The sequence below is a fragment of the Anticarsia gemmatalis genome, chromosome 24, assembly GCF_050436995.1.
Source record: "Anticarsia gemmatalis isolate Benzon Research Colony breed Stoneville strain chromosome 24, ilAntGemm2 primary, whole genome shotgun sequence".
Taxonomy (NCBI): Eukaryota; Metazoa; Arthropoda; class Insecta; order Lepidoptera; family Erebidae; genus Anticarsia; species Anticarsia gemmatalis.
In genome coordinates, this window is record NC_134768.1 from 7135716 (window position 1) to 7276845 (window position 141130).

Sequence of the window (141130 nt, forward strand, 5' to 3'; positions counted from 1 at the left end):
AAGTATATGCAATTGTTGCACAATGTAGGGCTAAATAACTATCATCATTATGTTCAGCTGTTATTATACAGCTAAAAAAGGACCACCCGATGTTTTACCAATGGTTCTTCATCACCGCAGTTTCCAAGATTATACACAACAAAAAGTAAATCACAATAATGTTTTAGACAAGTATAATAACAAGCATATTTTTAATTTGGAAAATTACCCCCTTAACGCATCCTGTGGGTTCAACCCAAATGATTTTGTGTTGACTCTTGGTAGTAAACGAATATTGTGCAAAACTTCCAGATATATTCGTCCATCTGCCGTAAAAAATTACTTTGTTTTTTTTATTATTATTGCATCTTCAGATTCGACTTGTTGAAGCATAATACTTGGCGATTCATATTTTCAAAAATCTACACACTGATGCAACTTCCAGCCAACATGGCGTCCATCTCAAAAATAAAACTTCCGATTCATTCACTCGCACGTTACATACATATGTACATACATATTAGCAAGTTGAAACACGACTTTTTCTTACAAGACACTGACGGGCTTTTACGAAATCATTCACAAGTACTTTCACTTACAAACTAAAGTAATGTTACATCATTGGCACAATTTGATGTACACTTGTGCTCAATTTATTATATCGTTTTATAATAAGTGTGACCTAGACATTTGTTGCTATGTGTATTATGCGGATTTTCCGCAGTTAGATAAGATATGACTGCAAGCGTAGAATTGATGTTGCATACGGATTTACGCCGTGTAGTTGACGTTGCATACGGAATTAAACGGAATTGCAATACTATAGTTGATTTTGAGACTTCTAGTTTTGGTTTGCTTTGTAAGAAAGTAATTTATTCGATTAGATTTTTATTGCAGTCTGGTATACGATGAATTGATTTATTAATGACCAATCGATTTTATGTTATTCGCACGGGTGTCGTTTATTTTTAGATATTCGTATATAGTTTTGTAAATGATTCGAACTGTAGAACTTTTAGGCTAATGAATAAAAATTTAGTATTATATCCTTAGATTTTAAAATTTTACTGCAGTGTATAATAAAATAATTTGTATCTTATTTCGGCTGAACAGAATTCGGTATGCGGTTTTTGCATAATTTATCCAATATAGACCCAAAATTGTTGAATAAAATTTTAAACTTTACACACTATTGAATAATATTTTCACTTTTTAATCTAATTAAGGCTGATTCATATAATCAAAAGAAAGCTGTATCGAGATGATCAAAATGCGTATTTAATCACATAACCAAACCATTCAAGCGACACGGGGCAAGTAGTCACGATCTCTTACGCACACAACAAATAATATTAAATAATATCAATTACGAATAGGAGTGAATAAATTTAAATACACTCTTCAGTAAATACACTTAAATCTAAGGTAGATAAAGTAAAACAGAAAGTATCGGGGCCGAGATTCTAAAATTTCCGGTTTCCAATGCGACCTCGAAAATCTGAAGTATTAAAAAATAGCTACATATAAAATTAGATAGAGTTCATGCGAGAGAGAACAATGAATTTCACTTTAAAATATTTTATTACAACTACATTATAAAATTTAACGTTACAACTTGTTTTTAGAAATTACGACATTCATTTTCACTTCACTTTATGGACTTACGAAAAATCAAACAACCGCACTTTTTCTTTAGTTTAATTTACACTGAGCTCACAAACGTATGCGTATTTTAGATGTTGTAAGCGCAAACTTCGCTTTCTAACATCCAATATTTATTTTCCTACTTATCCTGACGTGAGCTTAAGCGATCTACGGCCGATCAGTTAGCATACGACTTCAAACAGTGCGCACATACTTTACGTCATTTTGTCAAAAATTCGTGGTGGGGACGCGAAGGATAAAATCCATCAGTTTTTTGGGAAATCATCATAAGTTTGCCAACGTTGGCACTTGGAGTACACACATCCAGTGGATTTGGAGAAATAATATTTTTTAAATATGTGGAAGATAGTTGCTTTGTTTGCCATATTGGCATCAGTGAAGTGTGGGCCAGTGCAAGAAAATGGTGTTGCTGAAAATTTTGTGGGTGCCGTTTCGGAGTGTATTGAAACCGATACATCGTTATGCCTGAAGGTGAATATCGTGTGATATCATAGTGCTTGTGAAGTGTCAGTGACCAGAATTTCTAATGAGTTGCCGTAACGTTGACGACTCATTGAGTTTTGAAGAAAAGGCTATTTACGTAACGAAGAACAATAAATAGTCTTAACGACGTATTCAGTAGTTTTCACACAGTAAAATAATTGCATAATTTTTGTAGTGAAAAAGTGCATTCTTCAGTACTTCGTAGTATTGAATAATTTGATAGCCTTGTATAAATACGACACTTATTCAATAATAAATGCCCATGCATTATTTATTCTTAAAAATAAAATTACAAACATTTTTTTAAGTTCTTATATCGAGATTTCAAATAATATAAAAAATCGTCAACTAAAAATAAAATGTCCGTTCACAGGAAAAAGCCCTGAAATTCACGGAAAGGCTGTCGATCCTGAAAGACATGGACATCTTCGAAGGTATGTCGCTGGTGAACACCGGGTCTGCTCGCTCAGCTCGCAGCTACGAGCCATTGGCTGAGGACCCGAAGACCAGGGAATACCAAATCGATGAGAGGATAGCTGATAATGTCGGTGACTTCTTGGACAATCACGTACTGCAGTTACGCCTGTCTGCTCCTGAAGAAGAATCCAGGTCTCTCGATGAGGAAGGTAAGAAATGATATTTTTTTTCTTTTCAAACCTAACGGTTCTCGTAGATATCGATTATAAATTAGCCTTTTTTAATCGTAATGTCCTTTCATCATCATTATAAAAAAATAAATCGCATCTTTGTTAGTTTTTGAAAAACTTTACTATTCTCTGATGTAAGTCTTAAAAGTAATTATATTTTACAAGATGACCTAATACTTCAAAAACGAGATTTGTGCTCCAAAACGGTCCATAGCAGTGCTGAGAACATTAGAAATTCTTTTCTAAGATAGGAAACATTAACACCTTCGAATACTCCAGTCAACAGTCGGTCAATTCAAATGCATCTAACTAAATCCTCTCAGGGCCCAACTTACATAAGAAAATCATTAACAAAGCAGTAAACACGTCCATTGTAAGAATTCGAGAAACTTTACGCCACTAAAGTGCCGAACAGGTTTTAAACAATGACATGAAACCTAGGTACTTTAACTTTCTCTACTATACATATTTACATAGTTGAATGACAAAGCCCTTTTCTAGGTGCCAGACGAATGTTTTGAATAGACGATTTCATGGTTTATGAAATGCATTTCAACTACAGTCGTGTCTGGCTATGAGAATAAAACTTGTGGTTGCAGCTGCTATAGAGTAACATTGTCCAACAGTTTATCCCGTATAGCTTCTACAAATTTCAATTTATCCATTAACCCATCAAAGACTGCAAATGCACATTTTTAACTGCAAAAAGACTATTACTGGTGATGACGTTTAGAAAAAACAAACTAATATTTATTTATCTTTTAACAGCCCGTGGCAAGAAGAAGAAGAAGATCAAGAAGCTGTTGCCCCTCCTCCTCCTCCTGAAGCTCAAGATGGCCGCTCTCATCCCTCTGTTCCTCGGTATCATCGCCTTCGTCGCTGTCAAGGCCGTCTTCTTGGGCAAGATCGCTTTCGCCATGACCGCCTTCAACATGATCAGAAAACTCCTCTCAAAGAAGAGCGGTGGAAGCTCAGGATCTACTATTTCTTACGCCGCTCCTTCTCATCATGAGGAACATCCAGGATACTCCTACGAGCCTGCCGGTGGTTCCGGATGGAGCAGGCAAGCCAGCGATGGAGCCTCTCTCGCTTATGCTGGCCACTACAACTGAACTGACTTAGTATGATTGTGTATTTATTAGTGTGGATGTGTATTTATGTTTGATGCCATGTACAAGTACCTCAGTCTTAATTTATTTATTTAAATAAATATTTATGAGTATTTCAGTTTTTGTTTACCTTTCTTCTTAGAGATGCAAAGAGCTGGTACAAAAAGCTATATTGATCTAAATAGTAGACTTAAGAATATTTGAGTTCATTAAATATGGTTATTTCCAAAGTGATTAATAAAATTTTATAATAAACCACATTTTATTCATATCATCAAAAATCAAAAAAACTTGAGTAGATCCTCAGAAAAAAATGTTCAGTTCAGGATAATTGAAACAAGAAGACTATCCCTCTTTTTCATAAACACACTATAAACCTATTTTAGTTAAAAAGCTACTTTGATATTGTTTTCTCTTTTTTCATTTCGCTGAGGAATGAAAGAAACAAAACACTTTATAAGTATTTCATAACTTCATATATATGAAGTTATGAAATACTTATAAAGTGTTTTATGAATTAGAGGGTAGGAATATAAACTTCGCACTATAAAAAACACAATATTAGAGGCATAGTTCGTGCGTCACGAATTTAATACTAGTGTAGATTGCTAATCCAATGTCACGGTCCTATGATAGAGATCAATGTCAAGCAGAGATTCTAGATAATATGGTAATGAGTTAAACTATATTCATACTAAGACCTACTAATACTTTTGTGCAATAGCTATGATAAAACGTCTTCGAAAGAAACATCCCAGTAAAGGATCAGTGACGGCAACAGTTGGCAACAGTTGCTTAGCACCAAAATTACTTTTTGCTACAAATGACACAGAAAATATCCCTTTGCCTATGAAGATAACAAGGGCTCCGTTTCTTTTGAAGGTAGTTGGTTAAACCAGGAAATGATTGATGTGAATGAATGGTTATAGTCGATTTTTTTTTATCTATTGCCTGCCTTGTATTCTGTTAAAAACGAAGCAATAAAATGTCACATCAAATGAGAACCTTTAATAATATCAAAATATTATAAGAATTCTGCTTTATTATATGAATCTATCCTTAATAACTATGTAAGGTAAATCATGATTCAAAACATAAAGTTGTTACTAGTTGTTATTCAAGTTATTCCTCTCTCACACGCCATAGAATGCAAGAAATATAAGAGGCTTTAGACATGATATTACATAGGATTTCTAGTGATTTACTGTCAGAATCTGTTAGGAATAAACAACTTTTTCTTTTAACAAATTAACTTTCGGTTCTAATATATTTTGTTTTAACAATTATTCTCCAATCATTTTTTGGGCTAGTAACATTGACAGGTAAGTTACAATATCATGTTGACAATCAATACATGACAATAACGGCAGTACACATAGAATCAATATATACAAAACTCTTCAGTTACCGGGTGACTGACTGATGGACGACGCAAAGCCGTAACTACTAAACGTAGAAAGTTGAAATTTCGTATAAAGATTCCTTAGGAAGTGTAAAGATGTAATAAGAGGAATTTTCGGAAATTCAATCCCGAAGGGAATGAAATTTGCGGGCAAAGCTGCGGGCGGAATACTAGACATATATATGCCAGATGTAAATCGTAACACAGTTGACAAGGAACGCTTTACTGATAACCGCAGACAAAACAGAACTTGAAAGGTTTGGAAATTCAAAAAATTCAGTTTTGAACTACAGGAGAGCATAAAACAAAGTCATATAAAACACAGATAGATCAAATCGAAACGAAACAAACCTATCTAATCACGTTTATAAGCTTATGCCCGTACACGTGACTATGATCACCTTCTTTTTCCGAATGAAAGTAGTCAGACTTCTATCATCAAAAAACTATCCAATACGTTAAAATATGATTCACATGTTGAACAAATCAATCGATCTCTAAGGTGTAATGGGGCGTTTCAATTGTAGACCGGTCGTTAAAGCTCACCTTACGAGAGGCCTTTGACATGAGGTAATTGGTCTATTGAGATCAAAGTCCACCGTAATGATATCAATTACAGACCGTAAATACAGAAAGTACCTTCAGATGTTTTAAAATTCGTTGAAGATACAAATGATGCAATAAAATATACGACGAAACTTAAGGTTGTTCAAGTAAAAGGCCCAATAAGTACTATTACGATGCGTATGACCGACGAAGCGTGTTTTTCAACAAGAGAAACAAATACGAATGAGGCATCTGAATTCATTTACGATGGCACCCGTCCAGGAATCCGGAGAAAGTGCACAAACATTTAACATCCAACATAGACCTTATAAACACAAAATAGAAAAAAAATCAACCAAACTTTAAATTATAAATATTAATGAAAACAAAGTATGCCACGCACTTTTGCATAGTGTCGTCAAGTTTCTATATGGAATATATGACATTAAAATGTTAATTCGATAAACATGTGAGTGGGGGGAGTTCGGATAAAAAAACTGTTCTGGTCGAATTATCATCACAGTTCGACCGATCTTGGATTAGACCGCGACCGCAGATCGAAGCAAAATGAAGACCCTCACAGTGATTTTGAGTGTTATTGTATTGGCGTCATGTGGTCCGGTTTCTTCGGAAGATTCAGTGCTCCGTTCCGTGTTAGGGAGTCTTGTTAATTGCAACAGTGATTTTACTCTGTGTATGAAGGTATGTGAAGTGATTGTGTAGTGTTTATTCCCTATTCGAGTGTCAAAATGTGCATCTATCAGTCATTTTGTAGAGCCAAGTTCAGTGCAAGTTCACGGTTGATAAACAAATAAATAAATATTTTACCCTTGAACTATTGCAAGTGTCAAGTGCAAGGTCGATTAATTTAATGCATAATGTGTCAATCAAAACAGAATAATATAATAAAAAATGCAAAAAAGAAAACAAAAATTGTCAAAACAGTTTTCGAAAACTGGTTTTGAATAGAAGACAAGGAAATTGAAACTATCATATCCTTCCTAATAAGTCGCGACAGTGAAAGTGATACATAATTAACGGGTCAAGTTAGATTCGTCAATATCAAATTAGCTATCGTCAGATAATTGGTCCCATCACTCACTATCATTATAAACAATATTTACTTGTTAATTGTCAACGGAAAGGTCAAGTGTAACCAAGGGTTTCACTTTCACAGCAATTAATCAATCAAAAACTCATTTTTCACTTCCATATTTTTGATTTCTCGAAAAAGATACAAGAATATTTTTGATTACAGGAACATGCGCTTAAGGCCGCCGACCGTCTTAATGCTGCGAGGAAAATCAAGCTCATTGATGGAGTTACTTTGTTGAACACCAGCCCTAAGGAATCTAAGAGCTTAGATACTCTTTCCTCCGAACCTGATGTGAGAAACAAGCAGGTCTCAGAGAGGCTTTGGCAGAGTACTTCAGACCTGTTCCAGTCAGCTGAATTGGAACTAAGCTATGGAGGTGATGATGGAGAAGGTGAATCCAGGTCTATTGACGACGAAGGTAAGGAACTTCAAAACAGATTAGTATCGATGACCTAATTCTAAAATCCGAAATGATTAGTTTTCGGAAGTATTTTCCAAAATGGTGATGAGAGGAAACAAGGAAGCAGGAAATATTTAGTGTTATGTAAATTAAAGCGTTACGAAGGGTCCGTTACGAAAGTAAAAATATAAATAAATACCTTGGTGTAATACATATCTTGTTTTTGCCGCGATATTTTAGTACAAATTGGAAAGTTGGGGAAATCATTTTAACATCGATAAACCGAATGTTTTGGCAGGAAATCGGACAGACAAATAAACTGGATTCGCACTCAATTTGCATAGATGGATATCAAAGAGTGATAAACCGACGAAATGGAAATAAATGCAAGGCCAATTAGACAAAAATTGCTTCGGACATCATTGCTTGTGAATTAATTACAAACAGTTACCAAGCATTCAAAACGATGATTGACATAGAATATGAATCAATTATACCACTGATTAATGATATATTGATGAAGTTTTTATGCACTTGTATAAATTAAAAGAGTCAAGTGCAGGTTAAACGTTTGTATTCATTATCAACAACAATTGGTCCATCAGTTTACAGCTATGCCTGTTAAGACTTTTCGTTTATTTTTGTATTAAAACCTTGAATATTATTAATTTTTTTGTGTTTTCTGATCAGGTTCTCTAAAATTATTTATATTGTTCCAGTTGAAGAAGGTCGTGGCAAGAAGAAGAAGCAGCTGAAGAAGAAACTGAAGGTGTTGATCCCTCTGGTCCTCCTCGCTAAAGCTAAGGCTGTTGCCCTCGTCGTCCTCTCTCTAGTCGTCATCGCGGCTTCCCTCTTCAAACTGGCTCTCCTTGCCAAGATTGCCTTCATCATCAAGATTGTCGCACTCATCAAATCCCTCCTTGCTAAAAAGAATTCTCAGGAAGAGATCTCTTGGCAGCCTCAGGCCTCAGGCTGGGAGTCCATGGCTCACGTGGAGCATCATCCCGTTGCTGTAGAGCACGCTGGCCACGGCTGGGAGCAAGGCTGGTCTCGCTCCAGGAATGAAGCCAACAACATGGCCTACTCTGCTTACGGTGCTAAGTAGCTGATTACCAAATATTGAGACAATTTGTCTGCCATATACGAAAAAATTATGTATTCTGCTCCCTTGACTGCTAGAGTGAATGTATTTAAGTGTGTATGTATGAATCTACCCCTTGACTTTCCACTTCATACTTCTTTTCAGTCATTTTAAATATTACTTCGTGTGTGATGCTACTAATCTGACTGAAAAGGAAACTTTTTAGATAATGTGATAGTATTATTAGTTATTTATTTAAATACAAGTATACGGGTATATTTATACGTAATATTTTATTATAAAATATAAAGTATAATTATTATTTGTTATACTTTTTATATTTCTACCAAAAAGAGGCTAGATGTTATGTAACTATATTTATTTATCACTAACATAATCATTAAAAATATATATTTATTTTTATAGAAAACAAATTACATACATATATATTATGTAAAATATTTATTATATATAATTCTAATTAATATTTAATATATAGTGTATATTTAATATATTAAATATGATCTCTATATATTTATAGTATTCTCATAATATATATTATTTCGTCAATTGTGTATTGTATCGTGTATCACGAACTACTCTTGTGTTGTTTTGTATGTTTGTTTGCTTGTGTGAGAGTTAATTTATTTCTATATTTATGAATAAACCAAACAGCATTGAATTTATACTTTTGTTTCAATTTGTTTAAGAATATCCTGAAGCATACATATCTGGGGGCACGGAAGTGCCCCCGCAAGTCGAGCAAAAAAAAGCGGCACGGCCGTAACATCCTTTTCTCGAAGCAATTCGGGCTATTTTTGACACCCCTATAATTTCGTTGTGGATAAAACAAGAAGCCTGGATTTTCAGCAACTAATCAGTCATTGTATTAACACGGTATATTTAAAATTTCAGTCAATTTGAACCAGTCGTTTAAGAATGACAACTTGTTGAAATTTTGAATTTTTTCACTCACTGATTCACTGACTCACTGACTTACTGACTCACCGATCATCAAAAGTCTAAGGTACTTCTAGCAGACTTAGAAGCTTAAAATTTAGAATACAAATAGGGTTTAGTGTCTTAGTCATGGGAAAAATTTAATATGTTCTAATTTCGGTCCAGTTTTCTAAATACACCAACTGCAACAATAACTTTGTAGTCCCATATAAATGTATAAGATTACAAGGTTACATTTGCAGTTAATGAATTATTATTACTGTAGAAAATAAAATAAATAGGTACCTACTATATGAGGCATAATGGGAGGGGGTACAGGGTGGGTAAGGGTGTTTAGCCCATGAAACTTAACAACATTCCCATAGGAAAATATGTTGAATTATGAAAAAAAAACGTCTTTCCATACAAATTGGACTTATGTTCGCTCTACAAAAAGAAGTGAGATGCCATCAAAAACATTCTGTAAAAACCTCAAGTCTCGCCGTAAAAAGTTGTGAGATCTATATAATACCAAGTCGATTAATCTATTTAGTCTCTACTTAAAAGACCTTCTGTCTTAAGTTATTACGTATGTTATTATCATGCCAATTTAAAAAAAAAATACCTTTAAAACAAATAGATCGACTTGATCATCGCAAGAAAACACAAATTCGCCATTAACATTTCAGGAGCACTAACTTCTCGTCGTGCTGTGTAGTGTGATACATACTAATAATCAAATCATGCGATGGCCAGGTCGGTCTATTTGTTTTAAAGGTATTTTTTTTTAAATTGGCATGATAATAACATACGTAATAACTTAAGACAGAAGGTCTTTTAAGTAGAGACTAAATAGATTAATCGACTTGGTATTATATAGATCTCACAACTTTTTACGGCGAGACTTGAGGTTTTTACAGAATGTTTTTGATGGCATTTATTATTCCTGACCGTTATTACCACATTCATAATATACATATTATTAGATAAAAAAAAATTAAAGAAACGTGTAACAACATTTTGGCACTAAATATCTGAATTCATTAAAAAACAAGAGCTGCTAACTGCTGTATCTCATTCAACATGTAGACATAAAAGCCAAAAACTACAATTACTCAAATACTAAGGTACCTAGCCGGATTGAATATGGCCAGCCGAAAAGTATGGCCACATACCATTATTAGAAGCACAAAATATTGTAACGCGACCATAAATAAATTGTCGCTAGTATCGCATATCCGAACGTTGTACCTGTAGCTCGATTCTCTACTACTGTCGACTACCGACAACCGACCTGTCATCGAGAAATGTTGTATGAAAATCTGATCAGCGCCTCTGACGGGTGTCGTAGGAACTTTTTGGCAGTACATTCTAAATGTCAAAATTTTGACAGCTAGTCGATAGTGGTAGAGAATCGAGGTACTGACAACCCTGCTTATGAGAAGTACCTATAGTCTATTAAGTACTATAAACTTAATAAACACGCTCACTGTGAAACGCTGTTTTAAGACGACTCTATTGCAACAGAGAAAAGGTAAAGATCTATGAAGACCTTATTTCGAAGACAAGCAAAATCCTACTTAATATTACAAATGCAAAAGTTTGTGAGAATGTATTTATGTATGGATGTTTGTTAATCTTTCACGCAAATACTACTGAACCGATTACGATGAAATTTTGATAGAGGTGTCTAGGTAATAAATTTTGATTCGAAAATGTTATGACTTGCACTGACTTCTGAAAGATATGCCAGATAATTTATTTTGAAGCTATGGACGAACTAATAAATGTCCCATTACTATTTCTCTACTATCTACAGTTACAGGGTTGTGATGGTAACTACCTTAGCTGTTAAGTTGAACATCAACAGGTCAACGATACTACCAAAGTAATCTTAAGCCCTATTAAATGTTTTCATCACCCAAGCAACAGCGTACTAGTTAAACGACCGCGTAGGTTCTTCGACAATGAATTTAGTATCTAAATAACCACATACACAATTTGAAACATAATATACAATACAATATTTGACTAAGAACTCTTTAATAAGTGAGAATAAACAGAAAACTTACATGTAGATACTATTAAAAGAGGTGTAGACAAATGCAGTTTACAAATGTAATTATCGTTAATTATTTTACAAAATGAGTTACAAACTTAGCCTATATTGGCAGAAAGTGTTTATTTTTACAGTATAATAATATTAAGATCTTAAATTGAAGTTAAGAACATATCCTGGAAACGTAAATAACGGATTTATATCCATAAGGAAAAACAACAAAATTGACGAACCGCCTACCTAAAATGCTATAGCAATTTGTTACACAAGTGAAATTCGAAGCAATTTTCTTTAGAAAGAATTTCACATTCGATTACTTTGCAAACAATTTTTTTACAGGCACTACTATTTCTAACATTTAAATAACAACATAAATTAATTACTTTCTTTATCTGTATTACATGAATATAGTAATCAATATCAATAAGTGAAATAAAATACAACATTAAAACAGAATAAAATCCAGCAAAACGTCAGTTTTTCACTATTGATCAAGAACAGTGCCATCTATTGACAACAATGTAAACTGGTAACGAAAGAAGAATCTTTGTACGTGCATAAGTTCCAATAATGCTCACCTGAAGTGAAATGGCGCCTTTATAGCTTTCTTTTCAGAACAGTTACGGTAGAGCACCGATATTACTGCTATATTCCGTGCCTCTAGTATTCTAGCTAGTTCTACTTAAAGTAATTAATAAGCAGGTTCTCACCGTTCATATTAACAGTTTTCTTAACGTCAGATTAAGAATTCATACTAATATTAGGTCGGGGAAGAAGTCTTTTTGCATTATGGTATGTATGATCTTGTAATAGAATCTCTTTGGATTCAAGAATCACAAATGGTTAATTAGGTTTCTTTCAGTGAGCTCGTGAGGTACCCAAATATCGAGCTTTTTTGTGAAGAGAAAAGATTTTATTACAAGTTTTATAATGCGAAAAGACTTTTTCCCCGACCTTATATTATAAAACGCTAGAGATGAAAAAGAAAGATAAACTTCAAAAACCTATTGAATGCGACTAAAATTAAGCAAATTCTACTCGCAATAAAAAATGTAAAAAAAAAGTTTATTAAACACAAAATGAAAACATTTTTACACAAAATCAAAACTTTTTATAACTTCCATCTTACAACTACTGAGATAATTTTGCGTATTGCAAAGGTGACCGATGCAATTGATGACATTCCGTGGTCTCCAGGTCTTCCACTAGGCAAGCCTGTATTGTGGGGTCCCATAGTATCCCGGGTACTGAATTTTCAATTTCCGTCCGGTTAAATTAAGAAATAAGTATATTCCTATTGGGGAATCATCCAACCGGGAGTGACTGCCACTCCCGATCGTTAAAAGATACTTCAATATATTTTTGCATTCACTTTCTTCGATACATTCTCACTGCAAAAAAATAACTAGCATTTCCATCAAAAAACATGTTAATCAAAAAACAAAATTACATATTTTATAACCTCTAATCCATTATTATGCCAAAACACTATGCATTGTGTATCACAAATGACTTTACGAAGCATTAGTGATTGTTATGAGTAGAATAATAATGTATTATGGCATGTTATAAAACTGCTATTGTTATTGTGTTATATCATAACTTGAATAACAATAGCACCACATTAGCAGACTTACCCCCGGTTTCTGAGGTACATTTAGCGGTAGTTTATCTATTCAATAGCGTGAAACTTATATAAAAAAACCCTATTGAATAGATAAACTACCGCTAAATGTACTCAGAAACCGGGGGTAAGTATTGTGGTCTAGTAGATTCTACCACCGTTGAAGCGCGATTCTCTATCAACAAGATTTGAAGACATTTTTGGATAAAAATCTAATCAGTGCCTCTAGCGGGCGCTGAAGGAACTATTTTTGCAGGACACTTTAAATGTCAAACAGTCTACAAATACTTAATCATAGTATTTACGCACAATTGCCAGGCCGGAGAAGTGCTACATGCTGTCAAAAAAAATATTTTTCTAGTCTATAGTCTGGTTTAAGCGTTATTAGTTGACTATTTACCGAATTGTCAAAATTTTGTGAAAAAAATCCACTTTTAATTGAATTACATTGTTATAGCTTTATTTACCGTTTCTTAAGTTAGGTAAGTAAGTATAAAATCATATTCGTCAAATATTATTAAGTTTGTTCCAAAAACACCATAAAGCCTAATTTTATACGACATCCGTTTACAACTAAAATAATGTTATAACCATTACTATATTTCGAGGAAATTTCAAACAGTCGAACCGTGAAAGATATTGTAAGTCTATTTTAAGTACACGTTACGAAATACTATAATTAGTGGGATAAAATCTCTCCAAACATCTTTTTAGGGTTCCGTACTCAAGGGGTAAAACGGGATCCTTATTACTAAGCCTCTGCCGTCTGTCTGTATCTCATAAACCGTGATAGGTAGGAAACTGAAATTTTCACAAATGATGTTATATTTTCGTTGCCGCTATAACAGCAAATACTAATAATTAGAAAAAAATATTATATTAAGAGGGGTCCCCATAATTGCCATGCAATAATCGTGTTTCTTTCGTATATTTTTGCTCAATATTAAAATACAACGGTAACAGATAGACGTTTCAAATTCAGCAGATAGTACGGAACCCTATGTGCGCGAGTCCGACTCACACTTGGCAGTTTTTTTTAATTACCATCAACCTACCAAGGCGTTAAGTTACGGATATGGTTGCTACTTTTTCTAAATACATACTCGTAACTTCTTTATTACTATTCGGTTATAATCATACGTTTTTAAGTATGAAATTGCCCAAACCGAGATCCAATTTTTTTACAAAAGTTGTAACAAAAAATTTTTCACACTACACCGTATCAAGTTGGCAATCAAGTCACTTGTAGCGCGATTCTGTACAGTCGGTACTGTCGAGTATCGAAATTTTGACATTTAGAATGTACTGCAAAAATATTTCTTACGACACACGTTAGAGGCGCTAATCAGATTTTCATACAAAATTTCTCGATGACAGGTCGGGTTGTCGGTAGTTGTTAGTAGTAGAGAATCGAGCTACTGAAGACTTTTTTATAAATATGACTGCCTGTTTTCTTAATTGAAATGAACCGAGATCGACGTTTTCATTTTCTTCCAAAGCACGAAGACACTCCTTTTAAATACCGATAAGCGGCCGTCTATCTATGGTATGTTCGCAGTACAAGTGTTTCAAACAAACTAATTGCCTTAAAATAAACAAATAATTATATGAATAAAGGAGCCTTTGCCTTATGCCTTTGAGTAAAGAAAAAAAACATATGACAACAAACACCAGTTAGAGTAAAAATTACAAAAAATAGGGTTGCATGCCTGAGAGAACTTTTAACAGTCTTTAACTATCTTTATGCTATATTTAATCTAAAACTGTTCGTCGGTTTAATGGTAAAAATAAAAGAACTTGCATGCCCGAGATACCTTTATAACAGTTAACTATCTTCATGCTAAATTTCATCAAAATCAGTTTTGTGGTTTAGTCATGAAAGCGTAACAGACATACAAACTTACACATATTATGATATACATACCTAGTACGATATATGGAAAGATTTGATTCTGACAAAAGCTAGATAACACTTATTTCAATCTAGCATCTAACAGAAAAACGAACGTTGCAGTTTGTTTGCCTTTGTTAGTGTAATGCAGTTGCTAATCGAATTGAAGAATACTAAAAAGATACATATATATTATATTGATTTACACTCCTAACTTATTAATATGATGAAAGCGAAAGTATCTCTGTCTTTTACCCATTAACAGCTAAACTACTGAACCGATTATGGCCTTGGAATAATAAGTATCATACGTGTTAGATCGTGCCGGTATTATCAATCGATAATATTGTACAACTAGAGGCCGCCCGCGACTTTGTCTGCGTGGAAACCCTCTCTTGTAAATCCAGATCCCTCGGGAACTCTGGCAAAAGCAGCCTATATGTTATTTTGGATCTTCAGCTACAAATTTCATCGTAATCAGTTTAGTATTATTTGCGTGAAAGAGTAACAAACATCCATACATATTCACAAACTTTCGCATCTATACTAATATTATAAAGCTGAAGAGTTTGTTTGAACGCGCTAATCTCAGGAACTACAAGGAAGTTCAAACCAGAAGTTTGTGTTGAATAGACCATTTATCGAGGAAGGCTTTAGGCTATATAACATCACGCTACGGCCATTAGGAGCGGAGTAGCAACGAAAAATGTCACAAAAACAGGGAAAATTATGACCCGTTCTTTCGTATGTTACGCAAGCAAAGTTGCGCGGCTCAGCTAGTTTATAATATTAGCCAGATTCCGTAAATTACACAGTATTAAATAAAATAAATTAAAAAATGCTTAAAATCTAATCTTATCGACTGCTAAGCAGCCATGTCAAAACAAAAGTCCTACAAAACCTTTTCTATCAGAGATGGTTTGCATAGAAAAAAGAAAAACCGCAAGCCACAAATATCTATTTATATAATAATGATAAATATTTAACTTGTAACTAGAGAGCATAACTGACACATGTAAATCATATACATAAGTACCATATATGAGCACGTCGACCGAGACCGCAATGAAAGTGTTTTGACTGCTAGAAAACGACTCACTTTTTAACTTTGATTAATATTAAACAATTTAACAGAGCTATATTTAGAATGAAATTATTTTTAGAATTGGTTAATTTTCTTATACTGTAACGTTTATTTTTATTCTCAGGGAATATTTAAGAAAAACACTAAGACAACAGAACGTAAATATAATATTATATTGTTGCTTCTGAGGGCACGTAAAAAGTCGGTCCCGGCAGTTGTCTACTAAGATAACAGTCGTTAAGCGATTTCAAAAGCCCCTCGGGCGCGGGCGGCTTGAACAACTTTGACACTAGGTGCCCTTTTACGTGCTTAACTATCTATGTGCCTTGCGAAGCACGGAGACGCTCAGTTTAAATACAACTATACGGTCACCCATCTATAGAATGACCGGGTCAATGGTTGCCTAACCCACAGATCGTTCATCGACCGGTGAGCACAACTGGCCATGAGCGCCTCAAAGCGGCACTTGTCTTCCGAAGCTGATAGATGAAGAGCTATAGGTAGAATGATTGGACATAACTCTACCATTTGTTAACCAAATAGTTCGTTCGGCTAGATAGCCTCCATTTTGTTAACTACTGTCGTTTTTTTTTGTGATTTCAAAAGCCTGAGCAACTTCCGAATGCTCGCTGAAATACGGAGATGCCCGGTTAAAACACGACATTACTTTAGACTTTCTACGGTCAAGTAAAGACAAAGGTTCTAACACAAACGTTTACTTACTAAATAATGAGACAGAAGTATATAAACAGTAGTTATAACGAGGCTCTTTGAATAAAGGGTGACATCGGCGGTAATTGCTCTCTCCTCAGCAAGATAAGTATTCAATCTGATATAGGAACTATGCTTTCATCCACTCACTGTGCCGTTGTACCTATACTATCTGTCTTGTTGTGCTTACTTATTTCATTTTATTTTATTTGTTTGGGACATTTAACAGTTACACGTTTATAATAAAGTATTTTAAGGTTACATACACATTACACATGAATAGGGTTAACGTATAACCCACACCAAATATGTCCGGGACATTATTGTACATTTGTGTTAAATATAGATGCATGCGAGACAACGTGATTATAATTATGAAATAAGGTTCTTATTAAGGGATTCAACGGCTGCTTTCTTAAATTAAGATTGCGAATAAGCTACTTTGGATTGCTTTTCAAATATGGCTTTAACCCAGCCCACATTAGCCATATTTTGAAGTTCATCAGTACTTTTCATAAAGATTTCTTACGATAGTACAATTATAAAAACAGTCAAAACATCCTGTTTGTCCAAGTTCCATGATCTCCATCTCTCCCTGCGGCTAAAGCGTGATGTAATAACATATTATTTCCAATACTATCTATTACAAGCACTAAAGCCTTATATTTCTAACGGTCAGTTCCACTTAATTACGTTTAAGTATCAATAATTATGTCCATCAGCGCCATCGAGAAAGCGAAATAAAATAGAAATTGTGTGTATAATGTACTGTAATCTTTGTGGCTGGCAATAATGGTATTTGATATCTTTGTGACTACCTATATAGTGAGGTCGGCAGTGTAAGCAGCTGATCTTGAGGTCCCGAGTTTGTGTTCTCGGTCAAGTGACTTTTTTAATTTGTATTAGAATGATAGCTGACTTGCGCAACTTCACTAGCGTCACATAAGAGAGAATAGGTCATAATTTTTCCCGGTTTTGTGACAGTTTTTGTTGCTACTCCGCTCCTAATAATTTTATCGTGATGTTATATAGCCTAAAGCCTACCTCGATAATTGAATAAAGTATTTTAATGTTGAATAGACCATCTATTCAACATTAAAATAATTTTCAATTAGAACCAGTAGTTCCTGAGATCAGCGCGTTCAAACAAACTCTATAGGCTCGCTCCCTACTATATGAGATTGAAATTCTTTATGACAAACCGTGAGTGTATTTTATACACCTTGATTACCCTATTGGTATAACAGGCTTTATATTAAGTATGTATACTAATTTTCTATAAGAAGTTTTGTGTAGTATGTATTTCCCTAACTCTCGTTTTCTGTAGCTCGTCTTATTCGCCTCGGTAACTCGTAATATTGCATATAACATATAACGTATGTTAAGCCCAAAGATGTAGGCAGACGTGTTTAAAACACACCCACGATTTGCTTTGACAATTTTGATTCAACAATGTTAATTCCACGTGATAGTGAACGAGCCTATTGCCATATACCGGGCACGTTATCAACCCCAGAGCTACAATTAAGAAATATTATAATTTAAATTAAAAAAAAGACCAGCACAGCACTTGACAGATATAACACTTAGCCTAACTCGGAAATCGAACTCAAAACCTCAAAATCAGCAGTCGGAAACACACTAACCGCGCCACAAAGACAATATAATATTGTGGTTTCTTCATATTATTATAGCCGTAATATTATTTACTAATAATTCAAACTGCGCAGTTGTTTGTCCGTCACAATACATTCACACTCTTGTTGTTGATCGCATTTCTGACAGAATATATCGCTGACCACAGTAATTGTATGTTTTCTAACTATAACTCACTAGCTGACCCGCGCAACTTCGCTTGCGTCAAATAAGAGAGAATGAATCATAATTTTCCCCGTTTTTGTAATATTTTTAACTGGTACTCTGCTCCTATTGGTCGTAGCCTGATGATATATAGCCTATAGCCTTCCTCGATAAATGGGCTATCTAACACTGAAAGAATTTTTCAAATCAGACCAGTAGTTCCTGAGATTAGCGCGTTCAAACAAACAAACAAACAATCAAACAAACAAACAAACTCTTCAGCTTTATTATATTAGTAAGTATAGATAATTCGAACCGCGCAGTTGTTTGTCCGTCACAATACATTCACACGCTTGTTGTTGATCGCATTTCTGACAGATATCGCTGACCACAGTAATTGTATGTTTTCTAACTATAACTCACTAGCTGACCCGCGCAACTTCGCTTGCGTCAAATAAGAGAGAATGAATCATAATTTTCCCCGTTTTTGTAATATTTTTAACTGGTACTCTGCTCCTATTGGTCGTAGCCTGATGATATATAGCCTATAGCCTTCCTCGATAAATGGGCTATCTAACACTGAAAGAATTTTTCAAATCAGACCAGTAGTTCCTGAGATTAGCGCGTTCAAACAAACAAACAAACAATCAAACAAACAAACAAACTCTTCAGCTTTATTATATTAGTAAGTATAGATAATTCGAACCGCGCAGTTGTTTGTCCGTCACAATACATTCACACGCTTGTTGTTGATCGCATTTCTGACAGATATCGCTGACCACAGTAATTGTATGTTTTCTAACTATAACTCACTAGCTGACCCGCGCAACTTCGCTTGCGTCAAATAAGAGAGAATGAATCATAATTTTCCCCGTTTTTGTAATATTTTTAACTGGTACTCTGCTCCTATTGGTCGTAGCCTGATGATATATAGCCTATAGCCTTCCTCGATAAATGGGCTATCTAACACTGAAAGAATTTTTCAAATCAGACCAGTAGTTCCTGAGATTAGCGCGTTCAAACAAACAAACAAACTCTTCAGCTTAATAATATTAGTATAGATAACTAAGGGTGACCTACAAGTGAAACGGCGTTATATGATTAAATTCTACGCTTAAAAGATTTTTGTTATAATTAGCGAAGTGATTCGACTGTGGCCGACTATAGGATATATATTGATCCCGTTGATTTAATTTCAGAGGGAATACAAACATTGCCCCGACAGTTACAAACATATTTAAAACGAAACACCCTTTTAAGTTAAGCCGCCCAAGAGATCTCTAACCGGAAGAAAAATAAAAAAATAAAATGTTTAGATCGAATAACACATTGTGTAAATCATAAATAAGAACACAAGTAGTTTTCACTCAAATATTTACCATTTTTCATAGTTCAAAAAGATTCAAAATATATGTAAGTTCTAATCTAATTTTCCCGATCCATCAAGTGATATCTCAAAATTATCTTTCCTACCACGAAAACAAGGGTGGATTGAAAATTAAAAGAAATGTACACCAATATTTATTTTATTGCAATAAAACCGCTTCAGGAACAAATAAACAAAACGTTTTGGAGAAGAAACGGCTCAAGAAACTCTAATTACATCCATGCTTATTTACTGCTTTGAAAGCAATACCTCAAACGATAATGTTGCAATGGACTGATAAGTGTTTGAGCTCTTCGGTTCCTTCTCGCAAATGAACGACAGGAAATTAGTGCAGTGTGTGTCGTCGAGTGTACCATCACGGAACACTGCTCCACAGTATTTGGCCGCTCCATGAGGCATCTTAGGTTCTTTAGCAGCAAACGTTTGATAGCCAGCTTCGGCCAGAGTTTGACCTAAAAAAAACACCAAATTTTAGTTTGTGGCACCCATAGTCAGTTGCGCTCATCGGTCGGTAAACGATCTGTGAGTTAAGCAAACATTGGCGCGGTCATTCCATAGATGGGTGACCGCATAGTGGTAATTGAACTGGGCGTCTCCGTACTTCGGAGGGCAATCAGTCTAAACACAACGAGATGAAGTAAAAACTGTCTAATTTATATCTTGATGAAATCTTGCATGCCTTAATTTTTTTAATACACTTATTGAAGGGCATGCGATTTCCCCAATCGGCACTTGGCCAGCGTGGTAGGCCAAAAACCTAACGCCTTCTTCGTTTGGGAGGAGACCCTTGCCCAGCAGTGGGACAGTACTGGGTTAAAAAAAAATCACCATGAATAGTCCTCCAGTCACCGCCAGTGCCCCAGTTGTGGAATCCAACAAAAACAATCTCCTTCCAGAATTCACCGACCACACTGTTCTGTGGGTGTTTGCTAATAATATTACGGATGACTCCAGCTTCAGCATTGCTGTTCAGGATAGCAAGGTGACCGCCCTCAGCCGAGCATACAAAGTTGGCATCATAGAATTTTTCAGGCTTCTTATGGAATTTGTAACATTTATTGGTTTCTTTGTAGAAAACGTATTCTGGAAAGAACAAAAAAATGCTCGCTTGAAGTAATGATCAAATCGAAGTCGAAACTCAAAATTAAAATCAAATTATTTATTCATTTAGGTCAAATATTGACACTTATGATAGTCGTTACTATTACTGAATCTACCACTAGCTCGGAAAGGGGGTAGAGCCTTATGAGAAGAGCTAGCAAGAAACTCAAGGCCTCTCTTTTCAATCGCCAAAAGTTTCACAATGTGGTTGATACAATAATTGATCATGCAAGGAGCTACCAACAATCAAAGATATAGACTAAACGTCAATTGAGGAAGGTGAATATAGCAAGATTATTTATTAGTCTCTGAACATACCGTATGTTGGGAGCGTATAAGCTTTATATTGTTCATAATAATGTTTATAATATAAACTTTATATTGTTTTACTGAATATCATAATAGCATAAACGTTAGCTAAAATGTTAGATTAAAATAATGTATATTACCTGAATCTGGGGTGCCACACACAGTCTCCGGCAATATTTGGTTTTTGAAACACAAGTACGGGCGTGGCGATTCGCAACGGATATCCGAAAGTTTCCCTTCAGGATCCATCACCAAACAACTTTCTAAGTTGTCTATATTGTTGGGCTCATTTGCAGCCCATGTAACTGAAAGACTTTCGAGTGGTATACCTGTGAAGCATTTAATTAAGTATTTGGAGCTATTACATAATTTTCAATAACAAGGGTATGCCCTTGTTATTAGAAGTAGAACTCTGTGCATATAGAATACAGGCAAACGATAGAGTTTAAAATAATGAAGGCCCTGTGCTTGTCTCCGAATATTTTTTTAAAACTATCAAAAGGACTGGATAAAATCCAATGAGAATATACCAAAAGACAAGTTATAGCGTACTTTGTTTAATATACTAACCATCAACGGTGTAATAGATTCCTTCAGAATAGGTAGAATGGAGTCCAGTAAACATTTGACGTCTCGATGAGAAATATCTCATTACTTGTTCATGCAGGGGTGTGACGGGAGAAGCGAGGATACCACCTGTCAAAAGCACAAATAAAATACATCAGCTGCCATCTAGTTGTGAGTATAATGCCAGAGGGGCAATTTCCTTCTCCTTTTAACTGCCGAATATCGGCTTTATCTCGACAACCTTTGTATGAACGTAGGAACTATTTTTTCACTACACATTCGATGTCTAACACGTTTATTGTATAGGGACCGTCCTTAAATTTTTTTTTTAATTTTGCTTTTGTTGTAGCGGCAACGGAGATACGAGTACATCATTTGTTAAAATTTCAGCTTTCTAGCTATCACGGTTTATGACATACAGCCTGGAGACAGACAGCGGAGGCTTAGTAGTACTAGGACTAGGAGGTAAGGAACTCTAAAAACGTACTTAAGTACGACTTTCTCGAGGTACAATTAGAACCATTGAGTATCGAGAGTATGACATTTAAAATGTAATGCTAAAATAGTTTTTACGGCGTCCGCTAGAGGCGCTGCACCGATTGTCATACAAAAGTTTTCGAGAACTAGCTGGTGGTCTGTAGTCGATAGTTGTAGATAATTTCGGTACTGGATAATGATGCTCTTACCTTCAATAGCGCATATGCGGCGAGCAGTAGACCATGTTGCAGGCACTACATGGTACTTGTACCACAAATTACCCGACCCGACCAGGTTGTAGCTGTGACCATCTATATAAAAATGAAAATAAACCATTAACTTGTAAGTAAAAAGATTCATAAGCTTACAGAACTAAATATTTTATAACAATAATAAACTGTGTAAATTGCTCGTATAATAAGCTACGGTACCAATTAATATTAATAAATTATCTTAACATCGGAAACTGCTTGCTCTAACAGTGACGGAAAAACATCGTCGAAATCTTGTATGCCTAAAATTTGTTTAATGCATTTTTTGAAGGCATGCAAAGTCCCCAACCTGCATTTGGCCAGCGTAGTGGACTCAAAGCCTAACCCCTCTCTTGTTCGGGAGGAGACCCTTGCCTTGCAGTGGGACAGTAATGGGTTAGAAAAAAATATATCTTACCAATAAAAGTGACACATGATAGTAATAGCAAATATTTAAGATATGAGTCCATCATGATACCGTCGTTTGCCGTATCGAGATAAACGGTAAAACTAAAATCACTCGTATCCCTTTATATATGACAAAATTCTGGATATCCTTGTTTGTTAGTTTATAAATAACACTAATTAGTAACCAAGGAAGGAAGATAATTAAGCTCATTAAATTGCATTAATCTCCCCAAAATAGGGTTTGGGAAAACAAATGAATTTAATACGGTTCTTATCAGTGCAGAATTTAATTTTAATGCATATTAGGAAGGAAAATTTAGTGTAATTACTTATCCATAATTAGGTTATAAATACAAAATATAATTCTTGGTTTATAACTGCTTTAGATAATAATCAATAAGTTTACTTAAAACAAAAATAAACTACTGTTTAAAACCTTGGTACATATTATATTTTTTTAACTGTAATTGGATAAACCATTTTGTGCTCCGTCTCTCTGAGGATATAATTTCTTTCATAACTTTTAAACTCTCGCGTTGCATGTTTAATGTATAATAGAATACGGGAATTAACGCGAACACGCATTTTACCTTAAAATGCCTAACGTTTCGGCGCAGGTTCTGCCTGGGACCACGGCGAGTGCAACCTGCGCCGAAACGTTAGGCATTTTAAGGTAAAATGCGTGTTCGCGTTAATTCCCGTATTCTATTATACATATAATTTCTTTTTTGTACCCTGAAAATTATCCTATTTTAAGTGATGATTTCCTACTATTATTGAGTAGGTATCGAGGAATTGTAATTAATAATTTATCGGTTCCCCTAAAAAGTCCTCCGAGTACTAAAATTTTTTTGCGTCAAACGCTTGCAACTAAATGTACTCAGAAACCGGTATTAGACCACTCTCTCGTACCCGGCTATAAATCCCATAAAAAGTTAAAATTCCACCTACAAGGCGTTCTCCTATTAACAAAGGTGTAAATCTCCATAATTTTACCATACAACTCAAACATTACCATACGAAATGTTTAAAGAACACTTTTACTAATGTTCTACAAACAAGTGAGTGATTAAATATAAGTTTCTCTGGCCATCTTGTTTGTTAATCATTAAGAGATATAACGAAGTAAAGAGCTTTAAAATGTAGGTAATTTAAAGTAATTTCTATAATTAAAAAAAATATCACAAGTGATCGAGTGTTTTGGGATTCTAAGGAATAATTAAATACCTAATATCACTTGTTCTTCGTGTAAAAGAAAATCGAGGTGTTTTTTGAACTGCTTTTGAAGCTATGAAAAGTGTGTAACTTGCAATTTTAATAAGTACCATCGTAGTCACCCATCTATGAAAGTACCGCGTTAATATTGCCCACTAATCGTTTATTCATCAATGAGCTTCAATATCTATGGGTATTGAACACCTTGTCAAACTGCTGCAATTAATTTCTCTAAGCGTTTAAACTCATATAAAAAAGCTATTGAATAGATAAACTACCGTAATGTATCTCAAAAACCGGGGGTGAATCTTTATGATTAATCAGTCAAGCAAAAGCTGAATGTTCTAATGATAAGAGAAGGTATAGCGAATTCTAAGACAGTAATTAGACTGCTTATTCCTTCAACATGTGAGTTATTTACAAACATTTCTTCACTAAAAGTAGTAACAATAATTTCTAACTGTTCGTGCCTTGGATCTAGATCCAAAGCTAAAGTAGGCTATACATTTTCACTCCCAGTGAAACCATCGGAGGCCTCCCTACATATAAAAGTGAAATTGTTACAGACGTGTTATCTTATTACAACCGGACATTATAATTAAAATGTATATTCTACAAAGACGCATACATACACATGTCATTTATGTGTTTGCTTATTATTTTAAAATGGTGGTCTGAATGTGGTGTATGCGAATGCATGTATTATTTTTACTATACCTACTGTCGAAATTTTAATTGGATCAGTTGAAATTGTTAGACAGATGTCTTAAAGGCATATAAAGACATGTGTTAAACAATTTATCCCGAACTCGCACTTGCCCCGCGTGGTGGACCCAAAGTCCTCCCTTGTTCGGGAGGAGACCGTTGCCGAACAGTGGGACAGTAGATTTTAAAAAAATTACTAATAATGAGTTCGAAACATTAGGTTCAAACATCCATAGAAATCATATTGCAGAGAGATTCTCTACCACTGTAGGTATTCGACAAAAGTCGACCAATTGCTACTAAAATAATAAGTAAAGTATGATAAAGAATATGAAACAGAAAGTGGTTGGTGTACTTTTTGTACGTTTCGTTACTGTTTATCTTGACACATGATCTCCATTTTCTTGGTCTATTGCCATAGTTGATTTTTATGTCCATGTTAACTTAGTTTCGCCTATTGCCATAGTAATTTTCTGACTATATTAACTTACTAGATGCTGTTCTTGTAGAAAAAGAACAAATATCCGATAGCCAATTAGTACGCGTAATATACGAACGCATTAATGTTAAGCGTTCGTGTATTAATCGTAATAACAGTAGTAAAACTTCTAGTCTAGACTTCCGCATAATTGAGATGCAAAGAAAACAAAAAGAATTGAAGCCAGCTTTCTTTGTCCTTGAAACACATACGGAATTCACCATAGCAACGCCATAGTACCTCATCAAAATTATTCAGTAGGTGTCCATTTTGGCACGCCTCATGACGTATCGAATACCAAAAGACGATCAGCATACATCACCTGCTTGATAGCGAAAGTTGTGCGAAAAAACTCAAATTGATTTGCATAATGAGTTGCGTGGAACTAAATACATAATATGAGATGTTTTCAGACAGGTCACGGCGGCGGAACTAGTTTTTTGTGAGGTTAAGCAATGTTCCCGAGGAATGGATTTGGATGGGTGACCGTGTACTAAAGTTTAATATCTTCTTTCAGGTTACTTACTGTGTAAATGTTAAGCAAACGTAAAATACCCTTAAATCAATTAGAAATATAAAATTTCAAAATATTTTGAACATTTATATCCTGTTTGAGACTTAGAAAGATTACCATAAAAACGATTATGAAATGAATAACATAGAAAGTGTTTTAATTTCTATCTTCTACTGAATTTATAATTTATAAGACATCACACTAAACTAGACTGCATGGACCGTTCGAAATGAAAGTCGTTAAACTGCTAATGCACTGCCTGCACTGAATGCACTGCACAAAAAAATGGAAACAAAATACCACCGAAATTAATATTATGAGAAATTTTTGCTTGGGAGTTTGTCACCCGCTAGAACTTTTTAAGGAAAAATTCTGATGATTTAAAGCCTTATTTAACACATGGGATATTTTTTTCATTATCCAGTGATTTTTCTTTATTTTATGGACTCAAGGCCTAACCCCTCCCACAGTACGGGAGGAGACCCTTGCCCACCAGTAAGACATTAATGGGTTAAATTTATTTATTTACTAGCTGACCCGCGCAACTTTGCTTGCGTCACCTAAGAGAATGGGTCAAAATTTTCCCCGTTTTTGTAACATTTTTCGTTGCTACTCCGCTCCTAATGACCGTAGCGTGATGTTATATAGCCTATAGCCTTCCTCGATAAATGGGCTATCTAACACTGAAAGAATTTTTCAAATCGGACCAGTAGTTCCTGAGATTAGCGCGATCAAACAAACAAACAAACAAACAATCAAACAAACAAACTCTTCAGCTTTATTATATTATATTAGTATTAGTATAGATTAAACACACCTAATATACATATTAAAGTTATGGTTAGTCCTTTTTTTCTTTAATCTCTTTATTTTTGGCATTTAATGACATTCGCATAAGCGTGATATCAAGATTTCTATTGGTAAATTCCATAGAAATTTCCTATCGGATATCAACAAATAAAATACGGCTAAAAATAGATCTTTTACTGGACACGGGCATCAATTTCATTAACAAGATCAATGTGTTTAGTAAAATATAGTTAGAAAAAGCCTATAGTTTATTGCCGGTAATTGAAAACTGTCATGTTTTCAGACCGATTTCCTTTCATAAGAGTGAATGATAATTAATTTCTAATACGCTTGATTTCTAAATGTCTCCTGTTTCCTCGCTTCTGAGACATCTGAGTTATTGCTTAGAATGCTTAGTCTTATCTGTTAAGCATTGTCTTTAATAATTTTGATCTGAAGAGCTATAAGAGAATTCCATTATTTATTTCAATTATTTGGATAGCATCGACAATTTGGAGTTTTCTTAAGTTAGTCGTTTCTCTATATTATTATTACTTTATAGTTTTACGTTGCCAATGTTTTTTTATCCTTTTAAGGTATAAAATAATTAATAAAAGCTTACCTAAGCCAAGCATAACTGCATGTTAATCATCAATTAATATCTGGTTTTTAGCAGCTAAACTTGAAAACCTTAAGGCCAATTTTACGAGTATAAACTCTCGTATTTATAATATTAGTAAGATTCATATTTTGAATTATGACTTCTCCAATAGGAAAAAGTGGTTTATGTATACATCCATGTATATATATGTTACTGTAAAAGCCCGAACGGTGGTAAATCCTAAGATTTTCCGGTATAACCTAAGATTTACCAACTCGCAATGGTAAAAGTCCGAACATTTCTTTTATTTCGAACTTTTACCCATATTCACTTGATGATGTCGAGATGTCGCCGGAGCCCCGCTTCGCGGGGCTCCTCCTACTGGGTGGTTAAAAAAAAATAACCACGAAGGCTAAGGTGGGAGCTTCGCTTCGCTCGCTCCCACCTTAGCCTTCTAACCTAACCTACCCATGTCGCTGTGCCCAAAACTCCTTCTTTATAACTATGTCACAGTATATAATTATACCGTGAAATAGTTATAAACATAGTTATGAAGGAGGATTTTTTTATATATCGTAACATAATTTATAAACTCCGGCTTGTTCGGACTTTTACCATTGAGAGTTGGTAAATCTTAGGTTTTACCGGAAAATCTTAGGATTTGCCACAGCTCGGGCTTTTACAGTAACATATACATCTTCTTATATCGATCAATCATCAATCCAAAATATATCCTCTTAATAAAGTAATTCTAAAACCTGGCATTTGTTGTTTAATCTCCTATACTTACAATAGACATATTTACACTTTTACTAGTACAAAAAGTTGCCACAAATAGTATGCGTGTACTCGTATAATACAGGTGTCTTTAAGAATTTTTTGCTCAACTTTGTCAGTACCGTGAAGTAAGTGTATGAAGCGTTTAATTGACATTCATTGTTCATCGATTATGTCGTCGGATTAACGTTCACGATTTATTTGTTCGTTGACTTTAACTTTTGAATTACTTTTACTTCTTCTTCTTCTTATCGTATGGTTAGTGGTCAACCTAGTGTTAAAGTTGTTCAAGCCGCCCGAAGGCCTTTGACATGTCTTAACGACTGTTATCTTAGTAGATAAAAACCAGGACCGACTTTAACGTGCCCTCCGAAGCACGGAGACGCCCAGTACAAATACCACTATGCGGTCACCCATCTATGGAGTGATCGCGCCAAGGGTTGCTTAACCCACAGATCGTTTACCGACCGGTGAGCGCAACTGGTTATGTTTTTTTACTTCTACTGCAATTGATTTACAACCACTTAAAAAGAAACATTATTTGTATTGATACTGGAAGACTTGCGGCTAGGTTAAAGATTAGACGTAAACAATTTGCATACCTATTTGCTTACTCTAAGAGTCGTACTATAAGATAGCTCTCAAATAATAATATGTGAATTACTAGTACAAGACTTTACGAGCTTAGTGTCCTATTGGTACGTCGTGCACCTAAAACTATCGTCCTTTAAACTCTAAGAATTTTAAATAGCACCTAAAATTATAGTTAAAATTTTAGTACCTAACTGATGATTGTTTTCTAATTATATCTTTGTTTATCCATCGGGATTTCGATACTTAGCAATGCGCCAACATCTATAGGGAAATTCTATAAGCCATTTCAACTAACTCTGCTCAAAGGCTTATCTTAGTTTAGGAGCTATCTTTCTAAACAAAGTACTCACTACATTAGGAATGCTTCTGCATCAACAGGTGTGGCGTAAAATCGTGTGCGGCTCCTTTCCGAGCCGGAAGTTAACGAACTAAAAGTTAATTAAACAAAGAAGTTGACCGATTCTAAGTTATGTACACTCGAGCCGGTTTAGCGGCCACAGGGGAACAGACGAGCGACTTTTTAGTTGCTGTTCTGTTGCTGTGTTCGTCTGGTGTTTTGTTTGTTTCTAGATATAAGGTCGATTTAATTATTAACCCGCATACTGTAATAATTGTCATCTGGAGAATTAATATTAAAAATCTTTATTATTGACAGATCTCGATAAATAGTTGACTGCAGAATCTAGTATCCAGCATACAGCAAGGAAAAAAAAAACGTTTTTGTTTATATCATATACATATTATTATTATTAAAAACTAAAGCGTTCTTATACTTATACTAAACTAACAAAATATACTTCCATAATATTATCATAGACATTTAGTAATTATTCAATTACACCACAAAAATAGCTTTCTTTCTGTCCGTAAACCGTCTATCTAGTATCGCACCGAAGAGAAAAAAAAACAAACAAAAGAGGTCTCTAATCAAATGATACCGATATTTCTACTATCACTTTAAGGCATACATTCTCTATAATTACACAACAAACGATAATTAAGCTATACCATTATCCTTTCATTTAAACCTACATAATATTTCAAAGCTTCATAGAAAAAAAGTAGCTTATAACCGAACATAACATCCAACAAAAAATCTGCCCAATCATCTTTGATGCAATGCAAGTCATAATTTCAAACGTTTTGTCATATTCAGTTACATAGAAACTTTCTAACGCTTAGTAAAAGTCGCCCAGATTAAACCGACGTCATAAAAATCGTGACTTTTAATCGCAGGATCTTGATACAAAAGTGACGCGTCATTGAACTCAGAAGGTAGATAGATGTAAGAGTGTAATGCTGTACGCTGGCGCTAAAATTATTTTAACTGCAGATAATTGTACGCAGGATGCAAAGGAAACTATACCCATTGATATTTTTTGAACAAAGGAAGGTATATTCAATATCCTTGTGGTTTTGATTCAACAAACTAAACAATGTATGAAAGTTCAAAGGTTGTAAATACTACGTCCAATAAGTTGTCAGGCTTGTCAACTGAAGTAAATACGTGTAATGATAAAAAACAGCTTCTTTAAAACAATGTAAGTACTACGTGGTTATTAGTTGTTAACAAGCCAGTGACATTCGATACCACTATCATTTCTTCCCACGGACGACAGAACAGTTGCTACTGAATACAAAAAGTATCTCGACTACCTTCGTCTCACTAACCGGCTTCACTCTCGATGAAGATGAAATTGGACTAAAACACGTGAAACTCAGTCTATAGAAAGCGGGGACATCAATGTATATACTTTTAACCTGTTTTTTGTTTACCGGTTTTCGAGAATCGACTAGTTATAAGTCGATAAATATGTAGAACATATAAATAATCATATTAGAGAGAGTTGTCTCGTATTTCCATGTTCATAATGTATGCATAACTATTTCCGGATCCGTGGGATCCGGTGATATTAGAAAAATATAATTTATTGTAATAGGCTTGAACCTTTTTAAATTGACTTTCGACTATATTTAGATTTTGGGAAAGTCAACAATTTCGCAAATGCAACCACACCCACGGATGCAATAACTGGTTATAATCACAATGTATTTAAAGGGAATCCGAAGAATTCCAATCCGAACGAATGTATGGCCAATAATGCGGTTTTTATAGCATCGCCTCAGGCAACCATAAATAATATCAATCACAGAATGAAAGTAAGATGTAATAGTCTAGTTTGTTCACTTGTATGCTATTGACCCGATACCAGATTGGTGATCGAGCTTCGAGTAATTTCGATTTCCGTTTCCAATCAACTCTAAATTTCATTGGCAATAAAACAAAAATGTATTCACAATAATAAATAATTTATTTAACAAATTCAATAAATTAATGGCAATAAATTAGAAATAAATAAATTCTTTGTACAATAGAGGCTTTTTCTAAAGTCTTAATCTAGATTTTTAATTTGAGTGCGAGTAGGCACTGTAGGCTAAGTTTTGGGCTTCATCGAGGTTCTTGTTCCAGTCGGAGCCGTAGCTGGAGTAGCCACCACCGTGACCGGAGTCGTGGGAGATGTGTTCAACGGAGACTGGGTGATGAGACTCGTGGTGATGAGCATGAGGGATGACTTCGTAGGTAGTTTTGGTGTGGTCCTGTTTCAGGCAGTAGGCGACGAAGAGGATAGCGGCAAGGATAAGGGCGATCTTGGCGGTGGCGAGGGCCTTCAGGGCGATGAGCTTGACGATGAAGAGTTTACCGAACAACAGCTTGGCTCCAAGAAGACCGATAAGGGCCATGGCACCGCCTCCCTTCTTTCCACCACCGCTCTTCTTACGACCTGTGAATTAAATATAATTGTTTAGCTACATTGATCAAGTAAGTTGTAGAAAATCTGAAATTAAAGGTTATAATTGAAGTATTTTGAGTATTGCAAAGATAAATTAAATTAACACATGACTATAATTCACTTTCGATTTGATTGTAATTATTTCGTGAGTTAAGTTGACTACAATAATATTAAATTACGTTTTGCTTCACTCAGCTCAAATTCTTGCGAATGCGTAAAGTCACAATGAACAAAATTTACAAAGAGATGCTGTAAAAGATTAACCATCTTAGTTCAAGATATAATTAATAATTACCTTCTTCAAGAGACCTCTGGACGGACTGTTTATCGGCTTCGTTCATTTTGACCTCAAGGGCGTGAGTTTCGAACAAGCTCACGACGCCATCGACGAGCCTGCTATTGACCTCTGCGTCTCTAGCAGAAGGGTCAACAGGTAAAGCATCTAATGACTTAGATGACCTTGGCTCCGGCTCGCCCCTGAAGTAAACACCTTCAACAATGGTAACGCTCCTGGCTGCTCTCAAATTGTCAACAATCCTGAGCATTTTTTCCTGTGAAACAAAATTTATATTAGAATTTGGAATTTTCACTTTTAAACGAATTAATGAAATTAATATCCAAGTCCGTTATTTAGATCGTAAGTGCACTTGTTGAGTAAAATGAGAAATTCACAGAAACCTGATTCCACAACACATGTCACTTTCACTTTATTAATAAAATTATTAACCTTCACACATAAAATGTAATCTCCATGGCAGTCCTTTATGAAGTTGATTGCGGTTTCTAAGGAGTTATCACTGTCTTCAGCTGAGACAAAGGCCGTAGCGGCCAAGATCACGAGGAAAAGTTTCATTTTGGTTATATTTTTTTTAAATATTTTTTTTAGTTTTAATTTTCCGACATCTAGTGATGTCAAGCAATGTTTGGCGTCTTGGTTGGACCGCTATACAGTTTTATCATATTCCTCCCCACCTGTTTTCTATGTGAAGCACGTTAGACCATCTAGGTTAAGATTATGTACACCCAACTTTGTATTTTAATTTTGTCTTTATAAGGTTCATTTTCAATTGGCGTGTGTCCTACGAGGGTTTGTTGTATTCTTAGGGTCAGGCTTTTCAATGGACGGTAGTAAATATTTGTATTTTGGTTATAATTTACATGAAATGAATGATTAAACATGTAGGTTATCGGTAATATTGTATGAATAATCAAAATATAATGAGTTTTTGGTAAAAGTTTTTACGCATATGAATGAATATTCGGTCAATGAACGAGTTTTATGACTTTCGAGTACGATAAGGTTTTAAAAAATATTTTAATGCTTTCCGTTTATTGTTTCTCTTTTTGGAATGTATATCGCATATTATGTTTATTCATTTTGTTTTGATTACAGCGAGAAGTATAATTTTGTACTTTTACTTTGTAGACAAAATAAGAAAAAGTGTTATGAGATAGCAGTGATAGTCGAGATAAATTAACGTTTGCATCCCTTACTAAAATAACTTCGAAATTTCTAAAAAAAATATTTGAATAGTTGTTACCAGCATCTGACCCTTGTCATATTAGAAAGTTCATAAATCATACTAGAACTTACTAATAAAATAATTTAGATTCTTCTTTTTAAATAATTTGAATTTAACCAACGTTAATCAAAATAGTTAAAATGCAACCTACTACATCTACCTATTAAATAATTTTAAATATTGCTGACTATTCAGAAAACGGCTATAGGTCGATAACTAGTCAATTTATACCCTATAAATAGGCCAGAGAAGACTTTATACTTAAGTGTCGATGATTAAATCTAGTAGGTATTATTCTTTATTGCCGATAATCTTGCCATTCTCAAAGACTCAGTGGATCTCATTAACATGGACTTAATAGTAATATTAGTAAGGAAGAATTAACGGAATAAATGTTGACCCGACAGTTAGTTTGCAACCACGGTCAGTACACCTTCTTTTTTTCGTCTTGAAATGCATTACAGCATATCTTGCTGCTGCTCCAGAGAGGAAGCGGGGATCGGTCGAGCTCTCCCGCCACCTAGGCGTTCCAGCTTAATAAGGCATACCATCTTAAAATCTGACGGAGTTCCTTCAACAGTCACCATAAAATGGCCAGGACGCAGTACCTCCATTGGATACTCCGCATCTCACGGTCAGTACACCTGCGCCAAAGCGTCTAATACAAGGTACAACTTAGGTTTATCTTAATTCCTGTATAATATAAGGTTATAAATATGCAACGCGAGAGATTCAAAATAGTGATAAGTACCAATTGCTGTATGTTCAATATGTTCATCCATGATAACACTGCAATAAAACGTTTTTTAATTTAGCTATTTTTTAAAACCGTTTTTGTCAAGTTATGTATAGCCACATAAATATTTGTCCCGAGTAGGAGTCGAACCCACAATACTAATGTGACAAATTCACTTTTCTAATACCTATGCAACGAGAAATAGTATTTTTTGGATTTTACTGTTTCTGTCGTGAGACATTCACTAAAAAGAAAAATTATATTTTTATCGAGTTTGATTTAATCATCACATACATCTAATTGATTTAGATAATGCAATGATTTATGAATTTAATGAAGTACTAAAACGATCATAAATAGAAAACGGATTAAAAATTAGAAATTTTAAATATTAAATTTATTAGTTATTCGTTAGATTATTCATTTCTAATTTACATCTTAGATAAATAAAGAAATATTAATTCGTACTAAATTTCCCCGTACTCTTCTTCCTAATTCCGGGAGAATCTTTGCCTCGGGACCGTTATGGCTTGTATAAATTTTATTGATCATTTTTATTGGAGTTTATTCATCTACGCCAATTTGGGCAATCGGGTGTTGTGGCGCGAGTTAGGGGAGGCGTATGTTCAGCAGTGGACTGCGATAGGTTGATTGAGATTGAGTTAAAAATATAATTTGTGACAAACGTCATTGGGTGTTAAATAATAAAAAATATTAACTAATATTTTATTCCCAGCCATTACCATTGACTCGTCCTTTAGAAACGGCTGTTAATTTAATTGTAACTTTGTCAATCATCATAATCATAACCATTATTTTAGCTGTGTAGAGTGTGTAGGTTAAAATTCAAATTTTGATTAAATTGCCTAATATGGGAGTGACAAGCGACCGCATTTTTGGCAAATGATAAAACCAATACAAATACTATTCACAAAAATAACTGTCTGTCCCTGAGACTTTACACATAAATTACTAATTTAATTCGGACAAAATTTAACCAAAATTATAGCTTAAATTCTAAGAAAGGTTCCATCTTCACTACTTTTGTATTTTACTTTACATTTATGAGTTTAATTGGCATTAACTCAGAACCATGGTTTTGAAAACCTATTTCAATAATGTTAGCATTTGATAGTCGTTTTAATTCCGTAAATGTAAACGAAAATCTACTGTTTTACAATTTCGTAATGTATGGGTAACGCAATTATCTGATAAACTAGCGGTACACCCCGGTTTCGCTCGAGTAGCCGACTACAGACTAGTTTGATACAATTTATAGCAGTTTTCTTCACGCGTCTCTTTATCCCATTTAGTTACTGGGGTATTAAGGATTTTGTAGCTGTTCTCTTGCCGTTATTTTGCGAACTGTATTGTGGTTTATTGGGTACAAATTTAATGGTAATTGAAAACTGCTGTGCTATTTCTAAAATGGTGACATCACTAGTAGCTATGGCTGTCATAATTAAAACATTGAATACTCTGTCCTGCCATTGTCAAAATTTGTAGTTGGGATTTTAATTGCTTTTGTTACAATTATTTGGTACTTTTTCAAGTACATTATTGCTTACTAAAGTCTCACATACTTTAGATAAGTATGTGGTTTGTGTTTGTGACTTATAACTTTTTAGTACCTTAACGTAAAAAGTAGTGTTTTAATCACAATCATAATCATTTAATAGTCATTTATGTTCAATCAGTAGTTTGAACCGCTTACGGAGTGTACTTTAGGAATAATCTTTCCCTCATTTTGGGAAAAGACCTATGCCCCACATTAGGTCAGTGATGGGTTACATTTCTACTGCCAAACTTATATTATAACACGATTATAACACGAAAAATATTCGTTTAAACTTCCACTTTCAGTCTTTATGTAATCAAACGTAATCAAATTCAACATAGATTATGTATGAACAAAATATTAATATACGAATCCTGAATACTAAATATTTCCTTTAGAATCGCACTATGTAAATCTATTTATGTAGTGTTAAAGCTAAGTATATAAGGCATAACACACACTAGTTGCAATCGGACTAAGCATGAAATCTGAATTTTATACAGATTACCACGATATAATATTAAGACGAACTCCAAATATACGGCGGTCAGTTTCATTGAAACTGACCATCGGCGCACGAGTTTGCTTTTAGTGTTCAAGTGTGTGCACAGTACACAGGTACACTCTCTATTCCTTCACTCACATAGCCTGGTGAGATGGATAGCCGACACGACCAGAGAGAGGTCTTATGTAGATAAACGTGAATCACCGAAATGTATGTTCGCACATAACTTTTGAACGACTAAACTAATTTTTGTAACTGTCCAGACAAGGTTTGCATGGGATCGATGGAACGAAAATTTCCACGGAAAAGGATTTAATGCGATAAAATTGCATAATACCTGGTAGAAGTCGGTTCAGTGGGATAGTAAAAAAAAAATGTCTCCTAGTCCGCTTTCGAATTTCGCCAAACCGTATCCGTCGGCAATGTGTAATACCCCTAAGAATTTTCTGTATTATTTATTACATGTTATTCAAAAACTTATTAAGTGTGATATAATAGTCTGCTCTATTCTTATAGTAATTAATCAATGTAATCCGCTAGTATTGAACTGAGGTCAATGCACTTGATAATATAGTGCTAGAAAACAAATATTAGGTTAAGTGATAAATTGATTGTCTCTAGGCGTAGTTTTCTATTCGGCACTTTAAGAATATTTTTATATCAAGGTACCGGGGTCAAATATGACCAGCCTAAAAATATGGCCATATACCATTATGAATTAACAGGAAACCTCAGGCATAGCGGTTTGGAATACTTAAAATAGCCTGTACTAATCTAAAAAATAAGTCTTTTGTTTGAAGCCAAGGAATCTGAAAAAAATATTGTAACTGGGTGTTAGCCAGGGAACTAAAGTCCAGACGGCTTTTAAACTGATTAAACTTATGACTGCGGAGGAAAATCTCAATACTCTGTAATTGAATGAATGATTGACGCTTTAAAAATTGCATTGATATGGAAATGATTTTCGCCAACCAGAGAGACGGTTGTATATTTCTATCCAGAAGATATTTAAATAATTGCGACTACGCAGTAGGTACGTTGAGTCTTATATGATGTGTTACAAAATATACGTACACTAGCTGTCAACTGAGATAATTATAGAATACGCATGTAGATTTCTTTACAGCTTCCATTAGCTTCTTGAGATCATATCAAAAATCGTAGTACAATGGTTACCACGCAAGAATCCGAAACATTGCGTGTTCAATCCTCATCGATGATATAAAACATCGAGTACTGATGATTAATTACTATTCGAATGGCTTTTCTTAGGGAATAAACTGTTTATGAGCACGATAAAATGTTTTATTTGTTTCCGGTTTTCTTAAACCTTATATTATTGCCCATAACTACACACGTTATTGAAAACGCTACTGAGTACCTACTGTTTTTATTTCATGATATTTTTTTGTTTAATCAGAAAATTGAACCTGATTCTAATTTCTGTAATGTGTTAGGATAAAATAGGACAGCTCTACGATCCATAAGACGTTCCTATATTTTTTCTTGACAGATCTTATAAGTGAAACTTGATAATAAGTGAGTTAACAACCAGTTACTTTGGTCATCGTGTGTCAATAGTTGACCTATAGGAATAAATGATATAGCTTTCAGAACTGATTTTAAAATGATAAGTGTGGGAGTGATAAGCGGGACCACATTTTTGGCATAAGAAAACACCGACGAAAATTTTTTACAGACTTTGCCAAATATTAAATTTTTGGCAAAGTCTGTCAAAATTTTGACAAAATAATTGTTAATTACAACTATCAAAATTTTATAGTTATAGTTAACAATCATTTTTACATAATCATTTTGTGTAAAAAGTATGTTATTTAATCTGCAACCAAATTATTTTTTTCTTAAATCCATAAAAAATTTACTCCACCCATCCCACATTCAGCTAATTTATTCACAAGCATTTTCTCCAAGCCACATTATGTCTCATTAGGCAATTTCTTAAATATTATGTTTCACCAAACAGTGGCCCAAGTCTAGGATGTACACTTTCATCGAATTCTTTCTAAATCAACATAACCAGTCCGGCTATGGAAATGATTGCAGAGCCTACTTATAAGTAGGCATTAGAATTATCTTAGACTGTATTTAACCTACAACAGCTTTAAACAAGGAAGTATTTCTTGAGAGTTCTCCTTGTATAAAGTAATTTGAATTATTTACTTAAAATTTAAGAAAACTAATTAATGTCCCACTGGGAAAAGAACTTCTCCCGTAATGAGGTAGAGGTCAGTCCTTCAAGTACACTACGCTTTCAAAGGGCGGATAGGAATTTTGCATCTCCTTAAAAGTTTGTTATTAGTGCGGGAGTTGTGTAAATACCTTGAAGGCAAGCAAGATTTTTTTTTAACCCATTACTGTTCCACTGCAGGGCAAGGGTCTCCACCCAAACAAGGGGGAGAGGTTAGGCCTTGAGTTCACCACGCTGGCAAGTGCGGATTGGGGACTTTGTATGCGACGTTTACCTTCACTGTTTAAAGATTTAAGACAAGCAATCTAAAATGAAAATCAATATTTAGTATGACTATACTAAATAACTTATGGATTTTGGCTTAGTGCGAGTGTCATCTAAAACTTTACAATGTAGTAAAGGTTCAGATGCATCATAGTAGAAGAATTATAAATGGATGATGGCAATGACGACATGCTTCCCTTACATCACCAGCTCTTTGTCTATATCCCTTGTATTATTTAATTTTTTTCTTTTGCAAAGTGACTTGTTATTATATTCAAATACTCGAAATGAAATGCAAGGAAATAATCAATGCATGCGCTCACTGCCCGGAGCGTAAGGGCGCAGGTAAAACTATAAATCCATGATTTCTAACGCTTAGCCTTAAACCTAAACATACGGAATTACCTACTTTATTCTCCCATTACGTACCACTACGATGCGATTAGAAGTATCGGGTCTTATTGAACTAAACTGCTGTGCTAGAATTTTCCACTTTCGTTTTCGTTATAACCTTTATAAGTGTGTCGGTACCATATACATACTATTAATATACATGCGTAGGTCTGTTTGTTTGTTACGCTTTCTCAGGTAAACTGCTGAATCGATCGATGGATGATGAAATTTAGTTAAGAGATAGTTAGTAGAACGAAGGTCTTGAATCTGCATCACTGAAAAGTTGAGTAGGTGAGAAGTAAAGTAAGTATTCCTTGTCCGTCCCTTCCTTTGATAGAGCCTTCTATGTGCCTCACAGCTGGGCAAAGATTTCCCCTCTTTCCTTCCAAATCTGTCTGTCCTGTGGCATCCCTTGTGTGAGTTAAAAATTAAATACAATGAATTTTATTTTCTTATAACTTTTCTTTTTATTTTTTTACGTCATGCAAAGTCCCCAACCTGCATTTGGCTAGCATGATAGATGCCTTAATCCCTCTCTCATTTGAAAAAAGACCCTTGTCGAACAGCGACACAGAAATGGGTTAAAAATATATTTTTTTCTTGTACCCATATTTCAAGTGAGTGAAGCCGCCGGAACCAGTTAGTTTGCTATAGAGCGTTAAACTAGGGTGTTGGGACGATAAAAATATGATATATCGTTAATTATGTATAGAAATATAACTGAACAGTAACTGTTTTGCTGACCTTTATAAATATTTTATTGGCCAGCAACATGTGTAGGATGGATGTTCCGGCCCTTTATTTTAATTTAGGGGAGGCTTGGGGAGTTTACAAAATTGCAATTACTTAAAATTTTGCCTTGATGTTGGGTGAGGATGTAAATTCGGAATAGGACACATAGAGTATTTTCCACAGAGTCCATTAGTACTTGTGCGTACAATATGTTTAAATGACTGCAAAATTATATTTTCGTCGATATAATTTTAAATGCTGAAAATGAAGAAAAATAAATTCTGAAGAAACCAAAGAGAAAACTCTCTCAAACTAAAAAGCCTCTAAAGCTAAAGCTAAAAATTGTAGGAAAATGGACCCTATTTTAACTAAAAGTTGAAGAAATCTCAAAAATCTATTTTATCTATATATTATTATATCTATTTTGCTACGTAGTGAAATAGATAGCTTCTTTTATCCTTATAATCGTTAATCTAAGCTTAAAAAAAATCAATTACAATACAGACGATTTCAGAACCTGCTCCTTTATTAAGTCTCTTAGTCTTTTCCTTCACAAATGCACAATGATATGCTAACTCAAAGCAGTTTAGCACAAAGCTAAGTAAATAAGTATGGGAAATAGACCACCATGACGTTCGCAACCATAATTACGTATGCACTATAATACTTTCAAGTAATTCAAGTAAACGGTCCGGTTATCAATGATATGATAAGAACTAGGGTAAGGGCAACACTACAACCGGCTAGGGGAGTAGATAATTGTTCAACTAACTCGATAGTTTGTGAAACTGAAAGTATTGGCTTGAAAGAGTAACAAACTCAAGTTTGTGAGTATGTAAGGATTTACATACTCACAAACTTTCGCATTTATAATATTAGTAGGATAGTAGGATTCCAAACTTGTCCTCGAAATAGCAGTGATCACCAAATTCACCGGTTATAAGTGTCGCCAAGCAACTTGAACACAAATTGCTGTAGTAGGAAGCAAACAGAACGTAGACTCAGGGCGCGTTCCCACTATGTCGTAACGATTAATTTATCGTTGGACGACTGTCGTCTCTAGCTTTTCCCATTATAACGATTGTTTGTCGTCAAAAGATGTTATCGTTTAGTAACTGTCGTATCTAGCCGTCCCGACATAGTGGGAATGCGCTCTTAGTGCGAAGTGCACTCGGTTGACTGGCCTAGCAGTCGGGTGATCGAAGCGCAATATTGTCCTAGCCGTCACGCCCCGAACTTTTATCCAAACAAACCTAAATATTGTTCACGACCTCGTGTAACTGGCACTTAAACTTACCCTTTTGTTCATAAACATATTTGAAGTTATGAAAGGCTTATAAAGAGTTTTGTTTCTTTCACTACTTAGCGAAATGAAAAAGAGAAAACATATTTTAGTAGTTTTTTTAACTAAAGTAGGTTTATAGTGTGTTTATGAATAAGAGGGTTAGAATTTTGTGGTATTCCATGTTCCACACAGGTTCGGCAAATTATTTTGCACCGTTTCCATCTGTACGCACCTTAAACATAATTACAAAGCACTTTTTGTTTTATTTTATTGTTCAGAAGTGAATATTGTTTTTTCACTATCTTCGAACACATATAATTAAATTCTCTACTGTTTCTACAATGACAAAGACTACAAGTGTAAAGGAAAAGTGATCACTTTTCCATAGCTTTTATGTTTCCATACATTTGACTGCTTTTATAGACTGGGAGGTAATGTCTACGACTGCTGAATGTCCTGGCTCGAGCATGCAAGGTTTCATCACGACGATGATTCACGTTTAGAGCAGGTAATAACTAAGTATTCTTAAAACACACAAATCTTCGAAAAGCCATTGGTTTCCTTCAAACCCTCGATCACCTTCATGGAAAGCGAAAGCTTGGACTACTCAGCTATCACCGCAAACAATTTATCAAGTCCCTAAAAAATCTATCCATAGTTTCAGCTACTCTTATACTAGATCTATTCTCATAACATTGTACCGTATTTGAACAGTATCATTATCTACTAATAAGCAGCCTTTCGCTCACATTTCTCTTCATATAAGTTCGATACTTATCTAATAACCGATCCCATATATGAAACAATATTGTTATACATCTAATAGCCATTAGAAAGCCATTAAATGGAAGACAATTAGATGATCCGTGAAATATCGATTGTGTGTGATAGAGATGAAAGATTAATGTGTTGTGTTAGATAAAGAGAGAAGATGATGTTAATCGATCGACATCGAAAGTTAAGATGTAGATGACAGGGGACCGTTAGAAGTTCTTTACAGTGGACGATTTGTCGTGTCGGTGTCGTGTCGAAGTAAAATACGAATCCTAGTGAATGTTTTTCTATACTCAGGCTGGTGCTTACGAGCGAACTACGTTATCTATACTAATATTATAAAATTGTAGAGTTTGTTTGTTTGAACGGTCATAGAATAGAATAGGCCATAATTTTTCCCGTTTTTGAACATTTTTTTGCTGGTGCTCTACTCCTATTTGGTCGTAGCGTGATGTTATATAGCCTTTCTTAATAAATAGGCTATCCAACAGTAAAATATTTTTTCCTGAGATTAGCACGTTTAAACAAACAAACAAACTCTACAATTTTATAATATTAGTATAGATAATTAGTCGGCTTCAGAGTGAAATCATTTTATCTTACAAAATCTATTTCCTTTCTAAATAACATATTAAACACGTTAACTCAAACATGTATAGAAAATATTTAAAGTAAGTAAAATACGAATTCTTTCAATAATTACAAGAACAATCTGAGAGTATTAATTGCTTTATTTACTATCTTTGTAATTAACATCTTAATACGGACAGTGTGCTAGCCAAGCGTGATGGACAAACCAATTAACTAGGTAAGTATAAGAATTATGAATTATCATGAATATATAGTGCCTGCTGTGTGAATATTCGTTACTAGGCATTTTTTTAGCCTAGCCTTTCTTCCGAACTATGTTGGAGTCGCCTTCCAGTCTGATCGGATGCAGCTGAATATCAGTATTTCAAATGAAGCGACTGCCTATCTGACCTCCACAACCCGGGTTGTAACACGATATCCTTCAGTAATTCCGGTTGTCAGATTTTTAGGCTTCTGACTACTGTTAACAACTGTCAAAAATCTTTGAAAATGACAACCACGACTCACAATTTAACGTGCCTTCCGAAACACGTAGGAGCACGAGATCATAAAAAAAAAACTTTGCAGTTATATAATAAAAGAGCATAACAATATGCTTTTGTTTCAGGTTATGCTTCCAAAATAAAATCTAAGTGTTTAGAATTTTAAAAAATTGGTGATAAGTTTCTGACCCCGACTAAGTCTGTGTAAAATTTTCTTGCGAAGTTTGTTTTAGGTTAATCTACTTGTGTACCAAATATTAAAGTTTGTTTGTTCTGTAGTTTTAGTGTGTCAGCGTAACAATCGTCATTCATAAAATAAATAAATATCATTGGACAAATCACACACGGTCATTTGATTCCAAACTAAGCAGAGCTTGTACTATGGTAATCAAATAACTGATAAACATACTTATATATAGAACAAGGTACATGCACAAATTCATTTAAATTTAGATATACAATATCAGACCCTCGAAATTACTAACGTTACCATATTTCCAGGTGCTATTTATTATATTCTTTTATCATTTAGAGATGCCTACCCGGAACCTCGTGGTCGCGAAGCACAGATACGAAAAGTTTTTTTTATACAACTACCGCACTAAGAAATGCGTCGCGAAATCTTGTGTCGCGGGGACTTTTACAAACAACGAACACAAAGTACAGCCAGACCCGAAACAATTATTTGTGGATCGCACAAACAATTGTTCCGTGTGGGAATCGAACCCACGACCTCTGGACGCAGTGGTATCGGCGTGGCGACCTAAACCACTGCGCCACGGAAGCAGTCAAAAAGTCAAAAAGTTTGAACAGAAATTACGTCACGACATCTTTCCGACCAAAAATCGCACGATCTAAAAGCAACTCGATCAATATGGTTAATTTTTGAAACTCATCGTCAACACGACATGTTAGCAGAACTTTCGTTTTCCTATACACCTCACTTTCATACTATTTGTATGAATTCTTTAAATCGCTTTCTCGTCGGGTCAGGGGCAGGGCAGATTGGGAAAACTTTCAATCCATCAATCAATATTGATCTCCATTGTGTTTTAAACAATGGATTGGTGTATAGTTTGTAATTACAGTACAAATTATTGTGCCGCAAGTGGCAAGAAGATTTTAAATTATGTAAAAGGATAGTTCATTCATTCATCGTATGTTTCGTGGTCAACCTATTATCAAGATTGTTCTAGCCTCGACAGCAACCAGCAACCGTACCGTGATTCTCTACCATTGTCATACCGAGTAGTTATCGATAAATTGTGTAGGTATGGAAAATTGTTCAGCGCCTATAGTGGCCGTAAAAACTATTTTTGCAGTACATTTTAAATGTTAAACTCTAGATACTCGATAGAGTAACGTCAGCTGCAGAGAATATTGTTACAAGGAACGACTTTTAACGTTCGTTGGATATATTTATATCCCAACTAGCTGACCCGGCAGATGTTGTTCTGCCGTATAAAAAACTTGTAAGTGTCACTTAGGGGTATGAAAAATGGATGATGGCCGATTCTCAGACCTACTCAATATGCTCACAAAATTTCATGAGAATCGGTCAAGCCGTTTCGGAGGAGTATGGCAATGAATACTGTGACGCGAGAATTTCATATATTAGAAGATATAAATTAAGGAAAGTCCAATTCCAGTCCAGTTCCATTTGTCCGATACAAACATCGCAGTCAAAGCACATAGATCAGCTACCATATGGATTGCTAAGTACACTATAGCAAAACTACAGAGTCAGTTTTCAGTAAATGTTACCTTTACACGACGATGACATATTATCTGGGGGCACGGAAGTGCCCCCGCAAGTCGAGCAAAAAAAAAGCGGCACGGCCGTAACATCCTTTTCTCGAAGCAATTCGGGCTATTTTTGACACCCCTATAATTTCGTTGTGGATAAAACAAGAAGCCTGGATTTTCAGCAACTAATTAGTCATTGTATAAACACGGTATATTTAAAATTTCAGTCAATTTGAACCAGTAGTTTAGGAATGACAACTTGTTAAAATTTTGAATTTTGTCACTCACTGATTCACTGACTCACTGACTCACCGATCATCAAAAGTCTAAGGTACTTCTAGCAGACTTAGAAGCTTAAAATTTAGAATACAAATAGGGTTTAGTGTCTTAATCATGGGAAAAATTTAATATTTTCTAATTTCGGTCCAGTTTTCTAAATACACCAACTGCAACAATAACTTTGTAATCCCATATAAATGTATAAGATTACAAGGTTACCTTTGCAGTTAATGAATTATTATTACAGTAGAAAATAAAATAAATAGGTGTAAATAGGTACCTACTATATGAGACATAACGGGGGAGGGGGTAAGGGTGGATAAGGGTGTTTAGCCCATGAAACTGAACAACATTCCCATAGGAAAATATGTTGAATTATGAAAAAAAAACGTCTTTCCATACAAATTGGACTTATGTTCGCTCTACAAAAAGAAGTGAGATGCCACCAAAAACATTCTGTAAAAACCTCAAGTCTCGCCGTAAAAAGTTGTGAGATCGATATAATACCAAGTCGATTAATCTATTTAGTCTCTACTTAAAGGACCTTCTGTCTTAAGTTATTACGTATGTTATTATCATGCCAATTTAAAAAAAAATACCTTTAAAACAATTAGATCGACTTGGTCATCGCAAGAAAACACAAATTCGCCATTAACATTTCAGGAGCATTAACTTCTCGTCGTGCTGTGTAGTGTGATACATACTCATAATTAAATCATGCGATGGCCAGGTCGGTCTATTTGTTTTAAAGGTATTTTTTTTTAATTGGCATGATAATAACATACGTAATAACTTAAGACAGAAGGTCCTTTAAGTAGAGACTAAATAGATTAATCGACTTGGTATTATATCGATCTCACAACTTTTTACGGCGAGACTTGAGGTTTTTACAGAATGTTTTTGGTGGCATTATGTATTTGTTGATTTTACAGATAAGCGGATTGGCGATTGTTTCTCTATAGCTCCTACACAGCAAACCAAACTTCCATCTGACTGCTTCCGTGGCGCAGTGGCTTATGTCGCCACGCCGCTACCATTGCACCGGGATGGGTTCGATTCCCACACGGAACAATTATTTGTGCAATCCACAAAATAAATAATCGTTTCGGGTCTGGTTGTGTCCGTTGTTTGTATGTTTGTAAAAGTTCCCGCGACACAAGAGCAATTCATAGTGCGGGAGTTGTCTTTAAAAAAAAAAAATATATTTTGCCCAACTTCCTCTGACCTCCAAACTAGGTCTAAAACAAGGAGCGGTTGCTTGACCCCAGCACGAATCAATTAAACCGCTACAGTATTACCGGTTGTTCAAAATAACCATTGAAATTGATTTGTATGCGAATTTAACATAAGGCACGTGCCAAATTAACAGCTTACAAGAATGCTTTAATCGCTTGAAGAGAAAGGTTATTTAGGTGCTTATAATTTAAATTGATAAATGGAATTCAGGATTTTGGAGCGATTGATGATTCTTCTATAATATTACTGGCTGACTTTTTTAGTTTTTCAAACTTAATGAACGCTCTATTATCGCGCATAACTTTTGAGCAATTAAACAAAATTGAATAATTTTTTTTTTAGTATGTTGGTAACTGTCAGGAGAGAGTTTGTATGGAATCAAAATTCCCATGGAAATTAAATCAACGGAATAAAATTATGAGACATAGTCGGATCAGTCCGCTAGTTATAGATATACGAGTTACACATATCGATGTAGACTAGTACAGAAAACACAAGCTGTTAATTGCTTTTGAAACTTAGGTTTTTATATATATACATAATTATTAAGCCTGTTTTACCCGAAGGATCAATGGCACTCTTTGAATAGTACAGTAAAGCACCAATAGGCCTAAAATGTAATCCGAAGCTATGTGACCAGCCGTAAACTACTCAAATAAACACAACTTGTTGACACGCGAAACTTCTCCTGCGTCACATAAGAGAGAATGGGTCATACTTCTTCCCGTATTTGTAATATTTTTCGTTGCTACTCCGCTCTTAATAGCCATAGCGTGATGTTATATAGCCTGAAGCCTTCCTAGATAAATGGTCTATTCAACACAAAAATACTCGTAAATTTTCAATTCGAAGCAGTAGTTCCTGAGATTAGCGCGTTCAAACAAACAAACTCTCCAGCTTTATAATATTAGTTTAGATAGGCTGGACCACAGAATCAGTCAGAGTATACATAAGTATTACATGTAAGTAATTTCATAAATAACAGTGAAAATCCCATAATATTACGAGATTATGTGATTAACGGCGCATTGTGTGCGATTCTCACGAGTGCCATTGTTCTATAAGATTGACTTTTACTATGATGAGTAAAAGTCGTTACTGGATATTTTTTTATGTATTTTTAATACGACACCTGTTTAAAGATTTTTTTGTGGGAAAATCGACTTCTGTGATAACAATAATAAAATTACTTCATTATTTTAACCACACACAGTAAAAATTAAAATCAAAACATTTATTTATTAAGGTCACGTCATGTGACATATCTTTATATGATGAGCACGAGTATATGTTCTGAGCCTGGCTGTTAAAATTTATCTATATTAGTATGTATTTAGAAGTATATAAGTATGTTAATCAGTTATTTGGTTACCATAGTACAAGCTCTGCTTAGTTTGGAATCAGATGACCGTGTGTGAGTTGTTCCACGATATTTATTTATTTATTTATGTTGACACTTATGATAGTCGTTACAATAACTGAATCTATCTGTCACTCGCTCGGAAGAGCTTTATGAAAAGAGTTAGCAAGTGTTAAGGGAAATGAGTATAGCTAAGTCAATAATAATTATTAGTCTCCGTAGCGCGATTCTGTACAGTCGGTACTGTCGAGTATCGAAAGTTTGACATTCAGAATGTACTGCCAAAATAGTTTCTACGACGCCCGTCAGAGGCGCTGATCAGATTTTCATACAAAATTTCTGATGATGTCAGGCCGGTTGTAGTAGAGAATCGAGCTACTGATCATAGATTCTCCGTGGCAGACATTTATACCACCTACCAAACCTTTTCCAGAGTAGGTAGGCAGGGACACACAATGCCACTTGGTACCTACAAACTTCTAAATGATAATTATCATTTAGAGCCATTAATATTTCACTCAATTTTTAATATATGCATGAGATATTCATATAAACGCTTTGTAAACACAAGACTCCCCTGTTTAGGTCAATAAACTCGTTTTAAACACGTGAAGGTGTTTACTAATTTAACGTTTTTGGCGAATGTTCGGGCATTCAATTTAATGCCACATACTGTAGGTAAATAGAATAAGAACATATAAAACCGGCTAAGTGCGAGTCACCTTATTCAAAGCAAGTCAAGTCAAATATTCTTTATTTCATAAACTTTAACAAGTATTTGAAATCGTCAAAATATTTTTTATCTACCACCGTTTCGGAAAAGCTGTTGCTTGTGAGAAGAAACGGCAAGAAACTCACGGCTTGCTCTTTTTAATTCTGTCCCCGATAGTTGAAAAGACGCATCTAACAATACACAGGTACACTATATATTCCTTTGCTCTCATCACCTAGTGGGACGGATAACCGACACGACTTGTGAGAGATCAAGCGCAGGACCGACGGCTTTACGTGCTCTCCGAGGCACGGAGGTCTTCGACTTCAACTTCCTAACTCCGAGCAATTTCTAAGAAATTCTTAACAGAAAAACTCAGAAAAGACTTTTTGGCCTGACCCGGGGTTCGAACCCCAGACCTCTCGCACGGTAGTCGCATACACTACTAACCGCGCCACAGAGGCAGCAATTTCATATTAAGGTATATTGTGTATGCAAATAAAAATAATGAATGTTAAATAGGCGAATCGTACATGTCAGATTCAATATGTTACATAAATATAATAAATAAATAAATTTAACCCATCAATGTCCCACTGCTGGGCAAGGGTCTCCCGTAATGAGGGAGGGGTTAGGCCTTGAGTCCACCACGCTGGCCAAGTGCGGGTTGGGGACTTTGCATGCCCTCTATAAATGTTTTAATCAAATTTTAGGCATGCAAGGTTTCCTCACGATGTTTTCCTTCACCGTTAGAGCATGTGACAATTATTTCTAATACACACATAACTTCGAAAAGTCATTGGTGTGTTGCCTCGGGTTCGAACCTGCGTCCTCTTGCGTGGGAGGTGTCAACTTATACCACTCGGGTATCACTGCTTTATATACGTTACATACGAACGTACAAATCAGTACACAACTTTAAACGAAAAACTCTCACGTATCATCATAGAAAAGTATAATAACATAACGTTATATAATTATATTGCATATTTATAAGCTTGCAAATTAGTAAGTAAAAGTGGAAACCATACTTTCGGTAGTACATTGAATAATTAATATGTATTGTGAAAACGGATGTCAAATACATTAGTATGTATAAATCGACACATATATCCTTTACTGCGAACAAACTGAATAGATTCGTATCTTGTCATGTGAGTGTAATAATTAAAAAGATTCCGACGAATTGAGAACCTCCTCCTTTTTTATAGTCGGTTAAAAATGTAGACAAGTCTACATTAAGGAGCGATTCTATCATACTATCGACAATTAATTTTCTATGAGAGACTGATTAGAGCCCCTAGCAGATTTAATAAGAACTATTTTCTGTAAGTAATTTTTAAAGGCTCGTTAGTCATAGTACCGATTGTAAAAAAATGCTCTACTTGTTGTTTGTTTGTCGTATGGTTAGTGGTCAACCTAGTGTCAAAGTTCTTCAAGCCGTCCGAAAAGCCTTCGACATGGCTTAACGACTGTTATCTTAGCAGACAACAACCGGAACCGACTTTTACGTGCCCTCCGAAGCACGGAGACGCCCAGCTCAAATACCACTATGCGGTCACCCATCTATGGAATGACCGCGCCAAGGGTAGCTTAACCCACAGATCGTTTACCGACCAGTGAGCGCAACTGGCTATGGGCGGCTATGCTCAACTGCAGTCACGTTAGGTACATACTGTCATCACCATAAATATGTATACAGTATAAAGTTCTCATAAAAATATCGTCATACAATTTTTGGAAATTTGTATACACAGATCGTTTTAAAAACATGACCAAATCGTGTCTCAAGCAATTTATAAAAAAATATTATTACCAAAAAAATTGTATTGTCAACTAAAATAAAACCCAGTGGCAAGGATTTTAAAAACGATGTCATATAAAAAAGTTCATTAGACAAAACGTAAAATTTCACGTTAGTATGGATTTATTAAGTACTTTACCAACTCATAAAATATTAAGTGTTATTAATCGGTTATTTTAATTAAGGTACGTGTAATGTGATGTTTCATTGCTCAAAAATATGTGGCTGACGACGGCGTATTTACTTATATTGTGTGAGTGAAAACGTACAGTCAGCTCCAAAAGTAGCTGATCATACTCAATCGTTTGAAACCCTATATACTGAATTTTGCACATTATTCCATGGAAACAACATTTGCCATTGATTGAAATGTTTAATTCTTACTCATTCTACCTGATTTTGTTGTGGAATAATGTGCACACTTCTGTATATAGGGTTTCAAAAGATATAGTATGATCAGCTTCTTTTGGAGCTGACTGTACGAATATAACAAGCTTAATTTAACTAGATTATGATTATGATTAATCTAGAAGGAAACGCACGTACAAAAGATTATTATAAGAAAAGGTGTTTTAAAAAAAATACTCATATTTGACGTAATAAGGTACCTGGGTCGGATATGGCCAGCCGAAAAATATGGCCTCATACCATTCATTATTAGAGGCACGAAATATTGTAACGCCACCATAAATTATCTCTAGTATCGCATATCCGAACGGCGCACATGTCAACCCTTCCAGCACCCTGCTAGTCGCCTAGTGTCGGTTAAACTAAATCATGCAAGAGGTGTAGAATAATGTGGCCATATTTTTTGTTTCAGATGTACCACCCAACAACGGTATAATAAGATTGTATTCCGATGATGTGTATCACACGTTATTCGGCGACCTTTCCAAAATGAACGATTTGCTCACTTACGAAGGTACTATATCAGAGGCAGGCGTATTACCAGAATATTTAGAAAAACACAGACGTCGCCTCGTCGAGGAAGATATCGAAGACACAGGCAACGACAATGTTTCTAATGAATTTAAAAAACTATCGTCCAAAATGCAGATAATGGCAAAAAATTTAAATCGCAGATTAAATTCGATGAATTTGACTAGAAGAAGCGGAGTTCCGACGAGGAGAGATGCTGATGATAGCATTTTGTATAATTCGACACTCCCTTACGACGAAGAAGACCTTAGAGCACTTTATCAACCTGATGGATGGTGGAAAGCAGTGGCAAGTTACGTATTCACTGATATAAATCTCATCAGAAAGACATTAGCTCTTGAAAGGATGAAAATAACAAAGGTGCACAAACTAATGTTGCAATTTTTAATACACACAAGACATGAAGTAGGGAAAGCTTTGAGACAAAGAGCATATTTTAGATGGGACAAGAGGTATCAGTTAGGCTATCTCTTCAACAGATTAAGAAGATTAAAAACTGAACAGTTGAAGATAGTGTGGCATTTACATCAACGAAGAAATCATACAGAGTACGAATTAGCCTATAAACCTCAGATGAACCCTAGAATATATTCTTTGTACATGTATGAAAAGGCAGCTGCCTATGACGTTGATATACGTGACACGTGTAAATATATACACGATGTATTTGATACTAAGACACCTGTAGATTACATAACACCATGGGTCCATCGCTCTTCCCTGAGTAAAACAACACCACGGCCAGTTCCGGGGCCACCTTAAAAATAATCCTAGCTGAGTTTCGTCCCAGTGGTTGATTTTAAATAAATATTCTCTTTCAATTTCGTGTTTGTTGAACTGCTGTAGTCTAACAACTTTATAGAGTGTTGTATAATATACACGGTTTGCGACTGGCGGAGGTAAACAAAATCATTTTGAATTATAAACTTCACACACTTATGTAGCTGACAATAACCCGTTTGCTACAGGTTAGTTTATGTTGAGAATATATAGAATTATATATTAACCGTCCAAGCCAAAGCTCTCTACTAAGTTGTCAGACTAAAGTTAATGTTCTATCAAAGTGCTCTCGCCTTGAGCATTCCCTCAATGTGACATTTCAGATGACGTTTAAACCGTTACATTTCAGCCTTCCTGACTTGACATCAATTATAACTTTTATATTCTCGCGTTGCATGTTTAATGTTTAATAGAATACGGGAATGAACGCGAACACGCATTTCACCTTAAAATGTTCATTTTAATGTAAAATCCGTGTTCGCGTTAATTCCCGTATTCTATTAAACATTGACATCAATTCCCTATACCGTATCACGCTGACTTTCACACGGTCATTTGATTCCAAAATAAGCAGAGCTTGTACTGTGGTAACCAAATAACTGATGAACATACTTAAATATATGTAAATACATACTTATATAGGTAATTAACAACCAGGCTTAGGAAAGATACCACAAATAGTTGTACCGGGTGAGATTCGAACCCACCACACGCGGCGCGGCGGCATTTTAGCAGTTATAGCGGCGAGATGACCACTTTAACTACTGCGCCAAACAGCCAGTTGAAAGTGTTACTAAACATGCCTAGGTTTGATGTCTGGGTCGGGCATACTGCTATTTGTATTTTCTTTATTACTCGCAATATTATAATATTTCTCAATAGTAGCCCAGAGTTTGACAATGTGCCCGTTATACAGCTAATAGGCTAACCTTAATAATGATGTTAATGGCGAAATGTGGGCGTATATCACACATCTCTGCCAACACCTTCTAGTATAAGAAGAGTAATGTTATATATAGATGGTATTAATAGCTAAATCTGCTAAATATCTCGATTAAACACGAAAACTTAAATATTTTAAGTTATTCGTAGCGCCTTTGCTCTTTTAAATGGCAATTTGTTTAACAATACATAAACATTTTTTTATATAATTTTAACTTACTCGTCCTACTCTTGCACTGTCTTACCAATGTCAATCGATTGTTGTCAATGTCATGTAAATACGCAATGTTTTTTTTTACCCATTGCTTTCCTACTGTAGGGCAAGGGTCTTCTTCCAAACAAGGGGGAGGGGTTAGACTTTGAGCCCACCACGTTGGCCAAGTGCGGGTTGGGGACTTAGGACAAAAGGCAAAGGCAAAATTAAATGTATTAAACAAATTTTAGGCCTGCAAGATTTCCTCACGATGTTTTCCTTCACCGTTAGAGCAAGTGATAATTATTTCTAATACACACATAACTTCGAAACGTCACTGGTGTGTTGCCTCGGGTTCGAACCTGCAATCAGTGCGTGGGAGGTGCCAACTAAAACCACTCGGCTATCACGGCTATTCGCAATGTTAGGCCCACGCAATAGGGGGCGAGCCTATTGTCATACGACGGACACGTTAAAAATCTCCGGGCTACAATAAAAAATATATATATTCTATTATAAATAAGAAAATACCAATTCCAAAAAGGATGGTACGGCAATGTTGCTTCGTGCTCCACTGTACTCTGTACTCGTGCCCCTAAATATCACTTGCAATGCCTTGGTATACAACTCAGTATACGTATCACGTATCTCAGTTGACAACTAGTGTACCTACGTCGAATTGATGGTCACTATTCAATTCATTGCTGCTTCGACGTAACATGTTAACCACTAAGAGAGAAAACAATGTACAGCATAGTGGCTTTCAAATAGTTGTCAACTGAGCTGATAGCCTCCCTGACCTCGTAATCATTAGTCGTATGCACTACGGCCACAGAGGTAGTGTAATAAATAATTCTTAAGTAGCAATTTAATGAGATCTTCAAATTAAGTGCTAAACAATATGAATTAAAAACGATTTATAGTTCATAATGCATTCATCTTACTCAAGAATTATATGAAAACAAGTAAATGAGTTCCTTTTTCTAATATTATGAAAAAATGATTATTTTAGCACTATGTTTGTTATTATGTAAGTACGTCCAACTAATATTATAAATTCAAAAGTTTATATACGCACCCATCCACCTTTTAGGTAGTCTAAAATAGTGTTAAAAATAGTTCCAGAAGCACCCACTAAAGGCATTTATCAGGTATTTTTATCAAAATTTTGTATTTAGGTATAGAGGTATATCGTGTTTGGGTTATTTTTAGATAGTTTTTAAACCTTTTCACATTGCAGCTATTCAAATCTCAGCAAGCATAAAGCTTACTCCCGGGGTACCCGTACCAGGTGCAGCATTACTTGAAGAAATATTCACAAGGCACCTCAAAACCGAAGGAACTGTTTGGAACTTTGTCACAAGAAGAAACATGGAACCCAATAACACTGAATCATTCTATGCTGATGACAATCTAGATCTTAGTGTTCTTGATTTAGGCAACGTCAGGAAATTAATCAGCATAGCAAAGAAGAAATACCAAGATGAGGCAAGAAAAAAAGCGTACAGCGATTTTCGTCGGCGAATCCGGTATTTACCAACGAAACCTGGAGAAAATGCCCACACTATACGTACCGCTGGCTTCAAGGATCATCCTAGATGGGACCCTTACTTCTTCTTACCTTTAATAGATAGAGAGAGAGAAATAATTAAGTGTTTCGAAATGATGAAGCAGAGCATTTACGCCTCGCAGTTTAGACTTGAAGAATCAAGGAAATTTAGGGTTAAATTTAGCGATAATCCAAGCTATAAAATTGCTCTATTGTACGGAGCATGTACACATAATATCAGAAAAATTGAGAGTTTGTACCACCAAGCGAAGAGGTTTCCGGTTAGGACACATTACGTGTGGTACTTGATTGTGTACGAAAGGATGCTCGTCGTGAATGTAGATATCAATGATGCTGCTGAAAGAATGTTTATGATCCATGGTGAGTGGCTTAAAACTAGAAGAGTGAGAAGAGTTAAAACTACACGACCACCTATCGACTTTGATAAATCACCACCGCCAATGCCTCCCAAAGCCGGTTAATATTTTGGGCGGATTTTCTTGTGCCTGTCTTTTCTGGTGAGGAAAGTAGGATAACGGTCCGCTATTTCCAATGATTACTAATACTTATATATTTTTTAGGTAATAAGTACAGTTTATTAATTATTTATTAAAGATACATGCCTCAAATCTTAAGTATTAGGTCGGGGAAAAAGTCTTTTTGCATCATAGTATGTATGAACTTGTAATAAAATCTCTTTGGCTTCAAGAATCACAAATAAGTACACAAACATTAGGTTTCTTGCAGTGAGCTCGTGAGGTACCCAAATATCGAGCTTTTTTGTGTAGAGAAAAGTTTTTATTACAAGTTTATACAATATACTATAATGCGAAAAGACGTTTTCCCCGTAACTTGTATCAAAAATGACTTGGTGTAAAATATAAACTGTGTAATAGAATACGGTATGGTTATTACCAAACGCCTGAGTGGGTAGCTAAACAGTAAAAAACTTATCAACACTTTGTCTCTCGCGGGAATAGAACCCTAGAAAGCGTAGTCAGCAAGCTTATACGCTACCGCCCTGACCACAGGTAGGAAGTCTCAAAATATTTCTCTTTTGCAAGTGGCATCTTTTTAAAACTGGCAGAATATTGTTCGATTGCACACCAACCTTAACTCAGTAGGAGACCAGCAAGCTTGATAGTGTAAAGGTTTTTCAATAGATGGCGCTGTTTTAAAAGATTATATTGTAGAGTTATATTACAGATATTATTTTAGTATTACTAACTATTGGAAGGTGTCTTTAACTCATATAACTCGTAATTATAAATAATTCATATTAAATGGTCAACCGACTAATTTATTTTACGACAATTTCATAATTATAACTTAAAAAGAAAAATATTCCTTTATATTTAACTATCACCCCTGTTATGTCTGAAAAGATAGATAGTATTCGAACCCGGAACCTTGGGAATAGCAGCCGCATAAATGATCGCTTAACCCACAAATTAAAAAGTTAAACTACAGAATAAAAAGATCATACCAAAAATACTTTAAAATTTGTTCATTGTGATATTAGGTAAATACGACAATGAATTATGAGATTACCGGTAGTATCTTGTTTGATTTGACTATTTGTCGATAGTGAAATACATTGACATAAAGAATGGCAAGCGTGTTGGACTACAAGTTGGGTTGGATTGTAAGTTGGTTTAACTTTAACATACGGAGAAATTATTGACTAGCGGCACCGTGCTCATTTCGTAAACGAACTAGGTAATTATTTCAATGCCTACGAATAGTTTAAAGCAATATATACAAATTTCAAACATCCAAATGACTTAAGTTGTTTTTTTTTGTTATATTAATATAAAAAAATACCTCCTTTGAAAGTACAACCTTATTATCTTTTTACTAGTGTATGACTTTCAGCAACATGATTACGAAAATGTCATGATAAATGGTGCAGTACTTAAGCGTAACGCTTGGACAAACGTCGTGACAGGGAGGAAAAATGTTAAACTGTAGAGCAAATAAATGAGTTTCAGGTTTCCGAAGACAATGTCCAGGATACAGCAAAGTGGAGAGGAACGATTAGATAGGCTGACCCCACTACCATATAGGATTCGAGACGAGACGAGAGACAATATTATAGTATATTCGTCATCACACAAACATTTCTCCGGGTTCATATTCAAATCAGATACGGCTAGCTTAGCCTTTCTTTCAAACTATGTTGGAGTCGGCTTCCAGTCTCAACGGATGCAGCTAAGTACCAGTGTTTTACACGCAGCGACTGCCTGGCTGACCTCCACAACCCAGTTACCTGAGTTATAACGCGTTACCCTTCGGGAAGACTGGTTGTCAGACTTTCAAGCTTCTGACTACTGTTAACGACTGTCAAAGATCTTCGAAAATGACAGCCGGGACCCGCAATTTAACGTGCCTCCCAAAATATGTTGAATCAGGAACGGAGTATCATTTGTTACAAGGGAACCCAGTTAACCACTGCACCTACTACTGCACTACTGTGCAGACAGTCGTTACTGTTGTGATAGCCAACAAAATTGAGGCCCACCGTCCAACAAGTTGTCCTCTCGTCGCTCGACGCAATACTCGCCCGTGTGTATTCCACTACAGCTTTCACAGACATTTTTAACTTCATCACGACTATGAACATAGAGGTTAGATCACAAAGATATCATTAGAATTCAGCTAATTAAAGAATTTTAAAGGGTTTTATAGTTAGATTCGTTTTAAGCGAAAGTACTGCTTAGGCAATTTTTTTTGAGTAACGCTTTCAGAGTTGATAGAATTTGAAAAATATTTTGCTTTATTTTTCCGTTACCATTTATAAATTTTTTTTTGGACAACTCGCTTGTACTATACAACTGATGAACATACTTATATACTTCGAAATACATATTTATATAGATAAATTAACATTCAGGCTCAGAACAAATACTCGTGCTAATCACACAAATGTTTGTCCCGGGTGGGATTCGAACCCGAGCCCCGCGGCGCTACGGTTATTGCGGCAAGGTGACCACTTAAACCACTGCGCCAAAGTTGCCAAAGTTAAATACAAGCCAGGAGAGGCTATGATGATATAATACAAAAGAGTTGAGAGAGGAAGGTAGTAATTGTAAAAGAAAAGTTTTAAATTTCAAGAATTAAGTGTATTAGTGTGTAGTGTGTGCAGGAATGAAGGAATGGTAGCAAGTGGAGTTCTTAAGTCTTTATCCCCATGTAAAAAGGGCGTGTTTCTGTAATATTAAACCCATCACTACCAGCCATCAGTCTTCTCTTAGAATGAAAGAGAGAAGCCTAACAATTGAGAAAAGGTTAACCATAATCATATTGTGTAAGGAATTTACGGTGGCAGGTGCAAAATTATAAGACTATTTAAAAATGGCATTTAATTTATTATCAAACTAGCTGACCCGCGCAACTTTGCACACATACGAGAGAATGGGTCATAATTTTCCACGTTTTTGTATCATTTTTTACCTGTACTCTGCTCCTGTGGTTGTAGCGTGATGATAGCCTATAATCTTTCTCAATAAATAGGCTATCCAACAGTAAAATATTTTTTCAATTCGCACCAGCAGTTCCTGACTTTAGCGCTTTCGAACAAACAGACCAACTCTTAAGCTTTATAATATTAGTATAGATAGCATTAGTAAATTGGTAATTTTGAAGGACAAGCGCTAGTGGATATTTTAAGCTGTGAATTGCGCTACGCGTTACATGTACATCTGAGTAACAATGTTTTATACGCATTAGTTTGTCTAATCGCCTAGGTGTAATTAATGTGTTAAATGCATGTTCAAATGCAGCTTGAGGTGCAATCACGAATGTTTTCTGTGATGTAATCTATTTCCTTTATATCCAATTTCTAGTTATTTGATTTTACTTATGCTCTAATACTGGGAAGTTTTATAATTCATGCAACCATAAAAACAGTGGCCAGGAGTGTCTTGCTAGCTCTTCTTATTAGTCCTACCTTCGGAACTGGGGGTAAATTCACTTTCTATAATTGTTTATCATAATTGTTTTATTGTTTATCATAAACCTTTTTTCCAAATTTCATCAAAATCTGTTAAGTATTTTTTTGCGTGGAAGAGCAACAAATATAGTTCCATCTTCACAAACGGACAAATGCAATGGCATGTCGTACATACATTTATATCAAAAATAAACTCAAACCTAGTACTACAAGCAAAACGGTACTAAATGTGACACTTCTATTCGATTGCAATTCAAATCGATTCATTTAAAGTAATATCGATGTCACACGAAAGTCGAGTCGAATAATCGAATGATATGTATTCGTTCTACGGCTGTCAATACGTGAGGGAAAAGGTGTTTCTGTGATGTAATAGGATTTTATAGGCTTTCGATTTTTTTTGACAAAATTACTAGAGAAGAAATACGAAATTCGTAACCTTACTTTTTAAACTATCTTATTTACTTACGCCATTTTTTTATTTAAACCATCAGGGTATCCTAATGGCAATGGGTATCTACACATCTAAAAAATGCGAATGTATTTTAATAGGTATCTGAGTTTAAAATACTATTAAAAGAAGAGCAGAAATGACATTTTTTTTTTCCTCTAATGATACAGGGGCTAAAGATAGTTATAACTAATGATCACTTGCTGAATAAAGGATAGCTTTCCTCGCTTATATATTTTTTTATTTTTGTTAAAGTAATAAAAACTCTCCCGTAGAGGCCTTCGCTTCGAGAGTTTTGGCTTCAAGTACTCAATCAGCAATTGCTTGGTGTTGTCAAATTATTACTTTTTAACTCATGCGTTGCATGTTTAATGTATAATAGAACACGAGTATTAACGCGAACCCGCCTCATATACACGAAGTCCTGTCATCGCTGCTCCAGTCAGCCTGCGACCACGGCGAGTGCAACCTGCGCCGAAACGTTAGGCATTTTAAGGTAAAATGCGTGTTTGGAAATTAATATCGCAAACCTCCTTCAGAAAGCGCGTGAATCCGTTGCTCCTGCGCTTGACCTCTCTCACCGGTCGTGTCGGTTACCGACCCACCGCGCTATGAGAGTGAAAGAGCAGACAGTTTACTTGTATATTATGCACACGAGATATACCGATATAGACACAGGTTATATCGGTGACTAGCTGACTCGCGCAACTTCGGTTGCGTCACATAAGAGAGAATTGGTCAAAATTTTTCCCATTTTTGTTACATTTTTTACTGGTACTCTGCTTTTATTGGTCGTAGCGTGATGATATATAACCTATAGCCTTTCCTGATAAATAGGCTGTCTAACACTGAAAGAATTTTTCAAATCGAACCCGTAGTTCCTGAGATTAGCGCGTTCAAACAAACAAACCAACTCTTCAGGTTTATAAAATTAGTATAGATGTTCTTCTGGTTAGGTGCGCAGTATTCGTTACCGGTGGTCCTGTATGACAAGATGTAAGGAATGAAGCAGAAGTTTGTTGGGTAGCTATTTTTTTTGCTGTCTGCCTACCCTTATGGGAAATAGACTCGAAATAATGTTGTATATATGTTACTGTAAAAGCCCGAACGGTGGTAAATCCTAAGATTTTCCGGTATAACCTAAGATTTACCAACTCGCAATGGTAAAAGTCCGAACAATTCTTTTATTTCGAACTTTTACCTATATTCACTTGATGATATCGAGATGTCGCCGGAGCCCCGCTTCGCGGGGCTCCTCCTTCTGGGTGGTTAAAAAAAAATAACCACGAAGGCTAAGGTGGGAGCTTCGCTTTGCTCGCTCCCACCTTAGCCTTCTAACCTAACCTACCCATGTCGCTTTGCCCAAAACTCCTTCTTTATAACTATGTCACAGTATTTAATTATACCGTGAAATAGTTATAAACATAGTTATGAAGAAGGATTTTTTTATATATCGTAACAAAGTTTTTTAACTCTGGCTTGTTCGGACTTTTACCATTGAGAGTTGGTAAATCTTAGGTTTTACCGGAAAATCTTAGGATTTACCACAGTTCGGGCTTTTACAGTAACATATTATACTTGCCGCAAATAAACACACACCTGAGATGTTGGTTGGCTTGCTTCAATATTAAATCAAGCATTGGTACGATTCCCTATGGTTCAGTACTATTGGGTTTTGTTTATTGATATTATATTAATCTTAATTGTGGATCGGAATTTACTAACGTGACCAGGATAATGAAAATTTAGAAAATTTATCTCTTACCCCTCTACCTACATCCGAGACTATAAACCAACCTTAATATTTTAAAAAACATACAGTCTTATTCATAAAAATATATGAAGTTATGAAAGGGTTATAAAGTGTTTTGTTTCTTTCACTCGTTAGCGAAATGAAAAAGAGAAAACATATTATAGTAGCTTTTTAACTAAAATAGGTTTATAGTGTGTTTATGAATAAGAGGGATAGAATATAAAAACCATTCAAAACACATAATCACACACATTTCATACAAGTCACACTTTCATACATAATTACGGTATTTCGTAACAACTAACACGAAGATTTATCGCCACAGATGAAAGTTTTATTATAGTGGAACCGATCGTTGTATCGATATTTTGCGTGACGTCGGCTATTTGAAACACGTGTGTATGTGCCACGAGTAAGAAGCTGGGATTGATGTGGCATTTTTATTTTGTCTACTTTAAATTAAACAAAACCTTTAAATATTAATTTTATATGTACAAACGAAAAAAGAAAAAAAAGAAGTAAATATCTATACTAATATTATAAAGCTGAAGAGTTTGTTTGTTTGTTTGTTTGTTTGTTTGTTTGAACGCGCTAATCTCAGGAACTACTGGTCCGATTTGAAAAATTCTTTCACTGTTAGATAGCCCATTTATCGAGGAAGGCTATAGCCTATATATCATCACGCTACGACCATTAGGAGCGGAGTAATAACGAAAAATGTTACAAAAACGGGGAAAATTATGACGTGACGCAAGCGAAGTTGCGCGGGTCAGCTAGTAATTAAAATAAGGCGTCGAAACAAATTACCCTTGATGTTTTGTCTCAATTTATTTTCAAATTATTGTTCATGTTCATCCCAAATTTGTCATTTTTGTGTTGCCCTTATCCCAAGCTATGTAGAGTGGGCAACATTTATTTTATTCAGCTCCTCTTTTATTTCCTTGTCCACTTTTAAACAATCCGTGGACATTTTTGGTCTTCCTCTACCACCATTCCAGTCACATTTTCTCAGACCATGATAGATAGTAGAGTAGATATTTAGATATCTACTCTAACATGCTAATCCTTAAGTTCAGCCTTTTAAACGTTGCCGCTGCCTGAGTGCTGGAAGAAAACACGTTTTAGAATGTATTTAGGTTTATGTAATAAATCGAATCTGAAATTTCCAAAGAAAAATATTTTAACAATTCACCATGTTTTTTTTAAATCAAATAACTATTATAAGCGGTGCATACTAGGCAAGGATCTCTCCTGAATTGAGGGGCATTGAGTCCACGCAGTCGCACGTTTGCCAAGTGCGAGTCCCAGCTGCAGCAATACCATATCCATCATTAACTTCTACGCTCACTATTCCTACATCCATGTTACACGACGTAATAATATACATTTATAATACTGTGATTTAATGCGCAAGTCTTCAGTTCATTCACTGTTCTACTATTTTATAGATTTGTCTAGACTATATCACATCACACTATTAGTATTAATGAATGTATTAATAATACAAACGCATCAGGTCAAATGCCCGATTTAGGCACTCGCCAAATAACACGCACACACATACATGCTCACAAACACATACACGCATGCGCACACACAAACACACACACACATACCTACCTACATACTCACACACCCAATTAATTCACAGGCCGTATATAAATTAGAAGAAGCAATTAACTTCTTAACTGAACGTTTGAGGTAAACGTTGAACACTTTCGCTAACACTTAGCACTTGAGATTTGAACCGTGCAATTACAGGTTTGAATTTTTTGATATCGTTCCTTAATTATAGTAGCAGTTATCATGTTATTTGTTTTGCTGGTCGCTTTTTTTATCACCACGCCACCATCAAGCAAATATAGGGTATATGACAAGTGTATTGCGTTTGAATTTCGGCGTAAACAAGTTAAAATAATATATGACTGTTTATCAACTAATTATAAGTTAATTTCCATGGTCGGATAAAAGTACTATTTGGAGTAATAGATAATTTGCAGAGGAGTTTGGTAACATGCTTTTACATACGACTAACATTCTAAAAGGCAAAACGGATGCATTTCATAAAACACTGTCTACACGATTAACTAAAACGGGCGTGAAACTACAAATAAAGAACCAACAAGGTGCTAATTGACAATACCAATATAATAACAAACACTTAAACGCTAAAGTATCATCATTTCTATTTAGCGAGTAAACACAAAAAAGACACCGAATCATGTCTTTTTACAATAAGACGAAATTACTGTTGATGTTTTGTAACAATTTGTATCGCCTGAGTATGAATGAACTGTCTTTTATGTTGTTTTTCGGATGGTTATCTTAACACAATTGGATCAACTTTGAATTTTCTTTTTGAAGCGCAAGCAGCTTCCCATCTTTGATAGTGGTTGAAGTGTCAGTAGCATGCAAGCCGCCACCCCCACGCTTCAGGTGGGATAAATGGTATCTCAAAAATTTACTTAGTTTACTGATCGTTTGTCAACTGATAAGTGGGGTACTAGGTAGGTGGGTAAAAATGGGGCCGACAACGGCCAGTTTAATAATAATATGTGCAGAGCTTCATCTATAATGTCCAACCGTGTGCACAATACGCCACTCACAATTCCATCACATTCATAGCTCTGAAGGAGCATGAGAGAACAGGCGCGAGACCGTGGACAGTGCTCTCTGAAACACGGTTGACTAAGACCTAAACATCCTAACACCAAACAAGCACTGACAACAATATATTTCTTGATAGAAAATTCATCAGTTCTCTCTGTAGAAACAGCAATAATAACTAGGCCACAGGTGTCTCAATTTAACACAAAAAAAAAACATCTTCCATAAATAAAATCCCTTCATAATTTACGGCCATGTCGCTTCTATTCGCATACATCTAACCACTTTTACTTTTGACGAATTTAATTTGCAAACCAGTTTACATATTATATGAAAGTTGAATAATTCTATGCTTCTATGATATGTTAGGAATTTGGTGAAAAATTACACATTCTAGTTGTTTCGTATCTAGGCTTTTCGTGTGTGCGTTTTCTCTTTGTTGTTATGAAAGGTTTTTATTAAGGCTGGCCACTGTCCACAACTCCTAGCAAGTAACAAGATTTATATATTTTTTTATATCTATTACTTTGACTTCCTCTGGTTTATTTTCACAGGGAATAGCTAAAATTGTGTAATAATCCAGGTCCATGACCCATCTGCGTACCAAGATTCATCAAAGTCCGTTCAATAGTTTTTACTTCAAAGAGTAACAAACATTCATCCACTATTGGAATTTTTTGCATCTACAATATAAATACTGTTTTAAAACTGTATAAGCGTAAGAAAACTGCAGATGTAACGAATAATTACATCACTATAGCCGTAATCAAAATAAAATATATATTGTATCCGTGACTATTGAATATAAATTAAATACCTGTCAACAATTCCATCATAAGCCGCTGAATAAATTTTACTGAAGGTGACAAACAAAGATTAATACAACAGATTTCAACCCAAAAACTTTTTACGCGTATGAAGTCACAAACGGAAGCTAGGAATACTATAAATGATTCTTTCTTTCTTTAGGCTTCTACACATACAGTGCCGGCTGTACTCAGCCGGTTTATCCTCCTCGGTATGCCGGCGTTTCGCGCGGCTTGCAAGAGCAATTCGCTTCCAAGGTAGTGTTGTGTGTGTTTTAACCAACTCACAACTGAAATGAAACCCGAAGATTATGTGTCCGTTTCTGCAAAAGCCGGGAAGCCAATGTATACTGCATTTAAAGTTTAAGGGGGCTCCCAACATTTTCTTAGCCCATGATCACTTTTATATCATTCTTTTTAGCAGTACCACTATGTAAGTAGATTAAAAATAAAGTGTAATAATTATCCTGAAAATTTTATATTTTTAAGTCATTCGCGGGCCATATTTTGACCACTGGCGGTCCGCAGACCACTGGTTGGGAGCCACTGATTGAAACTGTCATGACTTAATCACTGAACCAATTTTGATGAAAATTATTCTCCCAAATTACACACGGGGTCAGCTAGTAATAAGTAACATAATGGCTCAATTTTAACGGGTAAACGTTCTACCTACAATATTATTTTTTTAGTAGACTTGCGGATACATAGCAAGAGAAAGAAGTATGCCGAAAATCAGATCACGATCACGTTAGAATTTTTTTTTACTTTGTCAAGAATTATAAAAAGATTGACATGAAATTTTCAAGCAGTGTCCTGCAGAGTGTTTTACGAGGAAACCCAAAAAATAATATATGAGTTTATCGCCAATAAATAGACAAGATAACTCGTTAACGATAATTATCAGTTCACACCAACGTAACAGTTACTTTTTTGTAACTCGTAACTGTCTCTCAGGTCTGCTAGGCAATGGTCTCCTCACGAATACCAGAAGGATTAGGCTTGCGTCCATCACGCTGGCCAAGTGCGAGTTTGGAACTTTGCATGCCCTCAAGATATGCGCAGTTTTGGGACATGCAAGGTTTCACGCTGTTTTTCTTCACCGTTAGAGTAAGTGACTTTGCTATCACTGCACATGTATGTATATTATTATGTATAGGAACTTATCAAAGAAAGTAACCGTTTTCAAATTCACGTCATAAAATTCCCAAAGTCTAAAATGCTGCACTGTTCACCCATCGTGCATGTCAGCAAGCGAGGCAGTGATATATTTTAATGAAACACAATTAGATAATTTATAAAAATTGTGATGATAATTAACGCTATAAAGAGTGAAATCTTTTTTTATTGTGAGAAAGTAAATTAAATAACTCACAATCCTTCCGCAGTTGTGTACATACTGTTTAAGTGAAGCTAATGAGGAATATATTAGATTTAAGCAAAGTATTTTGATTTTTATAATAATAAAGTGTTATCACTAGATGTTATGCGCTAAAGTCCTATCGTCGTAGCAGTAGCAGTATGTCTAAATATTGTAAAATATGGGCAATTAATTATGCAAAAAGGTGATGTTACGTACAACTTGATTTTGAATGAATGTCGTGCGTTTTACTACTACCGTTACTTACAGCCACTGATAAATAGAGCAATTCCAGAGGAAGATTTTAGTTTAGTTTATTAATTTTGGGTAGTTTGTCTAAAATCAATCTCATTTATCAAAGCGAAGCAGATAATCTTAATTGTCAAAACCGGGAGTCACTTATTACGTGTCCTACGAAACACAGAATCATCTAAGTTGAATACTAATCGGTCATCCCAGCATGAAATGACCGTGCCAAGGGTTGCTTAACCCACATATCGTTCACCGACCGGCGAGCGCAACAAGCTATGAGAGCAGTCATTTATCAATGAAACTAGTCTCATTGTCCTCTAAGTACAAAAATAAAATACATAGGGTACATAAGGGCATGCAAAGTCCCCAACCCGTTCTTGGCTAGCGTGGTGGACTCAAGGCCTAACCCCTCCCTCATTACGGGAGGAGACCCTTGCCCAGCAGTGGGACATTAATGGTTTAAATTTATTTTAAGATTCTGACCCTTTTCCCTCGTCAACTACTACGTCACTAGTTACAAACTGTTCTACAAAACGAACACTTTCTCATTTGTCGTGATTGAATGAAAACTTACGTATCCGCCAATTACATGCATCACGCATGAAAGAGGTGTAGCGTTACCTATCATTTGTACCAAACAACTCACTATAAATAGATACGCCGTTATTCGGTTATTTGTTATTTTTGGTCGGCAATTTTCTTGTTTGTTTTGTATTAATACGGCTGTTTCTATTGACTGCCTCTGTGGCGCATTCGGTAGTATATTATGTGACGGAAAAGCCTCGGGTTCGAAGTCCGAATAAAGCCAAGAAGTTTTTGTTAAGAAGTCACTGATTTGCCCAGAGTTAGGAAGATGAGAGTTCAGACTTTTGCGACTCTGAGAAAACGTAAAGCCGCTTGCGCCTGACCTCTCACTGGCCGTGTTAGTTGAGCTACTCCGGCTATGAGAGGAGGAGGGGGTTAGGGAATAAAGAGTGTACCTGAGTATATATGCAAAAATTTGGACATATAAGAAAGTGCAGTTGCTTGGCTTCAATAAAACTGGCAGCCGTAGGCGAATGGTCGGTCCCAGTTGTCGTCAATTACGATAACAGTCATTAAACCATGTGTGACCTTCGAACCTTGAACAATTTTGACTAACCCCCGGTTTCTGAGTCCATTTAGCAGTAGTTTATCTATTCAATAGCCTTTATTATATAAGTATCAACGCTATTGAATAGATAAACTACCGCTAAATGTACTTCAGAAACCGGGGGTAAGTTGACCACTAACCAAACGATGAATGAAAGTCTAATTGTAAATACTAGCACATCAGGCCCTTATAATGCAATTCACCTACTTAATTATCATTGCGCTAGTCTACTTAAATATTGATGGTAGGCGCCGGAAAACATCCGCCTTGTTGGTTAATTGTCACGAGTTATTCTGCTCATTTAAATTGCTTTTTAAGCTTTGACGAGGAAATTAGTCTCGTGTAGGCTTAAATGGTCTGTCCGAGTAGTTTTGTGGTATCTAGATTTGATTTCCAGACCGAAATAGTAGGTAGTTCGTAGATACAAAGACGGTATTATGGATTAAATCTAATCAGGAAAACTCCTGACTAATTATAAAGCCTTCGTAATGCTTTTTGAATCCAGTCTTACACTATCTTCGTATGTAGTTGAAGACTGGATTCTAAAAAAAAATAGATGCTACTCCAGTTTCGTAATACACCCCTAGATTATTTGTTATTTTACACGAAATATGATTAGCTGATACCAAAGTTACCGAAAATAAATGTCAAAGTTGACACCCAGCCGTCTAGCCTCTCCAACGCCCACTCAATCCAAAGTCTACACTCATTCACGAATCTCAATCAATCAAATCTAACGAAACGCGAAATCATTCTAAAAATAGAAAATGCACATTACCGGATGTTATATAACCATAAAACATATGAAGTCATGCGAAATATGATTTATAATGCACACCTGATTATGTAATAGTAGAAAACTAGTAATGAGCGGGTTCGATGCTCGGATCGTGTTTTTCGGTTATAGTTTGAACTAACATTTTTATACACTTTATTTTTATTACAAAGGTTAGATAAAGATTGTGCAGATAACTGAGTATTTTTTTTTGGCTAGCCTGTGTGTCATTGAAGCCCTACAAATACGACTGCAAATGATTTTAGGGTCAGAAAATTTGATTTTTGTTTTTTCTGTCCAGAATATTTCAGGAGTAAGTTCGAGCTAATTATAAGTTTTTAACTGAAAATGAGCCTGCTACCTAATATTCCCGGATGTTTAACTTACAACATAGTAACACGCAGTTACATTTTGTATGCGCAATAGTTATTGTATGCCAAATATACTTATTTATTCATTCCTAACACGTTTCATGTGACAGCAACATCATATTACATTTAGTTATGGAACTTGATACTTGCATACAATTGAATTTTATACTATTTACTTTCTCACGCACAATAAAAGTTTAAGTTTGCGCCCAGCGCCCCTAGCGTATTCCGCAACAACTAATATTTTAGGTAGTTTTTGCTCGCTCGCGATTAGATGATGTTGAATGTAAAACAGCACGCAATTTGCGGTGGTGGCCCTTGCATCAAACAAGGGAGATGCTATGGTTAATCAATCTACTCTCAAATGGGTTCATACCACAATCGCAACAACGTGTCTGTGACCGTAGATCATGCAAACCGATCACCCTTTACATATTATTGTTATATGCTTATCGCAAGCATAAAAGAACTTAAAAAAGCATAGTGTCCGTGTTAACCCGTCCTTCTACTAAGACAATTTTCATAAGTAACCTGTGGCTCGATTCTCTACCACTCACTACCGATAACCGATAGCTAATACAATTTGTATGAAAATCTGATCAGCGCCTCTAACGGGCTTTGTAGGAACTAATTTAGCAGTGCATTTTAAATGTCAAATTTTCGATACAGGCTGTAGAAAATCGTGATACTGGAGACTAGAAATATTCAGTTTAGAGGCACGTTTTACTTATACACCATAAGTAATATTTTTTTTTTTCAGATAGTGAAACGCTAGATTACTACATACAACGCTTTGAAATGCACATGATAATGACTTTACTACACAGCACAAATGAAGCTTCATTCATGAACTCAACGTAACATAACATTATATCTACATCAATCAACTTGATGCCACGATAACTACGCTTCAAATCGTTTATATGCAAATAAATGAATGTAAATAAAACAAAATGTTTCATTAAATTTTATTATACAGATAAACTATAAGCAAACTGGCCGAATACTTCGCATTCACTATTGGTTTTCAATAATATAGCGCTGTATAGAGATAGATAGATTTTTTGGCATATAATTTTGTTAATTGCATCTTAATTCTAGATTATAATATGCTTAACCTTCAGAATCTTGACAATGTTACCATGTTAAGACTAAAGAATTATAGGAAATTATCTTAACTAACTACTGACATACTTACTTAATAGACCAATTTTTAGGCCAGACTTTGTCAGGTTGGGCAAAGTGTTATCATTGACATTGTCGTATTATCTCTCTGTTCGAAGAGGAGGTAGTTCAGATTACCACCACGATATTTGCCATCCATTCTTTGGTGAGATGGATACTATTAAAATTTTCTGGTTACACAATTCAGCAGCAGTCAAGAATAAGTAAATGGGCTTTTCTTAAGCCCCTAAAAATACCTGCTTTTTAAATATTTTTATGTAGACTGTCAGTCTCATAAGGAGTTTGCAGACTCGTGACTGCGCGTGCTCACATTACAAACATTTAGGTACAGGCGTTACGCCCTACATACATGTGTATTGTGATTTCTAATACATATGATTAATTCTTTTAACGGTGAACATTTGGGTTTTAGAATAAATTTGCAAATGTATACTATGAGGGCTTGTCATATAAATATACATAATATTTAAATATTTGGGTGGAGACACTAGCCTATCGTGTGTGTTACTGCCTTGCTTTTACGTATAATTTATCCTTTAGTGATACATAATTCGATTGACAGATTTGTAGACAGGAATGACTGGCGTAATTGAGGCGGTATATTCCCAGTTATCCCCTCTAACACCGTCCCTCAGGGTGACAACTGGGAATAAAAGTAGGAAGAAAATTCCCAGTTGTCACCCCAGGGTGACAATGATAGAGGGGACAACAACATGTAAAATCTTTACAACAAAAACAACATTAAGTACTATGACAAATGGTAGAGCAAAAACAAAGCATAAAATTTCGCAAGAAATTTCTTCCAGAAATAACAGTTATGATTGCTATACTTTAATGTTGTGATAGGTAAGGAGACACTTAATACAATATAAGTATTATTTTAGCAATATATATTGCTAAATACATTGTATAAATACAGATTATTGATACTCCTCCATTGTCGTAAGAAAACGCTGGCGTGACGACCATACCTATTTAGAAGGTTAGCAGGAAATGGCCGAGGATCGCGACGGACGATTAACACGAAGTTGAAAATATTCATCAATTCAAATCTAGCCTAAATATTTCGAATTCAAAATGGTAATGTATTCATTGAAAGAGAAAATAAAAAATATGATTGAATATACTTAGTGTTATCGGAGTTTAAATATTCAGATCTTTCAGTCTAGACATTTTCTATCTCTTTCCGTTAGATTTAGATATAACACACTTACATAACACTTTTATAGATCAGATACTAATTTGAAGCTAACATAATAACATGACAATAGAGCCCCCAACTGAATTCGGGAACTCAAAGACATTAGATCAATATTTTACAAAAGTTGAAAATTTAAAAATGTAAAACATTACAGGTATGCATGGAGAAGCAGCTTATGACATGGAACCGACAAAAAAAATTTATAAAGAAGAAAACCATTCTGTAGTGCAAAATTTATCTAGTACCTAGACTAGTATCATTTAAAATTGAGTGTACTCCAAAATAAAGTAGTTGTATCACGCAGGCTACGGTTAGATGTATGAATGACACTGTAGGTCTCTGATCAAAATTTTGAATTTCATGTAATTCTGCTAGCCGCAAGCCTCGCAGAATGGAGGTCCTATCCTAAGTCATTGAACTATAGTAAAGTAACAATTATATCATAATCCCACCAGTATTAGAAATACCAATTGACTCGTAATTAAAGAATGTAATTAAATGCAAAAAGATCATTAAGTTAAAAGAACAAAAGCCTATTAAATATGAAAAGATTTACACACCTGTGAACGTTAAAACAACTTCATAGAAAGTATATTATATCATTCATGCTTTTCTTAGTCATACAACTTTAACTCGAATTCATTCAAAAATAGGTTTTTGAACAAGGGAGAAAATAAACTTAATTGATAAGCAAAAGTTATTATTTATAGGGAACCGTAAAATAAGAATCATAATAAAAATAACAATTATTTCAGCAAACTAGAAATTTTAAATAATTATTATAAATGAAACAGGAATTAAATAATGAAAGTAATTACAAAGTAACAATCATTATCAATCTCAAATCCATTTCCTAAACACGAACCTGTAACCTAACCAAGATAAGGCAAAGTAAATTATTGAAAACATCTCCGATTGTAAAAAACCTCACCTTACTATTGTAGAATATCATAAGACCGCAGAAAAAACTGCTGTTCAACGATTCTCAATTTGCATGAAATTGCCAATAACTTTCATTAACAATATCGTAAATAAATTAATCGATATACATTCATGAACTTTAAACAAGTATCTGAAATCGTCATAGTAGTTTTAATCTACCACCGATTCGGAAAAGCTGTTATACGTGAGAAGAAACGGTAAGAAACTCACGGCTTGCACTTTAAAAAACAAAACGAAATACTATTTCAATCATATCCGTTCAGGAAGTAAAAATGGCAGCAAAATTATGATATTAAAGTAACTTTATTATGAAACGTTATGTAAACCGTTACGGCAACTAAACTGCTTCGAAAAATATCCATGAAATCTGTCAATATACCACTACGAAAATTGACGAATCCATTCAAAAATTTGCAAAGCAAATTGTTAACGAAGCACTTATGCAAGTGAGCCTTATACACATTCATGGGCTGATTATATCAAACAAAATTAGAGATCTTAAGATATCAAATTTCTAAATTAAACGAAAACGGAAATAGAAATTGTAAGTGCTTGTTTCACTGTTAACTTGTACTAAGAACTTCCTATTACATAACAACATAAATTGTTCAAAATGAAAACTGTACAGACAATCGTAGAAGATTCTAATGCTATATTTGGACTAGATTCTAGTCTACCTAGTTTAGTTCAATGTCCTCAATTATACAAATACATTGTAAAGGGCTCAGAATGCAGCCTTGGTGCATACCAAAAGACCTTAGAGCATATTCAATAATATCAAATCTAAAAGTGTACGTAAGTGATATTTCTATTAAATTTAATAACGATACGCAAAACTGAGTTTGAGTTTTATCTAAATCAACAATTATGTATTAAAATATAGCCATAATAAGTACCCAAAGCCAAATCAAAAGCTTCACAAAAATCTATAATCAAACTCGTCAATAAATTTCCCATAAGCAATTAAAAACCTATCCCTACACTAAAAGTATTCCACCTGCCGGCTCTATAACATTCGTAACACGTGCTGCGCCAGCGCATTTCGGCCGGTACCCCGAAGTGGGGGTTCGTAGAATAAAACCGCTTTCTGACAGGTCCCTCGCAGCATTTCACTTACCATCGTCAAGGAGCATAGGACCTCAAAAATGAAGAGCTTCATAGTACTCTTAGTGTGTGTGGCAGCAGTTACCTGCAAGCCTACGAGTTCAGACGATGACGTCATCGGCTCCGTTGTTGGTGTCGTCAAGAGTTGTGCTGAAGAAGATGTCTGGATGTGTATCAAGGTGTGTTGTGTTGTGTTTAGTGCGATTTGAGCATTCGGTTCAATATTTTTTTCATCTCTAAGTTATATCTTAAAATTCCCTCTATAATTTTTCTAACTAAAAAAAATAACTACATCCTTAATTATTTTAACTAAGTCCCTCTTATTTTAAAATAATAATATTTAATTCGGATTATCATCTAATGCAACAAATTTCTCAATTAGACTCTTATATAAAACCAAAAAAACATCTATCGCTTCCCAAACTACTTCTCTATAATTCCTTCTTTCATAACTCAATTTAAAGTCCGATTAAAAATGTTACCTGATCTAACATTTAAATCTAACTCCCAAAGTTTAATTCGTAAGCAAACTAATATTGCAATTTTCAAACATAGTCACATTTATAAAATACTAAACTTATTTGTATAAGCATTTAGCAACTTGTTTAAACTATCTTATTCTAACTTTTATACTTGTTTAGCTTTAAAAGCTCACTATCGTAAAATATTTTGTAGTATAAACTCAGCAAAGATTTACCCGCTGCAAGCCATCCAAGTAACAAACTTATTCAATTAAAATAAACTTTAAACATCATTTAAAACAAATTCATAAAAAACATCGTGTATTTGTAAAGAAACTATAAGAAACAGCTTTTCCTTAATGAAATCACAACTAGATATTAATACTTCAATTTATTCATCCATACTAATGACAATATTATTTCACAGGAAAAATCACTCCGATTTGTCGAAAACGCCGCTTCAGCACGCGAACTGAAATTGGCTGACGGTCTCACCATCTACAATGTTGGAAACACACGCTCTGCGAGGTCCTATGAGCCTCTCCCTGAAGAGCCTCAGGCTAGGGAGAACCAGGTGGAGTCCAGGCTAGTGGACGCTGCTGCTGACTTCATGGAAAACCATGTCATCCAGCTCCGTATGCCTAAAGCCACCGTTGACGATATGAAGAGATCCCTTGAGGAGGGTAAGTCAAATCATTCCTTTTAAATTTCTCAACAAAAGTATGCCCGTCTATAAAAATCAAAATCACCTGAATCCAATGCTTTATTGTTCAATTTAGTTATGTCAATAATCTAGAATTTCTTTGCATAAAAGCAAAAGCTAAAACCAATTAAATCTAACAATGCCATAACGTTTCATCGTTCTTATAAAACACCGATCCAATAAACTTTTACTAGCGTAAAAAGCCTGAGAATCATCTAATAACATAATAATCTTACTAAAGCCTACAATTACTATGTGAATTCAATGGCAAAACTCTTTCTAATACGTTTAACATACTTCCCTCTGAATGTATGCATATGTAATTTTTCCCACGTAAAAAATAATTACAGGTGTCACGTTAAATAACTACGCTAGCACAAAAAATTCCGGATTTATAGCAGTTAAACCAGTATTTATACATCCACCATATCATTAAGCTGCAATTCTTGTAAGCGATCAAATTATTTCAACAAGTGAAAGTATATGAGAAATATAATCATGGACGGTTCCCAAAAGATGTACAATGGTATCTTGTTAAAAGGGCAACAGAATTTTCTCCCGAGGTCAATCAAAAACTCATCATCATTGTAAAACAACAATCTTTAATAAGCGTACATATTAGCAAAAGTATGACCGAAGAATTTCACGGTCTATTGTTACTTGTTTAAAACAGTTTGTTCTGCCGATTCGTTACACGAATTATGACACTGAACATGTTATGTAACCAATTCTCACTTGCAAACAGGTTTTGGATAAATTCGATAGTACAGAAAAAAACGTACTCTCTCAACCCGCAAGTCATTCCTGCAGTGAAAATAATCTACAAAGCTCTCAATTGTGTCAAATATTAAACAAGTCACGACATAGACCTGCGTGGTAACATCATAAAAGTAAAAAGTAGTTATATAAAACCTTGCAGTCATGTTCATATATAATTCCCCGCATAACTCTCGCCAAATAAATTAAAACATGCCAAAACCAGTTTGGTGCGCATGAGAATTTTAAAATAGAAAGTACGATCAAAAATTAATCAGATGTTATACATGACGAGACGGAAATTAATACCTAAACTATTTAAAACATTAAGTTACGAAATAAAGAAAATTTGAAACGGACATCCGGAATACACCACGAGAGGCTAGAAAACGTTGTCCAAACGAGTCTCGAGAGGGTTTCTCTAACCTATTAACAAGGTTGATTATCGTGGAAAGCGGACGAACTGTTTCTGGTTTTTGCTAGATGGCCATAGTACACGCTTAGTATGTAGGCTCAACTAGTTCTGTGGTTCCGCTAAGACGGTCCGCGATCGAAATCTCTATCAAGAAACGAGTAAAAGTAACGCTCCAGGCGTAATCTTGCTAACGAAATATGGATGTAGGCTCGAAGCTTTCGAATTGGTACCAGCCGAAACACTTTCTAGGTGAATGAGGTTATGCAAACTGGACGTAACATGGAGAATTTCAATTTCAGTTGAGTGTTAAGGACATTGAATGTCAATGAAGTTTCCATGGTCGATTAACATTTGAACTTAAATAGTAAATTATCTAAACTGGACACGAGGCTATTTGATATTCTCTACATGGTGTTTACCTACAAACACCCTTTCCTTTTATTCTATTGCTAGTACGTATGGTATTCAGTTACTAGAAAGTACATTATGATTATTAAAATTTATAGACTTCCGCTAACTAACGATGACATTGATAATAAATGCTTTGAAAGATACCTTTTGGCCATTAAAGTTTGTTTGAAATAAATTGCTAGTGTATACCTGTTTGGACGTCGATGTCTGCCCAGCAATTTTCCAATTACTTTATGGCGGGTCATTTAAATATTTCGTAGTCATTTGATATACAACTTTTACTTATTTATGATGCATATCAGGTTTCGATTGTGACGAAGCTTTTGACGCTGTTACTTTTACTGTTTCTGAAGGGAACTACGCATGCTTCTAAGACTTTATTTTGATATGGTTTGGAATCGAGACATGCTAATACAACTGCCCGAACAATTAGCTAAAATTCGGTTTCAATAACAATTATTTTTGTCCTCTAGGCCGTGGCAAGAAGAAGAAGCTGAAGCAGCTGATGCCCATCCTCGCTCTCCTCCAACTGAAGATCCAGTCCCTCATTCCTCTGTTCCTCGGTATCATCGCTTTCGCCGCCATCAAGGGTCTGATGCTCGCCAAGGCTGCTCTCCTCGCCTCCGCTCTGGTCCTCCTCAAGAAGCTCCTCTCCAAGGGTGAACACCACGAGAGCTACGAAGTCGTTGCACACCCTCACCATGAAGAACACTTCAGCCACGGTGGTGGCGGCCATGGTGGATGGGGCAGGTCTGCTCAAGACGCCCAAAACCTGGCCTACAGCGCCTACTCCAACTAATACCTAAGATAATCTAAGTCCCAAGGGCCATGGTTAATCCTTACGTAGTCTAGTTTGGACCTCAAAGTAATGATTTTAATTTAATATTTAATAATTTATTTAAATTATTTATTAATTGTTGAGCGACGAGTGAATCTTGTCTAGATTTTCCCATTAGCATCGCCGTGCTTCTATTTGAAATTATTCGTCTTTCTCTTATACTACAATGTACCTGTTTATTATAAGTACTTTACTTTGTTTTTTAAGTACAAATGTACCTACGATGTCAATAGCTTTAATAAATTGTATTTTTGTTTTTGTTTACTTTTGCCTGACTGTGAAGTGAGTTGAGTAGTGTTTTATTTTTTAGTATCAATTTTTATGTGTTCATTTCTTACTAGTCGATCTATAAATCTATATCTTCTTCTACTTTATATATCTTTATATTGCTTTTGTAAATATATTTCGTATTGACGTATATAAGTAAAATGTTATTTTTTGCTTCTTCATTTGTTATATTATTATCTATCATATATATTATATTATTGTTATTGTATATAAATATCTCTTAGGTGATGCCTTTGTGTGTACAAATCTTTCTTACTTTTAGCTGTTATAATTTATTATGAACCACCCAAATAAACTAAATATAACAGTTGTTTAAAATACCTCGTATTATTTACAATCCTTAAAATTAAACCAATAGAACTTAGTATTAAAAAGCAAAACCTCTAACAGATTGTATCAAGTCAGCCGCTAGAATATCGGTACTATAGAACAATCAAAATTGGTTAATGACACAAACAATAACAAACTAATTCATTTATGCAGTAACTTTATAATCGCTTATAAAAAAGAAAATTATGCTTCACTTGCATAAAGAGCACAATCAATGACTTGTTATAAAGACGATGAAAAACAATACTTAAATAGTAAAATAAGTTAAGTTAACTACAAAGATATAAAATGAAAATGTATGAAAAACAAGTGCGAAGATTTCACAAATTGAATAAAGCAAATCTTAAGGAGATGATGAATTAGTCATGATTACTTCAAATTAACACTCAAATGTGTTTAAAAAAAGACCAACAAAAACTGAATACACAAATTATATAAACACAAAATTTCACATTTACTCTCAATTGTCATAATTTATACAGAAAAAGTTACAGCATTTTAATTAAACGAGCATACTTAATCAATTAACTTTCTAATACAAAATTAGGAGCGAATGTACGGAAATATTCATCATTTAAGATATTTAACAAGACCGACACAGTCTCATTACCGTGTGTGCTCGTGTGTGTGGTAACCGGCATCGTAATGACATACTCTGTGTGCTGGAAAATGTTAGATTATTATAGCAAATATTATTATATTATTATCTCGGCCTAGTTCAAGTAGCTTATAAAGTTATTCGTCGTACGTTGTATTGAAAAACTTAATGTCGTTAAGGAAATTGTAGAGTTCCGCTATTTTAAATGTGTGTGAATCTATCCATTCATTTTTGATACTGTCTAATATCGTTTTGAAGGCACAAATGCTAGTATGTTCCCAGTTGTCTCCTCTAACATTGTCACCCCGGGGTCACAGTTGGGAAGTTTCTTCCTAATTTCATTCCCAGTTGTCACCCCGGGAGACAGTGTTAGAGGGGACATCTGGGAATTTACCCAAAAGCTTTAAGAATTTAGTACGGAAGGTGTGACATGAAGACTGGGGACTATGATTAAAGTTACTGAACGTATTTAGTAAAAATACGACTATCAATAAATCCCACAATCATTTGGTACCTTGTGCTAGACTGACGATAAAGAGAGCCGGGGCAGTCTACTTATTATATGTATGACTAGCTGACCCGCGCAACTTCGCTTGCGTTACATAAGCGTTAAAAATTATCCCCGTTTTTGTAACATTTTTCACTGGTACTCTGCTTCCATTAGTGGTAGCGTGATTATATATAGCCTATAACCTTCCTCGATAAATGGACTATCTAACACTGAAAGAATTTTTCAAATCGGACCAGTAGTTCCTGAGATTAGCGCGTTCAAACAAACAAACAAACAAACAAACTCTTCAGCTTTATAATATTAGTATAGATGAAGACAAAAATTTAAAGGTGGCAATGATATGATTATAAGACGGTTTTCGTCGGCAAATGATATTATGGTACCTTTAACCTGTTATTACCAAGTGGCTTCGTGAGTGACCCTATTGTTAGCTAGCGATGAGCTTTCTAGTTCAATTGCAGGAAATGAAACGCTGTTTATATGGAAAGTGTATTTATCTTCATCCTATTACTTCCACTTAGCACTTAATGCAGTAAAATATTGCATTTTATATTCTTTCACGTTATGTATAAAGATAGATGAATAAACGGTGAATCCTAGAGATTGGGGTCCAGCAAAGGGTTATTTGGATTTTTTCCTTAAAATAATAATAATCTACTTCTGTGGTCTTAGACGGCAGTGTATACAGCTGACCAAGAGGTCTTAGGTTCTATTCCCGGCAGGAGTAATTCTTTGGGCTTTTCAATCTATATTGGGTGTTGATCAATAGCAGCCCGGACTTTGCTTTGTATATAGTTACGTTTGCATACAAAGTACCTATACGAGTACATACAAATACGAGAAAAATATGATTTTGGGAAAATACCAATATAGAATTGGTGTATTTGGGAGCATTAGTATCTCTAGGAGCATTAAGTAAAAAATAAATACTATTCTTCTTACAATATTGTTTAAGGTGGTCTTTCCATTGACGAGACCACACAAGCCATTTTGTCCGTATCGAGTTTTACGACCATTGTTAGGTCATTGTTATTCTAGTCAAGAAAATATCAGTAGGTATATCACATTCTTTCCGCGGTATGCAACCTAAGCGACTAAGATCCTTCCTACTTTCTTTCTTCCTGATTTTGTTTGCCTTTTCCATTTTATTCTTGAGTAGTTACGTATTCAAATGGGAAAAGTTATTTTACAAAAAATCATAAGCGATCAAAATGATGTTCCATTTTTTTTCAGAAGTGCGATCCGACTTAATCAACTCTTTTTATTTGGAGACTTGCAACATTTCACGAGAAACTTATTAGGATCTTTTAATTTTTTGGTACAGTAACAGTTATAATCCAGATAGTTCTTAGCAGAAACCCTTACTATTTAACCAAATAAAAATATCTGAATATGATTGGACAAATTACACACAGACATCTGATGATCTGATTCCATACTAAGCAGAGCTTGTACTATGATAACTAGTTAACTGATAAACATAAATATGTATATACTTCACAATGTCTTTTTATGATACATTTACGACCAGGCTCAGAACTGATACCTACTCGTGCTCATCGCATAAATATTTGTTCTGGGTGGGATTAGAACGCAACGAGACATGCATAAAAAATACAAGGATCCTTTCAGAAACTTGAACTTTATACTTGAAAAGATCTTAAAAGGTTATTAACTCATTAGACTTATTATCATTTTCATCGCTAAGAAAAGAAATAATCTTAAAATCACCCCGACCTTGAACCTGACTTCTGACTTTAAAGTCAGAAGAAGATGTCATTAGTTTCGCCAAGTTTTATTGTTTATGCTTAGATAAAATCAGTCTCATGGTTGACAATTGTAAAACACGATGTTTTTTAATTAAAGAGATCTTTTACTGATAGTATCTTATCTACCATCTTTAAGTCGAGACGGTCAGAGCTTCTTTATTCTTTGTTAAACCAAATAGTATTACTTATCTTGCAATTACAGACTGGATGCAAGTAAAGCAATTACTTTGTATTTAACTACGTATCTAAATACTAACTGTTTCGCCTGTGGCGCGGTCGTTAGTGTATCTGGCTGCTAATTATGAGGTCTCAGGATAATAATGATAGTACCATATACATATATAATAATGGGCGAGCCTTCCACGCGGCTGGGACGCGGAGTACCTAATTGGAGGTACCGCGTCCTATTCATTTTATGGTGAATGTTGAAGGAACACCGTCATGTTTTTAGTCGGTATGCCCAAATTTAAAGCTGGATCGCCTAGCCGGTGGGAGAGCTCGACATATTCCCGCTTCCTCCCTGGAGCGGGATATCCAGGAATGCATTTTCCTGGCGATAAATAAAATGCATAATACCAAACTTCCGTACTACCATTCAGAAATACCTATACTAATATTATAAAGCTGAGGAGTTTGTTTGTTAGAACGCGCTAATCTCAGGAACTAGGGGTGAGGATTGAAGAATTCTTTTACTGTTAGATAACCTATTTATTACGCTACGACCAATACGAGCAGAGTACCAGTGAAAAATGTTACAAAAACGGGGTAAATTATGACCTATTCTCTCATGAGTGAAGTTCCGCGGGTCAGCTAGTTGTCATATAAATTAGAAAATACCAACAGTTCTTTGCCCTACCTGTGACTCGAACCCAGGGCCCTAAGATCAGCAGTCGAACATATTGTCGACCGAGGGTACTTTGCCTGACCCGGGATTCCAGCCTGGGGTCTCGTGTTCAGCTGACGAAGACACTACCAACCTCGTCGCAGAAACAGCACAGTGAAATCAAAAATGATAATAAAGCATTCTAGTCCATCATATTTTGTTTACTCAGCAACCATTTCGACTCTTTATGGTACTCAAGCGGTTTTTACACCGTTCAAGTCGACGATGCTTGCATTGCGTACCGTTTCGTACTTAATTTTCATTTACTGCGTATTTACATTATGTATGACTTAGTAGGTTTAAAATGGGGCTTCTGTATTTAGAGCTAATTGCTAGTTTATTACCTTGTATTGTTATTTACTCTCTAATATAGGTATAATCAGCATTAAGTCACGACAAAAAAGAAAACTCCTAATTACTCTATATTGAGTAACGGTTAAGTTTTGATTTGTTAGACTCTTGCTGGTATTATATTTCTCAGGCTTAAACTTAAATTCAGAGTCATGAACACTGTTTACATATCCAATAGTATCCTCTTCACTTAGTGGGAATCAGTTAACTATATATACTGTAAAACCTTTTTGTGAAACGAATTTTCTCAAGAACTTATCTATTTCAAATCAACATGTTAAATTCTGAGAACAGGAAAACCTACTAACTAATACAACTTCCGATTAAAAAGATATTACTACGCATTTAAAATTTTCTCACATTCAAAGAAACCAATCATGAGATAAGAGAATTTCTCACAGTGGCCTAGCAACTGGATCAAAAGTCATCTAATAATACATCAGAGGCGAACAGAAAGCGAGCCTTAACAATGGCGCGTAAAACAAAGGCTTTCAATTTCAAGAGCACGATGTACTGCCACTAAATCAATGGAATACAGAAGGAAAGCTTGTATAAGAAATAATTGATTTTTAAGTTTTGTATCGAATATATCCAAGCATTAATATTAGTTACTTTTTATGTTGAACGTTGTAGAGTAGGGTATAAACATGGAAATGCAATGAATGGTACTTTGTAGTCTTAAAGGTACAAACAAGGTACACAGATACTTATTTGTGTTCTAAAATTCATGTGAGATGTTTAAAATTTTGTTTCCTATTCTGTGTGAATGTCTCCTTGCTTAGAATCACTAGTTTATATTACGTCCGTAATACAATATTAAAAGTCTTATAAAAATTTAAGGACTGTTGAAAAATAATCTCATTATTTGGTAAGTAAATAAAAAAAAATAACATAGATCTATTTACACAAATTCTAAGTAATAAATTACAAAAAAGACACCCTTAAACACGATATTTCAGTACACGAACCAGACAAATCTATTTATGCAGTAACAACGACAGCAGACAAACATCTTTACACTCCTCATTCAAGTCTGCGTGACATTGTCAACACATCACATGCGTGACTTCTGTACTCACATATTTGTACAACAAACAGTACGAGTGAATACTTAATGCAGTCACGGCGAACGTGTGATACTATTTACGTTTTACAAGTGCATGCGTCCCAATTTTTTGGTTTAGATAGTGTACGTAGATGTAAACAAGTCTGGTATACTTTTTCTCGTGAAGTTTCTGATGAATTTTTGATGAAGTGGTTATAAGGTCGAGGTTTGTCACATCGATTTAATTTTCAAATGGGATCAGAAAAAATGTCACTGGAAGGTTTTTGCTTATAATTTGCTTGAGATGGTTATTCGGCTTCGGTTATTAATTCTAAGCAAGGACAGTCTTGTACATAATTTCTAGGACTATTAACTTGTGTTTTACTCAATTAAGGTACACATGGGTTGTCATCGTCTTCTTCATCTACAGTTGCCGTCTATCCCAGTAATTGTGGTCAGATCTTTTTTACATACTTAATTCTGTCCTCAATTTATTTCATGTTTTAAGATTTTTAACATTTTGTGTTCCAATTTTTGGATACCAATTCGTCAAAGAACTTATCCATCTGCCGCCAAGGTTTTGGCTTTAAATAATATTATTATTTGGTTTCGAATTTGTATGAGTGCTACTCATCCTAACTTGAAGCCCCAAATCAAAACCTTCCAAATGTTATTAGAAGGTTCTCCTCTAAACTAGACATTTGAAAATATTTTCTTTTAAAACCAGGTCTCAAAAGATCTTGGATAAAAAAACGAAAGTTACAAAAGATGAAAATCTTGCAGACGACTTTCATTTTCATCGAAATATTTCGGACGATGTCAACAGGTGAATAACATTCCACAATAGTATAAAGTAGAATGAGAGATATTTGATAATGATGCTGCCATTTACATAATTATTCAGAATATTATTCAAATTAAAGATAACGTATTTTTTGGAAACCAAGAAAAGTATAAAAGAGTCCGTTACATACTCGACCTAAACTTTGGGCGTTGTTTTGGTGTAAGTGCCATTCAACGAGCTTCGGAGCAATTTAACAGCAGGGAAGAAATGCTCCAAAGCTGTGCGTACTCTTAGATTACCAGAAAATGTACTTCCATGCATTTGGACCACTGTGGAGTAAAAACATCCAGAATTTCTTATCTAAGTATACTAATATTATAAAGCTGAAGAGTTTGTTTGTTTGTTTGTTTGAACGCGCTAATCTCAGGAACTACTGGTCCGATTTGAAAAAATATTTCAGTGTTAGATAGTCCATTTATCGAGGAAGGTTATAGGCTATATATCATCACGCTACTACCAATAGGAGCAGAGTACAAGAGGGTGAAAAGTGTTACAAAAACGGGGACAATTTTGACCCATTCTCTCTTATGTGACGCAAGCGAAGTTGCACGGGTCAGCTAGTTACTTCTAAAGGCAGAAGTATTCGTTCTCACACGCCACAATGCAAATAAAAAAAACTAGAGTACCTTGGGGGACGAGCGATCCATGAATTTCTGCATAAATCTTTGCATCGGTTTGTCGCAGGACTGTTCCCTGTTGTTAATTTTTTTCTCGTCAGAAAAATGCATTACTGCATGTCCCGCACCAGGGATGACACGGGGGTCAGGTAGGGCTCTCCCACCGGCTAGGCGAACCGGCTTTTAATTTGGGCATACCGACTAAAAACCTGACGGTATTCCTTCACAGTCACCATAAAATGGCCAGGACGCGGTACCTCCAATTGGATACTCCGCGTCCCAGCCGGTAACGGCCCTTTGGAAACGGCCCTACTTCGAGCTGGCTCGTGTATATCATAGCTTAAACGTGATCTTGAAAATGTCGATCATTTCAAGTCTAAATAATAGTCTATATCAATGACCTATGCATGTCTTGAACAATCTAAATACAATCAAATTCACTTTCTAACACTGGGAACAGATCGCGTGATACGGGCAATAGTGAGTATGTAACATCATCATTTGGAACAATTACTGAGCGCGCAGTATATTTCCTATACAATGTAACTTAGGGGAAATCACGCATACTAACATTAGGTTCACGCGTGAGGATTTTGACTATCCGGATGTGGATATGAAGCGGAAAATTGCGGCTGCTAGGTCACAAGCTTGATTCTTCGTTTTGAACAAAATATACTTAGTCGTAATTGAAAATCAAAGTTTATGTCAATATTTTTCCACTTTTATTCTTATTAATTTGTAACTAGCTGACTCGCGCTGCTTCGCTTGCGTTGCAATAGAGCGAATGGGTGATAATTTTTCCCGTTTTAGTAACATTTTTTACTGGTGCTCTGCTCCTATAGGTCGTTAGCCTTCCTCAATAAATGGGCTATCCAACAGTAAAAGAATTTTCCAATTCGCGCAAGGAGTTCCTGAGGTTCCTGAGCGCGTTCAAACAAACAAATTTTTCAGCTTTATAATATTAGTATAGATATCACGCCTGTAATACCCGGATTTGAAGACATAGGTGTATGAAATAATGCCATTCGTTTTGCCACCAACAAGTCATGTAATAGGGGACAAGTCTAATGTGATACCCATTTAAATGACAATGAATTTATGTAAAACCAACCTTCATATTAATATAATTGTTATTTTTTTAAATACATTTGAAAACGTAGGCACAACTACTAAGGTACAACCAGCCTCAAAACCACCACTTCAGCATTTGTTTCAATTTTCATTTGTAAGTGTGTGAATAGAACCTACCACCCGCGCGCTCGATTTAATGATTTTTAAGCCATCTAGATGAGAAATGCAAAACTAAAACAACCACTTTCTGTGATCAATCAATTCATCATCTAGGTCTGTACATGATACTGAATCATAGAAAATAGAAATTCTGAACACATAAAAAAACATAACAAAATTGTTCAGAATTTTATGGCACTAAAATAATAGGGATTAGGTATATATTAAAACGCTTAAAAAATCAATATTATAAAAATTTGTAAAATATTTAAAACAGCGCCATCTCTGAGCACTATGTCGAACTACTTTCACGGTCATGTTTGTTTACTATATGCGCGTAAACAAAAGTTCAAGGTTTCGCCGCTTGCGTGTCGATGAACTCGTTATTTATTTGCAAACTTTATGTTTATTTTTATATTAATGTGCTAAATCTACTATTAAACTATGATTACGGTGTAAAAATAATCTTCATTTGAGTTAGTAATCTATCATTGGAGTACATCGCTATTTTTTGCAACGTGTATATATTTAACATTCCACGCGAATTTACGACCATTGCTATAAAGTTACTAGTTATATAACTAAAGATATAAGCTGTAAAAGACTATAGTCTATAATGTTGCTCAGAAAACAAGCTCTCAATTCATAAACAATTCGTTTCATTGCCCTTTTCATTCATAAACTCCAAGGTTAATTTTACTACGGTGCTTGCTAAACTCGTTTTGTTTCATGACTCGGCAGACAGATGGCGTTGTCTATTTGCTCTTATTGTCAAAAAATGTCGGTTACTGGGTAACTATTTGTTGCAGTTTTGTATGAAGTAAGTTGACTTAATAGACTTGTTTTGTATGTTTTTTAACTCTTTTATATAAGAATTGTTATGCAAAAGTTCTCTTTTAGTTTTGTTGTTTCAGTTTTTCTTTTTAAGAACAGTAAGTAGATATTCATTGTTAAGCTCTACGGCGAGTTTCAATAAAATTATCGCTAGACGTAGATAGCTCTATTTATTGCAATTTGGAGGTTTAAAATTTTTGATTACCTACATTTTACTTTATATGTTAAGAGTAGTCATGGCCAAAGGATCTCAACATTCGCCTCCTATGTAAGTGGTTCAGGGTTCGAACTCGACCAAACATTAATGACTTCCCGAAATTAAAATTGACATATTCTAACGGTAAAAGAAAACATTGTGATGAAACCTTACCAAACGTATGTAGGATTTGTTTAAAAGAGTTTAGGGATACAAAGTCCCCAAGGTACATTAGGTCAGCATTGTGAATTCAAGGCCTTACCCCTCTCTCATTCCGGGGGGAGGCCAGTGGCCAGGATCATCAGCTTTACGTGCCCTTCGGGGACTATCTGACCGACATTTTGAACTCTAGTCGAACCTAACCTCCTCTTTCGAGGAGAAAATACTATCCTAACAATGTATTGGCGGTTAACTTATTCATAAACACACTACAAACCTTTTTTAGAAAAGGTACTATAATACGTTTTCTCTCTTTCATTTCGCTAAGGAGTAAAAGAAACAAAACACTCTATAAGCCTTTCATAACTTGATATATTTTTATGAATAAGAGGGTAAATCTATACATTTATTTTGTGCTCACATACTTATCTTTTTAATTCCGCTGAGCACGCCACGTTACCATTAACCAAGTATATTTATATCGTCATTGAATGTCCGTCAACGACACATAAAAACGACATCAACATAATTTCTCTGAATCGCTCGAGAACCTGTTCTGAACCAGAGTCGCCATACGCAGTTCCTGCTTTCCAACCTACTTGTTTATTGTGATATTTTCTATTTTACTTTTATGGTTCAACAATAATACTTAGGTATCTATAGTTAGGCCATAAAACGATACTTTTTCATAAAGTATCTGGAAATATTTTTTTGAAAGATATTATTGATCTGCAAGCATGTTTACTGCATTCAAAAGAAACTTGGAAATAATTGAAATTCTGGAAAGAATCTCCCCAAATTTTGGGCGAAGTTTGCTTTCATTGAATCATAGTAGCTTAGACTGCCGGCACGCTATCAACTTACGAGTTTCTTCAGTTGAACAGTGATGCCAATTTTTGTTAAATGGAGCTTTTTTGTTCAAGACCACGGTCGAAATAAGCGATTTTTACCTAGGTATTAACTCAAAGGTTTTTAATGCAAAGCTCGTTATTGTAAAGGCTATGTGTGATTCTGTACAGTCGGTACTGTCGAGTATCGAAATTTTGACATTTAGAATGTACTGCCAAAATATTTCCTACGACACCCGCGCGAGGCGCTGATCAGAATTTCAACAAAATTTCTCGATGACAGGTCGGTTGCCAGTAGTCGATAGTAGTAGAGAATCGAGCTACAGACAAAATACATGACATTGTATCTAAAAGTCAATACAAAGTAACACCGCAGAATGTTCTCCACACATAAAAATATGTAACCTAACACTTAAAACTTGAGTCAATAACATTCAATTTGAAGCGAGAGAGTAAATTGCTATGTTTGTTGAACTACAGATATTACCATTGAAATAATTACCGAAATAACAATTTAAGTTAATTATCAAGTGAAAGTGGAATTGTGAGATTATTATATCTGTGGTTTTTAGTTTCTTTAAACCATACTTAAATCTTTAACACTTTTCATCACCTTTACTACCACCTTCACCACCTGAACTAAATAAGTTTTTGTGAATGAACAATGATTTTCGTAAACAAGCGTGAGTGTTATCCAGAATAGGGTTATGTAGCTGCTTTAAATTTTGAGGACATAATTTTTGTAGTGCAAAATAAACCCTATCTTTAAAACTATATCTAAGTAAGTTCCTTATGTCATTGTGTATTAAGCAAACATGCAAAAAGTCTGTCTTTTGACTCTATGTTTTTTAAAGTGATGAACACTTTAATGCACGACATGGTCATGGTCGTTACCCACGTTTAATTATTTATTTTTATCACATGCTATATAACTATAAAATGGTTCTTTAAACACCTCGCATAGTAATCTAAACTTTTAAACAGAAACTCAATGAGTTCGTCAAATTGTCTGGATTCTAGAAACGCGCACAAGTTATTAAACAAAAATACCTAAAATTGATCAAAAAGCTTCTGTCAAATTGTCTAGAGTGTAGTGATGTGCAAGCTTTGCAAAAAAAAAACAAACTAAATATATTAAAGAATGCTTGTCATTCCGTCTTAAGTGTATTTCCGTCTTATGTACCTTGATTAAATAAAAACAAAACAAATCAAAAAATCAGTTTGTCAAATGGTCTGCAGTGCAATGATGTACAGATTGTACAGTGATGGGTATAAAAACACGTAACATACAAGTTTTATGTTTAAACGTGCGATGAATGATTTCACCTCAAGATCAGCTCGAGTGTTCACCTTTCTCTAACGTTAGGAGCGACTGTCCGACCTGGATATAAGGAAAGCTGTGGTGTGCGCAAGTCAGAAGAGGTAACGGGTGACAACATTTATGAGTACTTTTACTTGGTTACTCATAACAATAGCTCAGTCATGAATTGACCTGTGGGAAGGGCTAAATCTGATTACTTGAGTCGACGTTCTGGCACAAGTAGCACAGGCTGCATAAATCGCGTTGCATATTAGAATGAATTAAATAGTTATTTGTGTGTATAATAATAACCATACATTCAAATAAAACAAAAAATAGCGATACCATAATCTTATAATCAATTTATCTACTATAATCGAAAAAGTATCGCGCAAAAACACACAGTCCTTATATTTTTTTAGGATGACTAGTTCACAACTATATCATATCAGAATTTTTATGATAATTTTATTTATGCTATGACTCAATAAACTAACATTGTAATGTGATTGTATTTTTTACCACGACGCTACTCTCTTGTAGTTTGAACCACACCAATTAAAGTTAACTCATAATATTTGTACGAGTAAATAATTGTGTGCTATCGGTCTTACGTGTAAGTGTATCTATTACTATTTAAAAAGAAAGAGTGGACAAACAAATGTTTTTATTGTAGGCTTTATATTGCTGGAAAATTTAAGTGTTATTTTATACACTCCGTTAGAAGTAACGCTCTTCGTTTAACACGTTGTGGCTCAATATCTATATAAGTATGACATGTATTTAGAAGTATATAAGTATGTTTATCACTTATTTGGTTACCATAGTACAAGCTTTTCAAATGATTGTGTGTGTTGTCCAATGATATTAATTTGTTATTATTTTAGTCAGACTTTATTCGATTGCTCTTGCTCTTCTAAGCTTTGATGGAAATCTCGGAAAATGAAGCGACTGCTAAGTAAATCAAACGGTTTTCTCCCTTTTGTATTACGTTCCTCTCAATATTCGCAATAATAGACGGCCCTGCGTTTGGAACGATATCTAAAAAGCATCTTTCTGGCGTATTTTTCTTGCAGAATGGGGGACATATGAATTTCTGATATCAGATTCTAATTTCATTAGTCTCAATACATTACAACAGGCAGAAGACGTGGCACCGATTTTGGAACATCCCGGATTTTCATCTAGCCATCTAAAACCTTTTTTTCACTTTGATTAACTGCTTGTCCTGCGTACAGAGAGGTAGCGCAACCTCACAGAGTTCCTTCCACAGCCACTGTAATGGGGCCAGGACACGGTACCTTCATTTGGTACCCTTTGTACCGGCTGGTAGCCATATAGAATAGCCTATCCCTATGGATCTTCAATGATTGGACTTTAAAAATCACATCTACGGCATGGCGGCAATGTAACTCACAAGGCATTTATTACACTATACAAGCCGTCAGGAAATATCGTTAACAAGTAAAAGTTAAAACTGTTAAAAACAATGATTTTAACTTGAAGCAAATGTCTTAAGAAAGTAAAACTTCGCACGCATTTCGAGAGACCATTGCAAAGGTAATTTAGTGAAATTAAGAGTTCTCAAATTGATACAGTTAGTGTGAAGTGGTTTAATGCGTTTCGGCACTTTTTTGCAGCGGAGCAATGAAATTTGGGCATAAATTGTTTGCAGAAAAAATAAGTATGTTCCCGTACATAAAACAATTCTGTACTTATGTAAAAGTCTAATACAATGCCAGTGCTTGTAAACGGTGAATGCAAGGTGGCGATACTTTTTAAATAGAAAAATGACTACTTCTTACTTTGTTGATATAAGAGTTTAAACTTTGATCACGCGACAGCTGATAACAATGTCACGATAATTTCATAGTTTTGTTGATTAAAGAAAAATAATTATAAATATAAGGATTTATTATCTGCTCTTATATAAACCAGGCTTAATTTTATTTATGAATAGTAATGATTATTTTATTGTTATAATACCAATATATGTATATGATAAAATAATAAAACTATGAATATCCTAAAAGATACAACCGCACACTTTGAAAAATAAATAGTTAATTTCGGTACACACTTATGATTACAACTACCACCTTAAAGCCGTTCTTATTTAAATATAATCAGTCCTATATCTACCCATAGCCATACATTTCCCTCAACATCCGTCCGATCTAATATAAAACTTACATTGGCGACACCATCATCATTATAGTCCGATTCATGGTACATTTCCTCACCTACATATCGTATGGGAAATCACACATGCAGTAACGTGAGAAATGTATGTCATTCGTCAAGATCAATGCCTTAAGCATCGTAGTCACTAGGTGTAGAACATTAACGATGTCCGATTTATCAAAATAATTGATTCTTAGTATTTTGAATCTACACTAATATTATAAAGCAGAAGAGTTTGTTTGTTTGAACGCGCTAATTTCGGGAACTTCGGGTCCGATTCGAAAAATTATTTCAGTGTTAGATAGCCCGTTTATCGAGGAAGGCTATAGGCTATATATCATCACGCTACGACCAATAGGAGCCAGTAAAAAATGTTACAAACACGGGGAGAATTTTGACCCATTCTATATTATGTGACGCAAGTGAAGTTGAGCGGGTCAGCTATATTAAATTTACTAAAAATAGTATGAAAAAAAGACCACTAAGCCTTTAGGCTTATATAGCTTGTGTGTTCTCAATTCTAATTTTAATATACTTCATCCAGCCACGAACCTTGCACACAAGGCTTTTTACTTAGTTGTTGGCTATATCAGGTCTGGGTACACTTGTTTTATTTTTGTTTGAATATTGAGATAGCACTGAATTTTATGTTCTATTTTCTATGCTCGTATCCACATCTGTAGGAAGTGCCATTTAATGATGTGTGTCTGAATTTAGCAACAAGTAGCACCGAAGGCAACTGATACATAGAAGTATTGAAGCAAGGAATGTGTTAACGACAGGACATTGTCTTTATTACGTCCTTGACAGGCGCACTTCACACAAATTCTTTTGCGAAGCAGCTTGTTGCTATATTCAGACATACAACTTTATTTGGAGCGTTTAATACAACACTAAATATAAAAATTCAGTTACAGTTTTTTCATTCCTATCTAAACAACTGAACCAACATAGTTTGCAGACACGTAAGATATAGACAAAACCATACATACATCACATTTTACATTATAATTCCATACATTTTTGAAAGCCAATTTCAATCTTTGCAGTTTCATGACACGGAACTCGCCTGTAGAAAAACATCTTGATATAGGTCCGATATAGTTTTACAAGTTATGTAAAGATATTTGTCTTTCACGCAAAAAATACTGAATGTCTCTTAACGACAATTTTTGTTCTGAGAAAGCTTTTGAGTCGCGAACAGAAGGTGTGAATAATAACGAAAAAAGATTTGGGATTTATTTTTCACAAATATAATACATTCTCTTATCGGACTTATATCGCATTATCATTCAAATACTTCCTACATATTTGAGTTAAATGATTTGAAAGGACCTTTTTGAAAACATCGCTTTTGCCATCTGACAAAATTACAAGCGTATAAGTTTATGATTTATTTCGTTATTGGTCATGAACAAAAATAAAACCCGTAACAAATTGCATATTTTTTTATTTATAATATAACAATAAAATATCTTTGTTTCCCATTTATTAAATTAACGTTACATTATGAGTATTTACGAGTAGGAAAACTGGATCTACATACAAACACTATAACATTTACATAAATTAAATAATATTACAGTACTCTTTGATATACCTAAAATACTCGTGGGGCAGAAAATACATGAAAATAACATAAATACATTATCTTATATAACACTTAAAGATATTAAAGCCAGGTACTGATTTATCAATAAATAAACTTTACATCTAATACTAAAATAAACAGAACAAAATTATATACAGACATAAAATAAATAGACGAAACATAAATAGTTATATGACTTGAAGTGACTAAAGACCGAAGACGAAAAATAAGTTTAAACATCAATCAAATTACGAACAACATCGAATAATGGCATGACGTTAATAAATAATGTTCAATAAATAGCACTCACACATTCACACAAGATAAATAATACTTAAATACGCTTTACACCGGAGAAATCAGAGGAAAGGGGCCAAGAAACCGGGTCGCGTGCTAAGGTTTCTGTGCTCGATACGCCAAGTTTTGAGCTTCGAGCGATCTGCCCCAGCCTCCACCGTGGCCGCCCCCGCCGCTACCACTGCTACTGTACCCTCCCGAAGAGTCACCTCCATATCCACTCGTTCCACTGTAATCATGACTCGAAGTATGATGCGGATGAGCGATCACCTCATAAGTGACATGCTTCTGCTGCGACAATAACTTCTTCAATCCAATGATCGCTGACAAAACTAACGCTAGTTTTCCGATCAACAAAGCTTTTCCTGCAATCAAAGCGATAGCTCCGATCGCTAAAGGCATCAATGCCATCATTTTCAAGGCCAAAGCGGCCATAATTGGTCCAAGTATCTTCGCAGCTTTCTTCTTCTTCCCTCTGCCTTCACTGACTTCATTGTCTTCTGTGAACGAGGATACGGTGTCTTCCAAAGCTCGTCCAGCACTTGATACGGCATCAATCACATCAGATCCTTTGACCTCCACTCTCAAAGAATGAGTTTCGAAGTAGTTCTTCAATCTTGAAACGGGATCTAAGGATCTAGGTGCTCCAGTATCCGTTGGTATTTCCGAAGATTTGACAACCGTGACACTATCGGTGAGGGAGAATGATTCCTTTTGTCCAATCATCTTGTCGACGAAAGAAAAGAATTTGTACTTGAGGCATGTCGTGGATTCCTTGCGGAGACAGTCGGTTAATCCGTCGATATCGTTGTCTGAGTGCGAGGTATCTTGCGCGGGGAGGGCTTGACACGCCGCGAAGAGTAACAACACAATCGTCCGTTTCATCGTGAATGTGGTTTACGTCTGCCGCGCCCGGCCTCTCAGCCGTACCTATATAGCCTCAAGCAAGTGTACCGACCGAATTGGACTTTCTCACTCTGGAAGTAAAAGTAATTCCCGGTTTCATAACGAAAGCCTTGCAGCAAAGGTCGTGAACTTGGGATAGAAGTTTAGAACATTGTTTTTGATATATGTAGGTCGGATTATGTGTGTTTGTGGGTTGTATCGTGCGAAAGTTCAGTGTTAATTACCGGTATCGATTTGAGGATAAGAAGTTGATTATTTTTGCTTCCGATTTTTGCCTGATATCAGTGTTATTTTGGTTTGCTCGAACTAGGTTTGTGTATCACGAAATTAATTGTCCGTAACTGATGAATTTTATTCTCTCTTAGCGTTTGATAATGGCCAAGTTATTGAGATGGACATTAGTTTTCAACAACAAGCCTCCGAATGACCCAATTACTCTCGCGTCCAATTTGTCGGTGTGTCGCCGGACAGACTTGTTTTAATATCAATTTCTTTAATGTTATGAATGAGACTAGTTAGTCTAGACTTGTTAGACTAGCGGCTAGTAATCGTGTTTCGTACAAGTATCCATTCAACTGGAAATAATTAAAATACGGTATAAGATCCTATCGTGAATGAATTAAACATAACACAAAATTGAGATACTTTGCTTCTGTTTCGCCGGTTTATAAAGCGAGTACCTTATCAGGTAAAACTTTCTGAGTTATTTTCATACATTTTTTGTCACTTTATCCATCGGGTATCTTAACTAACGCTTATCCATTAGCTGTAAAACTAACCCTTAATGTACCAAAGCAAAATTAGTTTAGGTTTGTTTGCAATTTTTCGAATCGAAGCAAAGGTATTTTGTAAGTAACTACCTACAATATAGCTATGCAGTGAGATCTCAACAATATTTATGTAATTGCATAACGATTTAATAGCCGTTATAATGTCTAGACGTAAAACTTCCTATAAAGTTCATGCAAATAGCTTGTTTTTTAAATTGTGTTATGTATCTAAAGGGATTTTTAACAATCAAGAGTGTTCCCTACATTGTTATCTCTTTAGGTATATGTATCCCTTTAGGTACCTATATAGCCTCAAGCAAGTGTATCATTTAAAAATTATCCTATTCTACCCATTAAAACGGTACCTACTAGTAGAGCTCAAAAAATAAAAAATTATAAAGCTTGCATCTTAACAAAACGTCTGTTTTAGTGAAATTATTATTTACTTACATGACAGGTGCAAAACTAAGGACTTCTCTATCCCACATAAGTTGAGGGTCTCAAGGATAAATCTTTATACTACTTTTATTCGTTCTTAATTATTCAAAATTGATAATAAAATTATTTTTATAGCATTCCAATTTTTAGTTTCTTCCTTTATTTGAGAAGTACACTTGTCTTTCAATCAGTAAATCATAGTCAAAATCAGTTCCGTAGCTTAGCCGTGAAATGCAACATACTATTTATAGATTTACTATATCCAGTCAACCTGAACGCCTTATCCACTCTATCCAAAGATTTGAAATAATACACGAACATTCCAATAATCTGCAGTACTTTAGCTCTTACATCTAAGCCCTCGGTCACAGTGAGTGATTTCACCGTAATTCTACAGGAATCTTGCCATTCTAGTCTGTGTACATGTACTAAGTTACACTATGACCCTCGCAGGAAAGTTAGAAAGTTAGTCAACAATAATTATACTTATAAATCAGATAAAGATGATAATAATTTTGAAATATTATTATTGAGACAGGTGTCTTATAAGAGAGGAAATCTCTGCTAGTTATATTAATGTGAAATTTTTCAGCGAAACAGCTATATTGATTTAAATAAATTTGGATTTCAGAACTGTGAAATACATAATAATATTTTAATACCATCATCAGATTTAATCGTTTTTATTGAACAACCTATAGTATGGAAAAAGCATCCATAGCTATACTTAGTAGTTCTTCACATAGCATCCTTTATGTACATAAGTCAGGCAAGGATACATGTGTTTTTAAAATCGATTATGATCAAGCAATTTTCGTTGCGTTGATAGTGAATTGCAATTTGATTTTGCAATTCTCAGACACAAATTTCAGACACCTATCAAACAAATCAGTACGTACAAGAAAGTTTAATATTTTCAGCATATTTCAAATATAATAAATAACAATAAATTGCAAAAAAAACCTGTTTTTCATTTAAGTACATTAAAAATGTTTACTTTTCAAATAATACTTCAAGTGAACTTTCCAATTGACGATATGAGAAGTGACCTTTTGCAGGTCAAACTTATATTACATTCTTAAAACTACAACCTATTCGATAGTGAAAGTCAAATCACATTTGAATGAGCAGTTTTTGCTTTGAGTGACTCGTTAGAATTGCTTCAAGTATTTTTTATAGGCGTTACAAGAGGAGAGAAGGTTTTTGTTTGTGTATTCTGATGTTAGTTAACGCCTCTTTGACAGATAGGTAGGTTCTTAGAAATGTACAACAATCATATACCTACATAAAAACCTCACTGTACATACATGTAAATGTGATAAATGTATGTATGTTTGTCCTACTCAACCATTAAATAGATTTTGGATAACATTTGAAGTGATTCGTTCCTAAGGATGGATTATGCTTATGGAGTTAATAATATGAATCTTGTAACTCAAATCAGCTCAGCTTTTGTTGTCTATTAACTAAATAAAAGTGATTAGGCATAAAATAATGTTACATATTCAGATACCTGTAACAATTTATCGATCGTCATACATTTTGTACGAGACCATTCACACTTTGCTTAGTATAGTGATACATACATGTGATACATAAATGTTATACATATTATATTATATACCCCAATAAAAGGCCTACTTTAAATCAGGCAAACACACAAGCATTAACTAAGCTTATAAATTCTGACAAGAGCAAGCGACGTCCGAAAAAATATTTAGAACTCTATTTATCGCCTTATTACAAGTCAATTAAGTCAGTAGCTAAACTTTAAAAGAAAAAATGTCTTACTTTCGCATGCCTTGTTTTGTTTCATAATAAATAGCATATCATCAATTCTTGAAGTAGGCTAAGTTACCTGTCATAATAGTAATAAATCTTTGTATAATTTAGGTCATGAATAAATGAATCATTTTAAATTACAGTTAGCTAATTATTGGGATTTTATAATGAAGGTTCTATGAGGTTCTAGAGCCATAACAATTTTAAATAAACGATTTGGATTGCTATTATAATATTTTAAATAAATCTATACTAACATAATAAAGCTGAAGAGTTTGTTTGTTTGATTGTTTGTTTGTTTGAACGCGCTCATCTCAGGAACTACTGATCCGATTTGAAAAATTCTTTCAGTGTTAGATAGTCCATTTATCGAGAAAGGTTATAAGCTATATATCATCACGCTACGACCAAAAGGAGCAGAGTACCAGTAAAAAATGTTACAAAAACGGGGAAAATTTTGACCCATTCTCTCTTACGTGACGCAAGCGAAGTTGCGCGGGTCAGCTAGTCAAAAATATGCAGAGGAAGTTAATAAAACTTGGCCGAATAGACAGATTTAAATCATAGTTTATTGACATGACAGGTGTTAAAACAGAGTTTTTGGTTGATAGAGTAATACAAGAGTGATCTCGGCAACTTTCGAACATATTTCAAAACCTTTTAAAGACAGTTTGGAGAGTAATGTGATTCCTTTCTGTTACAAAAAAATTATAACATACCTACCATGCCCAGAAGGCTCGTGGCTAAGAACTCGACAGCCTTGCGGATCGATCTTTGAGGCTAAGCTACGCTTGCCGAGGTTATTCCGTGGATGGGTGACCATATTATACATTCCGAGTTCCTCCATGTTTTCGAAGGCACGTTAAATTGTGGGTCTCGGCTTTCATGTTCACAAATCTTTGACAGTAGTCAAAAGCTTAGCCGATAGATCGTGACCTACCATGCCCGGAAAACAGACACCAATAAAAAAAACACGTCATCATACTAAGAATTTTGAATCACAAATCTTCAAAACAATGCTTACAGCATTACTCAGAAACTTTTACATAAAAAATTAGGTAATCTCAGCAATCAGGATGTTGACTTTCTTCGTTCTTAGTCATGAATACCTGCACGACTATAACTGCAGTTTCTAAATAACTAGAATACCGGAGTACCTTAGCACTTTCTTGTTTTTGAGCGTTTCTTGAATTCTATAAGAGATTATCTATTTCAACTGACTGTTAATGCCACGGCAGATTATTTATCTAAGAAAAGTAATTATCATGTACGCGATGTATTTATATACATAAGTTGCTTATAGATCCTACCATCGAATATAAATGAAAGAAAAGTTCTCTGATTCACTGATTCATCACTCCACGGCAGGTTATTTATGTAAGGAAAGTAAATTTCATATTCACAATGTATTGATTAAAGTAGCTGATAAACTAGTATCCCCCATTCCAACAAAAATTTGTTTGATTTTGATGATAAAAAAATTGGTTTAGTCAGAAGATCTATTTCTTTTAAATAAATAAAAACTTTTTCAGTAAAAATTGTTCCTATTACGCTGGGCTTGGTACCTATAAACATACAAACAACGCGGCAACGTATACAAAGTATTGAAAGTATAATCAGACAAGAAACAAATATTTGTGGGTCGCACAAATATTCTGTATTATTCTGTATGAAATTCGAATTTGCAACCTCCCGGGGCAATGGTAGTGGCGTGGCTTACATCTGGAGCACATCAAACAATATCAAATCTATTGTTTCGATATCAATCACACGTGCTTAATTTAACTAGATACATAAGCATATCCCACCAGCCACACATGATGACCTATAGAAACACTTTACGGGCCATGGGATTGATTCCTATGCGAAACTAATATTGGAGTGATACAGAAAAAGTGGTTACTGCTACAATTTTATATCAAATTATTTTTTATTTTTTTAATCAGTACAAGCTTAAAGCTTATATATTATGTTATTCTAGGTTACATACAACATTTAATAATGTACTATACTAAGTAGCAAGCAGTATGTATCTAAAAAAATTGTTAGAACATTTGTCTATTGAAAAACTAACAAATTATAAACTCCCACTCGTTTTCCATACACTTCAAACCTTCCATTGATACAAGTGCAGCCAAAGATGTCCAAGTGTCATTGACCCTGGTACAGACTATACGTATTTGTACTTCAAAAGTGAAAGGGTACGATAATTCGAGATGTTTAACCTGTACTATTCAGAATACGCGTGGGTAAATGTTTTGAGTTTGTTCTGTGAAATGGACTATGATGTTTTTTTATAGCTTCACGCCTATTATACTTGGAGGTGCATAAAGTACGATGAGATCTCGCCGCAAATTTTGTTAGTTATATTTAATAGAAGACGGGTCTAAGGCTTTGGCTGTGAAGAACATTTACATATGAATTGATTGCAAAATTTCTAGTCCGCCGTAGGGTCTTTAGCCCCTGGAGCCCGTGATCAGCAGACAATTGCTCTACTTAGTATTATTCGTTAACGAATGACCTTACTCTATTTCATTTTACATCCAGTTTCTGAAGATTTTTGTAGACGTACATTACCTTGAAATCTCCATACACTAATTAATATTGTACAAGTGAAAGTGATATGAAACTTTGGTGAAGCATCTTTGCTTGGGGTCAAGAGAGGTCAAACTGATCCATAGTAAGCTATCGTGAAGGGATATAAAGTTAGAAATTTGTGGAATAGGCGTGAGATATACTATAGTGATATTAATTTTCGTTGCCATTGGGGTAAGCATAGACTAAAGAATAAAGCTTGCAACGTTTTTTGCAATTTTTTTTTGCATCACTCATTCATACATTTTCTAATATATGCCTGTAGATTACAAATTCTTTAAAACGAAGCTGTTTGAAAGATGTCATGGATGTGATTCATGTACGTCTTCATAGGAGGTCCTAATACATAAACAGCTGTTTATTCAAAACCTTCAAAACTTAGGTAACATACATATATTATAATCTGGATCGCAAACCTTTATTTTAACAGTGTATTGTAGTATAATGAATACAATTTGCGGTAGTTAAAAATAATAACGTCACTTTTATGAAAAAACAATGGATAAATAGTTTTAAAACTGAATTAATAAGAATAATATTTTTTTTACTTTTTCTAACGCATTAGTCTTAGTGACTGTAATGTTAGATGTAAGTGTGTGATAAATAAATAAATATATTGTATATTTTTTACCCCGAAAAATCTTTTAAGTTGGGGTCAAAACCTAGTACATTGTCAACTTTACTCTGACCAAATTGACGTAATGTTACCGTTAGGTTTGTCATAAAAACCCGTCAAACACTACGTAACACTATACCGGTTGTGAAGGTCAGCTAGTGATAATTAGTTGGTAAAATATTCAAATTTACGGCTTTGGACCGTTTGAAGTGGTTTGTGAATTAATTTGTAACTGGTATTACTTATTTAGATGATTTGTTGGGATTGGGATAGGTCAGTTATTGTAGTTTCAGTTTGCGTGTAGCAAAATAATTCTTAGATTTCCTCCTAACATGGAGTATTCTGTTTTAAGTGTATTAATTTAATTGTTTTTTTCTCTCATATAAACTTTTGTGTGATGAGCACGCATATTTGTTCTGAGCCTGGTTGTCAATTTAACTTTATAAATATGTTTATCAGTTACTTGATTACCATAGCACAAGCCCTGCTTAGTTTGGAATCAAATGACAGTGTGTGAGTTATACAATGATATTTATATTTATTATTTATTTCTTTATATAAGCTTCCTCAATAAGAATTTAGAGCATCAGTGACCCGCAACTGCCAACAGCCAGCTCAACACAACATTATTTCGAAAATACACCAAATTCTTTGTAAACTCGGTAAATCGTAGACGCTCAAAATCTTGGATTATGATAAGAATCAAACCTACTGTCGCATGCTAATCACCATAACAGCACCCATCCATCAAGCAACAACAAAAAGATTACCACTCCATTTCCGCAACTAACCTATTAACCTCTAATTAAAAGGCACTTCGTAAAAACACTTTAATTACTAACTTGACCTGACATTGTTGTTATATTCACACGACAACAAAGAAAGATGATAATTATAAAAAGTCTATGAACTGTATGAGGTAGAGTCTATGTCAGTGGAGCGCTTACGGTAGGCTGCTCAAATCAGGTATGTGATACGGGTTAAATAGCTCCAGTTTGTGTGATATACTTGGTAGTAAATGTGAATGGGGATTAGTTGTGACTGTGTTGTAAAGTTTGATACGATTGATAATTGCAAAGATTTTAATCAGATTAATTGATATTACGCTTGCACATACTTGAATTGATTTGTTACCTGTTATGTCCTCTTGCTAATCAAGACGGCTTTGTTCGTTCAAACTTTAATTCCCTGTTTTTAGCCTCTTAAAAGTTTAATTTATGAAGAACAAAATAAATTACTGTTCCACTATCTTCATGCCAAATTTTTGAGAAATTAGTTTAGCGGTTTAGTCATCATAGTTTTAATACGACTGAAAACGTTTACTCATATTAGTTGAATTCTTTATTACCTACCCTATGACCTAAGAGGCTAACAACGTATCAGATCTTAAATTCCTAGTCAGAACAAAATGTCCCTACAATGCCCTAATTGTATCAATCGAAAATACATGCGCGCATAAAAGCGCGGAGAGAGAGACCGAAGAACGCCATTTAGCGATAGTTTATCCATTCAATAGCGTTTTTTTATATTAGTTTTAACGCTATTGAATAGATAAACTACCGCTTAATGTACTCAGAAACCGGGGGTTAGTATAATCCTTACAAAATTGCTTTGCTTCATAATTTTTTATGTAAATGAGTCTTCAAAACAGCCCAGTTTTACAGTTTACCAAAGTAATTTTTGCAGCCTACAACCGTGTCTAGTAAATACAATAGGCTCTCCACTTATTATGTAGGCCTAAAAATGCCGTCAAATGTGACTGACGAAATGCGGGTGCATTCATCCGTATGTGTAATTTTGTACGCATTTTAAGTGCGTCTGAACTTGAACTTGGCATTTTACGTTCTGTATGACATTGACCACTGTGTTAAAAGGAAACCTAACTTTTAGGGTTTTTCTATTTGTTTGTCATTTGCTTATTACATGTTCATTAATTGTGAACAGATTTTTTAAATAAAAGTATAAACATAATATCAGACCGTTCCCAAATACACATAACACATTACTTAAAATATCAAACTATAGTATATAAAATAAGAAAATCTGGGGGAATCTTTGCTACATTTTAACTTGAGTCTAGGTTTCACTGACCGTGTCCGCAGGTTGATTGTCTCACATACTAAAGAATATACATTCATCGACCTTTAACAGAACCGAACATTTACGTAGTTTCCTAGACCATTTCAAAGTTAACAGAACACATTTTCTGCAAATGTTTGCCCTAAATAACATGAGTCCAAAGTCCCTCATCTGTGATATCGACACGGCTGGTGTCAGTGGTGTCAGCCACCCGCGTCGCTTAGCGAAAGTGGGTGAAAGCACGTAATACTTAACCGACAAACGCTTATTACACCGGACCTTATAATGCGTGATTGTGTTAAGTGTAGCCGTGAAATGAGATGACTGCGTACCGTTGAGAAAGGAGACATTTAAAGACATCTTTATTTTAAAGACAACTTACCACATTTTCTAGAGAAATGTCACTTGGTGTCAATCTAAAATACCTTATCTACATATATAATTAAACGTTTGTGTTGTTACGTTTTGTTATGTTCCTTAACCTTGTGTCATGAAAGAATTGACATTGAGACATGTGCGGACGATGGGTAAGCCACATGATTACATGATGACACAAAAATGATCAATATTATCACGACCGATTTAGACAAAGTAACTAATTTCAAGGAATATCTCAATAACTAAGTTCTCGTCAGATCTAGATCTAGCTTCCTTTTGAGGATATTAAAATACAGGCGAAATGAGAACCTTCTCCTTATATTCGAAGTTGGTTAAAAAGAAAATCTAAGAAAATTCAATTCAAATTACTCACCACAACTAATTACTAGAAACTCATATCTCACACGAGAACCGAACCAGCGATAGTACTTTCAACTACTGCACTATTAAGGCTATGTCCATTAGCCGCACGTCTTGTCATTGAGTGAAATGGGTTCGTGTTGTGGTCATAAACGCTATTTGTGGTCGATTGTGGTGTACGCGTGGTCGATAGTCGTTTGTGGTGGTTAAAACTAACATGTGCATGATATGCGTTTTATACCAGTATGTGGTTTCACTTGAAATGGTAAAACTCTTCTTGATTAAGCTATAAATAAGCATAATGTTGCGGATCACAGGGAGTTTTGGCTGCAGTTTCGCATGATTCAACAACGAACAGAGGATGCATATTCGAGATCTATGAGCTCTACAACAGTCACTTTAACAGTTTTTTGTACACATTTTCGTTCTTAAATCATACATACATAAAATCACGTTTTCCATAAGGGTAGGCAGAGACCAGAGATTTAGACAATTCTTATGTCATTACATACTAATAACTAAAATTTACTTATAGGTCCAGAAATCTTGACCGGTAATATGACATCCACTGTCGACTGTCGAGTTAAGTTTTGCCACGTCACTTTAAATCTGAATACTTACAGTTACGCTACGTGTGGTGATTTTTGTTAATAATTATGTTGCACCAAAGTGTCACAATCTTAGTACCGTAAACCACGGTACATTTATATTGTTAAGTAAGTTTTTACTGGTTTTAAACACTAATAAACAAAATTTATGAAACCAAAAATAAATAAACAAACCAGTAACAGAAATATAATGGTCTAAAAAACATCTTAAAAAATTAACTTGAAAATTTGTTACTATATAAAATAAAATGATATAAAAGAATGTGTACATTACTGCACATCAAATATGAACGTTTAAAACAGTTTTCTTTGAAACAAACGTTGTATATTAAATGATGATACGATATTGTTGCACGCAGTGACAGGTCATCAGAGGAACGGAAGTCAAATAGTAGACTTTTGTCTCACTGTAGATTTAAAAGCGATTTACGTATAGGTAGAAATAGTAGGTACAGTAAAAAAATTGTAACCATGAACATACGAACGATTTTGAAAATCTGAGACTATACAAATAACATTATATCAAAGTATGTGTACATTACTGCACATCAAATATGAACGTGAAAACAGTTTTCTTTTAAACAAACGTTGTATATTAAATGATGATACGCTATTGTTGCACGCAGTGACAGGTCATCAGAGGAACGGGAGTCAAATAATGGACCCCTGTCTCAATGTAGAATTAGGAGCGATTTACCTACAAAAAACGTGGGTGCTGAAAAAATTGTACTGAAAGAATATTTTTATTTTATCTCATCTTAGAGAATATGCGGACAAAATTGAAGCATGAAATAAAAATAAATCCAGCTCGGAGTGAATGATAAATCGAGGCCTCAAATGATTTTCAATGCTAATGAACTACATAAGCAAGGCAATTGTTAGTCCAGATACAATTGAAATTCTTTTTTAGTAGGACTTCATCAGGATATTTCGATATATACATGAATTATAATTATATTTCAATTGTGAAAAATAGCCAATGTCGTTACCAAATGCCTGCGTGTGATTGATTTGTATGTATCACCCATCGATTATATAAATCGCTCCTAATAGATATTATACCTTTACAATATTTACTCCAAGGTATAGTTTTTCTCATAACGCAGTTTTAGGATCCGCTTTCCGCTTACAATAAGACTTTGCCCATCGATCAAAAAGATTACATGACATTACGAACTTGTAGAAAGTTAGATTTTTTCCCGTCATTTCACACGGAACTTCAAATTTCATTGTTTGTGTGTAACAGATGAAATTCTTTGATAATGAATGAATTCGTTGCGCTAGTCATGCTGTGTTTGTGATGTGTTATTATTTTAAGAACTTGTAAGGTGAAGGTTCAACTTTAATACACGAACTTGTCGCATTCTGAACGTATTTCACAATTCTTATACTTTTAGGTGGCGCTAATTTTTGGAACTACGGAGCCACCTTCTCAACGCTATAACAACTATCAAACGCTGCCCTCAGTCGATCACTACGCTTCGACCTTAAGGACCGACCTTAAGGAATGGACAAGACACCAGACCCAAACATCTGACTTTATAGTTTGTTGTGGTATTATTATAAATTCTATCTATCTAATTAACAATTAAGATAAATCTTACCGTATTCCTGTGAATATAGAGACTGAAACTATACGTTGACGGAGATGCAAGTTATAGCTAGGAGCAAACAAAAGCGAGTCTATCACTTTAGTAATTCGACTTTTTCATTCATAGTTCTCAAGCACATAATCCATGCCACTACTAATACTTTCTTTGTTCACGAAAAACATCAATTTTTCTTCATTCATCGAACGAAAGTGACATCTGCAACTGCACTCCATTGTGCTACATTTTTTGCTCGTTACAGAAAATACCATTAATTTGTTAATTAAAGTTTCTTGCGAGGAAAGTGATATACCTATGGAAACTGTATTCATGAGCATTCAATTTCATTACTTTCGTTAGGAAAAGTTGATGAAGAATCAGATGACTCTGTGTATCTATGCTATTAAGTTGTATAGATATCGTTATATGTCATATCCTACTATCTAACCTGAAGCCAAAAATTCGGATGTCATATTTACTTCAAAGAATATTTATAAGAACTTATGATTAAATTAAACTGCGAACTTTCAAAGGGTGCTTTAAGAGGTGTGGATAAATGCAGCCCTTTTTTTTAAATTGAATGCATAACATAATATTATGATTGATATACCGGAAAGTGTATAAGAGTATGAAAAACACCCACATTTCGCCTTTAACAAAGTAAGTCCCATGTAATAGGGGGTGAGCCCCTACTGCTGTATACCGAGTACTTTACCCAACTCCGGGCTACTATTGGGAAACATTCCAAAATAGATTAGAAAATACCAAAGTACTATTGTTTTTTTCTCTCAACCCGAGAACTCATGATCAGCAGGAAACACTACCGACTGAGCAAAGACTGTGCTTATCCTTTTTAATGAAAGTATTTAGTTAATCTCTTGGGTCGCGCATCATCTATCAGTTAAATTCTTCTTTGCTATTATTCTAACTAGAGACAGTAACTTAAAATATTTATCACAGTTTTACGTCCATCAATGATAGATCTTGTACATCCGTCGCAATACTAGTTTTTCCTAGAGAAAGCTGTATGGAAATACTAATTTTCACGCCAACGTTGTTTCTTGCTGTACCTTAGTGGTGCTATATGCATCGTAGATAATAAAAGGTGTTGGATTCGATTTTCGAGTTGAGCGATATGTTTTAAGGTGTATTTTTGCTTTTTCTATTATAGCCTTAGAACTAAACACGTACGGCTATAATTCAGTAAAGGAAAGTGACCGATAAACGTAATTAGAAGTGAAGCCAACATGACCTGTGTACGAGGCCCCATAGCAAGCACAAGCTGCAAGGACGCAATCTGTGGACGGGATGCGACCTTCAAATACGTGAGTAACTAATAAAATATCAAGCAGTTGCATGTTTAATGCATGTGGCAGCTTTTTATTCATAAGGTATGTTGGATTGAAGTAATTTAATAAATTGTTTAGTAATTTACTCATTGTTATATTTATTTTACTACTTTTGTCGATGCGTTAAGTTTATACCATTGTGAATGTATTTTTTTAGATGTATAAATTGTCGGTTAATTTTTAAAATAAGTTAATAAAACAGTAGCGCGATTCTCAGCAGTTATCAGTACTATCGTAGTAACGGGAGGTTGTCGTTTTTAAATGTAGTTCAAAAATAGTTCCTAGAGCTCCAGCTAGGGGTGCGGATTAGATTTTCATGCAAATTTTCTCGACAGTTGCTGGTTGTCAATAGTCGATAGTGGTAGAGAATCGCGCTACATGTAACCGAATATATTATTATGGCCGGAATTGTAGACAAAGGTGCTTTCAAGAGTAAGTATCAATGAATAGTATTTTCGTTTACATAAAACATTCAGGTCACATGAAGCTCAAACAGTCATTAGACAAAAAGATTTAAGTAACTATTACGTAACTGATTCAAAAGTTTTTTACAACAAAACCTATTGAATGGCTCGCGAAAGTGTTATACAAATAGTTAAGAAGTAAGTCGTTTTAAGATAGTGTAACAGCTTAGTAACAACTGTCAAATACATACTGCAGCAGCGTGAAAAATGGTAGAGAGATTTAAAAAAAACGGTGAGCGGATGTCATCCTACTAATATTATAAATGCGAAAGTTTGTCGGTATGTATGGATGTTTGTTACTCTTTGACGCAAATACTTAAAATGAAATTTGGTATGTAGGTAGCTGAAGACTCAGAATAACACATAATAATATGCATTTTATTCCTGAGTTCCCCGTAGATCGGACTGGACAAAGAAATATTTGTATCTTAATTTTCAGTAGTAATAAATTGTTTATCTTTTTGAACAACAGAGCGCATAAACATTTCATAAGTGCTTTGTTTTATTCAAAAGTTTTCATTGTTATAAGCTAACATAATATTTATAACAATGTCTTTTTTTTACGAGCTGAATTTATATTTTGAAATATCTATTTCGGAACCTACCGTTCTTTAATTACCTTTTTGATGAGATCTTATTGATTCTGGAATGCTACAATATCTTCTTTACATTGTATTAGAAGATGCTATTGCAATGGCATGCCAAAATAAACCAGTTTTCATTACCGCAAGTAAAATCCCGGTCATATATAATGTAGAAGCACGCAGGCACGCGTCCGCATGTTTCTGTGTTACGAGGTAAATCGCTGAGACTTTCCACTTCAATTGCCTTGACAGATGATCTCGGGATGTGATGATGTTTATATTGATGGGCTTGAGGATGCTCTTGATGGAGACTTCCTTGAAGATTGTGAGGCTTTTTATCTTCGACGGATAACTATTTTGAAGTCGTCTTCAAAATTTATTTCAGCCAAAGGACTTCGTCCAGCGGGCGTATCTCGTATCTCAGTTGACGACTGGTTTACGTCTAATTGATCGCCACTATTCGGTACATTGCTCCTTTGACGTAAAGTGTCAATCACTATAATATATGGGAGAAAACAATGTACAGTTTAGTGACTTTTAAATAATTGTCAACTGAGATACGTGATAGCCCCCCAGGTATACAAACTTTTTTATTTTTTTTATTGATTCCATTCCTGTGTGAATTTTGACCTTATCGATCTGTACAAACCTTGTCCCAATAGTTACAAACATGTTAAATGAAGAATTATCTAATCTAATTAGTAGTAATAAAGTAGTAAAGTAAAGTAGTTCCAAAATCCAAAGTAATTATTTTCAAAGACAAATGCCACCCACTATTTAGTTCTTCTAGCCGTTACCACTATGTTTACTAGTTGGAGATACATAATGTTATTCCTGTTATATTTTTTTTTGCTAAACCTGTTCGTCTGTTCAACAAAAAGATCTCTACCATTTCCTTGAAGTTTCACAGAGAGTTAAACCAAGCGTAAGAACAATAAAATGCCGACAAACATTTAAATGAAATAGCCGAATTGACCTATTGACTGATACAAAACCGCTTAAACACGGATACTTGACACTTTCGTTAAATCCAAAAACAATTCAATTGCTATTCAGTCAGCGTTTGCTATCCAAAATAGGTGCCGTTGTTGTAGCTTGTAGAATGTAAAGTATTTACTCTAAACGGAATAGCGTCTTAGTTATCTTATGAATGAAAGTAGCAACATTTTGTTAAGTTTTGATTTCTTATTTTTTCTTCTATGATTTGTACTATAGAGAATAGGTAGGTACAACAGAAAATAAAATAGGAGACGCCTTTGCCCGTTAGTGGGACGACAATGGCAAAAGAAAATTAATGTGTTTGTTCATATAAACAAGGACAATTTCCAGGGCAATTTCATAACTATTTCTTTTTACCTTTTTACTACGGCCCAAAAGTCTGCCTAGTCAAAAATGAAACCATATTATCAAAGCTTTTATAATTCGTGTGTTATTTATTTTAATTTAAAAGGAACTGTCAATATAACAGCGTTTGATCTATAAATTCACAGTGACGTCATAGTCTCTGTTCCCATTACCTACTGAAGGCAGAAAAGTCACATTCCTGTTATATTTACGATCGAGAGAACACTCTATATACTTTGTATGTAGCGCGCAGTTTCTATTACAACAAGGCCAATGTCGTGTACTGATGAGAATAAAATCTATATCTTAGAGAGTAATATAGAAAAGTAAATCGCTAGATTTTTATTATGACAAGATGTCTTTGGATTAAGCAAAGGAAGTTTGTAAGGATCGTAGTCGTACCACCGTGGCGTTCACTGGACTCTGCATGTGGGAAGAAGGCTTGATTTTATGTATGTACGTATATGTATGTATTTTTATTATAATCATTCGTGATGTGTAAAGATGTATATATATGTATGTGATGTGTATATATCTTTCAGCTAGTTCCATGAAGTAAAGATTAGAAGTCAACCCTATTACTATAACAGCCTTATATGAAACTTTTATATTATATTCTAACTAGCTGACCAGCACAACTTCGCTTGCGTCACATAAGGGAGAATGGGTCATAATCTCCGTTTTTGTAACATTTTTCGTTGCTTCTCCGCTCCTAATGGTTGTAGCGTAATGTTATATAGCCAATAGCCTTCCTATATAAACAAGCTATCCAACAGTAAAATATTTTTCAATTCGCTCCAGCAGTTCCTGAGATTTTATAATATTGGTATAGATTTATATGAAGCATTTTATCTCCGACTGTACACGTAAGTCTGGTGTCCAGGTAGTCACATAATGACCGCTTCCTCGGGGATATCCGCTACCGATTATAGTGAAATCTTAGACCTTTTATGTGATCATCAGGCTTTTATCTAACGAGAAAAAATCTGAAACAAAAGTTTTATTTGCATGTTTCTGAGCGGGTTGATTTACAAACCTGAATTAAAGGCTAGTTTCACAATTTAAAAATAAGTGACGGATTACCTGCAATATAAAATGAAAGTAATTGTTTAAATTTCGTCTGATAAATTATTTGATAGTTAGCCAAATGTCAAGCTTGACCTAAAACTTTGTATTGAAAAGTCTTCGTTCCCTAAACTAGACTAGACAACGAATTCATAACTTGCAGAGTGACTTTGTGAGTACTTTAGTTTGTAAGATTTGAGAATTGAACCTATGGCTCTAATGTAGAGGTAGAACCTAGCAGCATTACAATTCATTCAATCCTTTGCTCATAAACTTTACACGCAAATAAAACAAAATTAACTAAAAGGAAAACTAGAGCGTCATCTATGTAGCAATTGTGATACTAGTTTGTCTTTACAATAAGAAATATTTTGAGAAAGCATTTCGTGCCATCATACAACGCCATCTAGTTATTAACAAAATAAGTACGGAGAATGTGTTTTGGCGGCCACCTATTGAAGAAAATACGAACTACGGAAAATGTTTTTCAATGTTAACGTTTACGCTGCCATCTAGTTGATACACGCAAACTAAAGTGAAAGTTACGAAAGTGACACGAACAAGTTGTTTCTTAAAACTGTTAATAGTTCTTATTTTGTCTACTAGATGGCAAAAATGAAACAAGAGATTTATTTTTTTTGGTTTTAATAATATTATTTTACAGTACAGAACTTATCGTATGGCTTTTTATATTTCCATGCCTTATTCAAAATTTCTTAAATATGTTTTCTTGCCGGTTTTTTGGCATTTGTGTGCATAATACTTGTGGCTTACTAGCCAATTTTGTAATGCATTTCGAACAAATATCTATTTTCCAACCAAACAATATTAAACTAAAATATTTACCTCAAACTATACCGTTGAACGAACAAATCACTTTCTCTAACGTTTGTCGTTTCAGTTTTTTTCTTACTTTCACTGTTGCATTACTTTAAATTGTTTTTTGCTATGAGTAAACAAATAACTTTAGAGTCAAAGTTGAGCAGTGTGTTCATAAATTTCGAGATAATTGTTACATTTTTAAATAAATAATGGGGCCGTTTCGCATTTACAATTATTATCTTAATTGTTAAGAGACGTTTGCTTTTTTAAGATGGCGTATTAGCAAAACGCTTCCTGTGCAAAATTGAACGTATTAAATTAAGTTATTTTATAAAAATAACTCACTTAATTCATTTCTTTTTGCTTTTTCGTTAGCTACTTCTTCCATAGATACATAGTGCTTATTACTTATTCCAATAACTTATTTTATAAATATAATGATTCTAATTGCCTGAAAAATATAAATGTGATTCATGCGATGTAGTTGCGTGTAGTGCCTTCTTAAACTCTTTATATATTACCAATTTCTATACACGTTATAACTGTGAGCAGTTATAACGAAGGCACTTACTCAAACTACAGTTACTCAAACTGTGACTGTACATAACTGTAAGGTGCTTTCCTATTAATTACAATTCATTTTCAGTACTGAAAACCTTAAAAAGGTGTTAGGCGCATGAGTCCCACTACGCATAACTTTCAAGTAACCATACATTAGCAGCTAGCTAGATATACGATTATCCACTATTCAAATGCCTATCCGATAGTCTTGTACCTAAATCCTTACAGCTTCATTACACACTTTTGTTAGATAATCAAGGTTCTTCAGTATATTTGTCAAGTCGTGGCAAGTATTTCGGGTAGAGCCGTACTCGTGACTAGACTACTCGAGCAGAAGTAAGAACCCCTACAGACGACGCGGCGATAACGCACATTACACGCACTTAGAACGCCTTGCAAACAGGGTCTGCGGCACGCTGTAAATGTAGCGATACACCTGTCGAGCTTTCAGCACTGAACGTTCAACGACGAAAGTTTCGGAGTTACGCTGAATATGACGAAATAACCTAATATAAAACCCCTTTATATTATTATTTGTAAATAACTTTTATGTATAGAGCTGAAGCACTTATTTTGAAATTTTATTCTACGTATAAAAATAAGTGTAGATAGGTATATGCAGCGCCTTTAATTGCTTGTGCATGCTTAATATGCAAATACAAACAATTGGCTATATACTTTGTCAATGCACAGTAGGTAAACTCAAACAAAACGAGCGTTGTCACCGCGTTAAACAATGTCGTGTGTAAGGGTCCTTACAGACGTCAGTGAAAAGCCATGTCGTGAATCAAGGTGGATTATTCAATCAGGTGGAAATTAAGTTAAGACGAACCCACGGTTTTGCAGTAAATGTTCCTTATATTAACGTTTTAGAGAGAAGTTCGACTAGTCTTTTGTATTAGAATCTTCAATCTTAAAGTGAGGGATTAGTGGTGTACATATTCGATTTTCTATTTTACTGGTTCCATATCAGTTTTTGAGACTTACTTATTCTTACTTATTTACTTATTCTTCGCAGCCATTTTGTAAAAGCTCCGTGATGTGACATAACCTTAATAGATAAATGAAAAAAGCTAAAAGGAATAAGATAAGTCAAACTTATTGTGTGATACTAATCTATGTTTGTTTTCTTTATAAGGTGTTGCGATTACAATCCAATTCAAAACGACTATTTAGGGATCACAGAAACATTTCATCCTAGCGGTTTTCTTTCGATTCTTGTCCGTATTATTATACAACTGAACATCGCTTAAGATAATCCTTAGGATCACAATTGTAAAACACCAACATAACTTCAAAAATAATTTAATTAAATAATTCAATAAATAAATAAATAAGTTACAATATAATCTCTACTCTGTATCGTAGTGCGTCCATCCCCTGTAAGGTAACGGAGTGACGTCACGTCTTCGTCTGTGATGTCCGTGACCTGCGTAGATGACTTGGTGGTCATCGTGACCGTCGTGGGAGGCTAGTTTCTTTACACCAACAATGGCTGACAGCATTAGAGCTAATGCTGATACCGCTAAAGCCTGAAAATAATGAGAACATTTTAGTTGTATATTCATAAGTAACTACTAAAGTCATTTAAGTATACCCGGACCTATGAATCAAATGTTTGAAATTTTGAAAATGTCAAAGCCTAGCATTTAAACCCCCGACGCAAAAAGAGGGGTGTTATAAGTTCGACGTGTGTGTGTGTGAGAGTGTGTCTGCCTGTGTGTCTGTGGCATCATAACTCCCGAAGGGATGCAGTGATTTCAATTTAGTTTTTTTGTATTAAAGGTTACTTATTTCGTAAAAAAGTAGCAATAAGACACTTTTAAATTTGCAGGAAAAGTATATTTATATGTTACATAAAAAAAAAACTCATTAAAGTCCCACTGTGGGCAAGGATCTCCTTCCGTAATAAAGGAAGGGTTAAGCGTTGAGTCCACCACACTGGCCAACAGCAGGTGGGATGTTTTATTTATACAATAAAAAAATATTTTGTAAAGATAAACAAATGAGATGGGAATGGGCTGGCCATGTTTCACGCATGCATCCAGAGATGGGCGAGGCTGGTGACAGACTGGACACCACACGATGAACATCGTTGTCGAGGCCGACCATGACGTAGGTGGCATGATGATATAACGGCATTTGCGGGTCCATCGTGGCGGAATATGGCGCAAGACCGATAGTTATAGAAAGAAAGAAGCCTTTGCCTAGCAGTGGGACACATAAAGGGCTAATAATAAAAAAAAAAGATAAACAAGAAGAAAGGGAAATTTTCAATAACTTCACAAATACATCTCATCAGAACACTGCCTAATCAATGACTTAACCCAAACAAACCCTTAGGAAATAAACTTCAAGTAACGACACCAAACCTTCCCATATAAACTTAATAACCAAACACGCATAAAAACATGCTTAATTAAATCATAAAAGCCTGCTATAATCATAATTATTGTGTTATATATCTTTATAGCACTTCAGTTGTAACTCGAGTTAATATAATTAGGTTAATATGGCTATAACGTTGGTGAGGTGTAGAGTTCGAGCGCCACCTGGTGGAAAAGTGGTGTAAAGATTGTTGAAGGGAAAATGCTGGAAACAAAATTTTTATATATGTACCATATTATTATTTTTTTCCCCAACCTATATATACTGTCCCGTTGTTGGGCAAAGGTCTCACCAAACTATGTTCTTATGAAGAAGAAAATCAATACTTCTCTTCAAGTCTGTTCCTACTCTTATATCTATTACCTCTACCAATATGGATGACAAAAAAAAAATGTTCAGTAAACGCTATTAGTAGGTTTTAAAAGACTATCCAGGGAATTTGTCAATACCATACCACGTAAGATATTCATACGTCATCAAAATGTTTTGAGGTCACTTAAGACCAACCTAAACATTGATATAATTTTATGCATTTAACTTTTAATAATCAATGAACATAGAGAGTAGATTTTTCTTCTAAAACTGTGAGCTTGAAGCTTTTTGACAGCTTAGCAGCAGGGTGAAGCTTATAGCGATGACATATTTTAGTAGAGCAGTAGCTAAAAAATACTTGACAAAAATCTGTGCGTGCGAAACAGGTGAGAGGTACTAATTACAATATAATCTTGCACTGATATATCAATTTAATCCCTCGGGAAGTGAGAAAAGTCAAGTAAATAACAGTAGCTGTTTTAATTGGAAAAAGCGTGTAATTAGATCGGATAAAAGAGGCCGCGCATGAGCGTGACGGAGAAATTCGCTTGATACGTGTGCTAGATACCGCACTACTGTGCACTAGGAAGCTAATGGTACAGGTATGTTAGTTAAAATTGCACTAATGAAAAGTGTTTTTGTCGAAAATAAAGTGTTAAATTCTTATTTATTAGCTGCTAGATAGAGACTTAAGTAATTTAGCCTTTAAGCCGGTATTATTGTTAATTAAGTTGCTAAGACAGCAACTTAATTTACTATAACCTCGACTAACTCATGTATCATTGCTAAATGTTGCTTTACCAAGTGTGCCTTTGCTACAAAATAATGATAATGAATTTTCCAAATCAATACTAAAACAGTAGAAATGTCCCAAGAATAAATTGATCAAGGTTTGGTCAAAAAGGTACTAAACAGAAATTTCAAGAGCTGTATTTTTTTTTCATATTTATTTCATATCATTATTTCAAAAATCCATGTTCCATGTTCCATTACTATCAGACTCTCCCATTGGTCTATACTAGCTAATCCCACTTTTTCCTTTCACTCGATCACCGTCTGGGATGAATAAAGTATCTTCTTTCAATACACCCAAAGACTTTTTTACTAATAAGAAATTTTAAAACTGTGGCTGTACCTTCATAGTGAGAAGACCAAGACCTCCGATACCCATGGCTCCAAGTGCTTTAGCGAACATCAGACCAATCAGCGCGACACCGCCACCGCCGCCGCCTTTTCCTCTGCCAGACACTGAAATAAGAAGAAGAAACGATTATTAACTTACTTACTCTTGTACGTAAGTAAGTACTGGTAAATTATACATCATTAGGTTTTCTGTTTGATTGAAGACAATAAGTGAAAAAAAAAACAATTTTAAGTCTGATTTAGACTTTTGTATTCAAGGTAAGTTTGAAGATAAGAAAGGTATCAATGGTAAAAAAACGGGAAGAATATATACCTATTATAAACAAATCCATTACTTCACTGTATGGATGCTCAGCTTAGTAATTGGATAGCGTAAGTTTACTGCAGAAAACAACCCCCTAAGCAAAGTATCTAAACCTAGAAAGATAATCCTAACCGAACTAGATTCTCATCATAAACAATTCTTATTTCCATCTAGAAATACCTCTATATTTACCACAAGATCACCAATATGTCGTTTATAAAAATACAATCAGTTTATATGTAGGCTTCATCTGATCTACGGAAATTGCGTTCTCCCGGATATTGTGTCATAGAAACTATGAAGCCTTGACTCCACAAGGATAGGTGATAAGATGTTTTATATTTGAGATTGACTTTTAAACCTGTCCTTGTTTGAACGAAATTATGATTAGGAGCAAAAATGTAAGTTAGTGGTGTTTTCAGTATTTTTAATTATTGGTGACAAAAGTGTTATTGAAGGTGTGTTAACGAAATAACCATCATCTACCCGACGTTTGATGTTTTTATATTTAAATAGTGGACACAGTACGGTATCATGAATGTTTAAATTTGTTAATAAGAGGACATAGAAGCGGCCTAAGAAACGTAAACTTTAAGATTTAAGTAATTTAATGATGAACTAGTGTCTAAGTTCTTGAAAATTTTCACTAGATTTAAGTATCTTTATCACTATGACTGAATATCGATTCTTCTGGGAGAAAATAGCGTTATATAATCAGCACAAACCTTATTCGTTTTGATCAACACACGTGTTCACAGGTAAGCTATAGCTACCCTAGAGATTTTTTGGTCGAAGGATACGAGTGCATTATTGAATATTAACTCGTGAAAAAGTAAACACGTGCCCATTTGTTTTCTGTAGAAGAAGACTAAGTTCAGAAGTCCGCTGTGGTTTATATCATTAACCATTTATTTAAGCAGAGATAGTCAACACAAACTGTTATGACAAACATTTTCACGCTGTGATTCCCTGTAACATTGGTGACATTTAAATGTTGACTACCGACAATCAGCTAGCTGTTGACAATCAAAATTCCAAGTGGCTGCTGTGGGAACCAATTTTTAAATACATTTTAAATATCAAACTTTGGATACTCCTTAAAACCACACCTACAGTAAAGATTACATTACACAAAATTAATAAAATTATACCTAATACTTCATACATTAAACCAACGTTTCGAAATACGAGAGGAAAAATAAAAATCTATAAGAATGCAGTGCAGTCAGGCAAAATGAAAAGCAGCTTCATTCTCTCAATACTTTCCTATCGACTCACAATAAAACCGTTTGCTAACTGCAATTATAATTATACGTTTGCTGTATTGTATATTAAATCTTCGTTTCTTAGCAATTATCTCAACTGACAGGATCGTACGGTTTCTGATTAATTTCTAAGTAATAAAACTGGTATTAACTCATCTTAACTGTCTAGTCAGCGCACGCTAGAAGATCATGCCCGATTAATTCATGAGAAAAATCACCCAAAAATGTCCCACTGCTGGGCAAGGGACTCCTCCCGTAACTAGGAGGGGGTTAGGCCAATCTTTATAAATATATTTTATGTGGGTTATATAAAATACCAACCCGCAGTTGGACAGCGTGGTGGACTCAAGGCCTAACCCCTCCGTCAATAATTGAGGAGACCTTTGTCCAGCAGTCGTCATTTTTTTTGTGGTGAAATTTGTCGAGTTATTCCGTTCGGATCCCCAATACTGATACCCTAGGGGATCAGTTGTATTTTAAAATTATTTTCTATTCCGGTCTGATCCCCCGTTTTTAAACATTATAATAAATTAAAATATTTTATTCCGATCGGATACCCTGACTGTCTATTATCACATTTTTAGGACAGTCAATAACAAAATATGTATACAGGTTCTATTAGATTTTTTTTTAATTTTGTTTTATTAATCTCATCTCTCTTTTTATTTTTTTTTTACCCATTACTGTCCCACTGCAGGGCAAGGGTCTCCTCCGAAACGAGGTTAGGGGTTAGGTCTTGAGTCCACCACGCTGGCCGAGTACGGGTTAGGGGACGTTGCATGCCCTCAATAAATGTATTAAACAAATTTTGGCTAGGCTGTTGGTGTGTGAATGTATTGTCTATTGATTCCAAACTAACCAATCATTGATGAGTTAAGTTCGTAATGTCGTTCTGAGAAATCGGTTATCAATGAGACTGTATTAGTCTTATTTCTACACTGAATATGATTACTGTGATAATTTTATATCAGTATTTAATAATCGAAATTTGATGTTTGTTATTTGATTTGTGTTTACATTTTTTTATTTTTTATTATATCATTCTTTTCAAATCCATGTTTTAAAAAAAGATAATTGTGCGATAATGTGATTATAGGTAGTACGTTTATTTCAAAAGACCAAACAATATAAATCTGCGATGATTGTAACTCGAATCAGTTTTTATTTCTATAAATAAAAACTGATTCGAGTAGTTAATACCGATTCGATACTTTACAAGACTTTTTACCCATAGATGAAACTAATGTGTATCGATAGGATTATAAATCCTAAGTTATATACTGAAGTGAAAAGAAATAGGACGTCAATTTTTTCAGATATTTAATGTAATACACTTAAAAATATATAAAAATACCATATTTTTGCCAAAACTTTTTGTATGAGACTCACAAAAAATTAAAAACGGCACAGGTCACTCTTTTTTTTAAACTGATTTTGTTCAGCGTCTCTTAAAATACCCCAACAGTAATCGACTAACAAACGTTTATCCCAAAAACCTTTGAACTTCTTTTTACAATTTTTTTTATAAAGTAGTGAATAAAATTTGTTTCTTATTGACTGTACTTATCCATTAAATATAGGAAGGGGATCAGACCGGAATGGTAAAGTTTAAAGTGGATCAGACAGGAATTAAAAAATAATATTAATTGGTAGTGGATCGGTTTGGGGGATCAGACCGGAATAACTCAATTTGTCAGATAATGAGTGGAGAATTTATCAACAATGTTAAAATTATTCCTGAATTTTATGAAGGTATCTAATGATAGTGGCTTAAATATTAAATTATGTTACAGGAATAAACTGCTAAAATATAGAAATTCTACGAAAGTATGAAAAATTGCTTCAATACAATTTCTGTGGATCTATTGTTTTGCATTTCAATCAAGAGGAATTAGTTCGTTTAGTCTCTTTGAAACCGCAACGGAATCGATGGAAATTTTCTTGGAAATATTTTAAAATTGTAGTTGAAGTTACTGTTGTTTCTATTTTCTGTGTATTTCTTTAGTTTAATTTTAGTAATACTATTTTTAATGTGTAAGATATTTGAAATTATTAATACTATGATATTTAAAATGAAGGTTGTCTGTTTAATTAAATAATATTGACTATTGCTGTTTATAATGTAGTTCATACATTGTTATAAAGTTATACATACATACTCGTACATAATATTATATGAAGACATTAAATATTATTTTTTATAAATATAAAAAACAATATATAGTTCATCATTTCTTTTTGAATCCATGATAATATGATAAGCACAGTCATTTGAAAAGCGTTTGTTCTTGTAATGAACAAAATATATTTTTTTTAATAACAAAATGTTTGTCTTTTATTATCCGTGGTTTAAGTATCGTTATTTTTGTTTCAAGAAATGTATTTCAGTGATAATAAGGAGATCAGAAAGCCTATCTTTTAATACCAGGAAAATGGCGAGCACCTTACCTAATACTTTAATCTTTCGGAAAATGAATAATCTATACGCAATAGTAAAGTAAACCTACATGTCTAAGTATTTTCGGTAACGTGCTCAAGAGCTCAATGTTAGGTAAAGTTTGCTAACCCGCACGTGGCCAGAATGGCGATGTTACGGCTTTTTTATAGTCAACGAAGATTATTTTTGAAGTACCTTAATAAATCGTAATACAGGTAATATTGATGATAGATTAACTATTCACATGATAAAACTAACAAAATAGCTTTTACTGGAAAATAACGGACGTGAGCAATTGCTCTAGTCTAACAGCATTATTTGCAAAACGTCGTTTAATTGTCAAATGTGTGGTATCAAACTAAACGATCTCTTTCACGGTTCACTAGATTCCTTTCACTAGAAAATAATGTCTTCTATAACTGGCACTGATAGAACACTCTAGAAATATCACGAAGTAAAAAAAATGCCGCACTATTATAACCACACATATGCATAGCAAAAGTTCATTCATATTAAATACAAATGCAAAAAAATCTTATACATCTTCTTCAAGTAATGAACAAACACAAACTTACCTGCATTTTCCTTGTAACTGCTATCAACAAACTTCAACGAATCAGCCAGATACTGCGTTACACGTTCCTTTTCAATCAAATTAGGTAACTTGACGTGTAACTCGTGTCCTTCCAAGAATTTAGCCATGCGAGTCAAAGGTGAGTTATCGCCGAAAGATCTTCCTTCATCTTCGATAGAATTCGAATTGATTTTCACGAGTTTCACTCCTTCTGCGAGATCTATATCACCGTCGAGTAAAGAACCAATAGTAGCCCCGTATAAGGTGGCTAAGATAACTATAGTTCGATACATTTTCGGTGGTGACGTTTCGCGCAATAAGTCAGAAAGGGAGCGATGGAGGCTTTTATAGTTGCTTTCAAAAAATAAGTAAATAAACGAACGATTTCTTTGGAGTTGTCCGACGTTGTGGTAAAAAAGTGTGGCGGATTCTGCAATCTGTTCTTAGAACGATGTTTGAAAGTTTGTCTGTTTGTAAATGGGTTTTTAGTTTTTTGTTTTGGAGTTGTATTGTTGAGAATAATGATGTGTTGGTTTAGTTATTATTTGGTAGTATATGAGTTTAATTGTGTTCTTTTTGACTATGACTCGTTTTTAAATATTGAATGTATACCCGTCCTTGGTAGTGTTAGTTTTTCTTGCTTACAGAAAAAAAGAGAGTAACTAATTTAAGTCATGCAAAGATTTACCTTACAGTCTAATTACTCTTTTTTTTCTCTTCTGAGTCATTTTATATAGATCACAAAAGACAATAGTAAATATTTAATAAATCAACTGCTTCCAGTACAAGTCTAATTGTCATTTAACTTAATTTTGCTTCAAGAACAAACAGTTGGGTTTTTGCATGTATCTTTTTCACTTTATAACTTGTATTTTCCTCAATTTAATAGATAATAATCCGTATTTTTCCTACAAGTTTACTGCACAAATGCTTCAGAGCTCATCTTAAACTCTCCACGCAAACCCTGGTTGTAAACCTAGCAAACAAACAGTGACACAGTCTGATTGCTATAATAATAACACAATTAACTGTCGCGTAGTGTTAAATTGATACATTTTATATCTCACACTTGTCTGACAACTTGATGCTGATAACGCTATTGTTTTGAGAGAAATGAGAGAGTAATGGTTGTCAATGTCAAAGGTAGATTATTGTAGAAGTTTCCAGAAATATAAAGTATGGTATTCTTATGGGCTTAGATATTGAAAGAATTTATTATAATTTAAAAATGAATGTCAATGTCAAATGTTTTATGTTGTAGATGGTTTTAGAAATATAGGGTTTGGTATTTTTCCTATGAGTTTAGGATGACTTTACGAATGTTTTGGTGCTGTTTAAATTAATAGAGTGTTTCAAGGAGTTTGTTTTAGAAAAGGTAATTCCTGTACTGAGATTGATCGTGTTTTGTGCTTTCCATTTCAATGTTGTATTGTTCTCGTTTTAACCTATATGTCATTTAATAATGAATGTTTTGTAATAAACGAAATATTCATTTCTCTTTTCGAAACATGCGATTGCATGAGATTACCGCCTTCGAACGAAAATGGCAGTGAATAATACCAAATAATATACTAAACTTACAAGTATATATTTAAAGAATAACCCAACTAAGCGACAAGACATTGAAACCGCTCTCAAAATAAAACAATAGTTTACACTTGCTGACACCGATGTAGAGTATACTAGATGTGACAAAAGAATGAATGAAAAGCGAACTTACTTTCTTGAATTGAAAAAAACTAAAGTAATTAGGCTCAGAGGAACAATCAGTAGATGGGTATTTAAATACTTTGTTTAGAACTTTCATATTTAAGACATGTTACGGTAATGTATTGTTTGAATTGAGTTCTTAGTAGCAGTGTCAGCACGATTCCTTTAACAATAAAAATAAAACGTTATATTGTGTCGATTTTATAGTACACTTAAAAAAACTGAATTAGTTATTATACGGTTTGAAATCAATACCTACAAATGGTTTTTTTGAAAATGATGCAGGTTTTTTTTATACAATTTAAAAGATAATATACTAGTCTATTTCTAATGATAAAATAACTCCGAGTTAGGCCGGGACTCCACCAAAGCGGAGACGAGACGAGCGGAGAGGAGATGTTTTTTAAACAACCAATAGAATTGAGTTATTGACACGTCTCCTCTCCGCTCAGCTTCAGTGGAGATCGCTGTGCGGAGATGTGTAATATTTGTATGTCGCGATGGAAGCGGAGATGTGAGCTGTGCGCGGACGACGCGCAGTGGAGACGAGAGATGTGAGCGGCGTGCAGTGAGCGATGTCACCCTCCCCCCTCTCGCCCGCTAGCAACCCGCAGAACCCCGCGCGCGCGCCGGCCGGCCATCTTGCTAGTACCGTGCGCGCGAGCACACGCTTTTATCGCACAGCACACAGCACTCCGCACACATCTCCGCTTTGGTGGAGTCCCGCGAGCTGAAAAACATCTCTTCTCGCACAGCACACAGCACACCGCACACATCTCTGCTTTGGTGGAGTCCCGGCCTTAAAGTTGGAGCTATGAACTACATCTTTACAGTCCATTCATATTTTTACACATAATAACTTTAATCCGTCCTTAGAAATGAATGAGCAAAGAATATCACCGCGCTCCAATCCCATCTATTCTCCCAACATCTTCGCTATAGATAGTGAAATAACACAATCAAGCGATTTCCGCCGTCGTTTACTTCTCTTCTATTTGCAAGCGCGGTGAGAGTGGACCAAATGAAGGGCTGGAGAAATGCGACCCATTCATAAATGTATTTGAGATCGAAATATATTGTGGTGAAAAAAAATGGTGTAGTTTGATGTTTGTTTTTTTGGTGTGGTCGATAATAGGCTTATTTTTCCTTTGGAGTTAAGGCCACGTGCTAAGGTACTTGCAGTTGATTGTTTCGTTGTTCCCTTTGATTGGTAAGCGATTGGCGTTAACTTCTATGACGAGATATTGAATTTCGAATGCATGTAATTCAGTCTAAGTAACCAAGGTGTTGTTGTCTGTATTCATTTATGCATGTTGGGTGACGTGTTTTTGGCAAATAAGCATAATGTACCTTGTAATTTGTTATAATGGTATTAAGATTGTATGTTGTTATTGCTTCATATATTTATTGTCATGAGCAACCCAAAAAAATAAATAAGCTGTCAGCTCTAAAAATAACTGGCTAATTTTCATCTATCAATTAGTGCAGGAAATATATGCCTTTAGCCACCAAAATAAGACAATAAAAATACAATTGAAATCTTTTGTTAAATTAGTATAACCAATCACTTTAACAAAAAGCCGATCCAGTTCATTTTTAAAGCCTCTAATTTTACATAGTACCATTTCATAGTGTTAAAAATACTTCAAAGTACAATAATGAATCAAAACCATCCACGAGCTATGCAAACATCTACGTGGGAGGTTCGTTCTTAATACTCCGATCACGTCTCACCACAATCGTTCAGAATCAACGAATATTTCTACTCTCTTCCTTAAAAAAAAGTGCTACGTTATTCACGGATTAGCAAACACGTGCGCTGGTAGTATTTACATTTTTATCCCCTTGTTTCAGTTTCCCATGTGTATCATCATCAGCCTTGCATTTTTTTCAACTATGTTTTAGTCGGCTTTCAGTCTTATGCAGCTGAATACTAGTATTTTACATAAAGCGACTGCCTTTCATGCCTTCGCAGCTCAGTTACCTGGGATATAAGACCCCTTCGGTGAAACTTGTTGTCAGACTTTCAAGCTTCTGACAATTGCTGGCGACTGTCATAGGTCTCTGGAAATGACTGCCAGGTCCAACAATTTAACGAGCCTTCAAAAACAAGGAGTAAATCGGTACGTATGCGTAGCTTAACTTGAGAGATCGATCTATGCGGCTTTTGTTATTTGGCCAGTTGCTACTTTAGCTGCCTATGGGCAGGTTATTGAAATAAAGTTGCCCGTGTTTGATCTAGATATCAAATTATTTTCATGCCAAGTTGCATCGAAATTTGTTTAGCCATGAAAGTTTAACAGACAAACAGACGGGCTTTAGCCTTCATAATATTAGTAAAGAAGTATGAAAATGGAACACGAAGGCTACACTTAGATAATGATGTATAATGATCATAATTCGTCCAAGAAGGTGTCGTCGGATTAATTTATTAGATTTGATTATAATGACAGTTGTCTGTAACTTAGTCGCGATCTTTTCCTGCTTTCTTTGGATGTTCTAGTATTCTAAAATTATAAATTTCTGGGACAGAAAAATTTTATTATTGATCAATATAATAAATTAGGTACTTGTTTGTGAAACTTTAATATATGTACTTGTCTAATGATATTAATTTGGTGAGGCGGCAAAGTTTGTTAAATATTTAAATCTAAGAAAACCTTTACTGATAAAATTGATTTCACTTATTAAGCAACCGTATTAAAATGTTACTCAATTATATTTTAAAAAATTAGTTTACTGTTTTACTAGCTCTTTCTATACACGTATAAATTGCTAAACAACTTATACTATAATGAACAAATTTCGCAAAAATCTCGTGAATTTAGCAACAAAAATCATATTTTCTCATTTCAACAAGAAAAGTAAACAAGTGCAAATAACAGTACAGACAAATATCACGTCATTATATCTGAAAGGATCGTGTTTGATGACAAACAAGCTCGCAGCAAAAAGGTTGTATTTACAAAACTTTCAGCTGACGACACAATGATAAATAATATTTTTATCAACGAATTCAGAAAAATATATGTGTTTTTGATAAATATATTTCGACTCTAGATGAACAATTCGTTAGTCACAGTGAAAAAATAACTAAACATGTGAGAGTTCTAGTTGCTTGCGTTCACCGTCAGTTAATCGAACAGCGCGTTAAGTAATCTGCGCCTAGGATGTTTTATGAATGGGTGGCTGTTAAAAGATATTCGAGCTTAAAAATCCGTCATTTTGAGGGCAAAAATGTGTTTCGATATACACCAGTCGTACATTTGAGTAAGACGTTAAGCTTTTGAGCTTCTTAAATAAGTCTGCTATAAGTTTACGTCTATCTTATAATTGCAAAAAGTTATAATACGTTTAAGATTAACGTGATTATCTGTATCCAGTTTTAAATAAATAAATGTCACTTTTGTTGTGCTAAACATTTCGCTCCTTCAATGCAAAAGGGCCACAACTCAAAAAAAAATGAAAATCGTTTTATTGCAAAAATGACACCTGAACCGACTATATTTTATAGTAAAAAAAAAACCCCCATCATTTTTGCTTATATTATGGCTGCACTGACTTACTGCCCTTTTTGCATTAGCTCACTTTGACAGGTAATGTCAGTGCAAAACAGCAACTTTGTGAGTTGCGCCCAAAAATTTTACGCAAACGCACGTCGGTTGCATGAAAAAGTGCCACAATCCAAAATATATCTGTGTTGGATGCAAAATTTTAGGTAAGTGTGATTATATTTTACAATACAAGACTGCCATATTTTGGAAAACGTCCTTTTTGCATTCTAACATTAGTATTAGTTACCATATTTTGTAATACAAAAGTGCCATATACCTGAAAACGACCGTTTTGCATTCAATCACTAGTATTTGTTATTATATTTTGTAATATAACGGTAGCATATTTTGAAATACGTCCCTTTTGCATTAAATTATTGTGGAATAAATAATTTTTTTTAGCATGCTAGAATGGGAAGGCCATAAATATGGCCGTTTGGCATGATAATAATTTTAGTTTTCGTTAAAATTTTCGAAATAAAATTTAACATTTTGATGCAGGGAAAGGTAAGGGGGGACCCTTCCGTTTCAAATCGCCCTTTTAGCGGCAAGATCCGACTAGTCCTTTTCAAATGCGTCTAGGTCATCCCGCCATCTCCGTTTTGATCTCCCGCGTCTGCGATGACCATCCTCTGGCATCCAGTTGGTAGATATGCGGGCCCACCTTTCCGGATGCATGCGGATAATGTGGCCAGCCCAGTTCCATTTCAACCTGGCGTTCTTTCTTCCCTAAATCGGCTATGCGAGTTTGGGAGCGCAGTATAGAATTTTGGACGTGATCTGTTCTTCTTACATCTGATATACTACGCTCCATTTCTCTCTGGCAAACCTTCGGTTTCTACTTTTGGTTTTCCGTAAGGGACCATGTTTGGGCACCGTAGGTTAGGACGGGTAGTATAAACATTTCGACGAGCTTCCACTTTAGTGACAGTGGAAGGTTACCGTTCATTAGCTCTTTCATGGACCAGGAGCTCTTCCAGGCACTTGTGACACGTTTGTTCAACTCTTTGTCCCGTCGGTTGTTAAAAGAGGTTATCTGGCTCAAGTAAGTGTACTCGTCGACATAGTGTATGACGTGGCCGCCTACCTCGACCCTACGTTTTGTGTTGTTGGTCATGACCTGGATTTTTGTACGGATCTTACTTAGTCCAATCTGAAGGCTTGCCGTGCTCAGATCTTTGAGCATTGATTCGAGTTCCAATGCAAGGGAAGAGAAGAGGACAATGTCGTCTGCAAAACGAAGGTTTGTTAACTGTTTGCCACTAACAACAATGCCTTTTGATTGCCGCCAGGCTCCTAAAATTTTTTTCGAGGGTGCTGGTTAGTTATTTGGGAGATAGCGGGTCTTCCTGTTTCACGCTTCTTTGGATTTAGAGAGATTGTTATATATTGCTTTGATGAGTTTGATGTATGTAGCTTCGATTCTACATAGTAGTATCTTTAAGAAGGTCTTGGTTATGGAGTGATGATTCTATGGCGGAATGACTGATGCTGCCAAAAGCTTTAGAATAATCCACGAATGCTAAATATAAAGGTTTGTTAAACTCATTAAACTTTTCTATTATCTTATTTCTTTAATACTCCTGCTGCACTCAGTCTACCCGTCATGTTACCCATTGATTGATGATGATTACATTATGAGTTACGCACAAAGTTGATCTCTATTATATTACTTACTTAATAATAAGTAAAGATTTTTTCATTTAGATTGTTTAATACAATGTTTTCCTGGTGTCTATTCACTTATGGTTTTATTTACTAATAAGATTTAACTTTTTGATACGGTTTTTTACCAAAAAATGTACAATAAACCATTTTTATTTGCAAAACTGTGTTTAATTTTTGACATATTTTTCATGATATTGGTTCAAATTTTGAATGCAAAAGGGACTTATATGCTTTTTTCTCCTAACAGGTAACAGCTATTAAAAAGTTTATATTGTAGATAGATAGAGCTAAAAAATACGCATCTAATGATATATTAACATCTTATATTTAATTCATAAATATATTAAATATTTAAAAAAAACAGTTTCAAAAATTTGTTTTGGCTCTCCTGTAAAATTTATAGTTTTCGATTTGTGTCCCTTTTGTATTCAAGGAGCGATTTGTGTTTAAATCTTTTAATGAAAGTGCCATTACAGCAGTGTATGGTTATCAAACCATCAAGATCCAGTACAATTATGAATTGTTTGACCCACTCAACTCACTATTACACAAATACAAATACAAATTCACATCTAAATCGAGTATACCGTCAACACAATCCCCAAAATCACATAATCCCATACTCAGCATACAAAAATCCTTTGAAAAAATGACACCGTTTCACGGACATGTGGGTTTTTAAGTGAAACAAATAGCTTTGCGGTGAGCTGCAGTGGGGATAAACGACGCTCATAATTTGCGAGTAAACGGTTTAATATGTCATTTTTGTTTTTGAATTTTCGTTAATTTATTAACACTGTGTAGGGAAAATGTACATTTTTGATCACCCGTGGCGCAGTGGTTGGTGTGATTACCACGCTGCTAAACTGTAAGCAAAGGTGTTGTGTTTCGCTCCGTTACGGAGTAGAGTATATTAGTTGATTCGGATCTGAGTGGCTATTGCTTGTGTCAGTCGCCGTCAGTTACCAATTTATCTGGCATTGGACATCCACAACCCAGTAACTTGAGTTATAACACGATAGGTACTTCTTGGTTAAACTGGTTGTCAGATTTCCAAGCTTCTGACCACTGTAAACGACTCTCAAAGATCTTGAAAATGAAAATCCTTGCATTCCAAAATAAGGATAATGTCTGGTTTGTTTAAAATGGTCAACCATCCAGTTACCAATTTCGGCCAGCGTAGCTTGACATGACTATGTACAAACTTACGTGATTTATTAAAAGGCAATGATTATGTTATTTTACCGATGAAACGCACTTGAGAGAAGTTCGGGTTGTTGTGAATAGCAGCAGAGTAGAGGTCGAGAAATGTAGGCCATTGTGAGTAGTTTCCAGAGAAAGTTGGAATGTCTATCTTTGGGGCGCTGTCACGTTGCTGTATAACTTGGTTAAGTTTGCGGTTAAGCTCACGTTTCGCTGACTCGTACGTTTCCTCATATTTGGAGAACTCAAGTTCGTAGTTGACATCGCTGCCAACGAGAAGGTTGTCGAGTTTCCAATGTGCTTCGTCGATCACCTTCCATCGGGACTCAAGGACCTTTAGTTTATCTTCTATATCCCATTTCTCGTTGGTATCAGCGACGTTCAAGTTGCGAGTGAATCGAGAAAATGCTCTAAAGTTGGTGGACTGTTGAGTTTTGAGCTCATCTGATCTTGACAGGACTCCCATATTCTTGCTGCTTTCACCTTGATTGCCTATGGGGTCAGAGTCTCTCTCACTAGCACTGTAAGTGGGCCAGGCTTGTAGCTTCTGTAGTATGTGTAAGTATTCAGCCTTTACCCGCTCGTAAGCCTTTGTAGTGTAGTAGCTAGCTGTCTGGTCTTCCGCACTCTGTAGCACGCTGTTGTTCATTTCAAACTCATTCCATTGCGCCTGAAGATTGTCTAGTCTCACCTTAATGTAGGAAGTGGTTTTGCGGTCAGGGCCATCCTTTCCGAAGTTTACACCAATCTTTCTGATGCCCTCTGCGATGATCTCCTGCCGCTTGAAGAGATCGTGTTGTTTAGCGTCCATGGTTATGTTGTAAATCTGTTAGACACTAAATATGTTGTCTTCAATAGGTTCCGGATTGCCAGTAGACTATGTTAGCCCCCTATGTAGTTGCAGTTTCCAAGGCAGTCACTAAGTACGATATGTGCGCCTTCTCAAATCGACTGGGGATTTCCGCTGGTGGAAGGCCAGTCAATCCGATTCGCTATCGTAAATAGAACCACTTCGTAACTTACAATGTTTGTAAGGGCCCACGGTTTCCGTTCTGGTCATCCGGCTCGAAGGACCAAAATGTACGAGCAGATACCCGTACGATGAGTGCTAAGATGTGGTCAAAGAAGGCGGGATGTTGTACAGAAATAAAACCTGTATGTGTCCGTCTCAATGATAATGTTTATTAACACTAAAATATAATTTAATTGTATTACTCGAGGAAGGCTCATATTTCACCTATTTCGCATTTATACAATTTAGCTTAAAACGGCAAAAACCTATACAAGTAAAATTATGCGGAGATGCTCGTACAGTCGCATAGGCCGTGAGCAGACGCCCAGGTGCCATCATTGTGGAGACTGCCCCGATACGGCGCTGCATACACTGGCACACTGCCAGGCGTGGTCGTCGCAGCGCCGTCAATTGACCGGGGTAGTCGGGAGCGACCTCTCGCTCTCGGCCGTGGTTCTGTCCATGGTCGGGAGCGAGGCAGCGTGGTCGGCCGTCGCCTCATTCTGCGAAGATGTCATTTCCGCAAAAGAGGCGGCGGAACGGGAGCGGGAAATTAACGCCCCCCTCCCATCCCGCGCAAGACGCACTGGGCGTCGTAGGCGCCGGGACGATCTCCGGCCCCCGTGACGCGGACCTGAGGGCGGCGGAGGCGGAACGCTCCGTCGCCTGGACAGGGAACAGGTCCGAGAGGTGGGGGTGTGCTGTGTGTTCCTGGCATGCCCCCTTGAAGTGGAGAGCTAGGGGGGGGCAATCTCCATGCCCGCCCCCGCTCGAAGGTGGGCCCGCATCCAAGGTGGGCTGTCACCGGCTGGGACGCGGAGTATCCAATTGGAGGTACCGTGTCCTGGCCACTTTATGGTGACTATTGAAGGAACACCGTCAGGTTTTTAGTCGGTATGCCCAAATTTAAAGCCGGAACGCCTAGCCGGCGGGAGAGCCCGACAGACCCCCGCTTCCTCCCTGGAGCGGGACATGCAGTAATGCGTTTTCCTGACGAAAAAAAAAAAAAAAAAAAAAAAAAAAAAAAAGGTATCAGGTTCAAATTAATATTATAATATCACGGCAAAAGGACGGAAGTCTTTGATGTTGAACGAAAGACGTAGAAAATACGTTTATTTTACCTTTGTTTACATAATAATTGAATCAAAGCAATTTGAGGCGTGAGTTCAAGGTATTGTTCGTGTTGCGGGTGGGGAACACGGCGTTTGACTGTTGGTATGGCAGCGGAACAAAAATTAATGATGCTGGTCGTGACTTTAATGCTTAGCTATTGTTATAGAAATAAAATTATGGGATAATCTTTTTTTTATAAATGTCCCATAAATATGCGGTATGTAAGATATGGTAAGATTTTTCTTTTGCTAATGGCACACCGTGGGTGTATTTCTTAGAAATATTACGTCTTCTTACACAAGCCGTTACGTACTTTCAGAGCACAATAGAACCAATTTAATTTTTTTGAGACGACTATCTGATCGTAGAGGCAAAAAGCAAGAGAAACTACCTTTTGGATGAAGTGTTTTTTACATTTTATAGATCGTGTGTGTTGACCCGAGGTTTTAAAGGAAATATAATAATGTAATTTATAAATAGTTAGCCTTTAAAGGAGATGGATGAATTATGTGTAAAAGTTCATGGAAATGAAAGGTTATAGGTTATGTAAGGTTAAAGGAGAAGTGACGGCTGATAAAAATGAGTGGAAAGAGAACATTTTTTGCCGACCTTACTTATTCAGCATTCTCTTTTAAGAGCACCTTTAGGTCCGGTGTAAATTTACCTACATAGACTTAGTAAAAACGTCGTTCAAGATACGGATCTCGCAATGTCTGTATTAAAAACGAAGGGAATAAAATACCCTAAAAAACCTGATAAGTATGTCAGGAAATCGTTTTTAGTAATTAATGCATTACGGTCTTCTCAGTAGTCATTCTAAATGTTCAATTAATTATCGCTTCTCATAATTCGCAAAACAAATACAACAATTTGTTTTACAATCAAACATATCAAACGCTCAAATCAAAACATCATCTAGAAACTATAAACGAACTATTATTCACGCCTCTATCAATATACCTACAACGAACACCTGTTACCGTTCACATTACTTAAAGTCCCAGCTATCGTAACCGATCAATAACTTTCGCTTGAAAATAAACTAAGAATAACAATAAATAAAAGAAAAACGATTGAAAATTAAACTCTTTTAGGCTTTCTATGCGCCGGAGTCGATAATACTTTCACTGTTGACGTCACACTGACGAAACTATACCCGTCTTACTCGCTCTTATACAGTCGGTATTTTGTCGTCTCGCTTTTTTCTTTTAAGCAATTTTTCTTCTTTTAATATTGTTTGCGTTATTAATTATGTACGTTCATTAAATATGATTAAGTTTTAATGTTAGTTATTTAACGTTTCGGGGCCAGGGTTTTGTTTTTATTAATGTTTAGTTTGAAGAAATATGTTTGTAGGCCGTTCTATGGAAATAATTATAACTAACAAAAGCGATTTTTTATAGAGTACTACGAATTGAGTCGGTAATCATGACAAAGCCGTTTGTGAACAATTTACGTTCTATAAATACATTTTTGTGATTCCACAACAATTTGGACTAATATTTTATTTTAATTTCAAACATGCATGAAATCACGCCTTATTTTCATTGGAGCAGGCAGAGACCGAAAAGCGTCGCTTGCATATAACACACTTCTGAACAAACATTTTTGTTTCATTTTAATTATTTTTTCTTTAGTTTCTAGTTCGAAATATCCACTAACTACCGATTTTTAAGGGCATGCAAAGCCCTCTATCCTACATTTGGCCACTTTTCAATAGTACACATCTAGAGTGCCGTGGTAATGAGAGAAATGGAATAACGAATGCCTTAGACTGCTCAAACATTTGTAATCAGATCTTATTGTTTTAGTATGCACCGTTTGAAAAGACTTTTCTACTAAGCAGGAACTACAGTGCTATGAAAAGGCGTATTAAACATGTTCTGAATACTTCTTAACCTGTGTAAAGCATCTCACGATGACTCTCAGGTATGTACGCGAGTGACAATTAATTTCTAATCGCACATAACTTCTGAAATTCCATTGCGCATTGGGTTCTCATACGAACGGATGGAATTCTATCGCATGGATCGCTAATAGCCTTGTATGTAGTAATAGACGTATGTATTTTACCTACTTATATGTAATTTACCTACTTATAGATATAGGTTAATTTCTCTCTCTTAAGACGGTGCACCAAATTATAGAGGGAGAAAGGCATCCCTAGTGCAAATCATTGGTTGGTAAATCTTTTGGATTTGTGGGTTAAGCAACCCCCTATCCCTGTCATTATATGGATGGGTAGCCGCTTAATAGTATTTGAGCTGAGCGTCTTCGTGCTTCGGATGGCATGTAAAATATCAGTCACAGTTATAATTTAAGACGGCAGTTGTTAAGCCATGTCAAAGGCCTTTCGAGTAGCTTGAACAACTCTGACCACTAACGGACCATATAAAAAGACACTTAACTGACTATTTACGACCTTGCGAAGAGACCTTTGCCAGCCTGATGGGACAGTAATGTTTTGTCATTGTTTATTATTTTTTTTTGACAAGATTACTTATAGTTATTAATAGCCAATCCCTGCATAGTAGTGCACAGGGCATATATTTAAAAATTATTGTGATAGCACTTGATGGCAGTAAGCAAACACTTTCAAACCTAGTCATCATGAAATGTAACGAGCCGTGTAAATTAGCATAACGGCTGATGCTAGCGATAGTGGTCTATGGCTAATCGTTCGACCAATAGTTCCTCAATGTTGCATTGTATACCAGGGGTGGCTCAAGGAAAAGATAGACATAAAAAGATGAGTCGTAACCCGCAGATTGACTACAAATCGAGAATGTTCGTATGCATGTGTGTAAGTATCGATGTTTGTTGCTCTTTCACGCAAATACTACTGAATCGATTACGATGAAAGGTATATATATAGCCGAAGACCCCGAACACATAGGCTACTTTTTTATCCCGGAGTTCCCGAGAGATCGGGATTTACACGGTTTCCACGCGAACGAAGTAACATTGCACCTCCGACTACAGACTACATAGAATTTCATATAGTCAGTGCGAGCCCAGCCCACAACAAACTTGCTAACTTGATGATACTTCATAAGATATTATTTCATTGATCAGCGCCTCTAGCAGATTTCGCAAGAACTATTTGGTTTTATATTTATATCTAATTATGCTTGCTCAATAGCTTTCCTTAAATGAAAATGTGATTTACATTTCTATTGTTAAGCAAGCATTTTCTAATTGTATCAAACAATTTTATTAGTTACGCTACTCGATTGTACCTACTTCATATGGAACAGATAAATATTATTAATATTAAATATTACTTTACTACTAAACTTTCAGCCTGATTTTAGTAAAATATCACTATTCTTTACTGCAACATTTTTTTTTTAGTAAATTTATAGCAACAAACGATATTTATACTTTCATACTTAAAAAATCGTTACTTGCCACATACATTACATAAATTACCTACTCAAAATGACACTGCTTCAAGTTTTCTTTACGCCACTTCGTGTTTGACTTACTAGCCATCCTTAGCATAAGTATCGTGAGGAAATAAATAGGAACTGACATAATTTAATTTATGTAAGTTTGTTTCCTATAGCGTGTGATCCCCTTGCTTTAAAAGGTGCGTTATGTAATGCAACTTCGATGTAGTATTCGTTTAGTTACTCGGCGTAACATTAAAGTTGATTAAACACGAAAGCATATTCATTTGGAATAAATTATTGGTCTATTATAATATATGTTTCGATCTAATTTAGCTTCATTTACTTATTAGCTATTGTACTCACAATCCAAGTCCTAATTTTTTAGCGCTCAATGATTCAAAAGCTGGCTTGATTTAGCATTGACTTTGATAAAATTTTGTGTTCCAAAGAGTTCCATTCAATACAATAATAAATAAATTTAACTCATTAATGTCCCACTGCTGGGCAAGGGTCTCCTCACAAAATTAGGGAGGGGTTAAGTCTTAACTCTACCACGCTGGAAATGTGCGGGTTGAGGACTGGGTAGCTGTAAGGACTGTTCTAAGGAACTCTCGGGCATACAAGGTACCATTACGATATTTTCCATAATGCAGTCCTTTAAGGAATAAAAAGATCTCACAGTTTGCCAACATGGTGGGCTTTGTGCCCTACCCCACCCTTGTTCTGGGAGGAGACTCTTGCCTAGCAATAGAACAGCAATAAGTTATTTATTTCAACCAACAGAAATCAAACACTATATTAAACTACGTCAGTATTAGACTGTCGTAATTTTTCATAACGTCATTACGTTCTACAATTAACACTTTCGCATTTATATTTCAATGAATCAGAAGTCAATGTGTTTTCCGCGACTTTCTTTATCGCGACATTCCAAATATTAGAACGGACGATAAAAGCTAGGAATGTTCTTCAATAACCAGTTTCCTGGTGATAACGGAAATCGTAGTCGGTTGAGTGAGGTGCAATTATATGCGCGCCAGTGTCGTGCCACATGTCGACCGTTACGAATAGAGCAAGTGGGTTTGTAGAACCGATAGTGAAGAGTGTAGGTAGAGTATGTTAGTTTGGAATTATCTTTGACTGACTATTATTTCGTCTGTTTGTTTAGCTTGATTTGAGATTTAAATTTGCAGGGCAATTTGCTGTACGATCGAGAAGCCAGCGTTTGTCATTAATTTTTTTCTGTATAGCGTTTGTCATATAACATTTTCTGAGAGTAGTAGTTTAGACTTAAGGCACGGCATAATGGATATCCGATTAGCTTCGTGGAATGTACGCTCTCTTTATAGACCCGGCGCCTTGTACCAAGTCAACAACGAACTTCACCGATACGGAATAGGTATCGCAGCTCTTCAAGAAGTAAGGTGGCTGGGAAGAGGAGAGTTTAACGTAGAAAATATTCAGCATAAAGATTTAAGACATAAATTCCAAATAGAAATTAGTAATAGATTCAGTGACCTGCAAGTTGAGAATAACGTCGATGACAGTTGGAAAATAATTAGTAGTTCAGTTAAAGACATAGCACTTAAAGTATTTGGGCGGAAAAAGAGAAAGAAGAGAAAGAAATGGTGGAGTGAAGACTGTGAAAAAGTAGTGGAAGAGAGAAGAAAATACAAACTACTCTCGGAACAAGATCTACGGTGGGAAGAAAGTTACAGGGAAATCAAAACAAGGGCAAGAAGAGTTATTAGAGGAGCAAAGCGGGATTACCTCAATAACATGGTGCAGGACATGGAAACTCTCATTAGAGCTAACGCGTCGAGAAAGTTCTACCAAGAGGTCCGGACTTTCAAGAAAGGCTATCAGCCCAGAACACAAGTCATGGAAGACAATAACGGAAATCTCACAACATCTAGCGAAGAGATAAAGACCTTGTGGCGCAATTACTTCCAGACATTACTTAACTGCCCACCTCTCGAAAACCCTCTGTCTCGCACCATTCCTGATAACCTTGAGGAGATAGAACCCTTGACCTTTATCGAGGTCCGAGAAGCTATAATGAGGCTGAAAAATAATAAAGCTCCAGGAATTGATGGCATACCCGCGGAAGTTTGGAAGAATGGTGGGGGAGCAATTCAATCCAAGATCTACGAACTCTTACTCAAAATATGGGAGGTGGAACAACAGCCTGGACAATGGAACGTGGGATTAATCTGCCCAATCCACAAAAAAGGTTGCAAGAGGAAATGCAACAACTACCGCGGAATAGCACTGTTACCAACGGCTTATAAGGTTTTGTCATATGTACTACTAAAAAGGCTGGAACCGTACGCGGAAAAAATCCTCAGTGATTATCAGTGTGGTTTTCGGCCGAACCGTAGTACAATTGACCAAATATTTCTTCTGAAACAGATAATGGAGAAAAAATGGGAATTTTCACAGAGTCTTCACTCCCTTTTCGTGGATTTCACCAAGGCCTACGACAGCATAGACCGGGAAGCTCTTTATAACATCTTGAGGAATTTTAATATCCCAAAAAAGCTAGTCAACTTGGTCGAAATGGCCACAAAAGAAAGCAGGATGAGAGTTCGAGTCCAAAACGAGCTATCAGACGAGTTTGCTGTTGTCACAGGACTAAGACAAGGAGACGCCTTATCGCCTATGCTTTTCAACTTAGTTCTAGAGCATGTCCTTAGAAAAGTGCTTGCACTAGACGCAGGGGCAAAACTGAATGGAAAGCATACGGTGATAGGGTATGCCGACGATCTGGCCCTTCTTGGAGAGAGCAGTAGTGAGGTGCAGGAGTCAGCAAAGGTCCTGGAAACGGAAGCTCTGAAAGTGGGACTAAGAATAAGCCACGAGAAAACGGAATACCTCCACATGAAGCGTTACAAAAATACTCGCGTCGCCAGAAATGACCTATATGTTGGAGACACCATCTACAAAGGCGTTTCAAAATTCAAATACTTGGGCTGCACCATAACGGACACGAACACTCGAGAGGAGGAGATCGACATCCGCGTCCAAAATACATTAAGATGTAGCGCGGCCCTGCACAAAGTGTTAGTGTCCGGGCTTCTTAGCCGAAGTACTAAAATACGAATTTATAAAACCGTAATAAGACCTATTCTAATGTATGGGTGCGAAGCCTGGACACTGACACAAAAGGAAGAGAATAAGCTCTTGGTCGCAGAAAGAAAGGTCCTTCGAAAGATCTTGGGCCCCGTGCAGAGACCCGATGGGAGCTGGCGGATTCGCAAAAATGCCGAAATCGAGGAACTCGTAGCCAATCCTAACATCATAGGAGAAATAAAAGCTCACAGACTCCGTTGGCTCGGCCACGTCGAGAGAATGCGAGAAGATCGTAGTGTTAAGAGAGCGTACTTAGGTCGACCGACAGGACGACGCCCTGTCGGGCGCCCAAGATACCGCTGGAAGGATGTAGTGGAGGCGGATCTGAGGGAGCTTCAAGCCGGGGATTGGCAAGAAGTGGCCAAAGATCGGGCAAAGTGGCGTTCTCTCGTGTCGGAGGCCAAGACACATTTTGGGTCGTTGAGCCAACGGAGTAAGTAAGTAAGTAAGAATAGTTTACTGTAATGGTAAGAAAATGGGTCCCCTAAACTACATTAAATTTTATAATTTTTTGAAGGCACTTGTGATGACGGAATAAATACAAATATAAGCCAATTATGACTGTGAATTAGGTTGTTTCCAGATTGCTTAACCGGTAAAGATAAATGATAAATATAATTAGGACAATTTAGATAACAAAAACGTAAGTAACTGAATTGATGAAATTTTAATTTGAAGCTATGTTATGTTATCCCCATATAACACAAAAATATTTTTTGTAAATAGGCAGAATATACTGCACCAATAACTTCTTTTCAATCACTAATCTATGTCAATAGGAAATTAATTAATATGCGCGTCGGTTTGTCTGTGCGTGTGTTGATTTTATTCCTATTCTTTACTACTTCCTAATTGCCATTAAATTCACACCTAAAATTATTTCGTCGACAGTTTATGACAACTTGATTAACTCATAAATGTACCTCATATATTAATTGGCGTGAAACTGGATCGCATGTCCCGAGTATATAACTCTGGCATAGTTTGCTTGTCTATTGAGGAATCAATAGACATTATTTAGATAATAAAATAATAAACTTAATGTCCCACTGCGTGGCAAGAGTCTCCTGCCAGAATGAGGGAGAGATTAGGCCTTGAGTCCACCACACTGGCCAAAAGCGGGCTGGGGACTGATTTTTATATGATTGATAGGCGCCCATAGCCAGTTGCGCTTACCGGTCGGTGAACGATCTGTGGGTGAAGCAACCGTTGGCGCGGTCAATCCGTAGATGGGTGACCGCATAGTGGTATTTGAACTGGGCGTCTTCGTGCTTCGGAGGGTACGTAAAAAGTCGGTCCCGGTTGTTGTCGATTAAGATAACAGTCGTTAAGCCATGTCAAAGGCCTTCGGGCGGCTTGAACAACTTTGACACTAGGTTGACCACTAACCATACGATAAGAAGAAGAAGAAGACTGATTTTTAAAGATATGACAAGTTATATTACAATTGTCAGAGATTTAATTTGAGATGACATAGAAAAAAAAGAGTACTTAAATGCAGTTGTTGCGCAGTGATTGCCGTGGTTACGTCGCGGCGTCGCCGCAATAACCGTAGCGCCGCGTGTGGTGTGTCCGAATCTCAACCCGGGACAGATATGTTTGTGATGAGTACGAATATTTTTTCTGGGTCTAGTTGTGATCTAATATTATAATACTATGTATTTAAAAGTATATCATCTTAAAAAAAACTGAATTAGTGCCCCTAGCCTATTCCGTTAGCACTACTATTTCAGCATATTTTCAGTGTCAAGCTCGTAGTACCCGAAAGTATATCACGCTACTGTATTGAAAGTATACGACTGCCGATCAAAAGGTCTGAGATTTCAATTCTCGTGTCGGATAAACTGTTTTCTTAATAGAAGCCTGGAGTTTGCTAACGTGTCCGTATTGGGAAATGGGCTCGCTTAACATGGGAGTAAAAAATATGGCCTTTGACAAATACCAACAGACACTCAAGAAAAGAAAATGGACGCGAATAACGTAAACGTCATGTAAGTTATTAAATAGCGTGATTAAAAACTTCGTGTTACACTTAATTATGATATATGTACTCGATTGTTCCTTAAATACGTTACTAGCTACGGTAGCCGGTAGGATTCGTTGTTATAGGTCGTCTTGAGAATTGTTCATGTGGAAATAGGTAGCTTCTGTGAGGAACCCTTATATTGGGGCATCCGCAGGGCGTGCGGCTTGTGGTACATGCTTCAGCAGTTATCCCGCCGCACGCCTCCACAAGCAGAGGCCGTGAGGATACACGTAGCAGCTTAGAGGGTATACCTGCCCTTCTGGCCGGAGAGTCCTACATAACTCTACACTTCACCCATCTCACCTATCAGTCCGCTATTGCCTTATATATCTAATTAATGCTCATTATGCAGATTATGCAGGAATTAGACCAAATTTTAACATGCAGTAACAATTCAAATCTAAGAAAAGTCCTCATTATTCATCCTCCGCCATCACATCCCATCCTTAATACCTTAACCCAAAAATATACGTTACTACTTAATAACAGAATGAAGTCGCCAGCCATTTTTCGTCGGATTTTTATGTGGTTTTCAGCGATAGATAGTAAGATTCCCGATTAAACTTTGAAATTATTATTTGATGAAGCGGAAATCAGGCGGATTAGAGGCTACTGTTGATTGCCTCCGTGGCGCAGAGGTTTAGGTCACCACGCCGCTACTATTGCGTCGAGAGGTCGTGGGTTCGATTCCTAAATCCAAATCCCGCGATCCACAATGTGTCCGTTCTTAATGCTTGTTGTCTTTTTAAAAGAGAAAGAAAGAAAAGAATGATATAAAACAATTCGGCTGACCAGGCAGTCGTATTCACTACCGACCGCGTCAAAAAGTCACTGGTACCTAATTCATGTGACTATGTAAGCAATATTGGGCACTAACTTCCTCAATAGATTTGGTATCTAAATCATCTAACACACACATTTCCCACTTATAAGCGTGATAAAAGCTGTATCGTACTCCGTTAAAGCCTGTAAGTACCACATAAATCATATTTATGACTCCAATCGATGAAAGTCTTCGATAGCTTGTGAAATATAAACATTGTAAGGAAAAGTTTTAAGATAACAGAAGAATTTTAGGTGGTTATATTAGCAATATTTTATTTAGGTATCAATTACTTGATTATTATAAGGAAATTAACTTAAACATGCATTCTACTTTGAAATGCAATATGTTTTCGACGCAGGTCGCCCTGGAGAGAGTTTCATGTCAAAGTTTTATAAAGGTGCTTTTGCTAAAATTCGAGCATTTGAGAGATGAAATTTAAGAAATTTCTATTAAAAATCATCTATGGTGTTGCAATAATGTAAATACTTACCCTCTTATTCATAAACACACTATAAACCTATTTTAGTTAAAAAACTACTATAATATGTTTTCTCTCTTTCATATCACTAAGGAGTGAAAGAAACAAAACTCTTTTTAAGCCTTTCATAACTTCATATATTTTTATGAATGAGAGGGTTATATTTTTATTTTTAATGGATAGATATCGTGGTTGTGTTCGACTATGGCGCGACTGTAGCGCTTTACTCTTGCGATGTTTGCGAATGTAACGTGTCTTGCAATAGCGCAAGACAGATATATTATGTATATGGCTTCTATAATTGCTATTAGCAATAAGTTATTTTTAAATCTGGCAATAACTGGCCGGCGAACGCTGGCTATATATAACAATAACAAATTAAACAAAAACATTGTATGTATGAATATACTTTCCGAGATACAATTTATTTTCCCCACGTTCCGTGGAATCATTTCATATAATATTTACTCAAATTAATTTACAATGGAAAATAATTTTAAAACCAGTAATTCATTCAAGCAAACGTGTTTCCGTTTACAATTTAAACATTTAACCGGTAGTTCATGGATGCACAGATATGTTAATATTATATTTCTTATGAATTGAATTATTTTATAAAGTTCAGTTTAATTAATATTAATTGTTTCTGGGAAAATCGAAGCCTGCTGCTAGGCGACATTTCTTTCAGCGGTTACTGATTGAAAGCAAACTGCCCGTACTTGGTCAGTCTTCTTCTTTTAATCGTATGGTTTGTGGTCAACCTAGTGTCAAAGTTGTTCAAGCCGCCCAGAGGCCTTTGACGTGGCTTTACGACTGTTATCTTAACTGACTTTTACGTGCCCTCCGAAGCATGGAGACGCCGAGTTCGAATACCACTATGCGGTCACCCATCTATGGTGTGACCGCGTCAAGGTTTGCTTAACCCACAGATCGTTTACCGACCAGTGAGCGCAACTAGCTATGGGCGTCTCACTGGCAGTGGCACTGGTCAGTGTCATGGACTCGATGCCTAACACCTTTCTTATTACGAGATAGAGATTCTTAACTCTCGTGAGATAGACTCTTGATGATCTTTATCAAGGCTCTCATACAAAACATTTCGGCTTTACCCGATCGCGGATAGTGGTAAAAATCTTATTTTTGCTCCTAAGGTTTTAGCGCTCCCGGGGACAGCTTCGGGGCGTTAGCGTATGTAGTTTCGACTGCCTCCGTGGCGCAGTGCTGAGGGTCGCCACGCCGCTACCATTGCGTCGGGAGTTCGTGGGTTTGATTCCCACATGAAACAATGATTTCTGCGATCCACAAATTGGCGTTTCATGTCTGGTTGTACTTTGTGTCCGTTGATGGTGTGTTTGAAAAAGTCACACGTAAGAGCAAATCTTAGGGCGGGAGTTGTCTTACAAAGAAAAGGAGTCTTATGGTAGCCGAACTATAAACTCGACCAAAATGCGCTACCATTTGTATTTGTCGCATTATGTCACTTCACGTTCATTACTTACGTTGGCCATCGTATTACCAAGCGCCTTTGGATAACACGATACTCAGTAAAACTAACACTAATAGTCCAGTCAATGGCCTTGCACCGTTTATATCAAACACGGTACCAACAACTACAATTCGCGTGGTAGACAATAATCATAGTAATTACATATTTTATTACCGTAGTTACATTGCTTTTGTAATACGGATTAACCTGCGAGTCACGGAAACCTTTGTTTTGTATGTGTTCATTATGAAAGAAATTCTGTCTGTGTAGGTTTTACTACTAAACTGTTGACCCGATTGAGATGAAACTTAACTCTACACATAGGCACATTATATGACAGATATTGTTTTAAATTATGTCAATGATATGTGGAATTCGATTGTTTGATTAAAAACAAACGCATAAATTGACAATAGGACACAATTTCGTATGAAATATATAAATAAATTATCATTGATCTCATAACAAAAACACGACATACACACACACGAACGTGCACACAAAAGCACAGCTACACGCAAAACTGCAAACACAAACACATACACACACCCTTACACACACAAACACACACAAACACGCACAAAGGTGTGCATTTGTGTGTGTCCACTAATTACGTAATAATTTACCAATTTCCCAAAATTTATTCGGAAATAATATTTTATTGTTGTCACTTTTACAAATTGACAATTATATATAGGGCTGTCAAAAATACAGCATTCCGTGGTTCCGGTCACAAATATGATACTATTTTTTTATTCGACTACGTTGCGTGCGAACTGGAGCGATTAAACAACGTAAGTTTCATTTGTGCAGGTAACGTTAGACAAACAGTACGAATTGTTTTAAAGTATTGGGTAAGACTAATTAGTATTTTGGAATCAGTTTCTTTGAAGAAAAAAATTAAAGAGTGGATAGAAAAATCTAAGGTGAATTGTACAAAATATGTTTATGAAACCATTTGTTTCAAGTCTGGTGATGCTATTGCATGAATAATATTGTTGTTTTTGTCAGATAATCTCTCACTACTGACCACGAGCGCGATTTTCGACCACTATCGGCTACCGAGAACCAGCTAGCTATCGAGAGATTTCGTATGAAAAACTAATTGCGCTTTTAGCGGGCGTTTTAGCAACAATTTTTGTACTATATTCTAAATGTCAAACTCTGAAATAGTTCCGCCTGAACAGAATCGCATTACACGTCTGAGCTGTTTAGGTCTTCATATTCGATATATCTAAAAGTATTTTTTAATGTACATTTGCCCATTATTTAGTACAATTTTTAGTATCATTAAACATCATAAAATTATTGTTTTGAGTATTGTAAAGTACCAAATAAAAGTCAGTAAAAAAGTGCAATTCTGGCGTCAAA

At 35.2% G+C, this 141130-nt stretch overlaps 9 protein-coding genes across 9 annotated transcripts; 5 read left to right on the forward strand and 4 right to left on the reverse strand.

The window, feature by feature from the left end:
• The first annotated feature begins 1845 nt into the window (after positions 1–1845).
• Positions 1846–4001, forward strand: LOC142983725 (uncharacterized). Its single transcript, XM_076130740.1, has 3 exons — positions 1846–2115; positions 2501–2753; positions 3543–4001. The coding sequence occupies exons 1-3, from the start codon at positions 1981–1983 to the stop codon at positions 3884–3886; spliced, it is 732 nt and encodes a 243-aa protein (XP_075986855.1). The 5' UTR covers positions 1846–1980; the 3' UTR covers positions 3887–4001.
• Positions 4002–6326: 2325 nt separating this feature from the next.
• Positions 6327–8831, forward strand: LOC142983724 (uncharacterized). The gene is made up of 3 exons (XM_076130739.1): positions 6327–6533; positions 7090–7345; positions 8047–8831. The coding sequence occupies exons 1-3, from the start codon at positions 6399–6401 to the stop codon at positions 8430–8432; spliced, it is 777 nt and encodes a 258-aa protein (XP_075986854.1). The 5' UTR covers positions 6327–6398; the 3' UTR covers positions 8433–8831.
• An 11195-nt stretch (positions 8832–20026) lies between these two features.
• LOC142983507 (C-type mannose receptor 2-like) lies at positions 20027–23118 on the reverse strand. Its single transcript, XM_076130434.1, has 6 exons — positions 23027–23118; positions 22567–22668; positions 21884–22009; positions 21454–21642; positions 20732–20986; positions 20027–20355 (listed from the first exon to the last, which is right to left on the reverse strand). Exons 1-6 carry the CDS (start codon positions 23079–23081, stop codon positions 20132–20134), a joined length of 951 nt encoding a protein of 316 aa, XP_075986549.1. The 5' UTR covers positions 23082–23118; the 3' UTR covers positions 20027–20131.
• Positions 23119–30980: 7862 nt separating this feature from the next.
• Positions 30981–32413, reverse strand: LOC142983710 (uncharacterized). The gene is made up of 3 exons (XM_076130716.1): positions 32209–32413; positions 31777–32032; positions 30981–31472 (listed from the first exon to the last, which is right to left on the reverse strand). The coding sequence occupies exons 1-3, from the start codon at positions 32332–32334 to the stop codon at positions 31096–31098; spliced, it is 759 nt and encodes a 252-aa protein (XP_075986831.1). The 5' UTR covers positions 32335–32413; the 3' UTR covers positions 30981–31095.
• A 17425-nt stretch (positions 32414–49838) lies between these two features.
• On the forward strand, positions 49839–51430 carry LOC142983636 (uncharacterized). The gene is made up of 2 exons (XM_076130617.1): positions 49839–49923; positions 50491–51430. Exons 1-2 carry the CDS (start codon positions 49890–49892, stop codon positions 51369–51371), a joined length of 915 nt encoding a protein of 304 aa, XP_075986732.1. The 5' UTR covers positions 49839–49889; the 3' UTR covers positions 51372–51430.
• Positions 51431–53425: 1995 nt separating this feature from the next.
• On the forward strand, positions 53426–55783 carry LOC142983627 (uncharacterized). The gene is made up of 2 exons (XM_076130606.1): positions 53426–53554; positions 53765–55783. The coding sequence occupies exons 1-2, from the start codon at positions 53524–53526 to the stop codon at positions 54553–54555; spliced, it is 822 nt and encodes a 273-aa protein (XP_075986721.1). The 5' UTR covers positions 53426–53523; the 3' UTR covers positions 54556–55783.
• A 16163-nt stretch (positions 55784–71946) lies between these two features.
• LOC142983587 (uncharacterized) lies at positions 71947–76154 on the forward strand. Its single transcript, XM_076130547.1, has 3 exons — positions 71947–72143; positions 72853–73108; positions 75184–76154. The coding sequence occupies exons 1-3, from the start codon at positions 72006–72008 to the stop codon at positions 75507–75509; spliced, it is 720 nt and encodes a 239-aa protein (XP_075986662.1). The 5' UTR covers positions 71947–72005; the 3' UTR covers positions 75510–76154.
• Positions 76155–90969: 14815 nt separating this feature from the next.
• On the reverse strand, positions 90970–92346 carry LOC142983674 (uncharacterized). The gene has a single exon (XM_076130661.1). The coding sequence runs from the start codon at positions 92306–92308 to the stop codon at positions 91520–91522; it is 789 nt and encodes a 262-aa protein (XP_075986776.1). The 5' UTR covers positions 92309–92346; the 3' UTR covers positions 90970–91519.
• An 18676-nt stretch (positions 92347–111022) lies between these two features.
• Positions 111023–118485, reverse strand: Osi5 (Osiris 5). Its single transcript, XM_076130545.1, has 3 exons — positions 118158–118485; positions 113569–113681; positions 111023–111265 (listed from the first exon to the last, which is right to left on the reverse strand). The coding sequence occupies exons 1-3, from the start codon at positions 118447–118449 to the stop codon at positions 111086–111088; spliced, it is 585 nt and encodes a 194-aa protein (XP_075986660.1). The 5' UTR covers positions 118450–118485; the 3' UTR covers positions 111023–111085.
• Positions 118486–141130: the final 22645 nt, after the last annotated feature.

What these genes read in the sequence shown, in the direction of transcription:
- LOC142983725 (XM_076130740.1), top strand. Translation starts at nt 1,981, where the DNA reads ATGTGGAAGATAGTTGCTTTGTTTGCCATATTGGCATCAGTGAAGTGT. An exon ending in ATACATCGTTATGCCTGAAG is followed by an intron (nt 2,116 to 2,500) that starts GTGAATATCGTG and finishes GTCCGTTCACAG; the next exon opens with GAAAAAGCCCTGAAATTCAC. An exon ending in CAGGTCTCTCGATGAGGAAG is followed by an intron (nt 2,754 to 3,542) that starts GTAAGAAATGAT and finishes ATCTTTTAACAG; the next exon opens with CCCGTGGCAAGAAGAAGAAG.
- LOC142983724 (XM_076130739.1), top strand. Translation starts at nt 6,399, where the DNA reads ATGAAGACCCTCACAGTGATTTTGAGTGTTATTGTATTGGCGTCATGT. An exon ending in ATTTTACTCTGTGTATGAAG is followed by an intron (nt 6,534 to 7,089) that starts GTATGTGAAGTG and finishes TTTTGATTACAG; the next exon opens with GAACATGCGCTTAAGGCCGC. An exon ending in CAGGTCTATTGACGACGAAG is followed by an intron (nt 7,346 to 8,046) that starts GTAAGGAACTTC and finishes ATATTGTTCCAG; the next exon opens with TTGAAGAAGGTCGTGGCAAG.
- LOC142983507 (XM_076130434.1), bottom strand. Translation starts at nt 23,081, where the DNA reads ATGATGGACTCATATCTTAAATATTTGCTATTACTATCATGTGTCACT. An exon ending in CCGCATATGCGCTATTGAAG is followed by an intron (nt 22,010 to 22,566) that starts GTAAGAGCATCA and finishes TGCTTTTGACAG; the next exon opens with GTGGTATCCTCGCTTCTCCC. An exon ending in TGACTGGAGGACTATTCATG is followed by an intron (nt 20,356 to 20,731) that starts GTGATTTTTTTT and finishes TGTTTTTTTTAG; the next exon opens with GTCAAACTCTGGCCGAAGCT.
- LOC142983710 (XM_076130716.1), bottom strand. Translation starts at nt 32,334, where the DNA reads ATGAAACTTTTCCTCGTGATCTTGGCCGCTACGGCCTTTGTCTCAGCT. An exon ending in ATTACATTTTATGTGTGAAG is followed by an intron (nt 32,033 to 32,208) that starts GTTAATAATTTT and finishes TTTGTTTCACAG; the next exon opens with GAAAAAATGCTCAGGATTGT. An exon ending in CCAGAGGTCTCTTGAAGAAG is followed by an intron (nt 31,473 to 31,776) that starts GTAATTATTAAT and finishes TTTAATTCACAG; the next exon opens with GTCGTAAGAAGAGCGGTGGT.
- LOC142983636 (XM_076130617.1), top strand. Translation starts at nt 49,890, where the DNA reads ATGTGGCTGACGACGGCGTATTTACTTATATTGT. An exon ending in GGCGTATTTACTTATATTGT is followed by an intron (nt 49,924 to 50,490) that starts GTGAGTGAAAAC and finishes TTTTTGTTTCAG; the next exon opens with ATGTACCACCCAACAACGGT.
- LOC142983627 (XM_076130606.1), top strand. Translation starts at nt 53,524, where the DNA reads ATGATTATTTTAGCACTATGTTTGTTATTAT. An exon ending in AGCACTATGTTTGTTATTAT is followed by an intron (nt 53,555 to 53,764) that starts GTAAGTACGTCC and finishes TTCACATTGCAG; the next exon opens with CTATTCAAATCTCAGCAAGC.
- LOC142983587 (XM_076130547.1), top strand. Translation starts at nt 72,006, where the DNA reads ATGAAGAGCTTCATAGTACTCTTAGTGTGTGTGGCAGCAGTTACCTGC. An exon ending in ATGTCTGGATGTGTATCAAG is followed by an intron (nt 72,144 to 72,852) that starts GTGTGTTGTGTT and finishes ATTATTTCACAG; the next exon opens with GAAAAATCACTCCGATTTGT. An exon ending in GAAGAGATCCCTTGAGGAGG is followed by an intron (nt 73,109 to 75,183) that starts GTAAGTCAAATC and finishes TTTGTCCTCTAG; the next exon opens with GCCGTGGCAAGAAGAAGAAG.
- LOC142983674 (XM_076130661.1), bottom strand. Translation starts at nt 92,308, where the DNA reads ATGAAACGGACGATTGTGTTGTTACTCTTCGCGGCGTGTCAAGCCCTC.
- Osi5 (XM_076130545.1), bottom strand. Translation starts at nt 118,449, where the DNA reads ATGTATCGAACTATAGTTATCTTAGCCACCTTATACGGGGCTACTATT. An exon ending in CAGTTACAAGGAAAATGCAG is followed by an intron (nt 113,682 to 118,157) that starts GTAAGTTTGTGT and finishes TTCTTATTTCAG; the next exon opens with TGTCTGGCAGAGGAAAAGGC. An exon ending in TTGGTCTTCTCACTATGAAG is followed by an intron (nt 111,266 to 113,568) that starts GTACAGCCACAG and finishes CATTATTTTCAG; the next exon opens with GCTTTAGCGGTATCAGCATT.